A 121896-nucleotide genomic window follows, 5' to 3' on the forward strand; every position below is an offset into this window, starting at 1 on the left:
TTTCGGGAGCAGTGATTTTAATAATGCTTAACGTGAAACAATAAAAGTGTACTATCCCTTTAAATTTCGTACCTGGGGGGTGTCTATAGTATGCCTGTTAAGGGGGCGCATGTTTCCCGTGTTTAGAACAGTCTGACAGCAAAATGACATTTCAAAGGAAAAAAAGTCATTTTAAACTACTCGCAGCTATTAATGAATTGCCGGTCCGACAATACACATAAAAGTTCATTGATAAAAACAGCATGGGAATTCCCCACAGGGGAACCCCGAACCAAAATTTAAAAAAAAAATGACGTGGGGGGTCCCCCTAAATTCCATACCAGGCCCTTCAGGTCTGGTATGGATATTAAGGAGAACCCCGGACAAAATAAAAAAAAAAAAAATGGCGTGGGGTCCCCCTCAAAATCTATACCAGACCCTACAGGTCTGGTATGGATTTTAAGGGGAACCCCGTACCAAAATTTAAAAAAAAAACGGTGTGGGTTCCCCCCAAAAATCCATACCAGACCCTTATCTGAGGATGCAACCTGGCAGGCTGCAGGAAAAGAGGGGGAGATGAGAGAGCGGCCCCCCTTTCTGAACCGTACCAGGCCACATGCCCTCAACATTGGGAGGGTGCTTTGGGGTAGCCCCCCCAAAACACCTTGTCCCCATGTTGATGGGGACAAGGGCCTCATCCCCACAACCCTTGCCCGGTGATTGTGGGGGTCTGCGGGCAGGGGGCTTATCGGAATCTGGAAGCCCCCTTTAACAAGGGGACCCCCAGATCCCGGCCCTCCCCCCTGTGTGAAATGGTAAGGGGGTACATATGTCCCCCTACCATTTCACATAAAAACTGTCAAAAATGACAAGAGACAGTTTTTGACAATTCCTTTATTTAAATGCTTCTTCTATTTTCTATCTTCTTTCTTCTATCTTCTATCTTCCTTCGGTTTCTTCCTCCATCTTCTTCTTCTTCAGGTTCTTCTGGTTCTTCCTCCGGTGTTCTCGCCCGGCATCTTCCTCCGCGGCGTCTTCTTATCTTCTTCTCCTCAGGCCGCTCCGCATCCATGATGGCATGGAGGGAGGCTCCCGCTGTGTGACGCTTCTCTCTTCATCTTTTTCTCTTCATCTTTTTCTCTTCATCTTCTTCTCTTCATCTTCTTGTCTTCATCTTCTTTTTGGGCCGCTCCGCATCCCTTATGGCATGGAGGGAGGCTCCTGCTGTGTGACGCTTCTCTTATGACGGTTCTTAAATAACGGGGGGGCGGGGTCACCCGGTGACCCCGTCCCCCTCTGACGCACGGGGACTTGACGGGGACTTCCCTGTGGCATTCCCCGTGACATCAGAAGGGGGCGGGGTTACGTAACGGCCCCACGCCATTTTTTAAAAATTTTGGCCGGGGTTCCCCTTAATATCCATACCAGATCTGAAGGGCCTGGTATGGAATTTAGGGGGACCCCCCCATTATATTTTTTTTTTTACATTTTGGTTTGGGGTTCCCCTGTGGGGAATTCCCATGCCGTTTTTATCAATGAGCTTTTATGTGTATTGTCGGACCGGCAATTCATTAATAGCCTCGAGTAGTTTTAAATGACTTTTTTTCCTTTGAAATGTCATTTTGCTGTCAGACTGTTCTAAACACGGGAAACATGCCCCCGTTTACAGGCATACTATAGACACCCCCCAGGTACGAAATTTAAAGGGATATTACACTTTTATTGTTTCACTTTAAGCATTATTAAAATCACTGCTCCCGAAAAAACGTCCGTTTTTAAAACTTTTTTTTGCATTGATCCATGTCCCCTGGGGCAGGACCCAGGTCCCCAAACACTTTTTTTGACAATACCATGCATATAAGCCTTTAAAATTAGCACTTTTGATTTCTCCCATAGACTTTTAAAGGGTGTTCCGCGGCATTCGAATTTACCGCGAACACCCCAAATTGTTCGCTGTTCAGCGAACTGGCGAACAGCCGATGTTCGAGTCGAACATGAGTTTGACTCAACTCGAAGCTCATCCCTAGTGTTGAGCTACAACAAGCAGAAGAGTTGGTAGAGTGGATCACAAAGCCGTCCTCATCCTCCTCATCCTCTGTCACCCAGGCTAAGACAAGTTTGGCTGCCAATGCAGCTGCCAAAGCGGCCTATTCCATTGGCTCAATTACATCAGTCACTCCTTCCCTAGCCCCACCATCTTGTCTTGAGGAGTCCCCTGAGCTGTTTGACCACAGTGTCGGGTACATACTGCAGGAGGATGCGCAGCATTTTGAAGGCTCCGATGATGGTACCCAGGTTGATTATGAAGGCAGTAACGTGACCCCAGAGAGAGGGGGTGCCCAAAAAGGACAAGAAACTGTCAGTCATGTCCCCCCAGCAGCAGCATACTGCCAGGTTTGCTCCAGTGGTGAGGAGGGAGGGGATGATGAGGTCACTGACTCTACGTGTGTGCCTGATAGAAGAGAGGAGGAGAAGGCACATCTTCAATGAGGCAGGATGCCTTCTAGGAGCCAGATTAAGGACAGCCAACCAACTGCATCACACCGCATAGCTCTGCATGTGCAGGGCGCTGCTGTCTCAGCGCGTTTTTTTCAAAAGTTCTTTGGTGTGGGCCTTTTTTGAGACGTGTGCAGCAGATCGCACCATTGCTGTTTGCAACGTATGTCTGAAGCTTATCAAGCATGGCCAAAACAGCAGCCGCTTAGGCACCACATGCTTGACCAGACATATGTCGAGCTCCCATGCAGTCCATTGTCAACAGTACTTAAAAGACCCACACCAAAGAACAAGGCGGACCTCTCTTTGCTCCTCATCAGCTGGGATCTCCAACCCCACTACACCTTCAGTCCTCTCCGAGACCTGTACTGAGAGGAATGAAGGTGTAGAATTAGGTGTCCCAAGCACTTGTGGACAATCTGCTAGCAGTAAACCTAATTTTGATTGTAGCAGGGAAATTTCCCTACCCCAGTTGCTAAACCGTCAAAAGAAATTCAGTCCCAGCCATCCACATGCTCAGAGGCTGAATGCTAGTTTGGCTAAATTACTAGCACTCCAACTGCTGCCCTTTCAGCTGGTAGACTCTGCCCCCTTTTGAGAATTTGTGTAATGTGCGGTACCTCAGTGGCAGGTTCCCAAATGCCATTTTTTTTCTTGGAAGGCCATTCCGGCTCTCTACCGGCATGTGGAAGGCAATGTCTTGGCCTCGTTGGACAGGGCGCTCAGCGGTAAGATGCATATTACCGCTCACTCATGGTCCAGCAGGCATGGACATGGACGTTACCTTTCTTTCATGGCGCACTGGGTAACCCTGCTGGCAGCTGGGAAGGATGCAGGACAGGGTGCATTAATGTTGGAGCTTGTTCCGCCACCATGCCTCCAAAATGCTGGTAGTGGTGATTCTGCCACACCTCTCTCCTCCACCCCCTCCTCTTCTTCTTCCTCTATCGCCTCTTCCTGTGCAGATTTGACCTCGGAACCAGTGGTGCAAAGTAGGCATTCTAGGGGCTACGCAAGCACTCAGGCAAAGTTCAGAGGTTATTGAAGCCACGACAGCTTCAGGCAGGAATGGTGGTTCGCAACAATGGCACCAACCTCTACTCTGCCCTCCGACAGGGACACTTGACCCATGTTCCCTGTTTGGCTCACGTCCTTAATTTGGTGGTGCAGCGGTTCTTGTGTAGGTACCCGGCCTTACAGGATCTCCTGAGGCAGGCCAGGAAAGTCTGTGGGCATTTCTGCCGGTCATATAATGCAAGTGCTCGGCTGGCTAATCTTCAAAAAGGAATGCAACCTGCCCAAGAACTGCCTCATCGGTGACATGCTCACCAGGTCTAACTCAACGTTGGCAATGCTGCAGCGGCTGCACATGTAGCAGAGGGCCATCAATGACTACCTGTGCGAGTATGGCACCAGGACAGGGTCGTGGGAGGTTGGCTTTTTTTCGCCAAGCCAGTGGCTAATGATCAAGGATGCATGCACTATCCTGTCACCATTTGAGGAGGCCATGAGGATGGTGACAGTACATGCATCAGTGATACTGTCCCTCTTGTCTACCTGTTGGAGCACACGCTGCGTGGAATAATGGACAGGGCACTTGAGGCAGAACAGAGGGAGGAAGAGGATGGCTTCCTTAACTCCCAACGACCCCTTTATCCAGACATTATTCCTGCAGGCCCACCTATGACACAGGAAGAGGAGGAGGAGGAAGATTGTGTCAGCATGGAGGTGGAGCCTGGCACTCAGCATCAGCAGCAGTCTTCAAGGGATCGTTTTCAGTCCCCAGAAACCCATGGACTTGGAGGTGGCTTGGAGGAGGTGGCTGCGGATCATGTCGTCCTTAGTGACCCAGAGGACTCCGGACCGAATGCCTCAGCAAACCTACACTGTATGGCCTCTCTGATCTTACAAAGCCTATGAAAGGACCCTCGTATTCGTGGTATCAAGGAGAGGGATCAGTAATGGCTGGCAACCCTCCTTGATCCACGTTAAAAGGGTAAGGTTATACAGCTTATACACTTAGCCTTCGCAGAGGGAGCAGAGGATAAAACATCTTCGGGAGGCCTTGCAGAAAGGTTTGTGCAATGCATTTCCAGAGCCTGGGAGGATACAATTTCCTGGTCCTCCTGGACAACGTGTTGCTGAGGCTTCAGTCAGTCACAGAAGGAGCGGTGGAGAAGGTGGCCATCTGACTGATGCGTTCAGACATTTTTTTAATCCGCAGCCCCAAGGTCTGATTGGTTCCAGCAACCATCACCAGCATCTAATTTACATGGTGCAGGAATACCTTGGGCAAAATCAGACTTGGAGACCTTTCCAACCGAAAATCCATTGGGTTACTGCATCTTGAGGATGGATCACTGGCCAGAGCTTGCACAGTATGCAATTCAGCTACTGGCCTGTCCTGCATCAAGCGTTCTAAACACACATTCAGTGCTGCTGGAGGCTTCGTAACCGATCAGAGTGCGCCTGTCCACAGACTCGGTTGATCGGCTCACCGTAATAAAAATTAATCAGTCAGAAATAGGTTTAATATGTTGCTATGTATATTTATAAACAATATTCCACCCATAAATCCCATGTAGAAATATAATTATATGCATATTCTCATCAGAAATAGGTTTAATATGTTGCTATGTGAATTTATAAACAATATTCCACCAATAATCCCCATGTAGAAAAATAATTACATGCATATTCATAGCAACGTATTTAACCCATTTATGTAATGAATATGAATGTAATTATTTTTCTACATGGGGATTATTGGTGGAATATTGTTTATAAATATACATAGCAACATATTTAACCTATTTATGATATGTATATTTATAAACAATATTCCACCAATAATCCCCATGTAGAAAAATAATTATATGCATTTTCATATCAGAAATAGGTTTAATATGTTGCTATGTATATTTATAAACAATATTCAACCAATAATCCCCATGTAGAAATATAATTTTATGCATATTCTCATCAGAAATGGGTTTAATATGTTGCTATGTATATTTATAAACAATATTCCACCAATAATCCCCATGTAGAAAAATAATTACATGCATATTCATATCATAAATGGGTTAAATATGTTGCTATGTATATTTATAAACAATATTCCACCCATAATCCCCATGTAGAAAAATAATTATATGCATATTCTCATCAGAAATGGGTTTAATATGTTGCTCTGTATATTTATAAACAATATTCCACCAATAATCCCCATGTAGAAAAATAATTATATGCATTTTCATTTCATAAATAGATTTAATATGTTGCTATGTATATTTATAAACAATATTCCACCAATAATCCCCATGTAGAAAAATAATTACATGCATATTCATATCATAAATGGGTTAAATATGTTGCTATGTATATTTATAAACAATATTCCACCAATAATCCCCATGTAGAAAAATAATTACATGCATATTCATATCATAAATGGGTTAAATATGTTGCTATGTATATTTATAAACAATATTCCACCAATAATCCCCATGTAGAAAAATAATTACATGCATATTCATACCAAAAATGGGTTAAATATGTTGCTATGTATATTTATAAACAATATTCCACCCATAATCCCCATGTAGAAAAATAATTATATGCATATTCTCATCAGAAATGGGTTTAATATGTTGCTCTGTATATTTATAAACAATATTCCACCAATAATCCCCATGTAGAAAAATAATTATATGCATTTTCATTTCATAAATAGATTTAATATGTTGCTATGTATATTTATAAACAATATTCCACCAATAATCCCCATGTAGAAAAATAATTACATGCATATTCATATCATAAATGGGTTAAATATGTTGCTATGTATATTTATAAACAATATTCCACCAATAACCCCCATGTAGAAAAATAACTACATGCATATTCATATCATAAATGGGTTAAATATGTTGCTATGTATATTTATAAACAATATTCCACCAATAATCCCCATGTAGAAAAATAATTATATGCATTTTCATATCAGAAATAGATTTAATATGTTGCTATGTATATTTATAAACAATATTCCACCAATAATCCCCATGTAGAAAAATTATTACATGCATATTCATATCATAAATGGGTTAAATATGTTGCTATGTATATTTATAAACAATATTCCACCAATAATCCCCATGTAGAAAAATAATTATATGCATTTTCATATCAGAAATAGATTTAATATGTTGCTATGTATATTTATAAACAATATTCCACCAATAATCCCCATGTAGAAAAATAATTACATGCATATTCATATTATAAATGGGTTAAATATGTTGCTATGTATATTTATAAACAATATTCCACCAATAATCCCCATGTAGAAAAATAATTATATGCATTTTTATATCAGAAATAGGTTTAATATGTTGCTATGTATATTTATAAACAATATTCCACCAATAATCCCCATGTAGAAATATAATTATATGCATATTCTCATCAGAAATGGGTTTAATATGTTGCTATGTATATTTATAAATAATATTTCACCAATAATCCCCATGTAGAAAAATAATTACATGCATATTCAGATCATAAATAGGTTAAATATGTTGCTATGTATATTTATAAACAATATTCCACCCATAATCCCCATGTAGAAAAATAATTATATGCATTTTCATTTCATAAATAGATTTAATATGTTGCTATGTATATTTATAAACAATATTCCACCAATAATCCCCATGTAGAAAAATAATTACATGCATATTCATATCATAAATGGGTTAAATATGTTGCTATGTATATTTATAAACAATATTCCACCAATAACCCCCATGTAGAAAAATAACTACATGCATATTCATATCATAAATGGGTTAAATATGTTGCTATGTATATTTATAAACAATATTCAACCAATAATCCCCATGTAGAAATATAATTTTATGCATATTCTCATCAGAAATGGGTTTAATATGTTGCTATGTATATTTATAAACAATATTCCACCAATAATCCCCATGTAGAAAAATAATTACATGCATATTCATATCATAAATGGGTTAAATATGTTGCTATGTATATTTATAAACAATATTCCACCAATAACCCCCATGTAGAAAAATAACTACATGCATATTCAATTCATAAATGGGTTAAATATGTTGCTATGTATATTTATAAACAATATTCCACCAATAATCCCCATGTAGAAAAATAATTATATGCATTTTCATATCAGAAATAGATTTAATATGTTGCTATGTATATTTATAAACAATATTCCACCAATAATCCCCATATAGAAAAATAATTACATGCATATTCATATTATAAATGGGTTAAATATGTTGCTATGTATATTTATAAACAATATTCCACCAATAATCCCCATGTAGAAAAATAATTATGTGCATTTTCATATCAGAAATAGGTTTAATATGTTGCTATGTATATTTATAAACAATATTCCACCAATAATCCCCATGTAGAAATATAATTATATGCATATTCTCATCAGAAATGGGTTTAATATGTTGCTATGTATATTTACAAATAATATTTCACCAATAATCCCCATGTAGAAAAATAATTACATGCATATTCATATCATAAATAGGTTAAATATGTTGCTATGTATATTTATAAACAATATTCCACCCATAATCCCCATGTAGAAAAATAATTATATGCATATTCTCATCAGAAATGGGTTTAATATGTTGGTATGTATATTTATAAACAATATTCCACCAATAATCCCAATGTAGAAAAATAATTACATGCATATTCATATCATAAATGGGTTAAATATGTTGCTATGTATATTTATAAACAATATTCCACCAATAATCCCCATGTATAAATATAATTATATGCATATTCTCATCAGAAATGTTTTTAATATGTTGCTATGTATATTTATAAACAATATTCCACCAATAATCCCCATGTAGAAAGATAATTACATGCATATTCATATCATAAATGGGTTAAATATGTTGCTATGTATATTTATAAACAATATTCCACCAATAATCCCCATGTAGAAATATAATTATATGCATATTCTCATCAGAAATGGGTTTAATATGTTGCTATGTATATTTATAAACAACATTCAACCAATAATCCCCATGTAGAAAAATAATTATATACATATTTATATCAGAAATAGGTTTAATATATTCCTATGTATGTCTAACTACAATATTCCACCCATAATCCCTTGTAGAAAAAGTATATGCATATTATTATTAGTAATGGGTTATTAAATATGTTCATTGTCGGGTGTTAACATGATATTCCTCCAATAATCCCCAAGATAAATAATAATTCTACCCATATTTCCATCAAAAACAGGTCAAATGTAATTTATACATTACTTCTGTATCCTGTTGTACAGCTGCATATATATATCAGCAAGTGAAGAGTTAAACATTAGCAACTGCTTCTTGCAACATTGTATCAAGCACTGCAGGAAAGAATAACATATTTTGATAAACAACAGAGTCATTACCATATATATGTGTATATAGTACACTGATATCTAGTGAGAGTTCTCAGTATTGCAGCCAATAATCCAATCATCCCATCATCCCAATATGCAGTTTAGTACGTCCCCCTAGGGACACTAGAAAAGAAAACGGGTTTACTAGAAGTGGAAGGGGTTATATTAGGGCTGTCCAGTCACCTGAGGACAAAAGCATACCCCCCTGGTCTAAAGGCCCGTACACACGATACAAAAATCGGAAGTAAAACTTTGTCCAATGAACGATCTGCCGATTTTCGGAACATTAGTATGGTGCTTTCGACAGCCGATTCTGCTGGATGTGCAGATTATAAAATTTTTGTTGTACGTGAACTCAACGTACGTTTAATTATAAGACTACATGGCAAATGTGGTTTAAACAAAAATGTAAAATAATGCATTTGGGTGGCAAAGATATGAATGCAATCTATACACTTTGGGGAGAACCTCTGGGGGAATCTAGGATGGAAAAGGAACTGGGGGTCCTAGTAGATAGGCTCAGCAATGGCATGCAATGCCAAGTTTCTGCTAACAAAGAAAACAGAATATTGGCATGCATTAAAAAGGGGATCAACTCCAGAGATAAAATGATAATTCTCCCACTCTACAAGACTCTGGTCCGACTGCACCTAGAGTATGCTGTCCAGTTCTGGGCACCAGTCCTCAGGAAGGATATACTGGAAATGGAGCAAGTACAAAGAAGGGCAACAAAGCTAATAAAGGGTCTGGAGGATGTTAGTTATGAGGAAAATAACAAGGAGAAAGTGCATCGCTTAAAACATTAGTGTGCCCCAGATGTGCGCCTAGGGAGCGAAAACAATATGTGATTGAACAGTGCAAACCAACATACAAAAATACATAAAAGTGTTAGTGAAACAATGAGTGTATATGCACTTGAAAATGAACCCAATGATCATCCAAAAATGTCAAAAGGTCAGATGACATCAAATGTTCATATTGATACTTCTGTGTAGCAACATGATCAATTAGAGCTTGCATACATATATAACAACCTGTACCAGGTATAAAGCTATATTGAAAAAGGAAGGGGAAATCTGCATATATATGCTGAGAAGTCAATGAAACAACACAAAGTCCATCAACATTTAAATAGCGTAGTAGATCCCTCTAACGCGATCCAGAGAAGGTGTAGATCGCAAATATAGATGAATTTCTGAACCATACAGAGTGATATTCACACACGGCACCTGGCATTCACACACAGTATACCCCAGTCGAAGTCCCATTGGACGAAACGCGTCAGCTACACAGCCTGCTAGGCTCCATACATTGCGCCTGTTTTTATCTATTTCTGTGATCACATTTTATGTACACATCTTGAGTGATGACTGTACCCTCTGATCCAGAGAAGGTGTAGATCGCAAATATAGATGAATTTCTGAACCATACAGAGTGATATTCACACACGGCACCTGGCATTCACACACGGTATACCCCAATCGAAGTCCCATTGGATGAAACGCGTCAGCTACACAGCCTGCTAAGCTCCATACATTACGCCTGTTCTCTGATCCAGAGAAGGTGTAGATCGCAAATATAGATGAATTTCTGAACCATACAGAGTGATATTCACACACGGCACCTGGCATTCACACACGGTATACCCCAGTCGAAGTCCCATTGGACGAAACGCGTCAGTTACACAGCATGCTAGGCTCCATACATTGCGCCTGTTTTTATCTATTTCTGTGATCACATTTTATGTACACATCTTGAGTGATGACTGTACCCTTTTTTTAATATTAAATTCCTTATGTTGGTTTAATCTGCGCTATGTGGAGGTGTTCCTTTTTTCTTTCTATGACTCATTTTTCCTGACAGGAGTAGTACTACATGTACCAGGAATATCATGGTCAAGTTCCGGTTCCCTGGATCACCGTTCGTTTCAATCGATGCAGGTGTATGCACACACCAGTCCAACCATAGGAGTTTGTGGCTTGAGATCCTGACTGCTGTCTATGCTTGTTTGACCCACTGCTGCTGGCGTGTGTGCACATCTTAGGGTAAGAGTATTCACCCCTTCTACTGGTGTTGGAAGCACAGTCCAGGGTGCCATGTGTGAATATCACTCTGTAAGGTTCAGAAATTCATCTATATTTGCAATCTACACCTTCTCTGGATCGTGTTAGAGGGATCTACTACACTATTTACATGTTGATGGACTTTGTGTGTTTCATTGACTTATCAGCATATATGCGGATTTCCCCTTCCTTTTTCAATATAGCTTTATACCTGGTACAGGTTAATACATATGTATGCAAGCTCTAATTGATCATGTTGCTACACAGAAGTATCAATATGAACATTTGATGTCACCTGACCTTTTGAAATTTTTGGACCTTTATTGGGTTCATTTTCGAGCGCATATACACTCATTGTTTCACTAACACTTTTATGTATTTTTGTATGTTGGTTTGCACTGTTCAATCACATATTGTTTTCGCTCCCTAGGCGCACATCTGGGGCACACTAATGTTTTAAGCGCTGCACTTTCTCCTTTTTATTTTTCTTATGCAATTAGTCTTATTGCTGGTGCTGGCAGCTCACTTGTTTTTTCGTATTAGTGGCGCAACATTTTTCTTTATTATTAGTTATGAGGAAAGGTTGCGAGCACTGAACTTATTCTCTCTGGAGAAGAGACGCTTGAGAGGGGATATGATTTCAATTTGCAAATACCATACTGGTGACCCCACAATAGGGATAAAACTTTTTTGCGGAAGGGAGTTTAACAAGACACGTGGCCACTCATTGAAATTAGAGGAAAAGAGGTTTAACCTTAAACTACGTAGAGGGTTCTTTACTGTAAGAGCGGCAAGCATGTGGAATTCCCTTCCACAGGCGGTGGTATCAGCGGGGAGCATCGATAGTTTAAAAAACTATCAGATAAGCACCTGAACGACCACAACATACAGGGATATACAATGTAATACTGACATATAATCATACACATACAGTAGGATGGACTTGTGTCTTTTTTGAACCTCACCTACTATGTAACTATGCATGCTCAGAAACAAAAGAATACATACAAAACTATTCAACATATTACGTCACTTCTGAGTTGTATTCTGTCGTATGAGAATTTTCGCATGGTGAGTAACCTCTTCACTTTCAACATGAGACTAGCATGCAACAAAAAAACAGACGAATGGGAGTCCGAAAATCTAATCGTGTGTACGAGGCTTAAGACTAAGATCCTGTACCCTGCAATGTACGATTATGCAATATGCATTAATTGAAAATTACATGTAAGAAAAAAGGGGGGGGGGGGAAACTGCACTAAATAATAAATAAGTGAAACACCTAAATAATGTGATGAAACCAATTGCATATCATAAATGAGACAGCAGCGATTTTAACAATATGACATCCATACAGTACTAAATTTAGAAAAACAAAAAATCGCGCTAATAAATAACACAAAGTGCATAAATGTGAACAGTGTTAAATCCAAATGGGAAACATGTAAATAAACTAAAAAGTGCGGTGGCATCCAAAAGTTAACCACCCATACGACCTAAAAAAGGCCAAAACGAAGTGAACTGAATAATGGTCATAAATTGATGGCAATTAAATAAAACCACCCATATAAAAAGAAAGTCCAAGTGAATGTAATTAATTCCTCAGTGAAAAACAGTCCACCACCAAGAATGGAAGGGGTCACTCCTTACCAGAAAGCCACGATCCCCCACTACAGAGGATCATGGATCGCAAAGTAGCGAAAACTGACAACCGGAACTTGCATCAGTATGGGTATCCACTGGGGGTCATCAAATCATCAGGGGTTATGGACCGGCTCGTGGAAAGGGGTACTTTCTCATGCAAGCAGGTGTTTCATAATCTCTCCACTTTACATTTTAATGAAGTTAAAACAGTCAATAGCGCATGCCTCGCAGAGTGGAACAATCTGATTGCCATTCATCTGCACAAAGAAACAACTGCACAGGAGATAACAGGTGGATGGAGTGATCTCTTTTTTCTCTTGAGCACTTTTGAGTTTATTTACATGTTTGCCCATTTGGATTTAACACTGTTCACATTTATGCACTTTGTGCTATTTATTAGCGCGATTTTTTGTTTTTCTAAATTGAAAATTACATGTCTGCCTCCTAAAGCATCAATTTTAGCACCATCTCTCAAGTTAACCCCCACTTTATTATAGTGCATATTCTATGCTAACCTGAACGCCACTGAGTGATCAACTCACATCTGAGTTTTTTCAAAGCGGATTGCTTTGATTTGCTTCAGCTCCGCGCGCCCACGCTCTCAAAGGCCAGAGCCAGAGGCCATAGAAAGGCGGACGTTCTTCAGAGGAGCATAGCTCGGATGCCGCTCCCACTCAGGAGAGAGGTTCCAAGGAAAACGTCTTAGTTCTTTCCCAGACCCAGCACCCCAACAAGAGTCCTGCAGGACCTGTGGCGCAATACCTATGCCCAGGAGGCTGGTGAGTGAAGTCGGCCTGGTTGAAGTTTGCAGCTGACAGGTAATACCGAATGTCCTTATTACTTATAAGGTGGCACAAAACTTCTGTTTTAAACTCACTGTAATTACTCTAGTTAGTCACCCCCCTTGTTGCGGGTCTAGCCACTAGCAGAACAATCTGCCTCATGGATCACTCATCCTCTCAGTACTCATGAGGAGGGGGCGCAGCCTGCAAATGATTTTAGCTCCCTTGCACCAGAGGAAGATCTGGAGCTACTTGGTGTCAGTTTTTCTTTGGAGAACTGTGCATCCAGGCAGTCATGTAGACCATTACATGGGTTAAAAGACAAAGTCCTATTTACCCTTTCAATGAGCAATCACTTTTCCATTAGGAAATTGGTTTAATTCAAGGCGGATATAGCATTGTTGAAATCCATGCCTACAGTGGGACCGGCTGTTGTCCAATAGGGTGGCAGCTGGGAAGGGCCTGCCACTCAACAGAGGCCCTTACCTTGGTGATGGGTACTTTGGGTTTCTGCTCCCAGGATATGGTTGGAGAAATCCTTAGGGGTGATATCTTGGGACCCTGCCAAGATGTATCGGCAAAATTTCACTGTGGAAGCAGCAATAGTCTCAACCTGGCCAAGGCAATGCTATACTCAGTTACGGCTAGGGGTAACCATTGGGTTGAGACCCGGGGCTGTGTTTGGCTTCCTATAAACAAAATTTGGAATAGCCACTTTATAGTGCAAGATCTCTGTTTGATATGAAACCAGAGACAGCCATGTCGGAAGTGACAGGAGGAGGGTCTGTTCTTCTCCCATAACAGAAAGAAGCAAAGTAAAAAAAATATTTATATATAACTAAAAATAAATAATAAAAAATAAAGGGAGAAATATGTTTCTCCCGCTAGGTTCTGCTCCTCTAGGGGCAACCTTTCATAAGGTCCATTAATGAAAATTTTTGGGTGTACCGCAGGTTCCCACAAAACCCTTTTACCGGGTGCATGCCCAGACTTTTAAGGTAAGTTCCAGTGGGCACACATCACGGGTTACTGGACAGTGGATTGTGCAGATCCTTGGAGGATAGGCACTCATGGTCACTTTGGTGGATTCCTCACTGTTCCTTCTCTGGACCTTTTTCTCCCCCTCGGAGCTGCCAGATCCACCGCAACCAAGGCGGTTACAATACTTACAGACACTTCAGACTCAGAGGGGAGCCGTCCTGGTCCCATCTCACAGGAGAGATTGTAGGTTTCCTACCCACCCGTTTGTAGGTTGCGGGGGTTGGAGAGAAACATTCGCTTGCAGCAGATGGCTGGAGGCTTTTGCTAGATCATCAGGATTCTTAGCCTCACAACCCGAAAATGTTTTCTTTTCTTTTTTATTCCAAAGTAAGTAAATTTGTTGATTGGTTGGACACATCTCCGCTTTATCAGCCTACCTTTTAGCCTATGAATATCTCTAAGAATATTCACAGAGGTTTCAGTGCCATGTAAGTTCCTCTTGGAGAACAGGGTCTCCAGATTCGCCACTACCTGGGCGTCATTCCTTTCTACATTTAAAAAAAAAAAATGCCAACTTTTGTTTTCCAACAGTTAAAGTGCCTGTTAAAGTGTTAAAGTGTGGGGGCTCTACTGGTTCCTCTGTTTTGCTTCCATCAGAAAAGGACGGTGATGGTCATAAGGAGAATTCTGAGATCAGATTCCTCTACTTCCTGGAGGACTTCTAGGTGTCTCAGCCTCCTGGCCGTAATGTTGTCATTCATACTGATGATACCTTGGGTACATGGGCACCAGTGCTAGTTTCAACTACAACAGAGGAAACGGGATCCCGCGCAGCTATAGTCAGTGTCACGCAGTATGTATAGCGGTCCGCGGTGATGGAAAGACTTTGAGGATGTCACGAACCATCTGACTGGATCGATGTGATGAATCATATTGGCAAGACAGCCTGGAAGGCGCACTGCGAGGGTCTGTTAGTCAAGGCAAGCGGAGTTTGCTAGCCAAGGAGGTAGTCTCGAAAGCGCTGGAAGGTCAGGCAGCCTTTTTTATCACTTTGACCTTGCTACACAGAATCAAGGGTGACCAGTCTTCTTGCTGTTGAGCAACAGGACAGCAATTGCGTATTTTCAGCTCCAAGGAGGATCTAGCGGCAATATGCTATTGAGAGATGTAGAGCCCAGAATGTCTGGGTAGGAAGATCACCAGCAAATTCCGGAAGCAATTTACTTCCTAGTGGACTGGAATACACGGCCATACTGTCCATCATGCAAGTTTGCCAGAGCATGAGGGGGAGGCTTGTCCACAGGTGGCCTACCACAGACAGGCTTCTTTGCTTCTCACAGCAAAGGCCAATTTAAGAAGAGGTCTGACTCAGTTTCCGCTCCCCAAAGCAGAGAATAGAAGCTGAGTTTCTCCATGAAACTGCAATCAAGCCTACTGTATATGTTTCCTCAACTTCTCTCGTAATGAAATTCCTCTGGAAGCTGTAAAGAATGAGCATGGTAGTCACGACCACCCCTCCATTCTGATCATAGGAGTCTTAGTGCTTCCTGGCTTTCTACTTCAGAATACAGAAGCCGATTTCCCTTCACACATGCAGACCAGAGATGCAAGCATAATGGCGGGAAGGGGAAGCCACAGAACCTAGATTGCTCCAGAGTTGCTCCAAGAGTGAGCTCTACTTTGGGGGGGGGGGCGAAAGGCACTCTACTAACAGCCTCTATGCCAAGATCTGGAACAAACTCTTTTTTTTGCATGGCAAGATATTATTCTTACTGCGCCTCTGGTGGCAGCTGTTCTGGTCTTCTTGTAGGTCAGATTGGACATGAACCTTACCCTATACTCTTTTGAGGTCGCAGGTGTCAGCAAGAACAAGGTTTAATTTGGCCAAAGGCCCTTTAGTTTGCAAATATTTGAAGACAGGAGGTTTCGTCAACCGCGAGAGAGAATTTTTCACAATTAAAATCTTTCCATGCTGTTGGGGTTTATTTCAACTGTTTACTCCAACAGGGCAGTGTTCGTTTTAAGACATCGCTTACTAACCAGTATTTAGAGCAAATCGACAAACAGAAGTCGGTTTGAGTTTCAAGCCCTTAGAGCTTCAGAAAAGCATATTGCTTTTGTTACAGGAGTAGCTGCATCCTGTAGTTCAGCTTATATCAGAGGTAGCGACAGCCCTCTATCTATCAATCATCTGTCCATTGCCTAACTTTCCAGACGTTCAAGCAAGAAAACCACACAAATTGGTCATTCCCAGAGCTTTAAAGAAGTTTCTGTCCACAATTACTCTTTTCAGTTCATATGATAAGTCTTTCACTGTTCCAGATGGAATTCATCAGGCAAGAGAGGTTGCCTCCTGGACTTTAGCAAGATTGGTTGTGCAGATGGGAAATGGGTCGTGAGCCTCCTTCAGTGACAGGATGCATCTTCTTCGAGAGGGGTTGAGGCCTCATAGGCGGCCCAGTTGAAAGCATCTATGGATTCATTCTAAAGGAAAGTGGCATGCTTTTCCCAGCATACCTTTCCAACATAGATCTGGGTGCCTTGTCATCAGTGGGCTTCGGAGGAATGACTGTTCAGTCTTCTGTCCCATTTGAAAAAAAAAAAAATATATATATATATATATATATATATATATATATAATATATATAAAATAATTATTTTGGTTTGTTAAGTAGAACCCACCCTGTCAGCTAGGATATGTATCACTAGTATGCTGCCATGGTGGCGTCAGGAAAACGGAAAATTGTATCATACTTACCGTAATTTTCCTTTCCTGACGCCAATCCATGGCAGCATACGGATCCACCCTTGTGCGTTTCGGTATCTAGCTAATTATGAAGAATGGGACGGGGCCTAACTGGCCTTTAATTTATGCTATTTCATTGGCCCTGAGGGAGGGGAGAAAGGCGGAGCCTATCACTAGTATGCTGCCATGGATTGGCGTCAGGAAAGGAAAATTACGGTAAGTATGATACAATTTTCTGTTTTTCTTTGCAGATTCCTACATTTTGATATTCTGAAAAAATAGCTGTTTGTCAGTTTTTTTTAAGTTGTCATTTTTTTTTCTTACATACGGTCACCAGTGCAGTACAGTGTTATCATATAACTGGTGTGGTGGTGATCAGGGACACTGAGTGACTGGTGACAGTATGTTAAAAAAAAATATATAATTTTTTTCATTATTACATTTTTTTTTAACACACCTTACTACTCTGGGGAAAAGATCAGGATTTATTTTTTTTTTTTACATATTATGGTTGCTTATACCAGTGAATTTCACTAGTATAAGCAACCATTTTAACTGAATGAAATGAATGCCCTTTAAAAGTACCATTGAGTACTTTCTAGAACAAAATTGTCTGGTCTCATACCAAGCAAAATAGGCCATCTAGGTGCGATGTAAGACTTTTGGGAAGTCTTATGCCCCGTACACACGGTCGGAATTTCCGACAGAAAAAGTCTGATGGGAGCTTTTCATCATATATTCCGACCGTGTGTATGCCCCATCGGACTTTTTACGTAGAAAATTCAGACGGACTTAAATAGAGAACATGTTCTATATTTTTCCGACAGAACAAATTCCCATTGGGAAAACTGCTAGTCTGTATGCTGTTCCGACGTACCAAATTGCATGCCCTGAAGCAAGTACGAGGCGTCGGACGTGTTGTACATCACCGCGTTCTTGACGGTCGGAATTTGGTGTGACCGTGTGTATGCAAGACAGCTTGCAAGTGGGCTTAAGCACCATATAGAAATATGGTGTGACAAAATCCCCATACTTTTTAAAAATGTTCAGGTGTTTTAAAGGAGTTGCAGGAGTTAAATGTCCTTTTTTGCATGTGTGCGCTGTAATAATTTGTTCTGTTTTATGGTCTTATGACTGCACCATCTTTAATGCCTCTTTTAGGGTGTGCCCCCCAAATATTTTATTTGCAGAAACGCACTTCAATCCATTTAGCATGGTTTCCTATAGTACAAGTTCACATCAATGCGTTTTGCAGGCGGTGCCTTTCTGGAAAGGGTCGGGGATATTTTTCCCGCGATTTGCAGGTATTAGACTTCAATGGAACCACACCTTGAGCGTTTTTTTCTACGGCAAAACTGGTCGTGTACAGGGCATTAGCCTTTAAAAGGGTAAGGATGACCGAATCTGACTGGCCACTGTCTCTCAGTATTGGGATTTTAACAGCTATGCCAACATAGCCAACAACTGAGAAGCAAGATGGTGTACTGTATATGCCCTTGGAACAGTGGGTCCAGAACATCCAGGAGTCAGTTTATTTGAGTACCACTTTCTCGGTTCAATACAAATCATAGGAATGTCATCCATTTCATTCCTGCCAAGCAGACGAGGGTGGTTCTAAAGGGACATTAAAGTGTATATCAGGTTGAACTGATCCCAAGACATCAAAGTGTCAACTGTGAAGACCTGAGGGTCCATGGACTTAGCAACAAAACCTGTTCAGTTTGTTGTTAACCAAACACATCAGAAGATTCACATGCTGATGACTGAGAAAATTCATCTGCCAATTTTCCACTCTTGAGATGTGGATGGTGGACAGGGTCAGATTGTGCCATTCTATACAAGAGGGGATCAAACCCGTACCCTTGCAGGTGGTGTGACTTCTGATGGCCCCCTGAAGATTGTTTTCCGCCCAATGGTCATAGCATTGTCAGACTGGACTATTAATCGGATGCCCTTGCAATACAGGGGTCCAGAATAAAAATAATTACCTGGCAATTCGCCATATCAGGAAGAATGTGGCATTGTAGGGCAGATGCATGGGGTGATCCAAGGACCAGATCTGTTTTGTTCCAAGCTGCCAGAATTATGTGTTGCAATGGACTGGAGTAAAACTGGGTGTATGGTACAACCCTGAAGACAGCAACCATCAGAAATGCAGTGTCAGGATCACGGAGTTCCGCCAAATTTTTTACTTTTTTTTTTTTTTTTAAGTCAACAGCTACAAATACTGCAGCTGCTGACTTTTAAAATAAGGACACTTACCTGTCCAGGGCGCCCGCGATGTCGGCACCCGAAGCCGATCTCTCCCTCGGCTCTCGGGTGTTGCCGCTGCCATCTTCGGTAAGTGAATCAGGAGGTGAAGCCTTGCGGCTTCACTTTCTGGTTCCCTACTGCACATCTCGTGCTGCGCTATCCCACTGGTCTCTCCTGTCTTCTGGGACCTGTGTGTCTCCCAGAAGACAGTGGGGGGGGAGGGGGAGTGGAGTTGATACCCGCGGGTGGCTCGGGTATCTATCCCCAGAAGTTGGAGCAAAATACCTGTATTAGACAGGTATCTGCTCCCCCTCCCCCCTGAAAGGTGCCAAATGTGACGAAGGATTCTGAAAAGCGGAAGTTCTATTTTTGGATGGAACTCCGCTTTAAGTGCTCCTGCTCCTCATTACACCCAGGTGTTGGCTGTTGCATTCCCCTAAGACACAGTTACCTGCATTGTTTGTGATCAAGCCTCCCGTTTGTCTGCCCTACTTTGCTGTTGGATTCCCCTGTGTATGACCTGGATCGGATATTGGATCATTCCCTGAACTCAGCCTGCCTTTTACCTGGACTGTCATAGAACCACGCTATCTTTCTGCTACTGCTAGTAGCCTGTTTGCTCTGTTCACGTCTGCCCAGGTGTGGTGGCCAGGCACTAATACACAATGCTAAAGTCCTGGCGGGCAACCAAGTACCGGTAGGCCTGCTTGCCTTAAGGGAAAGGGGGCTGCTATAGGTGAAGCACACAGTAGCTAGCTATAGTGTCTGACCACCTGCATTGGGGTAGACGTGACATTCGTGATAGGCAGCCTACACATTTTCTCATTATAGACTATCATTGACCTTAACCGCTAGCCTACCGCCCACCGTCATATGACGGCCGGACGGTAAGCCTATTGTTCTGAGTGGACGTCATATGACGTCCACCGTTTAAACAGGGCATGCGCGCGATCGTGAGCGCGCAGCCCTGTACTGTCGGTGGCGGCGTGTCACCGAGACACCGCTCGTCACCGACAGGGGTGAACAGCCACTGCGCATGGCTGTTTACCACGTGATCGGCCGTGATGAAGTCACGGCCGATCACTAATGGTACATCCCGCATTGCACGGCGCATGCGCGCGATCGTGAGCGCGCTGCGCGTGCACGTCGGTGGCGGCGTGTTCCCCGGGAACACTGCTCGTCACCGACGATAGTTTACATCCATTGGCCAGTACTGTGTACCATGTGATCGGCTGTGATCCATTCACAGCCGATCACTAAGTGTAAACAAAGACCTGTCACTAGCTGTTACTAGCCCTTCTCTCCTCACACACCGTTTCCAGTGTGAGGAGAGAAGAGCCAGGAGCAGTGAGTTACAGATCTTTGTATTTGTAGTGTCTGCACCAACACCACTTCTGTCCCATCGCCCCCCCCAATTGTCATCTGTCACCCAACAGTCACCCCATAAAAAGTGCACCTGTCACATAGAGACTGCCATTAGTGACCATCAGCGGTGCCCTGTCACCCACCAGTGACCGTGCCCTGTCACCCGTCACCCATCAGTGACCTGCCCTGTCACCCGTCACCCATCAGTGACCTGCCCTGTCATCCGTCACCCATCAGTGACCTGCCCTGTCACCCGTCACCCATCAGTGACCTGCCCTGTCATCCGTCACCCATCAGTGACCTGCCCTGTCACCCGTCACCCATCAGTGACCTGCCCTGTCATCCGTCACCCATCAGTGACCTGCCCTGTCACCCGTCACCCACCAGTGACCGTGCCCTGTCACCCGTCACCCACCAGTGACCATCAGCGGTGCACCCGTCACCCATCAGTGACGTCGCCTGTCAACAATCTGTGACTGTCACTGTCCGTGGCCTGTCACCCATCAGTGACCGTGCCCTCTCACCCGTCACCCATCAGTGACTGTACCCTGTCACCCATCAGTGACCATCAGCGGTGCACCTGTCACCCATCAGTGACCGTCGCCTGTCAACTATCTGTGACCATCGCCCATCACACCATCACCTCTCAGTGAACGTCACCTGCCACCCATCGCACAGCCCATCAGTGACCGTCACCTGCCACCCATCTGTCACCTGTCGCACAGCTACCCGCCACACAGCCATGTCCAAAAGAGGATATACAAGTGAGGAGGCGTTCCAGATCCTCTCTATGACTGATGAGAGCACCGGGGAGCTCTCATCAGAGTCCCATTCTGATTCCGAATCAAGTTCGGCATTTGAGCCGATCGAGAGTAGCAATGGTTCGGATGAAGAATGGGTCCCTGCTAAAAGGGCACGACACTCTGGAACCCAGGAAGTCGCCAGCAACCGGGATTATATTCCCAGTACCAGCTCTGCCACCAGAAATAGGCCCCAGGAAGAAAGGCCCAGTACCAGTGCTGCCGCCAGCAATAGGCCCCAGGAACAAAGGCCCAGTACCAGTGCTGCCACCAGAGATGGGCCCCGCGCACAAATGCCCAGTACCAGTGCTGCCACCAGAGATAGGCCCCTCGCACAAATGCCCAGTACCAATGCTGCCACATCACACCTGAGTTCCAGCACAGGAAATTCAACTCCCCCAACTACTGGAGTGTCACGTCCCCCAAGAGCCAGGGCCGCTACCTATATGCCAGATGGTCTTGCCAACCCAACATGGCTGCCTTCCAACTCGGGATCACCAAATATTCCCCCTTTCACAGCACAGCCAGGTGTGCAGGCCAACACCCAAAATTTTACAGAGATCAATTTTTTTCACCTGTTTTTGCCCGACACTTTGCTGCAGTTCATTGTCGACCAGACAAATTTGTATGCCCAGCAGTATATTGCCAGCAACCCCCAATCATCTTATGCCCGTCCGTTTGAGTGGAGAGATTTGAATATGGAGGAGTTCAAATTGTTTTTGGGCCTCACCCTAAATATGGGGCTTACAAAAAAAAATGAAGGACATACCTATTGGTCCACCCACCCCATACACCATATGCCCATGTATTCTGCCGCTATGTCCAGGTCCCGATATGAGATGATTATGAGATTCTTTCATTTTAACGACAACACCCAGTGCCCTCCCCGCAATCATCCAAATTCCGATAAGCTGTACAAGATTCGCCCACTAATAAATTCATTTTCCCAACGATTTGCAGAACTTTATGTCCCCGAGAAGATTATATGTGTGGATGAGTCCCTGGTACCATTTTCAGGCCGGCTAGGAATAAAACAGTATATTCCTACCAAAAAAGCCAAATATGGAGTCAAATTTTACAAGCTGTGTGAGAGAGCCACGGGATATCTATATGCATTCCGCATATATGAGGGAAGAGATTCCCAGCTCCAGCCCCCTGAGTGCCCGGCCTACATGGGCACAACTGGAAAAATTGTATGGGACCTGGCTTACCCACTTCTAAAAAAAGGCTATCATATATACCTGGACAACTTTTATACCAGCCTGCCCCTTTTCAGACACCTTTATATTGAAAAAACCCTGGCCTGCGGAACTTCAAGAAAAAATAGGAAGGGCTTCCCACAATCCATTGTGAACAAAAGGCTGAAAAAGGGGGAAAGAGCAACACTGAGATGTAATGAAGTGCTGGCCTTGAGGTGGAAGGATAACAGGAACGTGCACATGATGTCCACCATTCATGATGACACTGCAGTTGTAGTTCAGCGAAGACGAGGTCCCATTGAAAAACCGACATGTGTCCAAGACTATAATCTCTACATGGGGGGGGTGGATTTCAATGACCAAATGATTCAGCCCTATTTGTCAATAAGGAGGTCCCGATTCTGGTATAAGAAGGTAGCAATATATCTAATCCATTTGGCCATTTACAATTCCTACATAATCTACACAAAATCCACAGAAAGCCCCGCCTCCTTCCTAAAATTCATAGAAGAAGTAGTCACGTCCCTCATCTATCCACAAAGACCCCTCCCAGAATTACCTCGTTCTGATGCTGTTAGCCGACTTCATGAACGCCACTTCCAGTACAACATTCCACCATCGGAAACAGGCCGAAGACGGCAAAAAAATGTCGTGTGTGCAGCAGAGGTTTTCGAAAAGATACAAGCTACTATTGTCCCCAGTGTCCCTCCCAACCTGGCCTTTGCATTGGTGAATGCTTCGAACTGTATCATACATCCCCAAGTTATTAGCCCATATTTTCCCCATTTTCGCTGATCATTTTCCATGCTTCCCCAAAATAACCATGCCACTGCCTTCAATGTGAACTGACCCTGGCCTGCTTTTTGACTTTCCCTTTGCCTACCGTTTGGACTGCTTCCACATGAACTGACCCTGGCCTGTTTTGACTATGCCTCTGCCCACCGTTTGGACTGCTTGCTCGTGAACTGACCCTGGCCTGTTTTGTGACTACTCTTCTGCCTACCGCTTGGACTGCTTGCACGTTAACTGACCCTGGCTTGTTTTATGGACTATGCTTTTGCCTACCACTTGGACTGATCTGTTGCCCTGCTACTATAGTACACAGGGGTCTCACATATGTGAGGGGCTCCAGAAAAGTTTTTCCGGATGGAGATAACAATTTTTTTTGTTTTCTCCCGGTTTTGTAATTTCCGGATTAGGGTCTGGAGTCCGGAGGCTTCATAGAGATTTGGGTGGGTCGAAGCCTCTACCCCTGTGCCCCTGTGCACAGGTCTTACCCGATTGCGGCCCTCAGCCTTCTGCTGACTTACTGCCATCATGCCTTTGCCTGCCGCATGAACGGACCACACATCTGCCTGCTACCTGGACTATGCAAATAATTCGCTGTAGCAAGAGGCAGTATGTTTATGAAGGGCTGGAGAGCGGTACAATAATGTGTGTCTGCAGGTAACAGTGTACCAGGACCAATATTATGGCTGTGCTGGCTGTCTCTGCCTGGACAATTCCTATGGACTGTGCTGTGCCGACTATAGACAATATTCCTGCCTGCTGCCTGGATAGTTATTGCTGTCGCTAAGCACATCCCTGACTGCTGCCTGGACCAGTGCTCTCTTCTGTGGACACTACTAAAAGCACAGGTAATACTTTTTTTTTTTAATCCTTTCCGCAATAGAATTTATTTTGGATTGTAATTCTTGGTATGTACATGCTATGTGTTAGAAATATGAAGGGCCTTCAAAAATGATAGGTTGCCAGGAAATTATCTATGTAATGTATGCTCCTAGAACGCCTGATGGTGCTACTTGGATGTTGGGCCACTGTATGTGGCCAAGCTGTGTAAGTCTCACACATGTGGTATCCCCATACTCAGGGGGAGTAGCAGAATGTATTTTGGGGTGTCATTTTTGCTATGTGTTGGAAATATCTTATAAAATGGACAACTTTGTGTAAAAAAAATGCGTTTTTATTTTTTTTCCACATTTTCCAAAAACTTCTGGAAAAAAAATAACCGTTCAAAAGACTCATTATGCCTCATAGATTATACGTTGGGGTGTTTGCTTTCCAAAATGGGGTCATTTTGTTGGCAATTCCTTTGTCCTGGTGCTCCAGGGCCTTCAAAATTGTAATAGGTGGTTGAGAAATGAGATGTGCAATTTATGCTCGTAGATCGCCTGATGGTGCTACTTCAATGTTGGGCCTTTGTATGTGGCCAGGCTGTGTAAAAGTCCCGCACATGTGGTATCGCCATACTCAGGAGGAGTAGCAGAATGTATTTTGGGGTGTCATTTTTGCTATGTATTTGCTATGTGTTGGAAATATCTTATAAATGGACAACTTTGTGTAAAAAAAATGCGTTTTCATTTTTTTTCCACATTTTCCAAAAACATCTGGTAAAAAAATAACCATTCAAAAGACTCATTATGCCTCATAGATTATACATTGGGGTGTTTGCTTTCCAAAATGGGGTCATTTTGTGGGCAATTCCTTTGTCCTGGTGCTCCAAGGCCTTCAAAAGTGTAATAGGTGGTTGAGAAATGAGATGTGCAATTTATGCTCGTAGATCGCCTGATGGTGCGACTTCAATGTTGGGCCTTTGTATGTGGCCAGGCTGTGTAAAAGTCCCACACATGTGGTATCGCCATACTCAGGAGGAGTAGCAGAATGTATTTTGGGGTGTCATTTTTGCTATGTATTTGCTATGTGTTGGAAATATCTTATAAATGGACAACTTTGTGTAAAAAAAATGCGTTTTCATTTTTTTTCCACATTTTCCAAAAACATCTGGTAAAAAAATAACCGTTCAAAAGACTCATTATGCCTCATAGATTATACATTGGGGTGTTTGCTTTCCAAAATGGGGTCATTTTGTGGGCAATTCCTTTGTCCTGGTGCTCCAGGGCCTTCAAAATTGTAATAGGTGGTTGAGAAATGAGATGTGCAATTTATGCTCGTAGATCGCCTGATGGTGCGACTTCAATGTTGGGCCTTTGTATGTGGCCAGGCTGTGTAAAAGTCCCACACATGTGGTATCGCCATACTCAGGAGGAGTAGCAGAATGTATTTTGGGGTGTCATTTTTGCTATGTATTTGCTATGTGTTGGAAATATCTTATAAATGGACAACTTTGTGTAAAAAAAATGCGTTTTCATTTTTTTTCCACATTTTCCAAAAACATCTGGTAAAAAAATAACCGTTCAAAAGACTCATTATGCCTCATAGATTATACATTGGGGTGTTTGCTTTCCAAAATGGGGTCATTTTGTGGGCAATTCCTTTGTCCTGGTGCTCCAGGGCCTTCAAAAGTGTAATAGGTGGTTGAGAAATGAGATGTGCAATTTATGCTCGTTGATCGCCTGATGGTGCGACTTCAATGTTGGGCCTTTGTATGTGGCCAGGCTGTGTAAAAGTCCCACACATGTGGTATCGCCATACTCAGGAGGAGTAGCAGAATGTATTTTGGGGTGTCATTTTTGCTATGTATTTGCTATGTGTTGGAAATATCTTATAAATGGACAACTTTGTGTAAAAAAAAATGCGTTTTCATTTTTTTTCCACATTTTCCAAAAACATCTGGTAAAAAAATAACCGTTCAAAAGACTCATTATGCCTCATAGATTATACATTGGGGTGTTTGCTTTCCAAAATGGGGTCATTTTGTGGGCAATTCCTTTGTCCTGGTGCTCCAAGGCCTTCAAAAGTGTAATAGGTGGTTGAGAAATGAGATGTGCAATTTATGCTCGTAGATCGCCTGATGGTGCTACTTCAATGTTGGGCCTTTGTATGTGGCCAGGCTGTGTAAAAGTCCCACACATGTGGTATCGCCATACTCAGGAGGAGTAGCAGAATGTATTTTGGGGTGTAATTTGTTGTATGCATATGCTCTGTGAGAGAAATAACCAGTTAATATGAAAATTTTGAAAAAAAAAAAAAAAAAAAAAAATCTTCATTTTGCAAAGAATTGTGGGAAAAAATTACACCTTAAAAAAACTCACCATGCTACTTACTTAATACCTTGGAATGTCTACTTTCTAAAAAGGGGTCATTTGGGGGGTATTTGTACTTTTCTCACTTGTTAGTACCTCAAGAAATGAGATTCACCTGATGTACTGAAGGCCTGATCAGATGTTTTCAATTTTCAGTGATTGGCACCATAGTTTGTAGACTCTATAACTTTCACAAAGACCAAATAATATACACTAATTTGGGTTATTTTTACCAAAGATATATAGCAGTATAAATTGTGGCCAAAATTTATGAAGAAAAATTACTAATTTGCTAAATTTTATGACAAAAACAAAGAAAAAGGCAATTTTTCACAAAATTTACGGTCTTTTTTTATTTATAGCACAAAAAATAAAAAACCCATTAGTGATTAAATACCACCAAAAGAAAGCTCTATTTGTGTGAAAAAAAGGACACAAATTTCATTTGGGTACAGTGTTGCATGACTGAGTAATAGTCATTCAAAGTGTGAGAGCACCAAAAGCTGAAAATTGGTCTGGGCAGGAAGGGGGTTTAAGTGCCCTGTATTGAGGTGGTTAAAGAATACTAGGCATAGTTAGAAAAAAAAAAAAAAAAAAAAAAGAACAGTTCCATAGATCATCAAATTACGTTACATCATCCAATTAGATTGGAAGTGTCCAGAAAAAACAAAAAAAAACACAAAAAAAAAAACACAAAACACCACCACAGTTCATGTGCATTCTTACCTGATGCAATGGACCCCTTAACCGCTTGCCGACCAGCGCGTGCCAATGTACGTCAGCAGAATGGCACTGGCAGGCAAAAAGGCGTACAGTTAAGTCCCCTTTAAGAAGAGGTGTCGCAAGCTCGCCGCCAGAGGCACGCACGCCGTGGTCTCCGTGACTGCAGATTTGAGGTCCGCCGGGTGCCCGCGATCGTGGCACGGAGGGGAAGAACGGGGAGATGCTTATGTAAGCAAAGCATTCCCCATTCTGCCTAGTGACAGGACAGTGATCTACTGCTCTCTGTGATTGAGAGCTGTGATCACTGTTCTGTGTGTTCAAGCCCAGCCCCCTAACAGTTAGAATCACTCCCTAGGACACACTTAACCCCTTCACTGCCCCCTAATGGTTAACCCCTTCACTGCCATTTACACAGTAATCAATGCATTTTTAATCGCACTGATCGTTGTATAAATGACAATGGTCACAAAAATGTGTCAAAAATGTCCGATGTGTCCACCTTAATGTCGCAGTCCTGATAAAATTCGCAGATCGCCGCCATTACTAATAAAAAAAAAAAAATGAAAAATAAAAATGCCATAAAACTACCCCCTATTTTGTAGACGCAATAAATTTTGCTCAAACCAATCAATATACGCTTATTGCAATTTTGTTTTGCCAAAAATATGTAGAATACACATCGGCCTAAACCTGAGGGAAAAAAAAATGTTTTTTTATATATTTTTGGGGATATTATAGCAAAAAGTAAAAAATACTGCACTTTTTTGAAAATTGTCGCTCTTTTTTTGTTTATAGCGCAATAAAAATAAAAACCGCAGAGGTGATCAAATACCACCAAAAGAAAGCTCTATTTGTGGGGGAAAAAAAAGGATGTCAATTTTGTTTGGGTACATCGCACGACCACGCAATTGTCAGTTAAAGCGATGCAGTGTCGAATCACAAAATGTGCTCTGGTCAGAAAGGGGGTAAAATCTTCCGGGGCTGAAGTGGTTAAAATAAATCAAGGTAGTCAAATACGCTTCAATCACATAGGCAACAGGTCAGCAGCACCCAGGTCACAACTGCATTTTCCATAGCTCTTGCATAAAAAGGCTCAAAAATATATCCAAAGAAGATCCAAAAGGGTAGTATCTGTTCACAGCATGCATATACAGTGTAGATCTGTCAGCTCTGCAAGATGGTGCCTGGCCCTTCCCAGCAAGATGTCATGACACAGGTCCCTCCGGGCAACTGGGCACCAGTCCATGGTGGAAGATTTCTGATACTATGTAAGATTTACTTTCACTTGTGACACACAAACTGTGGTGGTGTTTTTTCTGGACACTTACAATCTAATTGGATGATCTAACATAATTTGATATATGGGACTGTTCTCGTTTTTTGTTTACAACCTAGTGGGATGATGTATGGGATTGTTTTCACAATTTTTACTTTTTTCTGCACATGATAGTTGTGTAAATTTATGAGCTTTGTTTTTTATATGCACATTTGATACATTAAGGAGCACTTCACTGTTAGGGTTAAGTTTATTGATATTAATGTGGTGATTGCACTGTGGAGCGATATTATTTCTATTTAATAGCAGTACATTTTTTTTATAAATAATAGCATGGGGTTTTTGTACCCATTACCAGGCATAGACAAGTTATTTCGAACTATCTTATGAAATCTGTAAATGTGTAAATAAGCAGTACTTAACATCAGACACTTTACTAAAGACTTATTTTGATTATCATTAAATGAACATTTCTTAAGGATGGTAAGATAATTACTGCAGTCAGCTGCACAAACTTCAGTTCTTATATTCTTTCATAGACATGTTTCTAGACAGCTTCCAGATCATAGCAAATAATATTTTGAGAATAAAAAGGGGTGTTGGGAATGTTGCTATATTAAATACGTTTAACATTTTTAGACAAATACTTGGTACAAAGAATGTATTGATTATATTACCCGATATGAAAAACCATTTGTCATATCTGTTTCTACTGTACATTTGCTGATACCACCTGGAACTACTACTACCAGTCCTTGTCTATTAGGGGGCGATATTCACCTTAGACTTGTTTTGTGTGTCAGGGAGGGCATTCATGGGTCTTAAGCTGGCCATACATTATACAATTTTCTTGTTCAATTTCCTTTAATTATGTAGTGCAAGGGCCTGCCTGATTGCATACAAATTGCAAGTTGCTATTATATGGTTTTAGCAGGTCTAAAGAAAAAAAAATAATTTACAATATATGGCCAGCCTTAGAGTACATCTCAGATGATATCAGTGACCTTATTTTCACCAGCACTGATATATACACTAAATAAATATAGTCAAAACTATTTGTAACAAAAACACAATACAACAAAAACGCATTAAAAGGCAACACCTTTTTATTTATTTTTAACTTTAGAAGAAATAAAAATAAAAAAACAAAACCAAAAAAAAAAAAAAAAAAACCAAAAAAACAAAAAACAGCAGATGGTCACAACAATTTAGTCATTTTCAAAACCACATAAACCGTAAGTACAAAAGCACCACTAATTATTGCTATAGAAAATGGCATGGAAAAATTCATAAATGCACAGTAAAAAACAACATCACTATATGCACAAGACTTTTTTTAGTTTTGTTTTCTTAAAAGCGATAAAAGTAGATATGTAATACAGCCTCAAACACACCCACTAGAGCTACTCTTGATATTCTTAAAACTTGCAGACAAAGAAACTGAATCAGCAAAGCATGAATAATGAAGAGGAAAACGTTCATGTACATTATATATATGTAAAAGTTAAACTACCGTAGTCCTAAAAAAATTAGCATTTACAAAATACTTGAGAAAAATATTTTTTTTTTCTTAAAGTTCTTCAAGAGGTACGTAAAATCAACGAAAATTTCCATGACCAAGTTATTCTGTCTCATCATCCGCTGCTTCAGTTTTCTGTTCCTGGGTTAAAAAGGAGAAAAAAAAAATAAATAAAACCAATTAATTGCTGCAATGCACATAGACAACTTTAGCCTTTCTATTTTAGCTCCTAACTCAACTAGAATAGCAAGCTAATATACAGTGTGAAAAGAGAGTGTCTTAGTCTATAAAAATACTGTCCATTGTCACTTGGTGCACTCTCTGGACAAACCCAAGAAGCCTTACCTGAAAGCTTCATTTTCCACACAGAAAAAAGAACCACACTGCTAGCTCTCTATGCACTGCACACAAACATGATCTACCGTACCCTTCACTTTAACTGTTTCAATCTGCCCTTTTATTGACAGTGTGCTGGGCAGGGCACTTCTGGATGTGGAAACATTAACAGTTGAGCGAGAGATGTGAATCTGTAATAACATCATGGGCAATAAAAAGAAGTATTATGAACATGCAATCCAATGGTTGTACAGCTAATTAAAAACACCACCACTGATTCAATCTTTGAAATGTACCTCATCAGCTCTATTTTCACCATTTTCAGAGGGAGCAGTACCTTCCTTTCCAGCTTCTTGTTTTTCTTCTTTCTTCCCTTTAGCACCTTTGCTTGCCTTTGTGCCTGGCTCCTTCTGCAAAGGAAAAGTGGAAAAATGGACGTTACATACATGAAACAAATCGTGTTCCAACAGCAAACCTATAAGCATGTGTGTGTGTAGCTTGAATTTAGTAAACCACTAATTTCCAGGACTTTTGTGAAAAGTGTATCCTTTGTGATAGCCTTGGTTTAGGATAATAGTTTATGCATACATGGCACTGTAAAGGGCAGAGGTGCTCTTCCATTAATTGGAGGAGCCCTAGGGTCAGCACTCAGCATATCCTTTTTCTGGAACCACACATTAGAAATGTATGATTGTTCCTGACCCCCAAACACATTAGACATAGTTCCTAATACAACCCAAATAAATACATACTGTATGTCATATCCTAAAACATCAAAGCTCCTTAAATTCTTTGTGGGACAAAGTTTCCCCAAAGTACTTATAGCACAGTTCAGTCATTACGTGTGCCATTGCCAAAATTCCTCTGAATATTTAACAGTATTTGTAATGACCAAATATGGTTACCCACTGTACAAAATTACAACCTATACATGGGAATGACCTCTTTACATAACACTTTAAAACCAGGGGCATGCACTACCACCTGTAGTTCATTCCATTTCTTATCCTTAACCCATTGGCGCTGTTGCCTCCTGGCCCTTTACAGGGTTTTAGATGCTGGGAGGTGGGGCTTATGGTCATGTGACTACTGTAATTGGCAAGCTCCTGATCGCAAGCAGCTTGCATATATAGTATTAATTTTGCATTTACTTGACATGCAACATATTATATATGTTCTGTACTACCCATTTATTCATACATATTACATTTGTATTCACCTTGACTCGGGCAAAACTTCTATGTTTCAGCATAACACCCAGTCAACAAAACCCATCAGTATTGAATAGGTTAAAAAGCTGGACTGGCTGCTCCTTAAAAGTATAACTAAAGTAACTAAAGACAAAACTTTTTTTTTTTTTTAGTTGAGTAGAGATAGATTAGAATACCCATTAGGTTTTTATTGCTGTCTGTGTCCCTTTTAGGGCGAATTACCCTCTATTTGTCCTGTTTCCATTATCATTGAAAATAAAAATAAAAAATCCCAAATTTTGTATTTTCCCCGGAAAATAGAGGAGAAATCTTCCAATGGGAACACTGGTTTGTGACCTCAAGGGAATCCCTTAATTTGCAGGGATTTCCGGTCACTTCCTGTTTTGGCTATGGGATAAGAAGTGAAGGTAAATCTTCCCAATGGGATACAGAAAAAAAAAAGCGAATGGGTTACTGCCCTCCCTACTCGATCCAAAATAATACATTTTTTAACCCAACAGAAGAATAGGAATGTCTCCAATTGAGCATTCTATAGCAGTTAAACCTGACAGGAGTGCTAGACTTTCCCCACTCTAGCCAAAACAATAGCTATATAATAAGTTGTTGAACATTTTCCAGGAAAAATCTCCAACTCAGAAAATCCATGTCCAGAAACACAGCAACAAAGCTAGAACTACTAAAAATCTTAAGTCTTTAGCTTATGTACTTGGAAGAATACCTTGGCTGCAGGTTTCTTTGGTTTTGCATCAGGTTTAGAAGAGGCAGGTTTCTAAAAACAAGGAAAAAAAAAAAAAAGAAAAAAATCAGGAAGATGCCTTGTATGAATTTGTTAAGCAATCAATCATGAAACGGACTTTAAAAAAAAAAAACACAGCAAGATAATAGCTACAGTATGTATTTGTGCACTTCATATATATAACTCTGACAACAACATTTTGCTACCCTAAAGAATTACCTTTTACCGAAATTTCACCATACATAAAAAGCATCGGAATCACCAATGGCAATTGTACACAGGATTTCCCTTGTTCAACTGGTATAGTGTATGTAAAACAAAGCTATTTTTTAAAGATTTGGATAAAGTTGAGGAGATCTAGTTTTTATTTATTTTTCATTTATGATGTCCCAGGTCTGAAAATGTTAGAGTTGTCACCAGAGCAAGAAGTGTGGGGAAATAATTAAATGAGGGCAAAAGTTCTAGTGACAACCAAGATAGAAAATCCCCTCACTTTGAGGGGATTTCCTTCCATTTCCAGAATGGAAAAAAAGAAAAAAACCCGACGTGGGTTTTAATCTTTCCCTAGTCCTTTAAAACTAAGTTTTGGCTATTCTTACTTTAAGCTGGCCATACTCATGATATTTTGACAAGTTTTTATCCCTTTTTCATATATATAATACAAACTTTCACACTTCACATAGTAGGGAACTTGTGTTTTGTGTGGGCAATTTTTACTTGTTGAGCATAGGGAAGTTCAATGGGCTGCCTTTTGCACGTTGGTCACCCAAAAGAAGCTCCTGCTCCTTTTTAAGCATGAAGCTTCACACGATTATTAAAAGACATGTTTTGCACGATTGCAGCGCTATTCTGTTGAGCGACAATGAATGAATGGCATCCAATCCAAACGCGCGTCTTGCAGCAATTGCCACGAGATTTGGAGTCACTGCGATTCCAAATTGTGGGCCCAGAGTGAATGGGGCCTTAATGCAACAGGAAAAACTGATCACTTTGCTTTAGTTTTTTCCTGCTTGGATTGCATTTCAATTTGGCCGTTTAATAAACAGTTTTAAAGCAGTCAATTTACTGTCCAGATTTGACTTCACAAATCTACTGAATCCTAGTGGTCAAACTTAAAGTGGAGGTCCGCTGAAAAAAAAATATTAAAAGCCAGCAGCTACAAATACTGCAGCTGCTGACTTTTAATATATGGACACTTACCTGTCCAGGGAGCCCGCGATGTCGGCAGCCGAAGCCGATCTGTCCTTCGGCTCTCGGCTGCTGCCATCCTCAGTAAGGGAATAAGGAAGTGAAGCCGTGCGGCTTCACTTCCTGGTTCCCTACTGCGCATGCGCGAGTTGCGCTGCGCGTTCTCTCAGGTCCCTGCTGTGTTCTGTGTCTCACAGAATACAGCGGGGGAGGACGGGGTAGGCGCCGGAAGTGGCATAGGTCACCGCAAGCGCCGCGGCGAGCTATGCCAGGAAGTGGGAGCAAATACCTGTATTAGGCAGGTATCTGCTCCCTCCTCCCCCCTGAAAGGTGCCAAATGTGACACCAGAGGGGGGGGTGGGTGGGTGGGGGAATCCAAAAAGTGGAAGTTCCATTTTTGGGTGGAACTCCACTTTAAGTGGTAGAATTCTTAGTTTTGGAGTCTAGTTGGGATCATATCCCCAGTGGCTCAAAGGTGTTTAAAAAAGTACGGTCAGCTTTACACGTGATCCTCTGTTAATAAGCAGGAACAGGCACCATTAAGTTAACCTTAGAACATAAGTGTAACTGTAGAAAGCTGCCCTCTACAATTAAGCTCTTCTCAAGCAAAAACCCATTAGAGTAGAAGCTTAGGTAAATTGCCTAGGTACCAGGGATCGGTACATATAGTTATTAAATTGCAGTGTGACTTTCTTTATTGTGGACTAGCTGAGAACTGGCAACCTGGACTGAGCAGCTGGGGAAAAGGGTATTTGGAGCAGACCAGTGGATCATTTTCACATGTATTGCTTTGTGCAGACCAGGCCATCACTATCAGCAGAAGATAAACAAATATAGCTAACTCTATTTAAAGGATGGATACACATTCAAATGGAATGCATTAAAGTCCCACAGATTTTTATAAATGCCGGAACAGACGACAGTCGCACTTTCCCTCATGATGGCTTTGTATTTTGAAACGAATCCTTCTATAGGGATATCACAGAATGTAACTACACATTTCATTTGTGCTGCTCAGATAGAATTTTAGTGAAAGAGGAGGGCATAATATACCAAACATGAAGGAGGCACAAAATATCCATAAAGAAAGAACAGTTAACTTAGGAAACAGGAACTTGAGAACAAAAATGCCACTGGGGAATGCAAGAGAACACTTGCAGGATTCAACAAATGTTCTTAAAGTGTTCTTCAATCTAAACTTACTTGTAAAATTGGCTAGTATTCCAGAGCAATGGAATGTTAAGTTTTCACTTATTGTGGTTAACATTACACTAGCAAGACCCACTAATCAAAAAGCTGCAGTAAATCATTAGCTCTTAACCACCTCAATACAGTGCACTTACACCCTCTTCCTGCCCAGGCCATTTTTCAGCTCTGTCACACTTTGAATGACAATTGCGCGGTCACGCTACACTAACCATGTGAAATGCACTGATGAGGCGACACTTATGGCGTATGAATATGCCGCACTTATGGGCACAGATAGGCAGCACTGGTGGGCATAGATAGGCGGCACTGGTGGGTGGCATTTATGAGCAGCACTGATTGGCATCACTAATGACCACTGATTGGTGGCAATTGTGGGCACAGAGTTCTGGCACTTCATTGTAATCAGTGCCCTGATTACATCCCTAGATGCCCTCTGTGTCAGGAGATGCCGCCGAAAGGCTCTCCTCACACTCTGACAGTGTGAGGCGAGGAGCACCGATTACCGGCATCTCCATGTTTACATGTGACCGGCTGTGATTGGACACAGCCGATCACATGGTTAAAGAGCCGCGGCTGCCGGGGGTCGCACCGTGTCCTAGCAACACAGAGCGGTCATCATATAATGTCCACCCACAATGAGAGCCAGCTCTCATTTGACGGCTGGCAGGTGGGAAGAGGTTAAAGAAAGCCTTTTGGTAATTGATGTAGTCACAGAGCTAATTCTGTATCTCAGTAATGGCCAGCAAGGATTGCTGAATGCCATATCTTTCATTTCAAGGTCGCACATTTTCATTTAATAATCATTATTAGATTTGATTTGTGCAGAATCCAGGGTACTATTTCCACCTGTCTTACCAAAATTTGCACTTATCCTGTGAATAATTCAACACTTCATAACAAATGCCACAAGGTAAATCCCCATAAGCACACTGGAAAACGTATTGCAAATAAAAACTTACTGCAGACAGTCTTGCCGATCTTCTTGTAGGCTTTAAAAATAAAAAATAAAAATGTAAAAAATTATTTCATTACCACAAGCATAAACTACTAATTTAATCAGATTTTTTTTTTTTGCTAAAAGAAACCAAATGGCACTCAATACATATGTCGTAAGATCAGCTTATAAACAAACCAACAAATTAAAATGTAGATCCTCGATTTTACAGCTAAGGCCTCATGCACACTGAGCGTTTGCTCAGCTCCCTTGAACGTCCTTTCTCCTGGCAGAGAAAAGCTGCCTAAAAAAACAAGCTCAAAGCCATGTTTTGCACACGTATTTGAGCGTTTATGGATTTCTACTGGCGACAATATTGATTTTTTCTGCCTTTTGTAATGAATGAAAACTCAAGCGCTAAATGCGTTTCTACTGTTTTTTTTTCCTGTCCAAAAGCACCTCTCCTGAACGTGCTGGTGATGTTTTCTTTTTTCAGTCTGTAAACACTCTTCTTCTAATATACCTGTAAATGCCTATGTGTGTATGGCTGCATAAGCTAGCATTGAGGTGTGTGTACAGGAAGAAAAAAAAACAACTAAACAAAAAAGGTCAAACGCATGTAAAAGCGCTTCTTTTTTTTTTTTTTATGCCCGTGTGCATGAAGCCTAATTGAAGAAATCTGATATGATTAACCACTTTTATGGTAGTGTGGTAATTCTCCTTAAGGTGTAATTTATTGACCTATAATACACATGGGGGGGAATTCAATAAAACTGCTGTGCCACTTTTGTGGCGTGAATCCCTTTTGTTAGGGTCTTGTACCAAATACCTTTTGGTTCTGACAGACTCGTGCACCAAATTCAGGTAGTTCTAAAATGCGCCACTTTTACATTGTGTCTCATTGAATGTGCCAAAATGTAAAAAAGTGAAGCTAATTAAACCATACAGGGAGAAAAACTGGCTCAGGCAGATTTTGCGAAGTGTCCCAAGAGCATTCTAAAAGTGGCGAAGCATAAGACAAGTAAAAGTTCTAGACAGGTACATGAATTTGTCCCATTCTTCACCACTTTTGGAATGCACGAGAGACTTCGCAAAATCTGTCTGCGCCAGTCTTTATGAATTTCAGGGACAATGCTATATTAGAAAAGCAACATACTTACATGCTACCGCTTAGAAAACTGTAAAAGTGCTTCCTTGAAACCAAAATTATTTAGAAAAATTAACCAAGAAAAAGGTGCTTAAGTTTTCAGGAGACATTTAAAAGATAAATTCCAACTGTACCTCTTGTTTAGTTACTTTGCCAGCATCCTTGGCTTCAGCTCCTTCTGGAGACTGCAATAAAAGAAAAAAAAGTTATGAATAAACAACAGTCTGGAAAAAAAAAAATGTCCTGCATAGGTTTGAATGCAAAATATTACTTTTTAAAGTCTGCCTCTGGTTGGCAACTGTTTGGGCAACAGATGATTCCTCAAGTCCCGTTCATACAATAAACCCATTCTGTTTAATTCTGGACCATTCCAAGTACAGAAGTCGGCTGCAAAGCACACTGGATAGGACATGATTATTTCAATTTTAATATTAAATTGTTACTGTTTCAGAATCTGGCTGCTCCAGTTTAGATAAAGGTCCCCCCATGATCCTATTGTTATACAGGTGTCTACTGTCTGCAAACTCCGCATTAATGTCGAGGTGGAAGCTGATAAAATAACGCATTGTAAATTTGAACTTTTAATCCCATTATAGAACAAGAGTAAAACGCTTTTTTGTAAAGGCAATGACCCATTGTATAAATCAGTAGGCGTTCATTTCATTATAAAAGCCAGAAGGCATTGTTAAAAAGGTACACTTCATGTAAATATAGTCCTGTCAATTTTGGCTACATGCTAAATAGATCTTAATTTTTTTTTCTCCTTGTGGCAGTAATTACCGTAGGTCTTGCTGTTGTCCTGCTTAACCAGCTACTAGAATTTCCAGAATTGCTAAATGAATAGATGAAATTGGGCCTGCAAAACGGTCATCCGGCAAGTTCACTGGCTCAAGCACTGCCTCCTCTAAGCCCACTGTAGCATTGCCAGGATGAACAGTAGAAAATTTGGGTGAAAAAAACAGCACAGAATTAAGTTACCAGATCCTGCAGTCCTTCCCAGAAACAAAGCATTTGAATGGGGTTGCAACCTCAAAACGCTAAGCATTTTTGGACTTCAAGAGCGGGAAGGCCAGTGTTCAATGCTTCTAGTGTCAAAAATTGTCCACTATAGCACCTGGCGGAAAGAATTACTGCTTGCCATCTCAACCTCCGCACATCTCCAAAATACACCCCTTCCTGACCAATGACACCACAAAGCTCTTAATCCACTCCCTGGTTATTTCTCGCCTTGACTACTGCAACTCCCTCCTCATTGGCTTACCTTGAGAACCCTTTCACACTTGGGCTGCCCATGTGTTTGCAGTAAAGAGACGCTTGTTTTAGCAGTGCCCTACTGCTGTTTTAGCTGCGCTTTTCAGCTGTTAGCGGGGCGCTTTTAACCCCAAGAAGGGGTTAAAAACTCCTGTGTTGGGGCACTTCGGAAGCGCTGCCCATTCATTGCAATGGGCAGGGGTGTATATCGCTCCCAGACCACCCCAAAGACGCTGCTTGCAGGACTTTTTCTAACGTCCCGCAAGCGCACCTCCCGGGTGTGAAAGCACTCATTGCAATGAAAAGGGAGGCAGTTTTCAGGCACTTTACAGGAGCTATTTCTAGCTCTAAAACACCTGAAAACTGCTTCAGTGTGAAAGGGGTCTTACATAAGCCGTTCAGTCCATCATGAATGCTGCTGCCAGACTCATACACCCTACAAACCACTCCTGCTCTCTGGTTCCCCTGTCACCTTCTCCCATACTCACCTCCAGAACTTCTCCTGAGCCTCCCCCATCCTTTAGAATTCCCCTATCCCAATCTGTCCGACTATCTCCTACTCTAGCCACGTTTAGGCGATCCCTAAAAAAATCTCTCTTCAGAGAAGCCTATCCTGCCTCCACCTAACAACTGTACTTTTATTTTCTCCATCAAATCATCCCCCACAGTTATTACCTTTTGTATCACTTGACCCTCCCTCTTAGATTGTAAGCTCTAATGAGCGGGGCCCTCCGATTCCTCCTGTAGTGAAATGTATTGTAACTGTACTGTCTGCCCTCATGTTGTAAAGCACTGTGCAAACTGTTGCTCTATATACAAAATCTTGTATAATAATGTAAAAGTATATGCAGATATTGGCTTGTACCTTCATTGTAGTTCAGGAGCAACCACTCATGTCCTTCAAATTTTAACAGATGTTGTAGATAGGTAGTCGTAAATAATTGTGTTAATAATCCATTGTATTTTTGTTTCTATTAAATGTACTTCATGGTATAGGGGTAAAGTCATATATGCAACTTCAGAAGCTGCAGTTTTTTGTGACTCACTCTATCCATGACATGAGGCTGGTGAGCAACCCACACACACAAAAAAAAAAAAAAAAAAAAAAAAAAGGCTGTGAACTCCCTTTAGTCCCCATCTGTCTGCAATATGTAGTACCACATAATACAGAAACAAACCTATAGCAGAACCCACTGCAAGGAGAAGTTAAAAGTATAACTAAAGGCAATATCTGCTATAGGAAGGTTTTTTTACCTGAATGCAGATAGAAAAGATACATTACGGTAAAAAACCTTTAAGGCTGGGTTCACATTATCTTCGCATGTGGCTCACAGCAGGAGTCCGATGCGTCTGGTCCCAAATTTTTGGCTAAATTCAGACCTGAAACGGACCAACAAGACGCACAGGGTTCCTGTGCAAATTCGCACCGGAGATATGTGAACCGTCTCCATAGAGAGCCTGTCAAAATCCCCTGCTATTGCGAATTGGATGCGGGGGAACACCGCATCCAATTTGCAATAGTGTGAACCCAGCCTTAGTCTTTAGGACTACTTTATTGTCTCAATCAGATTGGCTGAATAATTGATGGGATTTACTAAAAGTCTGATTTCATAAATAAAGGGAAGAAGATTTACACTTTGCAGTAGCTAAGAGCTCCGGCTCTTACATCATGCATCCTTCTGTGTACAATGGGCACAGCATATGGTTGTAACCCACCCACAGCTTTTGATTGGCAGCCATGCTAATAGCTGCTCCCATCATCTCAGCAATCTCCTTCTCAGACCCAGCTAACAGCAGTCTTTGAGGGACAGGAGGCAAAAATCAAAAACAGTAACGATATAACATAATGGTTATAACAAACATTAACTATATATATATATATATATATATATATATATATATATTTTTTTTTTTTTTGTGCTTTTACATTTTAAAATTAGAGACTTATAAGTCTGGTATGTGTAGCTCCATCAGCTAATGTTCTCCCCCACCCCTGTGAACACCCTATTTTCTTACAGAAATGAACATCTGGATCAAAACCGTAATTTTAACAAGGCATTATGTTCAAATATTTTTCACTGGTTTTACGGATCATGGGGAGATGATCCATAAAACAGTAGGTGATCAGGATCCTGGGAGTTCAGCTGTAATATATTCAGGAATGCAATATAAAATTTACTTTAGGGCTTGTTCACATGTGAGTTTTTCTGCATTGAAGCATGTTTTCCCCACTGTACTGTGTAATACATGTTACAGAGGATGACAAAAATGAATGGCGGTTCATGGAGAGTAGATAGGTGCACGTCATGTTCTTTATTATGCAGAAAAGGAATAATTTTTTTTTTTAACCTAATGCAATAGAACACATATAGTAAATGTGAACCAATCTATACTTTAGCTTTTAGGCTGGATTCACACCTATGCATTTTTAGTGCTTTTTGCAGATTTGCACTACAGAACGTGTTCCATAGGAAACCATGTTAAATGGACTGTAGTGCAAATCTGCAAAATGCAAAAAGCACAAAAAATGCATAGGTGTGAATCCAGACTTAGAAGCAAGTTCTAATAAAAGAGCCCCCAAACCTCCAAAGTAGTAAATTGGGGGAGTGGTTAAGAAAAGACGTTTCTGATGTAACTTTGATGGCGGCAAGATATTTCCTACAGAGCAGACTTCAGTAGTTCTATTAAATCCATATGGTCACATGTGAAACTACACATCATGCTTAACTAGGTCTAATTTTTTTGAGAACTTCACATACAGGCGGAAGATGGCAAGTCATCTGAAGCTTTTTGCTGCAGCAACTTTAAAAACTTGTGACTTTCGTTTCCGAGAGTGGGCATTCGACACCCACTGTAGACCTCAACACTATATAGTATTTTATTAAAAATGGCTGCTTTTATGCAGATTTTAGAATTACATTATAAAATTTGTGCGTGCACTTGAGAGTAAAAAGGTCATTTTTTTCCAGTGTCTGTGTACAGTAAAGCTCACACTGGTCATAGAGTTGAAAAGCAATAAATGATTTGCTCTACAGAAATTTGTCCAAGTATTACTAATTTTTATACCAACACAGAAAAGAAAGGAACACCTTTTGTTAAAAGATAACTAAAAAAAAAAAAAAAAATACAATAAAAAAGTAATATACTGTAGCTTACAGTTCTTTGATGTGGTGACTGCATTAGTTTTCTTTTAAACCAAGAACATTTTCAGCAAATACCTGTTGATCTTGCTGTTTTCTCATCTGTTCCTGTGATCTACACCAAAAGTTATCTTCATTCCTAGTTATTTTCTGTAAACTAGCACCAATTTCCCTGTCCCACCATGTGATTTATATGAAAAGATAAGGAGATGGTTTGTAGTTCATATCAGTGTGACAACCATGGCTCCCTCCCTAGATACAGTTGAGGGGTAATATAGCCACCCAGGGATATCAAGTGTGTTTCTCAGGTTTACCAGGTGATGTTAAAGATTATGTAAACCCAACATTTCACATTCCTGATATGTGCCTGCTGTACCATATACTTGTATGAAAAACTATCCTGTTCTCTTTGTACTGCTCGTTTTGAGTGAAATCCCTGGTGTGTCCCTCTGTTTTCCTATTACCGACCACACTAAGCAGGAGATCACACCGTGGTCAGTTCTCTAGCTATGCCAGGAACGCATCATGCTCTCCTCCAACGATCAGACTGATCCTGACACCCCCCTCCCTCGGACAGCCTTTTACTGGGAAGATCCGTGTGCTGTTGTTTCTCCTTCCCCAGCACTTATGCAACTGAGGGAATATGATCACTTATAAAAAAAACACAAGGGGTAAAAAGGTATTTTGTTATGTCGTTTTTATATCTATACAGAAATGTTTTCCCTTTCATTTCTATTTTAAACTGAATAGGTTGTTTTACAAGGTGATCGTTTACAATCACTTTAAGGCTAGGTTCACCCTAGTGCAAACTGAATACGGGTTTTCTCCGCATTCAATTCACATGACAGGAGATTGTGACTGGCTCTTTATGGAGCCGGTTCACACATCCCTGTGGCAGCTGCAGAGCGGCTTGCAGAGGAGTGCTGTGCGTCTTCGGCTCCGCTTCAGGTCTGAATTCAGCCACAAATTCATCCCTGAGAAGAAGAACAGGGACGCACTGGACCCCTGCTGTGAACCACATCCGATTTCAGTGTGAACCCAGCCTAAAGCAGAAGAACCTTGAAAAAAAAAAAAAGAAACCAATTCAGACATCTCATCTAAGCACTGGAAAGCTGCAATACATTAAATTGTTTCTTTTTAGCTTAGTTACACTTTAAATATACAATTTAAAAAGTGTGAGGAAGACGTGAATGATCACGTTAAAAAAAAAGTCCTGATTGTGACCGTCTCTCTATGGAGGTGATTCACACATCTCCAGAGCGGTTCCGGTGGGAATTGCACAGGAGTCCTTCCTGTGCGTCTTTTGGTCCATTTCAGGTCCGAATTCAAGGAAAAATTTGGGCTGAAATCTGACCTGAAATGTATTTATTTATTACAGGTACTTATATAGCGCCGTCAATTTACGCAGCGCTTTACATATACATTGTACATTCACATCAGTCCCTACCCTCAAGGAGCTTACAATCTAAGGTCCCTAACTCACATTCATACATACTAGGGACAATTTAGACAGGATCCAATTAACCTACCAGCATGTCTTCGGAGTGAAATGGTGAATGGAGACGCACCGGACTCCTACTGGGAGGTGAGCCCAGCCTAGATGTTAAATTCTAAATGTTCAAATATTTTCTAAATAACCAACAAACCAGCGGCTATACACATTTTACTACGAAAACCTAATCCTGATACACGTGTCCAGGCTACAGTGACAGCAGGAATAAAACAATTAGCAGGTCACACTGGCTGAACTGTCCAGCATTTTTTGTGATGGGAGAGTTTTACTCTGGAGACCAAAGTGTCAGCAAACAGTAAAGAATCTCACGCTGCAGTGAAGAACCTAGCAGCCAGCTATTCTTTTTGCATATGCTGAAAATGTTACAGGTCAACAAAGCAATGAAAAGAACATGGTATACAGCGAACAATCACATGTAGTAGCTAGAAAAGTCGAGAGCTGTCTACTATTGTTTGGACAGACTGTTTTAAAAAGCAAAAAGGAATATACCTGAATCAGTTTAATTATAACTTCTTTTTAGTGAAATGGCAAATTAAACCTTTCCCCACGTTTGTGAGGTTCCGATTGACCTTACCCCTACAATTTATAAAAAGGGGGAAACTATGTGCAAAATGTTTAGTCAAGGCGAGAGCGTGATTTAAAAGAAAGAAAAAAAAAAACAAAAAAAAAAAAAACCTACTATAGTACACCCTGTCACATGGCAAAACAATAGCGATCAGTTAGGAAAATCGATCCTGGGCAGTTGATTATTTTACCAAACAGGCAGTAGGGATGGCCTATAAAAGCAAAATCAAGCTAAAATTCCCTGATACAATGTAAATGGCCTATTTAGGGATTCTTTTTTTAAAATCTGTGGGCACCTTATTAGGTACCTGTACAAAGGACCTGCCAATTGGCAAACAATCTAGTTCCTACAGATGGCCTTGAACACACCGACCATTGAAGCAATCAATCGGTCAGCTTAGGATTTATAATGTTCCTCAATGAGGAACCATGCCAGATGGAACTTTGCACCCCGTTCACACTTGAGTACAGTGCACATAGGCAACTTTTGAGGCTTTTTTTTTTTTTTTTGAGTATTTATAAAAAAAGAGTAAAGTGCCATACAAGAGCTTCTTTGGGGTAGGATTACAGGGTTTTTGGCACTACAGACTTTTATCATTGACTGCCTTAAAAATCACAATTTACACTCCCTCCCGTGAAGCCAATGGAGTCAAAACCACCCCATTCTACGTCAGTAGTGGTTCATGTACCTTTTTGACCTTCAGACTTTGAGCTACAGGAGCCTGAATGCTTAAATGTGATTAGAAGCATGAGCTTTGAGCTACAAAACACTGGAATGTAAATGGGGGCTTTCAATACAACTTAATTGACCCCTTTTAAGCAGAATTCTTGTATATGGAGCCATCAGACTATTGGATCATACACAAACATTCAACCTTACCTTAAGGTGTAGGGTCTATGGACCAGTACTGGGCTTAAAGAAGAAAGAAGCCAGTTCTTTTGGCAGAAAAAAAAAAAAAAAAACCTGTTTACCATTTTATTTCTGCTAGAAAACACCTCTCAAAAATTCTAACCAGAAGGGTTTTTTTTCTGCCTCTAAATTCTGAGGTTAAAATATGCCTCCAAACAGAATTTTTTAAGCCAGTGTGCATGGACCTTTAGACTGATTTTACTGTATGATAGCTGCTACTGCAAGGTGCTGTCACAAAGCACTAACTTCTAGGCATGCTCAGCATTTCACATCTCCACTTCAAATCCAAGCCACCCAATCCATGCCCTATAGCTTTGTCCACACCTCACGTCTCCTGAACCCTAAATTAAAGCTCTTCAAGTTGTTAACAAGCTCACTTTATATGCAAAGCTGCCAACAGGTAGCCTCCACATGAAAACGTTAATTTAAAGTGAGCTCCTGTGCTGTCAAAGTCAGTGAGCCAACGAAAGGGGGCAGGGCCGAACTGTGGCTCTGTGTCTGAATGGACACACAGAGCAGTGGCTCAGGTGCCCCCATAGCAAGCTGCATGCTGTGGGGGCACTCAGCAGGAGGGAGGGACCAGGAGCACAGAAGAGGGACCCAAGAAGAGGATCTGGGCGACTCTGTGCAAATCCACTGCACAGAGGAGGCAAGTATAACATGTTTGTTATTTTTTAAATAAAAAAAACTGAGACTTTAGTATCACTTTAAAAGAAAAATCGGTCATGAAAAATCATGGTGGCCGCCACTGTTGATCTATCCGTGTTGCGGCACTTCGGAAGTGCTGCCCATTCATTCCAATAGGCAAGGGCGGTGTAGGACCTGCAAGCGCACCGCCCCTGCGTGAAAGCACTCAGGGTTTCACAAGAGGCAGTTTTCAGCCGCTATTTTTATAGTGCTAAAACGCTTTAGTGAAAACCGCCTCAGCGTGAAAGGGGTGTAAATACTAACAAGCCCACCAAATCCTTCATTGTTCTTTTCTTACGTTCTGCAAATCCCACACCACCATCTTGAATGGGGACCTGGCTGTCTCTATCCCATTTATGATGCTCATTTAATCCCACGCATGTGCAGAAAGGAAAAAAGCTGACACTTTGATTGCATAGCCCTCTGGGATGTGCGATACATATAACCTAGGAGGCTGTAGGCAGCCGGTAACTGGAAGTGGGAGGCCATTAACGAAAACATAAAAATAAAATATTTGCTAAAATAAAAAAAAGAGGAAGAAGTTTGGAACAGAGCAATATAAGGGCTCATGTACACAGACTAGGTTGACCGCCGGCCGCAGGAAACCGCAAAACGCCGCTGAAATTTTGCTGCCAGCGCGTTCCTATACTGAATTCGATGCTTCCACGTTCAGGAGAGGGAGGATGAACCTCCCCTAACCACAGCAGCTTCTAAACTCTTGTAAAAAAAAAACTATGTGTGCATTGACACATAAGCTTTTATGGAGTAACTATGGCAAAAAAACACCAAAAGCTCCTAAACTCAAGTTTGACTCCATCTTTCTGTTGGTCGATTTACTGCCTTGGAGAAAAAATAAAATAATGATCAAAGGGATCAGTTTATCCATCATACACTTATCATTTTGGTCCACCTACTTTCCCACAATTTCCCTACAGCCTGATCAGAATAATTTCAATGAAACTCATTGGTTTTGTTCAAAAAACGAATACCGGTGCAGTATGTCTTTTCTAAAACTCATAGATTCGATCAGATTGCACAATTCTGTTAGGAATCATTCCATTAGCCCGTTATGTGTATGGGCAAAATACATGTTAAAATCTGCAGACCCATAAAATTTGACAAGAAAAAAAAAAAAAAAAAAACTTTAGATCTATCAAAACTGTATAAAAAGGCATTTGCAATAAAATACTTGTTAGTAGATCTAAAAAGGAGATTGTAACATGTGTGGTTAACTTAAATCTTCTGTACTGGACAAAAGCAAACTCTGTATGAGCTAAATTAATGTTATTATACAGGATTTATATAGTGCCAACAGTTAGCGCAGCGCTTTACTATATAAAGGGAGTCAATGCAGTTACAATACAATAAAATACAAGAGACCTCTGCTCATAAGAACTTACAATCTAATAGGGTGGGGCATTCATTTTATACATCTTTGTAGATAAGCTCCCTAAATATGTGATTATACATTACAATCACATATCGCTTAATACAAAAAAAAAAAAAAAAAAAAAAAGCCACATTATGATCAGTTTGTTTTTTAGTCTTTACATGTGCATAGTCAAAAATAGCTCTAATTTATATGCGCATATGTAGGGGAAAACAAAATGACGCTAAATACTTTCAGTGTTTTAATTCATCCACTAAGGGGCTTGGCTTTAAAATCCTTACACAATAGAAAATTGGCTGTAACTACATTAAAAAAAAAAAAAAAGATTAAAAAATAAAAAAAGTTAATTTAATTGGGAGTGTGTTTAATGTGAAAAAAAATGAGAAGGTTGAGAGACATTTCCACCAGGGGTTCAAAGAGTTGGGTCAACAATAGGGAGCATCTCACTGCTCTTCAAGCACACGTGCCAGCAGCTTTGCGCCAAACGGTTACCCTTCTTACAACAACAACAGATGAGAATACAACTCGTCCCATTGATAAAAAAAAAAAAAAAAAAAAAAAAAAAAAAAGTTGAAAAGTCCTAGGCAAAAAAATACTGAAACTCTTACAATTCCTGGAGGTTTAGCTTTGTCGACACTTTTTCACATTATGTCCCATGGCACTCTTTACATATCTCAATTAGCTTTGGTCTTTGTGTTCTGTTAGGTCTATACAAAGGAGGGATTTAGTAAAACTGGAGCTGTACATAGTAACCAATCAGCTTCTAGCTTTAACCTCAGATATGCTTTTGAACAACAAAAGCTAGAAGCTGATTGGTTGTGATGCACAACAATCCCCAGCCTTAGTAAATTCCCCTCAAAGTATTTTGATGGTCAGAAACCACAACCACAGGTCAAGTGATCATCTAATGGAGGCGGAACATGCAGCAATCCGAACAAACCATTCTTCAGATAATATGATCAGATCTATTAATGATCAAAATGACACGTTCTGTGGCCTCAATCGATTTCAAACAAAGCCAATCAATTTAGCTGCTCATTCTCATTGGTTTGGATGGAACATTTGATCGTTTGAAAGTAAATAGTTAAGAGTATGGTGCATCAAACAATTGTTCTGATCAGACAAGTAAAGCAGGCCATAGACGAGTCGAAAAAACGTGTGCCGACCTTTGAATCGTTCAAATTTCGCATCATTAGCGTGCCAGCAGCAACACTTGATCTCAAGTACCTGATCCAACATGCTTTGTTTTTGTTTGTTTAGACAATCTAAACAATTGATGGCACAATTGTGTGAGCTACTTTTGTTTTTCATTCGAAGGGAACTTTCGTTTTTTTTTTTTTTTTGTTTTTTTTTTAAGCAGGCCATAGACAAGTTAAAAAAAAAAAAAAGTTCTCGTCGAACAAAAAAAGATCATTGTGCCATCAATTGTTTTAGATTCTCTAAACAAAAAAAAAAAAAAAACAAAGCATGTTGGATCAGGTACTTTAGATCGCATGTTGCTGCTGGCACACTAATGATGTGAAATTTGAACGATTCAAAGATCAGCACACATCTAACGAAATTTGGTTGTATAGAAAACGGTTCCAAGCATGGCTACCGTTATGGCGGTCATAATTAGGACCAATTTTCTATAGGATTGTAAATTTGCATGTCCAATTTGAAATACAGTCCTAAGATTGACGCACACACTTCGCGATCCTACGATCTGGGAATGGTTTTGATCATTTGTATCTTAGACAATACATAAATCTGATGTTGCAAAGAATTTTTTTTCGAGCAGATCATCATTCCAGGTATGGCCACCATCAGTGATCTTCCTAGCCCTCGCTATGGATAGCAGTACAAACAAGAACGTGTGTCCATCAGGAAGATCGGTCCTAACCATGACATATGGAGGGAGTCGTGTACCCCCCCCCTCCCCCCACATTGTACACTCGCCCCATTTTCCCATCGATCTGCCCATGTAAAGTTCTCAGAAGACGGCCAAGTTTGTCGCTGTGGGTTGAGGAATGGCACTGGCTGAGAAGTTTAGAGGAATGCGGGGACGATGGCAGGGCCGGGGCCAGTTGAGGCCCTCTAGATCCCACCATGACACCAGCCTAGGCAGCTCCAGGATCTAGGACGTCACACTTCTCTACTCTTTCCGTGAGTCGTCATTGAACATGGCCAATGATGGGGGGGATTGTGGAGGAGGACCCTTCCCCTACATCCAGCAGCCGAATGGTTAGGGAGATATGCCCGATCACACATAGTGATGATCGGGGGGGGGTGCAGTAAGGTGGGCACCACCTGCAGACAAAGGGGGGAGAGCACACCGCAACACAGGAGAGGGAGGGGGAAGTCAGATCGGACACGTATTGAACACAAGCAGCCGATCGGCTCACCTTTCTCTTAGGCATGATGATGATGATGTCGGGGGTGACGGCCTCGCCCTGGAACTGATGTGGAAGAAGAAGAGGAGGAGGAGGACTCTGGCGATCGCTAGTGCTCGAGAGGAAGCGCAGTGACTGGAGCCTCACAACCGCTTTCCGCACAACTAGTCTCCCTCCTCTCCACCTCCAATCCTGGCTCGCTCAGCGCTACGGCTTCCTGATTGGACGAAGCTAGTTTACAAATTCTGCGAGTCACGCCCACTCCCAAAGCGGACCACCTACAGCCTCGGCCGAGTTGGGCGTGGCCGTGCACAGATATGACAGTGTGTGATTTACTACGGGCACGCCTCTTCCCGTTTCTCCGCCCAGACCTGCCTTTTGGACCTATAGGAAGGGGGGAGAGGGGCTCGGCTTCCCTGGTTCAAAAAAAGAGAGACCCAGTGGGCGTCGTTCCGGGTGACGTCGGCTGCTCGCCGCGGCGGTTGATATTTTTCTATGTAGCCGTTGGTTTGTGGCGCTAGCTCCGCCTCTCGGCGCCGTTGGCTGTTTATTTTTGAAATGTGTGGAGAGAGCGCTGGATGTTCCTCGGGTGTCATGAGGCGCCATTTTACTACAACAAAGAGGAAGCCGGCAGAGTTGTAGGAATGTGTGCGGCTAGCTCACAATAGAGGCTGTGCTGCCTCAAGGTCAGCGGAATGTTGCCGTATTGTCAGGGTAATGTTAGGGATAGGCTTAATAAGGAATCATTTCAGTGTAGTCCGTGTGACCTGTATACCATATGGCTGCTTTACACGGCTCCTGACTGGAAAGTGTGGTCATATAATGAATAGGAGCTTCTGAGAGGAACTGTATAGGGAGGGGGGCCACTGGCAACTCAATTGGCCCCGAATGACAGCCAGTTTAAACAGCTTTGTTGTGGGGTAATGCTTGTGGGTGGCATATTAGTGCCCCCCTATGCTTTATATGGCAGGTGATATGTGGGCAACTCCTAATGGTGATCCCTCCACAGATAGGGTTGCCACATCATCCCTTTAATCCACTACACAGGTTCTGAGGCTAATTTAATGCAGATAAGGAACCAAGTGAATTTAATTACCAATTTTATCAGCCACAGAACCTGTGTAATTAAAGCGGAGGGCCACCCGTAGAAAAAAAAAATACCACCAAAATTTCAAAAAAAAATAAATTTGGAAAAAAAAAAAATTTTTATACTTACCTAAACCCTTGTTGCTAGGCAGTCTTCCTAATCTGCCTCTTCCTATTGCGCGGTGTGTTCTCCTCGGTGAGCGGCCCTGTTGTCTTCTGGGAACTGTGTGTGTTCCCAGAACACCACGGGGCCTTTCACAGTTAGCTGCGCCGCTCGCGCAGTAGGAAACTGGCAGTGAAGCCGCAAGGCTCCACTGCCTGTTTCCCTTACCTACGATGGCCGAGGGACGGTTCGGCCTCGGGCGGCCGACATCGCGGGCACCCAGGACAGGTAAGTCTACTTATTTAAAGTCAGCAGCTACAGTGTTTGTAGCTGCTGACTTTAACATTTTTTTTTTTTTTTAGCTGGCTGGAATCCCGCTTTAATGTGGCATTCCTATCCACAGACAATTTGTCATAATTGACCACATCACAAATAGGCTTGCCTGTTCTATTCCTATAGATTTCTTCTCTCTGTGGCTGAGGCAGCAAGATTAGTATTATTCAGGCTAGCCAAACCTTGCTGCGTGTGTCTACAAAGGGAGCCATTCCATAGGGACACACAGGCAGCCTTTGGTGATTTGACGCTAGAATCGCCTGCGTGTCATCAGCCTATGGTCTTGTGCACAAAGGCTTATTATTTATAGAATACAGGTAGCTATATAGCGATGACAATTTACAGGGCGTGTGTATGTATATAAAATTTATACATTCATGTCAGTCTATGACTTCAAGGAGCATACAATCTAAGGTCCCTATTTCACCTTTATACATACACATGCTAGGACCAATTTAGACAGGAAACAATTACCCTACCAGCATGTCTTCAGAGTATAGGAGAAAACCCAGGGAGGAAAAGCTAACAATTGCCCTACCAGCATGTCTTCAGAGTATAGGAGGAAACCCAGGGAGGAAAAGCTAACAATTACCCTACCAGCATGTCTTCAGAGTATAGGAGGAAACCCAGGGAGGAAAAGCAAACAATTACCCTACCAGCATGTCTTCAGAGTATAGGAGGAAAAGCAAACTTTGTGCAGGCAGCATTGTCTTTGAGATTCAAACCGATGACCCTAGAGCTGGCAGGCAGAAATGCTAAACCTCTATTAGACCCCTTTCACACCAAGGCAGTTTTCAGGTGTTTTAACGCTAAATAGCCTGTGAAGCGCCCCCGTAAACTGCCTCTCGTGCCTCCCTAGTGTAAAAGCCTGTGTGCTTTCGTACTGGGGCGGTGCGCTTGCGAGACGGGAAAAAAGTCAACAAGGGCATTTTTAAACTTTTCTTCGGCCACTAGCGGGGGTTAAAAGCACCCCAAAAACAACGGTATGAAAAAGAGGGTTTTTTGGGACTCGTGTTTGTGTTTTTTCACCTTAATGCATCCTATGCATTAAGGTGAAAAAACACCTGCCAGTGACCAGCCCCCCCCATCTTACTTACCTGAATCCTCAAACTTCTCCCACAGGGACGTCTAGCCTCTCTGCTAGTGGTTTCTCGGCTGTTGATTGGATAGATTGATAGCAGCACAGCCATTAGCTCCCACTGCTGTCAATCAAGTCCAATGATGTGGGGGGCAGGGCTGAGTCCTGCATTCGGCATCTATGGAAACCAAGTGCTGGACTCGGGAGTTAGGGTTGCCACCTCATCCCTTTAAACCCGAACACATATGAATTACACTGGCTCCCTTTGTAGACACACGCTAATTTAATGCAGATAAGGCACAAAGTGAGTTTAATTACCACCTTAATCAGCCACAGAACCTGTGTAATTATTATGTGTTTGGGTTTAAAGGGATGAGGTGGCAACCCTATCGTGAGCCCGCCCGCAAGGTAACCCCCCTGGGAGAGCGCTTCTCCAAGGGGGATATCTGATGCAGGGAGGAGCCGAGAGAGCCGCTGGGGGACCCCAGAAGAGCAGGTTCGGGGCCACTCTGTGCAAAACGAGCTGCACAGTAGAGTCATCACGTGTTTGTTATTTTAAAAAAAAAAAAAAAAAGGAAATTTATCCTTAAGACCCCTTTCACACTGGGGCTGTTTGCAGGTGTTATTGCGCTAAAAATAGCGCCTGCAAACCGCCCCTAAACAGCCTCCGCTGTTTGTTCAGTGTGTAGGCCGAGGGCTTTCACACTGAAGCGGTGCGCTGGCAGGAGAAGAAAAAAATCTCCTGTCAGCCGCATCTTTGGAGCGGTGAAGGAGCGGTGTATTCACCGCTCCTGCCCATTGAAATCAATGGGACAGCGCGGCTATAGCCGCGCTATACGAGGGGTTTTAACCCTTTTTCGGCTGCCAGCGGGGGGTTAAAACCGCACCGCTAGTGGCCGAATACCACGGTAAAGCATCTCTAAAAATAGCGCTGTTTTACTGCCGACGCCTCCTACCGCCCCAGTGTGAAAGGGGCCTTAGTGTCACTTTAAATGAAGTGGGCAAGTGAGGCCACCAATATATAAAATCATTTTACTGATAAACAATAACATAGTAGCATGACAAATATCCACATATGGATTGGCAGTCACATCATTTATATATATATATATATATATATATATATATATATACACACACACACACACTATGATTGATACATTGTGAACAGAGTAACAAGCCCCCAGATGATACAGGGCAGATAATCCTTGAAAACGATGGGAAAGCGCAGCTAAAACGAGCAGCGCTTTACCACGGCCACAGTGTGAAAGCAGCTTTAGGCCTGGTTAACACCTATGCAGGTTGAAGAGATGTATTTTGTTCACGTGTTTTTGATGCATTTTGCATTTTTGGGAGGTGTCTGTTGCAGGGGAAACCAGCAGAAACACATCAAAAACGTAAGCAATGCATTTTTTATGTGTTTCCATTGAAGTCTATGGAACCAAAAATGCAACTTGCTGCAGGGAGGGAAAAAAAAGTCCCTAACCCTTTCCAAAAAAAATGCATAGGTGGAAAATGCACAGATGTGACTAAACCAAAGTGTATGTATTCCTGTGCTTATGGTGTGTAACATATAATATGTGCTAGTAATGGGTTGCTGCTCTAATAAAGCGCTGTGCCTTTATACTCTGAAAGAATTTGTGTAGAGTGCTACCTAAAATGGGGAACATTCCCCCTACCAAACTTCCTGGTTAGTGTGCAAACCAAACAATTCCTGTTAATTCCCAATAAAATGAATAATGCATAAATACATCAACATAATCTTCATAAAAAGTCTGTGATAGTAAAGCTTCATGATTGTGAAAAAAAGTTATCCATCATGCAAAAAGTGCCAAGGTGCTGTAGATTCAAATAAAGTGCAGCTCATGCCCCCTTCAGTGTGCCAGCTCACTCACCAGCTGCTATGGACTCCCAGTGACAGGAGTCAAATGCACTTTATAAATATCCTGGGTGTGCTGGTCTTTGTTGTCCTCTTCACTGGCTCGGCTTCTCAGTGTATAAGGAAATAAGGTACTCATGCATACAGTGGATATAAAAAGTCTACACACCCCTATTAAATGTCAGGTTTCTGTGATGTAATAAAATAGATAAATCATTTCAGAACTTTTTCCACCTTTAAAGTGGAGGTAAAGTCCCACACATTACTTTTACCTATAGGTAAGCCTAAAATAAGGCTTACCTATAGGTAGTGTAAATATCTCCTAAATGGGCACCATAGATATTTACATTACATGCAGCCAGTGACATCACTGGCGCATGCTCTCTGAAGGAACGGCCAGCCTCACTAGTGTCCATCATCTCAGTGATCATCAGTGCAGCCTCACCAGTGCCCATCAATGCAGCCTTATCACAGGAGGAGTGCAAGAGCGAAGACAGTTGCATGCATGTGTGGACAGAAGCAGAGACAGGGTGGCAGCCTGGAGTGGACATAGAGGGGTCGTAAGCTTGCTTTCCACTGTAGCTCAGGAGAGAGGAGGAGAGGGCCAGAAGTCACTAGGGTGTGTGTGCGGCTGGGAAACAGGAGGTGATATTGGATCTACTGCTGGAGAGAAACAGGAAGCTGCGGCTGTGTGCTTGTATACTGTGCAGCTTGGGAGAGATGCGGGGAGCTGCAGTGGAGAGGCTTACAGTCCAGGGAGGTGGCTGCTGTCCGAGCACAGGTGGTGCATCAGGGGTTTACTCAACTTCTGAAAGTGTGTGGCCGGCAGAGGGTTTGGAACAACTAACACAGCGCTGGTAACACAAGCTGGAATCGCAAAATAAATACTGTACTTTTCAAAGTCACCTTAACGAGCAGAAGGTAGGAAGCAGCGCCTGAATTGAGGGCAGAGCTGGGAGGTCCTGAAGCGGCTTTCATGGAGGTTTCTAGTGTGTGTGCCTGAAAAGCACGTCATCAGTTGCTGGGACGCTGGTGGTGAAGTTTGGTGGATTGAAGTGGAGGGGGCGGAGAGGACAGGAATGCTTAATGGGTGCAGTACATGAGAGCATGCATGCACTGAATGAAGCCCACTGTCAGAACTTGTTTCAGCCCTGGATTCCGGGACTCAAGTCCAGACCCCAGGACTGACTTCAAATATAGGGACGGTCCCGCGGAATCCGGGACGGTTGGGAGGTATGTTGATTCGTCCCTGAAACAGAGAACAGGGATGCACCAGACCCCTGCTGTCAGCCGCATCGGTATTAGATGTGAACCCAGCCTGAAGGTTTTGTGCCAATGTTGACTGGTATTTGGAACTGTTCATAATTCCCTCTATCTTGACCAAGACCCCTGTTCCAGCTGAAGAAAAACAGCCCCAAAGCATGATGCTGCCACCACAATGCTTCACTGTGGGTATGGTGTTCTATGATGTGCAGTGTTGTTTTTGTACCAAACATATATTTTAGATTTATGACCAAAAAGTTCAACCTTGGTTTCATCAGACCATAACACATTTTCCCACATGCTTTTGGGAGACTTCAAATGTGTTTTTGCAAAATTTAGTCGGGCTTGGATGTTTTTCTTTTGTAAGAAAAGGCTTCCATCTTGCCACTCTACCCCATAGCCCAGACATTTGAAGAATACGGGAGATTGTTGTCACATGTACCACGCAGGCAGTACTTGCCAGATATTCCTGCAGCTCCTTTAATGTTGCTGTAGGCCTTTTGGCAGCCCCCCTGACCATTTTTCTTCTCGTCTTTTCATTGATTTTTGGAGGGATGTCCAGTTCTTGGTAATGTCACTGTTCCATATTTTTTCCACTTAATGACTGTCTTCAATGTGTTCCATGGTATATCTAATGCCTTTTTCCTGACTGATACCTTTTAACAATGAGATCTCTCTGATGCTTTGAAAGCTCTCTGCCGACCATGGCTTTTGCTGTAGGATGCGACTAAGAAAATGTCAGGAAAGACCTACTAGAACGGCTGAACTTTATTTGGGGTTATACAGAGGCACTTTAAGCCCACATTCACATCAGGCCGATTTGACATGTCAAATCTCCACCTATTGCCGGCAAAGGCACTGTCCGAATCGGTGCGATGCCAGACTGATACTACATTTGGCAACTTCAGGGGTGATTTCAATAGACATCTGTGCAGGAACCTGCACAGATGTCTCTGAATTCGCTCCCGAAGTCGGACTGACGTGGGTTTGAAGTCATGCGAGTTCAGCTAAACTCAGGCAGGTGTGTACTGACTCCTATTTAACATGAGTTTGAATGTGATTGCTTAACCGCTTGCCGACCAGCCTCCGTCATTATAGGGCGGCTCTCCTGCGGAAATTGCCGTAGCTGTACCGCGGCTCGCACAGGCGCTATAGCGAGCACTCGCACCAGCTGCGGGAGTGTGCCCGCGGGTCGGGCGGACTCTATGTCCACTGACAACCCGCAATCATGGTATACAGAGGCAGAATGGAGATCTGCCTTTGTAAACATGGCAAAACCCCATTCTGACAGGAGACATGACAGATATACCGTTCCCAGTGATCGGAAACAGTGATCTCTGTCATGTCCCTGCCAGCCCATCTCCCCTACAGTTAGAACATGCTGAGGGAACACATTTAACCCCTTGATCGCCCCCTACTGTTAACCCCTTCCCTGCCAGTGTCATTTTTGCATTGTTCTGGGGGGAGACTGGTAGGGGAGAGACTGGGCAGAGGGGGAAGAGGGAGGGGGACCTGGGGGAGAGGGCAGAGACTGGGCAGAGGGGGGAGAAGGGATGAGGCATGGCACCTGCCACTGCCAGTCAGTCAACAACAGAACACAGTGTGTGACTGTGTTGAGTTGACGCTAGAGTGGCATAACTGCTGGTGTTATAAGGTTATACAAGCTCTTGTTGACTTGACAATGACATAGGGAGGGAGAGGGATGTAGAGATTAGGAAGGTGAATGGTGGGGACTGGGCGAGGGGGATGGTTGGAGAAGGGGAGAGGGGGATGGTTGGAGGAGGGGGGTGGCATTGGCAGGGGAGAGGAGGGGAGAAAGAAGGAAAGGGGGGTATGGGAGAGAGAAGGAAAGGGGGGTATGGGAGAGAGAAGGAAAGGGGGGTATGGGAGAGAGAAGGAAAGGGGGGTATGGGAGAGAGAAGGAAAGGGGGGTATGGGAGAGAGAAGGAAAGGGGGGTATGGGAGAGAGAAGGAAAGGGGGGTAGGGGAGAGAGAAGGAAAGGGGGGTAGGGGAGAGAGAAGGAAAGGGGGGTAGGGGAGAGAGAAGGAAGGTAGGGGAGAGGGAGAGAGAGAGAAGGAAGGAAGGGGAGAGGGAGAGAGAGAGAAGGAAAGAAGGGGCGAGAGAGAAGGAAAGAGAGAGAAGGAGAGGAGGAGAGAGAGAAGGAAAGAGAGAGAAGGAAAGGAGAGAGAAGTTCTCTCCTTTCCTCCTCTCTCTCCTTGTTTCCTTCTCTCAGAGAAGGGAAGAAGGAGTGAGAGATGGGGAGAGAGAGAGGCAGAGAGAAATAAAGAAAGAGGGGAGAGGGTATAGACTGGGCAGAAGGGGGAGGGGGGGGGGAAGAGGGGATGAGGCTTGGCATCAGTTGTTTAGAACTTTTAGTATTTGGCTGAGGGTTAAAGTAACCCCTAGACACTTTTTTGAAACTGAATATTATGGACAATCTTCAAAAACAAAATCTCAGTGGCAGTGCTACAAACAAAATATATAACAACACTGGTATGGTGTGGTGTGGTCTGGCAGACTGGCAGTGGGCAGGGCAGTGGCACTGGCAGACACTCAGACATGACAGACAGTACATCAATTTCTGCCAAAAATCATTAAAAAAATAACTCGGCATTTGGGAATGTGTAGATTTTTCTGTAAGAACACTAGTTGATCCACATTCTCTGGTTTGAGGGTGCTTCTTTTTGCAGTTACCACATCTCCTGCAGTGGGGAAAACCCACTCTGCAGACAGGCTTGTGCCAGGGATACACAAATATTGCTTTGACAGCTGAGAAAGGAGGGGAAATATGACCACATGCTCAGGCCACCAGTTTAAAGGGTCCTCGGTGAGAGGCAGAGGTGGGGCTTTACAATATTTTTCCATTTCCTCTTTAGCCTTGGCATAGGGGGTCTTGGGTTCTATTGTACCTTCAGTGTCAGTGAAAGACTGTCCCAACAAAGTCATGAGCAGCGATCTGGCCTTTCTTTTGGGAGGAGATGGAGAATGGTTGTTCTCAATGGGTGAACTTTCTTCTTCTTACAAAATTCCTTTCCTCCTAGGCACTTGATCCTCATGTGTCCTCTGAGATGTGTTTGAACAAAAGAATAGAAAATACAAGCATTAAGAAAACACATTGTCAACACTGCCCGTGTTTCTGATGAGGTGATGAAAAAGCACAGGAATCGGTTCAGTTCACTTCCTGCACCGCATCAGAAGCGTGGCTTACAACAATGTAGCTAAGCTTAGCTAGCTAGTAGCTAGTTAGTGCTACACACAGTTTTAAGAAACATGATGAAATTCAAATTAATTTAATTACTTCCATGGATGCAGCCTCCTCAGTCACTCCTCTGTATATCTCCAGTCTCTCCACCTCTTTGAGGATAAAAGGCAGTCCCTTGAAGTGAGGATCAAGTGCAGAGGCTGTATGAAGGATCTTCTTCTCTGCCTCACTGCTATACCTCTTCTGGAGATCTGTTCTGATGGTATTCTTGATCTCATGAATCATGGGGGTGTCTGTCATGCTCTGGAGGAGTTGTGCATTTAGAGGGGCAATGAGAGAAACTGTTGGATTGCACTTTTCTGATATCAGCATGGTTGTATCCTTCATTGGCTTTAATGCACTCAGTGTCCTCTGCATTCGAACATCTGTTTTGTTGAGAGTGCAGAGATCGGACTCTCCTTTTCTGAATTCTGGAGACAGCAATGTGGCAAAGACTGCAGGCTGTTCTAAGAACCTCTCGACCATGTCATATGCACTGTCCCATCTTGTTGACACATCAGTTATCAGCTTATGATTCTTTAGACCAAGACATTTCAGTTTCTCTTTTAGACAGTGGCTTGCTCTAGTGCTGCGGTGAAAGAATGTGGATGTTCATCGCACTCTGCCAAGAAACCTGGAGAGCGTGGCCACTTTCAGCGCCCGCTGGGACGCAAGATTTAGTGTGTGGGCAAAGCATTTTACATGGGGGAATTTCCCAACTTGAGCTGCAACTATGATGTTCGATGCGTTGTCGGTCACAAGCACTACAGATTTATTGGACAGCTGCCAGTCGATTCGTTCTCTGGGTCCCCGATCACTCGGGAGAGCCCGGAGAAGCACCGGAGGGCGGCGGGAGGGGGGCTGAACAGCCGCTATGATCATTCTTATTGTGCTCAGAATTTCCGGCTCTAAAAAACGATATCTGGATGATGCCTGTAGCTGCAGGCATCATTCAGATATCTCCACTGAAAGCCGAGGACATTATGACGTTCGGCGGTATTGAAGTGGTTAAGGTAACTGGAAGTAACGAAAGACCTCAGGAAATCATTTTCCCTGTTCATCCTGTCAGCAGGAGCACACAAAGGAGAGAAAGCATCAAAGAGTACCTTGGGAAGATGGCTAAAACAGGCTATCAAAGAAGCCTACCTGGCATTAGGTAGAGAACCTCCGGGGGGAATAATGAGAGAGGGCAGAGAGGGCTGGTGCATCGCCGGAACAGATCTGTAAGGCAGCCACGTGGTCCAGCTTCTCCACGTTTATAAGGCACTACAATTTGGATCTGCTGTCGGCCTTGGACCAGTCCTTTGGCAGGAAGGTCTTGTAAGCTGTGGTCCCACCCTGAAGTAAGTTCTCAGTTATCCTCTCCAAGGTGCTGCCCTGAAAGGCGAAGGGAGAAAACCTTAGACTTACAGGTAACGGTATTTCTATGAGCCGATTCGCTGCCCCTCCTATCCAGACTGGTGCCTTGATCCACTGATGTTGACAAGGGGTCATCGGTCTGCCTCTCAGCTCTGCCCCCCGACTCTGGCTCTCGCTTCTTCAGGCTGCACCTACCGGGTAAGTCTTGCTTCCTGGATGATTCTACAAATGCTATCTCTGCCACAGCAGAGAAAAAAAACAGTGCACTGCCCAGTTCTTGAGTGAGTACAGTGTGTATCCTCCTGTCACACTGCCCCCACTTGTTTCACATGCCCCAGGTACCCTCTCCTGTCACACTGCCCCCCTCCTGTCACACTGCCCAGGTACCCTTCTTAGATGGTATGGCTGCATTGATTTAAATTTTTTTAGACTGACCTTCTTTTATTTTCATCTGGTGACAGTTTGTGGAATTACTGTTGAGCTTCTGCGAACTTTGTTGAAATTATTCCTGAACCTTTGCGTCACTTACTACCGAACCCCTGCACTCTGTGTCCCTTTAAGCCAGTATTCAGCGCAATAAAAATCACACCAAACTTTTGCTGTGGCGCACTTTTTCTCCGCTGCAGGTGCCCAACTTATGATCCTGCACACAGGCCCACTGCTTTCAGAAAATACCCCTGACCTGAGCTCATCATTGGGCATCCATTCCAGATGCTTGTATGTGACATCACATACAAGCACGTGGGCTGGATGCTAGAGGTGGATCAGTAGGATGAGTGTGCCAGGACAGGTAGTGTCTCATCTCTGCTTCCTTTAACCACTCTGCATATCACGCATATTATAGATTAGAAGAGGGTACAGCAGTGGGGAAAATTAGCAGGAGGGGTCCAGAGGTGGGACAGAAGAGCAGGACAGTACAGCGATGGGGCAGATGTGCAGGGGAGGTACAGTGGTGGAAGAGATGAGCAGGGGGGTTCAGCAGTGGGACAGAAGAGCAGGGGGGTACAGTGATAAGGCTGATGTGCAGGGGGGTTCAGTGTTGGGCCAGATGAGAAGGGGGTTACAGTGATAGGACAGATGAGCAGGGGGGTTCAGTGGTGGAAAAAAAAAGCAGGGGGGTAGAGCAGTGGGGCAGAGCAGTGGGGCAGGTGCGCAAGGAGGTGTATTGGTGGGACAGATGAGCACTGGTAACAGAGGTGGGGCAGAAGAACAGGGGAGGTACATTGGTGGGGCAGATGAGAAAGGGGGTTACAGTAGTGGTGCAGATGAGCAGATAGGTTCAGTGTTAGGACAGATGATGATTCAGTAGTGAGACAAAAGAGCATGAGGATACAGTGGTGGAGCAGATGTGCAGGGAGGTACAGCGGTGGGGAAGATAAGCAAAGGGGTACATTGATTGGGCAGGGGGGTTACAGTGTTTGGACAGAAAAGCAGGGGGGTTCAGTGATGGGGAAGATGAGAAAAGGGTTCAGCGGTGGGACAGAAGAGCAGGGGGGTACAGCAGTGGGGCAGATGTAAAAGGAGGTGCATTGGTGGGACAGATGAGCAGGGGGTTACAGTGGTTGGGCAGAAGAGCAGGGGGTTACAGTGGTTGGGCAGAAGAGCAGGGAGTACAGAGGTTGGGCAGATGTACAGGGGGGTACAGTGGCGGGGCAGAGGAGAAGGGAGGTACATTGGTGGTACAGATGAGCAGGGGGTTACAGCGGTGAGGCAGAAGAGCAGGGGGAACAGAGCTGGGACAGATGTGCAGGAGGTACAGTGGTGGGGCAGATGAAAAAGGGGGTTACATTGGTGGGGCAGATGATCAGATAAGTTCAGTGTTAGTACAGGTGAGAAGATGGTTCAGCGGTGAGACAGAAGAGCATGGGGGTACGGCGGTGGAGCAAATGTGCAGGGAGGTACAGTGGTGGGGCAGATGAGAAAGGGGGTTACAGTGGTGAGGCAGATGAGCAGGATAGTACAGTGGTGGGGCAGATGAGCAGGGGTTTACAGTGGTGGGACAGAAGAGCAGGGTTGTACAGTGGTGGGGCAGATGTACAGGGAGTTACAGTGGTGGGGCAGCTGTGCAGGGGGGTACAGAAGTGGGGCAGATGTGCAGGGTAGTACAGTGGTGGGGCAGATGTGCAGGGTAGTACAGTGGTGGAACAGATGTGCAGGGGGGACAGTGATCTGAGGTGTGAAGGTGCAGGTATTGGGGCTGATCTGAGGCGTGACAGTGCAGGATGTTAATATCTCACTACTACTCAAGTAGCTTACAGCATTTACTTTATAAAAAATCATTTTCGTGTTTCAGAGTGTGAAGTTGACTTTTTTTGTTATAAAATCAGCACTCTCAATTTCTTTGAAAACATTTTTCGGCACACTGTGCTCAAAAGGTTGCCTACCCCTGCAATAATATATAAAACCATATAATTACATAACAATGAACAATACATAACAAAGTTCAGTTACTTACAATGGCAAAAAATAACACGTAGTGTCAATAAGACAGAGCAGATAGGCAGATGAGGAAGTACCAGGGTTTTATGCATTAAGTAAAAAAACCTGTGTGCAGCCCCCCTCAGCCCCTCAAATACTTACCTGAGCCCCATCCAGAGATGTTGCAGGAGTGTCTCACTGCCCGGGACTCCCCTCTTCGTTGGCTGAGACAGCAGCGTGGCGCCATTGGCTCCCATTGCTTTTAAACAAAGTCAGTCAGCCAGTGAGGAGAGAAAGGGGGCGGGGCCACGGCTCCCTGTCTCTAATAGACACAGGGAGCTGTGGCTCGGCTCGGGTGCCCCCATAGCAAGCTGCTTGCTGTGAGGGCACTCAACAGGAGGGAGAGGCCAGGAGCACCAAAGAGGGACCCGAGAAGAGGAGGATCTGGGCTGCTCTGTGCAAAACCACTATACAGGGCATGTAAGTATAACATGTTTGCTATTTTTAACTAAAAAAAATTTGACTTTAGAATCACTTTAAACTCTAGAAGATGTGACTATACTAGATATTCAGCTCTACGTAACTGTTTCACACCCACCGACCTTTATTTTTCATGAATCAAACTTTTCTCCCTGACATCTCCAATCTTAAAATACTGACTATGGTGTGGCCAGACCACTGCACCCTACTATTACAATGTAATACTCTAACATCTTTCCCAAAACACTACAACTGGTGATGAAACGACCCCCTACTTTCTTTTATGGTCCTTTCACACGGGACGGATCCGTGATGATCCGCTCGTGAACATCCGCTTGCTCAGCGGGGATCGCTCATTGTGCAGCGACGGACCTTTCAGAGTGCCGCTCTCCCCTATGGGGGATCGGATGATGACGGACCGTAGAGTCCGTCGTCATCCGATCCGAAAACAGATGGAAAAGTAGGTTTTTCCTCCGTTATGCTTTTTCGGGTCGGATGTCAGCGGACATGTCACCGCTGACATCTGACGCTCCATAGAGGTCTATGGAGGGTCCGTTCAGGTCCGCCTAAAAAACTGACAGGCAGACCAGATCGGATCGTACGTGTGAAAGAGGCCTAACGGATACAGCCTTCATTCAAAACTCTCTCAACCTATTTTCAAGAAAATGTGGGGTGCAGCTGTGCATAGTATCCAATCAGCTTATAACTCCACCAGCTTGTTCAATTAGGCTTTTTTTTTTTTTTTTTTTGAATCAAAAGGTTTTTATTGCCCACAAAACAAACAGTATATTCAAACATGAGACACAATACACGTTGTTCATATCTGGGATTCTCCATCATATAATCCATTCGTCAACATTTTAAGTGAACTTAACTTCTGCTCATAGTACTTTCTTATATATGGCATTAAATTTATCACAGTCTGTGCCATATATCTACCCATTAGCGGCTTTTTCCTACTACCTGCGCCCACAACCTTATTCCTGGGAGTATTTCAATATTTACCTGGGTGTCTTACACAGTTTGTGCCTATACCCCCCAGAGCAGCCTCATTTGTACTAACTCCGTGGGGCTTATTCCTGATGTTGCAAGCCAAGCGTCCCACAGTTTGTCAAATTTGCCAGGGTTCCCCCTGTGCTGATATATGTACTTCTCTATTATGAGTGTTTTACCCATGTGTTGTATCCATGTTTTAGTCTTTGGCAGTGCAGCTGATTTCCAGCTCATAAGGATTGTTTTCCTAGCCTGGAACAGAGCTCTGGCAAAGGCAACTCTTGTCCCCTCCTTCGCTATCGCCCCCTCCAGAATCCCCAGCAAGCAGCTCATTGGGTCAATAGGAACATTGGTCTGGAACACCTGATTCAGTGTAACCAGAACCTCCGTCCAGTATCTGTGGAGCTTCGGGCAATGGCAGAGGAGGTGAACCAGATCCCCAGGCACCGCTCTGTACCTACCGCACAGTGGGTCAGGCATTTTGCCCATTTTGTATAGCTTTATGGGTTTAGAGAGTACTCTCAGTAATATATATAACTGGGATACCTTTTGTGCCACATTCAGTGAACATGTGTTAACTGTCTGCAGGGCCTCCTCCCACAGTGCCCTTTCAATGGGCCCCAAATGTGCCTCCCATTGTGTCACTGCCTTTGTTGGGTGCCCCTCTAGGAACGACAACAATAGCATGTTATAGCATTGGGAAATTATACCTTTTGTGTCGGTCATATCTTGCAGCATGTGAAAGACCGGAGTGGAGGACTGATTCCACTCCATTGCATCCCCCTGAGCCCTAACGGCATGTTGTAGTTGTAGATAATAAAATAACATGTTGGAGGGTAGTGCGTATTTAGATTGTAGGTCCTTAAAAGACAGCAAAGCCCCATTATGGAAGATATGCTTCAGATGTGTTATACCCATGGGGCGCCACCTGGGCCCCTGTTGAATCTTAGCTAATTCTGCATACGTCTTGTTGTCCCATATCGGGCTGTATGTCGTGAACCCTGTTACGTTTTGTAGTTGTTTAGTTTTATTCCACACCTTTTGAAGGAGTGTGTACGTGGGCATTAGTTTGTTGGGCTTATGAAATTGTTGAGCCTCTAGTCCCTCAGGTATAGATTCCGCCCCCAAGCCAAGTAGCATGAGTCTAGCCGATGAGCCCACCGGTAAGGGGACCATGGCCCCTAGAAGGTGTTGCAGCTGTGCAGCCAGATAGTATAACCAAGGGTTGGGTAGGGCAAGGCCCCCCTCCTTTGGGTATTGCAGCTGCTCTAATTTAATTCTAGGCGGTTTGGTGTGCCACAACAACAGCCTGAACAGGGAGTTAACCACTCTGAATATCTTCAGCGTGATGACTGCCGGTGTATTATGTAGCATGTGAAGGAACTGTGGCATCAGAATCATCTTGATGAGATTTGTTTTTCCTGCTAGTGACATTTTAAGCTTATTCCATATATTTATTTTATCTCTAAAACGAGTTGGCATGGGGTATATGTTCAATTTGCAGAATTCTGTTGGTTTGGGGGAAATGTGAATGCCTAGATATTTGAAGGTGGTCACTATGGGTACGGGGCAGGATGGCCCCCTGCCTGGCCCGGGGGTCCCATCTATAAACATTAAGGCCGATTTGGACCAGTTTATGGTAAGGCCTGAAAACTGTCCGAACTCCGTGATAAGGGACATTGTCTTAGTCAGTGAGCATCCCTGCCTGGTCCCCCTGCCCAGTGCAAAAGTATGTGATAGCCTGTCTGACATGCGTATGGCAGCCTGTGGTGTGTCATACAGCAGTCTCACCCATCTGATGAACCTGGGACCAAACCCGAACCTGGCCAGTACAGCCCACAGATACTGCCAGCCCACACTGTTGAATGCCTTATTGGTGTCAAGAGACAACAGTGTTCTGTGGCTGACGGAATCCGAGGGAGTCTGCATGTTCAAATAAAGGCATCTGAAATTGGTCGCAGTGGATGTTCGCGGCATAAATCCTGCCTGATCAGAGTGGATAATAGGTCTCATTATTTTATTGACCCTCATGGTCAGTACCTTGGCTAATATTTTAACGTCGCTCTGCAACAGCGATATAGGCCTGTAGGAGCTAGGATCTAACGGATCTTTGAATGCTTTAAGTAGTAATACGATATTGGCCCCTGTCATGGTAGTAGGTCATTTTCCTGATTTGAACGAAGAGTTGAAGACCTCAAGTAGTTTGGGTAGAATCACTTCTCCATATTGGGTGTAGACCTCCATGGGGATCCCATCATCCCCCGGGGCCTTGCCGGTAGGGAAGGAGGCTGCACCTCACTCAGCTCATCTAATGTAAATGGTGCCTCCAACTCCATGAACTCTTTGCGGGTCAGAGTTGGAAGAATCATTTCACCCATATAGTTTTGCAGCTCTTCAGTGTAATTATCACATGGTTTGTATAATGCTACATAAATGGATGCTAGTTCAGCTATTATTTGTTCAGGGTCATTCACCAATCGTCCCAGGGAGCTGCGTATCGCTCCTATGGCAGGGGAAAGATTGCTGAGATCTGGTGATTCTCGCCAATAGTCTGCCCGTTTTTTTCCCCCTCTTCATAAAATGCTTGTTTCGTAAAGAATCTTTTACATTCCGCAGTGGAGGATCTCACCCGGTCCAGGGATTCCTGGCCCGAGATCCACGCCTATCTCGCGGAGTCTGACGGGTCTAAAACATATGCAAGCTCCAGTTATCTCACCCGGTCTTCAACCTGCAGCAATAGAGCCAATGAGTTACGTTTGATGGCAGCAGTTTCAGCTATAAACATACCCCTCAGGCATGCCTTGAAGGTGTCCCATCTCAGCATCAAATTACTATGCAATTGGTTGTCAGAAAAGTATTGTTCAATCTGTTTCACCACCCACTCATGTAAAAAGTTTTAGCCAGAAGGCGTTCAGCTTTCACGGTGCACCTGGGCAAAGCTGCCAGAGGACGGGTGACAAGGTGAGCGACTAGCAGCAAATGGTCAGATACCCCCCTAGGGAAATACTCCACCTTGGTGATCATGGTCAGCAGTTGGGGAGACCCCACGCAAAGGTCAATGTGGGATAGCGACCCATGCATTTTAGAGAAGCATGAGAACTGCTTGGTAATTGGGTGTTTAGCCCTCCATATATCTATCCAGCCCACCTCCAGCAGCAGCCGCCTCAAAATAGTGCCTCTGTTCCCTGACGGAGGCTAGGCTGGGGGATGTCTATCCATTCTGGGATCCAGGTGGCCGTTAAAGTCACCCAGGATCAGCGTAGGAACATCAGGCTTATCGACCAAGTAAGACATGAGAAGCTGCAATATCCCTCTAGAGAATGGGGGTGGTATGTACACAAAGGCAATAATCACAGTTAAGGTAAACAGCTTACAGTACAAAAATACATATCTGCCCAGAGGGTCTGTAATTACATCCATTTCCTGGTAGGCCAAGGATTTGTGCACCAACACACTAACCCTTTGGTGAGCAAGGAATGGTATGCCTTGCCCACCCAGAAATATTGCAAAAAAACAATCGTGTCTTTCGTGAGGTGAGTCTCCTGGAGGCTCACTATAGCAGGATGAAACTTTTTCAAACAGGTGCTTATCATGGTACGTTTCAATGGGTCATGAACGCCTCGGACGTTCCAGGATACAATTGGGGTGGTGGCCATGCTGGTTGTGGTGTATTATTGTATCCATGGCCTATGTGCCTTAGCGCCTCGGTCCTGAGAAACAGTAAAGCAGCAATCATGCCATGGATGCAAAGTTCTGGCGCTTCAGTTTGACATGGCAACGTGTTGTGACAGCAATGGCTAGAGAAAGTAAAGATCAGAGCACAGTATGTTTGTGTGACCAGTAAAAAAATCAAAGAACTGTCCTGAACTGGTCTGTCGGGTGCAATCAGCATACCCACATGAGGCTAGGGTAGTCTCCTGCTCTCCAACCTCACACCAAGAGTCGTTCAGTGAACTCATGCCAACAGGGCACCAAATAACCGGCCCTCTTAACTGGGGTACAATGTAGACATGTGAGTCCCTGTGGGCATATCGTCCCCACCTTGACTCAGGTTTCATCTTGATCAATCAGATTCTGTCAAAGCTCTTGTCAAGCGCTAGCTTTTGAAAAAGTGAACATTATCCCGCTATGTAAATGGTAGACAAAAAATGTCAGCAGGTTACATACCGGCCCTGGGGCTTTACGAGGCGGACATCGGTCTCCCCTGTCGGCCTCCCGGTGGCTCCTGAGGTCCTGTTCATTGCGGTCCAGCCATGCAGATGCATCGGAGGCCGATTCAAAGAAAGCGGATTGTCCCCTGGCAGTAATGCGTAATTTGGCCGGGTACAACATTGCATAGGTAACTTGTATTCTCTGCAGGCGTTTCTTCACCTCGGCAAACTTTGCCCTTTTGCATTGTACCTCCGTCGAGAAGTCAGGATAAAAGGAAACTTTGGTCTCATTGTAGTGCACTGCACCTCTCTCTCTCTGGCTAGCCTAAGTATAATCTTTCTGTCTTTATAGATCAAGAGCCTGGCCAGCATGGATCTTGGTGGGTTGCCAGGGGGGAGGGGTCTTGGTGGAGTGTGGTGTGCCCGTTCAACCGCAAACAGTGCTGTGAAGGCCTCTTTGCCAAATATGTCCTGGACCCATGCTTCTGTGAAGGTTGTGGGGTCCCTTACATCAACTTTCCCTGGGAGCCCGACAATGCGGACATTATTCCGTCTGAGATGGTTCTCAATGTTGTCGCTTTTATCGTTGGCCTGTGCTGATTGTTGTAGTGCAGTTCTGGCATCTCTGCTGAGGGGGGGTAGCAAGTCCTCCACCTCGCTAATCCTGCCCTCCACTGCTGTGGTCCTCTCCCTGATTTTCTGGAGATCTTGTCTCATAAATGACACTGTTTCAGTGAGGCCCCCAAACTGCACCTTTAAACCTTCTACTGATGCTGTGAAGCGCTGTACCGCACGCAGGATTTCAGTTAATGTGGGCTTTTGTGCCTCTTCCTGCGTTGTCTCAAACAGGTCAGGAGTGGGTACTGGGGAGCTGTCTAATGGCAGTGTGTCATCTACTGCAGGAGCGCCATTTTGTCTGTCAGGCCCATGTGATGGCGACTGTAGCTGTGGGGCAAGAGAGTTGTGGGACCCCTGCATCTTCTGTGCATAGTATAGCATGTCTCTGGACTGCTCTGTCCCCTGTTGTTTGGGAGGCTTGTGCAAATTACCGCCCATCTCCTGTGCTCTGTCGGCGACGCGCACCTTTCGTTGGGGCTGAGGAGTGCCGGCGCTATCTTGGCCCTCCATGCCCTGCGGTGTCTTTTCCCCCCTTTCGGGTCATCATGGACTCCTGTGAGTGGCAGTCGTCTCTCGGCGGCTGCCTGTAGGGTCCGGTCGTGTCTCCGGGTCAGGTTCCGATGCGGATCTATGGCGGGATCAGGATCAGCGGAGGATCAGTAGCGGGAGCTCCATGCAGTGCGACCGCTCACATGCCCGTCCAGGCCACGCCCCCTGTTCAATTAAGCTTTGACAATAAAAGCTGGAAGCCAATTGGTTACTCTGCATCACTGCACAAGATTCTGTGTGCTCCACTTTTAGTAAATACCCCCCATGGAGGCAGTCACATCTTCAGTGATTATTGTAGGAAGCTCACAAAGCCACCCGTAAAGGTAAACTTATCCAAATAGCAACATGGAAAAAAAGAGAAAGGTATACAGAAATCTCCCTAACTTTGCAGTTTGAGACGCAATAAAAAGCTCATCCTCTCATCCCTTAAAGTGGTTGTAAAGGCAGTAGGTTTTTTTCATTTTATGCAGCATCATGAAGGCCAAGGAACACACCAGACAGGTCAGGGATAAAGTTGTGAAGAAGTTTAACCCATTCACTGCCAGGTCCGTACGGCGTACAGATCTACAGCTGGCCAGGTCCTACGGACCTACATTCCACCTCTGCTATACGGTCATGGTCACTTTAGTGACCATGCACTTATAACAGATCTGTTCAGCAGACTCTGCTGAACAAAACCATACCTCTGCTCAGTGGATGACAATCCGTTGATTAGAGCTATTCCCCCAAAAAGGTGCCCCCCCCCACTGCTACCGCTAGTACACTGACATTTCTTCCGGCTTTAACCTAAAATACAGCCCTTCCCCACCTCATTAATCCCTGCAGCATCTCTCACTAACACTCTACACTAACCCCCCAACACCAATCCTCCCCTGCAGCTTGCGGCTTCCTTCCTCTGCCCTCCTTCTGGCTTAATATGCTGCAGGGGAGGCACTGCAGCCAGCCAGATTTCCCTCCTCCCCTACCACCGGCTGCAGCTGCTACTGAGGAGTGAGATCGCTCGGTGTCAGGATAGAGAGCATGGGGGTGGGGGCTGGTAAACGTGTATACCAGCCACCTTCCTTTTTTAGATGAACATAGTGAGCGATCGGTACCGATCGCTCTTATGTTCAGCTGTCGAATGAATGGGAGCCTCTATGCAGAGACTGTCTGTGTTCACCTGGAAGGTGGTTGATCTGGTGGTCAGTCACCTGATATAAGCAAACCAAACACTATCCCTTGTGATAGAGACAAAGTTACCTGCATTGTTCTTGATCAAGCCTCCCATTTGTCTGCCCTGCTTTGCTGTTGGATTTCCCTGTGTATGACCTGGATTGGATATTGGATTATTCCCTGGACTAAGCCTGCCTTTTACCTAGACTGTCATTGGATCGGATATTGGACTATTCCCTGAACTCAGCCTGCCTTTTATCTGAACTGTCATAGAACCACGCTATCTGTCTGCTACTGCCAGTAGTCTGTTGTTTGCTCTGTTCGCGTCTGCCCTGGTATGGTGGCATTATAGCATTGTGTATAAGTCCTGGGGGCAGCAAAGTACCAGTAGGTCTGCTTGCCTTAAGGGAAAGGGGGCTGCTATAGGTGAAGCACACAGTAGCTAGCTATGCACCTGCATTGGGGTAGACGTGACATTAGTGACAGGCAGCCTACACATTTCCTTATTATAGACCATTATTGACCTTAAAGGGGTTGTAAACCCTCGTGTGTTTTCACCTTAATGCATTCTATGTATTAAGGTGAAAAAACTTCTGACACTGACCAGCCCCCACCCCCATTTTACTCACCTCACTCACGCAAAATGAACTGCACAGTGGAGGTAAGTATGATATGTTTGTTATTTAGAAAAAAAACAAGGGTTTACAACCCCTTTAATCCATTCATTTGAATTGCAGCTGAGCCTGCATAGAAAGGGACTAAACTTTGTCTTTAGTCCCTTTCTCTGTCTAAAAAAAGAGACACTAGAGGTCTGTTTAGACCCCTGATGTCTCTCCACTGCCTCTTGCAGCTGGAGGGGGTGTGGTTGGCGAATGGCAGAAACTCAGCTCAACCGTGCATTTTTGCTGCCCCCAACCGCAAGTCTAAACAAAGCCTGGGTACACACTATTCGTTTTTTTTTTTTGTTCAACCCGCTGTCATACAAGGTTAGTTCAGTGATCTCCCCCGCTGAGCTGTTGCGTTCTGACAGGGGGATGGTCCCCCGCCAGAACACTCTGATCAGCACTCTCTGCCATTGCCTGAGAGAGCTGATCGGGAGTTGATCGGATGCTGGTTTTCCAGCATGCACGTCCGACATACACACTGGCCGAATGTCGGATGTTTCTTTTTTTTAAACTGGCTATTGTCTCCCGACATTCGACCCATGTGTACCCGGCTTTAGGCCTCGTTCATGCAGGGCATACTACTGCAGGCCCATGTTTAGTTGCAGAGGGATGCATAGGTGTTCCATGCATCCCCATGCAGGTAGTCCCATTGATGTCAATTGGAACACCGCAACTGCACGGGAATGCACAGCTGTTCCGTGCATTCCTGTGCAGGTAGTCCCATTCATGTCAATTGGGATGCAGCAGCTGCAAGGACACAGCCACTGCTTCCAACTTGACATCTGTGTGGGTGCTTGTCCCTGAACTCGCACTGTCTCCGTTTGGGGCCAAACACCTACACCCGCATTGATGTCAGATATGTCCTTGCAGCTGTTGCGTCCCAATTGACATGAATTGGACTGCCTGCACAAGGATGCACAGAATACCTGTGCATCCCCGTGCAAGTAAACATGGCCCTCCACAGGCGCATGCTTCAGCACACCCCACTGAACGAGGCCTTGGTAGGAATTTAACAGGTATTATGTAAGTTATATTGTGTTTATCTTTGCAAAAAAGGATTTTAGTGTTTGTTTAGTGATAATAGTTATTTCATAAACATTTGCTCAAACATGAGGCCTTAAAAATCAGTAGCACCTTCTTTTTATTCTACTGGTCATGTGCTTAAAGCGGTGTTCTGCTTAAAAAAAATAAAATTAAAAGTCAGCAGCGGTGCCGGCAATTTAACTGTGGGCACCCGGCTGTAGCTTCACAGCTGGGCACCCACTGCACATGCGCGAGCCTCGCCGCGTGCCGTGATTGGCTGCGCAATCATCTGGGACCTGTGACGTGTCCCAGATGATTGACAAGAGGGAGGGGGCAGAGCTGATCTCCCTTCCTGCGCTGAGGGAAGTGACGTCAAGAGCCCAGGCGCTGAAGGAGCCAGACTACGAGGGACCCCCTAGCAACAGGCATTTAGAGGTGAGTAAAAAAAAAAAAAAATTCTCAAAATGTTTTTTTTTTTATTTTTTTATGCACATAAATTACATTTTTTTTTTTTGGGTGGAACTCCACTTTAAAGAAAATATATGGTTTGCGGGGCTTTTTACAAACTCTGAAAACTCTAAGTGAAAAATTTAAACCTCTAGATTTTTAAATTTTTGCGTAGGTTTCATTTTTACTATTTCGCTAAAAGGTGCAATAAGAAAGTTGCAAATATTTGTTATTTATTAACTCAACATAGGTTAAGCCTTTATGTTTAGCAGGAATTTTGCAAAATGTGCTGTGTATTTTTAGTGAAAATATTGTTTTGATAAACATTTGCGCAAATATCGCAGGGCCTTAAAAAATCAGTAGCACTTTTTTACTCTACAGATCATGCGCTTTCATAAAATATATGGGTTGAGGGGGAGGTCTTTTACACATTTTACAAATTCTGAAAGCTGTAAAGAAAAAAGGAAAACCTTCCATTTTTTTTAGAGAAATATGGATATTTACATTTTTGCGTATGTTCGATTTTCACCATTTTGCAAAAAGGTACAATTTAAAGATTACAAATATTTATTATTTATTAACTTGATACGGGTTACACTTTTATGTTTAGTAGGAGTTTTGTCAAATTTGCTGTGTTTTATTTGCTAATAGTGATTTTAGTGTATATTTAACGAAAATGGTTTGGGGGATCTTTTTCACAAACTCTGAAAGCTATAAGTGAAAAATAAAAAAACAAAGGGGAAAATTATAAATGGTCTGGCCAGCTGAGTTTAAAAGTGGAGCGCAGGGCCTGGCAGCAAAAAAGTTAAAGCAGGATTAGGTTATGAAAAAATATCCCAAGCTTTGAACATCTTACGGAGCACAGTTCAATCCATCATCCGAAAATGGAAAGAGTATGGAGCAACTGCAAGCCTACCAAGACATGGCCGTCCACCTAAACTGACAGGCCGAGCAAGGAGAGCATTATTCAGAGAAGCAGCCAAGAGGCCCATAGTAACTCTGGAGGAGCTGCAGAGATCCACAGCTCAGGTGGGAGAATCTGTCCACATCACAACTATTAGTCGTGCACTCCACAAATCTGGCCTTTATGGAAGATTAGCAAGAAGACAGCCATTGTTGAAAGAAAGCCATAAGAAGTCCAGTTTGAAGTTTGCGAGAAGCCATGTGGGGGACTCAGCAAACATGTGGAAGAAGGCGCTCTATTCAGATGAAACCAAAATTGAACTTTTTGGCCTAAAAGCAAAATGCTATGTGTGGCGGAAACCTATCACTAGCACTACACATCAACCTGAACACACCATCCCCACTGTGAAACATGGTGGTGGCAGCATCATTTTGTGGGGATGCTTTTCTTCAGCAGGGACAGGGAAGCTGATCAGAGTTGATGAGAAGTTCGATGGAGCCAAATACGGGGGAATCTTGGAAGAAACCCTGTTAGAGTCTGCATGTTTATTCATGTGTTAGAATGGCCCAGTCAAAGTGCAGACGTAAATCAAATTGAGAATCTGTAGCAAGACTTGAAATTTGGTGTTCACAGACGCTCTCCATCCAATCTGACAGAGCTTGAGCTATATTGCAAAGAAGAATGGGCAAAAATGTCACTCTCTAGATGTGCAAAGCTGGTAGAGACATACCCAAAAACACTTACAGCTGTAACTGCAGCGAAAGGTGGTTCTACAAAGTATTGACTCAGGGGGGCTGAATACAAATGCATGCCACACTTTTCAGATATTTAAATGTTGAAGACCATTTATCATTTTCCTTCAGCTTCACAATTATGTGCCACTTTTTGTTGGTCTATCACATGAAATCCCAATAAAATACATTTACGTTTTTAGTTGTAACATGACAAAATTTGGAAAATTTCAAGGCATATGAATACTTTTTCAAGGCACTGTATATGCAAGTAGTTGGCCATAAAAAGGGTATGTGGGCCCGGGTACTGCCCTGGTATACATGTATCAATACAAACACATTTTTGTAAAAAGATGGTTTTTAAAGGAGCAGTGATTTTAGTGATGCCTAAAGTGAAACAATAAAAATGTAAAATTTCTTTAAATATAGTGCCTGGGGGTCCCCTTAGTCTGCCTGTAAAGTAGCACATCTGTACCGTGTATAGAACCTGCTGCAGCAAAACTGACATATATAAAGAAAAAAAAAATGACATTTAAATAGATTTCTCCTGCAAGCTTTCTTTATATTGTAAATAATGGCTTGGGGAGCCAGTCTGTATGATGAGGCCACAATTTAGTGCACTCGGAAAAAGATTAGAGATTTTTTTTAGATAAAGTCTGGAGTCTATTTTGCAGACTTTGGATAGAAGTGCAGAAAAATTGGGCTTTGGGTGTTGGTGGTGCCTTCACATCACAACCCCATAGAGGTACTCTTGAAAAAAAAAAAAATCTGTGTTTTTGTATGTTTTGTTAAGAAAATTAAAATATCCAACAATAACCTCAAAAGAGAAGTTTCAAAATAAATTTACAAAACTAATTTGGAAATTGCTTTAGTCTCTCATCTCACCATCTTCTTCCTCCTTTTCTACTCCTCGTATATACAGTACAATACGTTATTATACCTTATTAGAACTTCTCCAAGATGTCCAGACAATGCCCCATCAGTATACTCTTCTGTATTGGTGAGCTGCAGCCATCCACAGAGACCAGGTATCAGTTGTATTCCCCACCCCACTTCAGCTTCACCATTAGGCCATTAAGGAATGGTTTTGGGTTCAGAAACTCATTCTGCCGCTGAAGCCGCCGCTGATCTACAGACCAGTGAAAGGAAGAAAAAATGTCCCCGTGGAATGCTCTGAGAACACACTGCCGGAGAGAGCAGGCAATGGCTAGAGGTACTCTTGGTGAAAGCAAGAATTGGCCTTTCTGTAAAAAATTGAAAGTATATGTACCTGTCAAACAGGTGCTGAGAAATTGGGCTTTGGTTGTTGGTGGTGCCTTCACACCATAACCCTAGAGAGGCACTGTTGATGAAAGCAAGAATTGGCCTTGCTGTAAAAAATTTAAATTATACGCACCTGTCACAAAGGTGCAGAAAAATTGGTCCTTGGGTGTTAATTGTGCCAATGAAACCTATACCAAAAATTACTTCAAGATAAAATCAACACCCACAAAGCTAGGCAGCCTAGACAGTCTTGCAGAGATTGCAGATCCCAAAAACATTTAATCAGCGACATTGACATCTGACAGCTGCTGCTAATCCAGGACTGATTCATTTTGACAAATGTCAGCCGGTCAATGGAGTCTGTGGACAGACACACTTTTATCTGTCACAAAACCTCCGGCAGCACTGAATGCCTGTTCAGAAAGCAAACTGGGTGCAGGGCAGCCCAGCAGCTCAATTGCATACTGGGCATGTTCTGGCTAGTGGTCTATTCTCATGACCCAGTAGCCCAGTGGATTGTCTACTGGAAAGCTCTCCATGTCTGTTTTTGTCCCTAGATAATCTTCCACCATATGATGCAGATGCTGTTGATGGGATGTGAAAACTGACAGCCCTAGGCACGAGGACTAAAAAATATTTTAAATGCATTACATAGGCGGCCCCCTTCTCCACCACTTCTCCTTTGACCAACAGAAGCCACAAAACTACCTTTTCCATGAGACTGTAACCTACCAGAGTCTGGAAAGGTGTTAAATAAACTCCTCTTTAAAGTATCCACAAGATATTTTATCGTGTGCTCCCTCTGTGAGGGCAGGAGGAGTTCTGAGGCTTTCCCCATGTAACGGGGGTCAAGAAGGGTTTCCAACCAATAATGACCCTTCTCCTTGATGCCATGAATTCTCAGGTCTTTCACAGGCTTTAAAGAATAAGGGAGCCCATGCATTGCAAGTTTGCGGAGGCATGAGAACAGAGTCCTTGAGGTCACTGAGGATTATACTGTTTGGAACTGCCTCCTCCCAGCCACTTACTACTCCCAAGGTTTCTGGGGACTGAAAACCATCTCTTAAGGTTTGACGTATATCCTCCTCTACTTCAATGCTTCCAAAACTGCCAGAATCCTCCTCCTCCCTCTCCCTCTCCTCTTGTGTGGCGTCGCAAGAATGGTGTCTGCATAAAGTGGGCCTTGAGAGGAAAGGAAGTCCTCCTCTTCCTCCCACTGCTCTTCTTCGCGTGCCCTGTCCATAATGCCTTTTAGAGTCTGCTCCAGCAGGAACACAACAGGGATTGTGTCACTGATGCATGCATTGTCACAGCTCACCATCCTTGTGGCCTCCTCAAATGGTGACAGTACAGTGCATGCATCCTTTATAAGCAGCCATTGGCATGGGGAAAAAAAGCCAAGCTAGCTTGAGCCTGTCATTGTGCCATACTCACACAGGTACCCGTTGATGGCCCTCTGCTGCTGCAACATTGCCAAAGTCAAGTTCCACCTGGTGGGCATGTCCCAAATCAGGCGGTTTATGTGGAGGTGGAATTCCCACTGAATTTCAGCCAAACCGAGCACTGGCTGTGTATGATCGCCTGAAATGGCTACAGATTCTTCTAATATGCTGAGTGCTCCAATGATTGATCCAGGTGCTGTGTGCCCTCCTGTGACCCCACTCACCAGAAATAATGGACCCTTGGCTTTGCAGTCTGTGGGTCCTACATGCTGTGATCTAATGATCTGATAAGATGGGAAGAACTCCTCAGAAACTCTCCATACAAAGCAAAAGGAGGTCTTGGAGATGGCCAAAAAACAGATCCACCGGGCTCAAAAACAAAAAAAGAAGCTAATAGTGAAGTACTGCAGGATAAAACAATAAGCGTAATCTAAGCTCCACTTACTAGACAATAGAAGAAAACAGGCATCATTGCAGAAAAACAACTCTTCAGGATTCGTCTCTGCTCGGCGTGCGTTCCACGGAGGGCGGAAGTGACGTCAATGGTTTGAATAGCCAGAAATGTGTCAATGCGTTCGCCCCTCCCCCAGGGAGTCATTTTATATTATATATTGAGTGTGTCATATATATATATATACTGTATATACTGTATACAGTGTGTGTGTATGTATGTGTGTGTGTGTGTATGTGTATATATATATATATATATATATATATATATATATATATATATATATATATATATATATATAATCTATATCTATATCATTTTGGAGCACTTAGGCACAATATATAAGCATATATATTTCATTTCTGCAAGCGCTGTTTATATGTATATTTATATTCTGTGGTTGTAGCACTCTGTGGACAGCTGCTGCAGGTTTATTCTAATAATTTTTGTCACCTAGCGTGAGTATTTATGTTTTAATTTACAGACTCTTATGGCCTGCTTTAGCAGATCTTCCAACCCGGGGTACCTTATTAAGAAAAGCTACACCACCAAATTGAGGACATTTGCTAGGCATGGCACGTGTCACTTTCCCTGTCTAAGGGCGGACAGGAGTTTTGTGCCATTATCACACACCACCATTCCTGGCTCCAGCTGGCATTGAGTGAATCAAGTAATGCCTGTGCATCATTGAGAAGCAAGTGGCTGACACTGTGTTCAAATAATTCAGCTGATTCCTCCATGCATGATGCTGGGGCTATGGCATAAGAAGCTGTGGACAAGGAGGCAGAATAAGCCACTCTAGCAGCTGCGGTGGCCTGCGCACTAGTCTCAGCTTGGGTGATAGAGAATGAGGATGGTTTAGTAAGCCAGTCCACCACGTCCTCTGCATGCTGTGGCTGAATAGCACGGCAACATCACTAAACAGAGAAAAACGTGCCCTGCCTGAGGACGGACCATGCCTACTTTTGCCTGTGGACACAGACGCTGCTGGTCCCCTCATAGTGGCATGGGAACGTCTGCCTCTCCTTGCTGGCCTCCCAGACATGATGGGGGGGTTATTACCCAAATTAAATTGATACTGGGAAATGTGTAATTGGATGCACTTTAAATTGAGGACTGCCGCTGACAAAAATTTAAAAGCTACAAAAAAAGGGTGGGGGGGGGGGGTGGAACACCAGTGTCGCAGTCATAAAAACTGCGACTGACAATTTTAAAAAAAGGGGCAGGGCACAGGACAAAAAAATCATCATGACTTTGTCCAATCATGGCTCTGACTGTGCTCTGTGCCCTCATTGGTTAGGTGCCGCTGGTCAGGTGCATTGCTTCATCCAATTAAGGCCCTAGAATGCACTGTGCAGTGCGTTGTGGGGTGCTCAGCAGGCGAACATCCCGCTGAGTGCCCTGCAAATTTGGTTTTTCGCTGACTGGGCAAACAGGCGATGTTGGGGCCAAACTCCTACTCCAGTTCCCCCCACCCCACCACCTTGTCTTGACCCCTGCTCCTTCCTTTCATCCATTCAACTGTTTTGTCCTCATGAAGTGCAAGAAAAGTCCACTCAATTGACAAGCTCAAAACTTCATTACAACTCCGAAAATGTATCTAGGGCAACAGGAGAGCAACCATAGGTCTACATACCTTACAACAACCTTTCAGTAATGGAGGCCTCAATGTTCCTGAACTGCAACTGTACAATTTAGTGTCTTTAACTAGATACAGTATCTCACAAAAGTGAGTACACCCCTCACGTTTTTGTAAATATTTTATTATATCTTTTTATGTGACAACACTGAAGAAATTGCACTTTGCTGCAATGAAAAGTAGTGAGTGTACAGCTTGTATAACAGTGTAAATTTGCTGTTCCCTCAAAATAACTCAACATAGCCATTAATGCCTAAATTGCTGGCAACAAAAGTGAGTATACCCCTAAGTGAAAAATGTCCAAATTGGGCCCAAAGTGTCAATATTTTGTGTGGCCACCATTATTTTCCTGCACTGCCTTAACCCTCCTGGGCATGGAGTTCACCAGAGCTTCACCGGTTGCCACTGGAGTCCTCTTACACTTCTCCATGACGACATCACAGAGCTGGTGGATGTTAGAGACCTTGCGCTCCTCCACCTTCTGTTTGAGGATGCCCCACAGATGCTCAATAGGGTTTAGGTCTGAAGACATGCTTGGCCAGTCAATCACCTTTACCCTCAGCTTCTTTAGCAAGGCAATGGTTCTCTTGGAGGTGTGTTTTGGGTCATTGGAATACTGCCCTGCGGCCCAGTCTCTGAAGGAATGGGATCATGCTCTGCTTCAGTATGTCACAGTACATGTTGACTTTCATGGTTCCCTCAATGAACTGTAGCTCCCCAGTGCCGGCAGCACTCATGCAGCCCCAGACCATGACACTCCCACCACCATGCTTGACTGTAGGCAAGACACACTTGTATTTGTACTACTCACCTGGTTGCCGCCACATACACTGGACACCATCTGAACTGAATAAGTTTATCTTGGTCTCATCAGACCACAGGACATGGTTCCAGTAATCCATGTCCTTGGTCTGCTTGTCTTCAGCAAACTGTTTGTGGGCTTTCTTGTGCATCATCTTTAGAAGAGGCTTCCTTCTGGGAAAACAGCCATGCAAACCAATTTGATGCAGTGTTTGGCGTATGGTCTGAGCACTGACAGGCTGACCCCCCACCCCTTCAACCTCTACAGCAATGCTGGCAGCACTCAAATATCTATTTCCCAAAGACAACCTCTGGATATGACGCTGGGCACGTGCACTCAACTTCTTTGGTCGACCATGACAAGGCCTGTTATGAGTGGAACCTGTCCTGTTAAACTGATGTAAAGTCTTGGCCACCATTCTGCAGCTCAGTTTCAGGGTCTTGGCAATCTTCTTATAGCCTAGGCCATCTTTATGTAGAAAACAAAAAGAATCGTGCTAGTAAGTGAAAAAAGTGAATGGAAAATATGAAAACAGTGACAACTTCTAAATGAGCAAAATTATAAATAAACACAAGAAAACAGTGGTATCAAAAATTGATCACTCATACGATCTTAAAGTCCAAAGAGTGAACTAAAATAACAGTCTTGAAGGTGGCAACTAAACTACCTATCTAAATAAAAATCCAAGTGAAAGGTTCTTTTTTCGTCCTCGCTGCGGACGCCTTTTAAAGTTTATTTTTATTTATTGTATATATTTATTGTATATATTTATTGTCAGGTTCAGCCTCTCTCGATTCAGAAAACCCCCCTATATAGGCGAGAGGAGTGTAAATTAGAATATCAAGCCTGCAACTTGGGTAAACAAATAACAGTGAAATGTGAGAGACATTGTCCATGTTCTTCAAGCAAATCAAGAAGTGTAAAACAAAATAAAAAAAGAGTTTGCACTGATCAGGAGTTCAGGGAAATAGCTAATCGACTAAGAGAATGGTTTAAAGCACTTTGTGAAAGTGGATTCCAGAAAAAGAAGATTAAATCAACTTCAAGACCAGAAAGAAGCAGGTATGCCTCTCCCACGAGTTGGTCCGTAACCACTGATGTTGTGATGACCCTGTAGTGGATACCGATGCGAGTTCCAGTTGCCAGTTTCAGCTGTGTTTGCGAGCTGTGATCCTCTGTAGTGGGAGATCGTGGCTTTCCGGTAAGGAGTGACCCCTTCCATTCTTGGTGGTGGACTGCTTTTTCACGGAAGAATATTTTGATTTTCACTTGGATTTTTATTTAGATAGGTGGTTTAGTTGCCACCTTCAAGACTGTTATTTTAGTTCACTCTTTGGACTTTTCAAGATCGTATGAGTGATTAATTTTTGATACCACTGTTTTCCTGTGTTTATTTATAATTTTGCTCATTTAGAAGTTGTCACTGTTTTCATATTTTCCATTCACTTTTTGTCACTTACTAGCGCAATTCTTTTTGTTTTCTAATTTTCCAGTGCCATATGGATGTCATATTGTTAGAATTGCTGCTGTTTCATAATTGATTCACATCACAAAATTTATTTTCCCAATATTATATAGCGCAGTTCCCCCCCCCCCCCTTTTTTTTTTTCATCTTTATGTAGAGCAACAATTCTTTTTTTTCAGATCCTCAGAGAGTTATTTGTCATGAGGTGCCATGTTGAACTTCCAGTGACCAGTATGAGAGAGTGAGAGTGATAACCAAATTTAGCACACCTGCTCCCCATTCACATCTGAGACCTTGTAACACTAAGGAGTCACATGACACTGGGGAGGGAAAATGACTAATCGGGCCCAATTTGGACATTTTCACTTAGGGGTGTACTCACTTTTGTTACCAGCGGTTTAGACATTAATGGCTGTGTGTTGAGTTATTTTGAGGGGACAAGCTGTACACTCACTACTTTACATTGTAGCAAAGTGTAATTTCTTCAGTGTTGTCACATAAAGATATAATAAAATATTTACAAAAATGTGAGGGGTTTACTCACTTTTGTGAGATACTGTACCTAAGAGACTGGATTTATCGCACTTCCATATACTGTACAGTATATGAACACTGAATTTGACTACAACAAGACCCTCCAAAACAACTTGTATGTCCCCCTGCCTACAGAGGTGTCGGCAAATTCCTCCTTATACTACATCGCTGGCGAGGCCCAAAATAGGCACATGTTGCATACTAAACAGCCACACATCTTTCTTCACCTATGGAACAACTCGGACCTCCCAGAGTTCTTTAACCTTCCTATCCTTAAGCAAAGGAACCACAAAGGTCTTCACTATATAAAATTCTTGGTGGATGTCGATAGCAAGCAACCACCTTCTTCCAATATAGCCAGAGAGAAATTTCTGTTTATTAACCAGTAGTCGACCAGCCGCCGTCATTATACTGTGGCAGGTCGGCTCTCCTGGGCAAATCACCATAGGTATACGTCCGGTACGGCTGCCTAGGGGCCGTGTGCGTGCACCCACGTTGATCAGATTCGCTTTAGAACCGTTCAGTCCCCAGGCCAATGATTTCTGGCCTGGACCTGGTGATCGGTTCTGGCGAATGAGAGCGCGTCCTCTGCCTGTAAGTGTAAACACAGGCAGAGGAAATTATGTCACCTCCCCTTGTGGAACTCTTTTCGAGGGGAAGCACTGCACAGCTCTAGGACACACTTTCACAGGACCTTCAAAGATGTCATTGCATTTTTAGAGACCTGAACCTGGAACCTTTACAGTTACAAAAAAATGTAAAAAAAAAAAAAAAAAATATGTATATATTTATTATAAAAAAAAGCCAAAAATACTTGTCATTTTCTTGTTCTTCTCTCTCTATTGTTCTGTTCTGTTTTACTGTATTTTTTGCTTAACTGCAATGTTTTATTGTTACTATGTTTTATCACTTATGTTTGCTTTGCAGGTATGTAATTCTTTTATATTTTACTGTTTACTGTGTTTTATTGTTAATCATTATTTTCTTTGTAGGTACGCCATTCAGCTGCAGCCCTGATTTATCTATCTTGACAGCAACAGGGTTTGATCTCACGATACGTGAATCAGCGACTCCAGTGCTGTAGGAGGTAATTTCACCACCACAGTTGGAAAAAAAGAGCATATATGGCGAAGCAGGGGTGGAGGGTGATTTGCCCCTAACACTAGGGGCGGTATTGCCCCCGTGCTTCGGCATATATTTTTTACTCTTTTTTTTGCAATAAGATTGCAGATTGCAATAAGAAAAAAGTTGTTAATGTTTTATTGTTACCATTGTTTGCTTTTCAGGTACGCCATTCAGCTGCAGCCATGGTTTATTTATCTTGACAGCAACAGCGTTTGCTCTCAGGATACGTAAATCAGAGACTCCAAGCGCTGTTGGAGGTGATTTCACCACCACAGTTAAAAACAAACGGTGCATGTATGCCCATCATTAGAAGTGGGTGGATGCAGGGCGCTATTCTAATGGTGGGCATACCCACTGATCAATCTTTTTTGGGCTGCATGAAAAAAAAAAGAACATTACAATATATGCCCAACAAGGACCAGCAATGCACTAGTATGTTGCTGGACTTTGAGTGGTTCTACCAGAATGATGCCTGCAGGCTTAGGTATCATCTTGGTATCGTTCTTTTTAGCCAGTGGTCGGCTTTCATTTAAAAGCAATCCTAGCGGCTAATTAGCCGCTAGACTGCTTTTACAAGCAGTGGGTGGGAACGTTCCCCCCCACCCACCCACCGTCTTCAATGGTTTTCTCGGGCTCTCCTGTTCCACCGGGGAACCTGAGAATGCAGCCAGTGGTTCCGCCAGCTGACCATAGAGCTTATTGAAGACCAGAACAGCTCAAATCATCTCTATGGCCTAAAAAAACGGAAACTATGACTTTGGTTTCGCTGGATATATCACACCGTATCTTATCACACCGATCTTGGTGTGGTCAGATGCTTTGAGGGCAGAGGAGAGATCTAGAGTCTAATAGACCCCAATTTTTTTTTAAAAAAGAGTACCTGTCACTACCTATTGCTATCATAGGGGATATTTACATTCCCTGTAAAAACAATAAAAATGATAAAAAAAAAAAAAAGAAAGGAACAGTGTAAAAATAAAATAAAAAGGCAAAATAGTAATAAAAAAAAGCACCCCTGTCCCCCTGCGCTCCTGCACAAAGGCGAACGCAAGCGTCGGTCTTGTGTCATATGTAAACAGCAATTGCACCATGCATGTGAGGTATTGCCGCAAACGTCAGATCGAGGGCAGTCATTTTAGCAGTAGACCTCCTCTGTAAATCTAAAGTGGTAACCTGTAAAAGCTTTTACAGGCTTTGAAAAATGTATGTAGTTTGTCGCCGCTGCATGGTTGTGCGCAACTTTAAAGCATGTCATGTTTGGTATCTATGTACTCGGCATAAGATCATCTTTTATATTTTACCAAACATTTGGGCAATATAGTGGTTTAGTGCATTCAAATTCAAAAAAGTGTTTTTTTTTCCAAAAAAATTGTGTTTGAAAAATCACTGAGCAAATACTGTGTGAAAAAAAATTGCTACACCCACCAATTTATTCTGTAGGGCCTTTGCTGTAAAAAAATATATAATGTTTGGGGGTTCAAAGTAATTTTCTAGCAAAAAAAAAAAATTTTTTCATGTAACCAAAAAGTGTCAGGACTTTGTCTTCAAGTGGTTAGAAGAGTGGGTGATGTGTGGCATAAGCTTCTAATGTTGTGCATAAAATATCAGGATAGTTCAACCCCCCCCCCCCCCCAAATGACCCCATTTTGGAAAGTAGACACCCCAAGCTATTTGCCGAGAGGCATGTTGAGTCCATGGAATATTTTATATTTTGCCACAAGTTTCGGGAAAATCAATTGTTTTTAATTTTTTTTTTTTTTTTTACACAAAGTTGTCACTAAATGATATATACCCATGTCATGTGTGAGCAATATGTGGAAAGTCTCACACAGGTGGTATCCCTGTACTCAGGAGAAGCAGCAGAATGTATTTTGGGGTGTAATTTCACATATGCCTGTGGCATGTTTGAGCAATATATCATTTTGTGACAACTTTGGCAAACGTGTGGCAAAATATAAAATATGCCATGGACTCAACATGACTCTCAGCAAATAGTTTGGGGTGTCTACAAAATGGGGTCATTTGGGGGGGGGGGGGGGGGGGTTGTACTGCCCTGCCATTTTAGCACCTCAAGAAATGAGATAGGCAGTCATAAACTAAAAGTTGCGGAATTTCCAGGAAATGTACCCTAGTTTGTAGACGCTATAACTTTTGCGCAAACCAATAAATAAATGCTTTATTGAAATTTTTTTTTACCTGAGACATGTGGCTGAATGCATTTTGGCCTAAATGTATAACTAAAATTGAGTTTATTGTATTTTGTTTTAAAAAAAAATTCGGTCTTTTTTCGTTTAGGGCGCAAAAAAAGACAAAAACGCAGAGGTGTTCAAATACCACCAAAAGAAAGCTCTATTTGTGGGGAAAAAAAACGCAAATTTTGTTTGGGTACAGCATTGTATGACCGCGCAATTACCAGTTAAAGCAGCGCAGTGTCATATTGTAAAAAGTGCTCTGGTCAGGAAGAGGGCAAATCCTTCCGGGGCTGAAGTGGTTAAATAACCCATTCCTTTTTTCTACAAATAAAATCATACATTGCCTCTATCCTTAAAAAAATTCTCATAAGGACTGGGGAAATTCTTTGGATATGCTTTTGGGATATCCTAACGCAGGTTAATAAAAGGAATTTCGACTCCATACAGTTTCATCAGACAGCCACCGGCAGGGCCAGTACAAGGGGTGGGCGGGAGGGGCCACTGACCTAGGCGGAGTGTGGGAGGGGGCCTCAAAACAATGGAGCATCAACCTTTGTCTTAGCCTATGTGTTGGTAAATTCTGTTCTAAAGCAGAGCTGAGAATGTGCTCATACCTCCTGCAGGCTTCCCAACCCCTTGCTGGAAAGGACACAGGTACCTGAGAGCCTGGGCGGCTCCAATACAGGTGGGCGGAGCAAGAAGACAGCAGTACTGACCTTTGCAGTGCAGGTTTACTAAGGTAAAAGTAAAATGTATTTGAATAGCTTGGAAATATACTGGGACTTTTCAGGTTCTACATACATGTATACCCCCCCCCAGACACACACACACACTTATCTTAACCACTTAAGAATGGGAAGATTTTCCCCCTTAATGACCAGGCCATTTTTTGCAATACGGCACTGCGTCGCTTTAACTGACAACTGCGCGGTCATGCGACACTGTACCCAAACAAAATTTACATCCTTTTTTTCCCACAAATAGAGATTTCTTTTGGTGGTATTTGATCACCTCTGCAGTTTTTATTTTTTGCACTATAAACAAAAAAAGACTGACAATTTTGAAAAAAACACAATATTTTTTACATTTTGCTATAATAAATATCCAAAAAACAAATAAAAAAAACAAAAAACAAATAAACAAATTTCTTCATCAGTTTAGGCCAATATGTATTCTTCTACATATTTTTTGTAAAAAAATTGCAATAAGTGTATATTGATTGGTTTGCGCAAAAGTTATCACGTCTACAAAATAGGAGATATATTTATGGCATTTTTATTTATTTATTTTTTTCTAATAATGGCTGTGATCAGCTATTTTTAGCGGGACTACTATATTGCGGCGGACAGAACGGACAATTTTTTGGGACCATTGACATTTATACAGCGATCAGAGCTAAAAATAGCCACTGATTACTGTATAAATGTCACTGGCAGGGAAGGGGTTAACACTAGGGGCGATAAAGGGGTTAAGTGTGTCCTAAGGAGGTGTGTTTTTTTAAACTTTGGGGGCAATGTACTGACAGGGAGTAGAGAGATCGCTGTTCCTGATCACTAGGAACAGCAGATCTCTCTCTACTTCCCTGTCAGAATGGGGATCTGTCAGACAGATCCCTGTTCTGGCACTCTGTGGGTGGCCAGCGGACATCGCAGCCGCTGGCCATGCACATCGGCTCCAGGGTCGCGCTCCCCTTATACCCCTTAACCACTTCAATACAGGGCATTTTCACCCCCTTCCTGCCCAGGCCAATTTTCATATTTCAGCGCTGTCACACTTTGAATGACAATTGCGCGTTCATAGAACACTGTAGCCATATGACATTTTGATCATTTTTTTTCCCACAAATAGAGCTTTCTTTTGGTGGTATTTGATCATCTCTGAGGTTTTTATTTTTTGTGCTATAAACAAAAAAAACCTGACAATTTTGAAAAAAACACAATTTTTTTTAATTCTTGCTATAATAAATATCCAATTAAAAAAAATATATATATTTCTTCCTCAGTTTAGGCTGATATGTATTCTTCTACATATTTTTGGTAAAAAAAACAACGCAATAAGCGTATATTGATTGGTTTGCGCAAAAAGTTATAGCGTCTAGAAAATAGGGGATAGATTTATTGCATTTTTTTTTTTTACTAGTAATGGCGGTGATATTGCAGTCGACAGATCGGACAGTTTTGACACTATTTTGGGACCATTCACATTTATACAGCGAACAGTGCTATAAAAATGCACTGATTACTGTATGAATGTCACTGGCAGGGAAGGGGTTTAACACTAGGGGGCGATCAAGGGGTTAAATGTGTTACCTATGGAGTGATTCCAACTGTGGGGGGAGGGGACTGACTAAGGGAGGTGACTGATTGGTGTTCCTCTGTACTGAGAACACACGATCGGTCTCCTTTCCCCTGACAGGACGTGGATCTGTGTGTTTACACACACAGCGCCCCCTAGCGGGATGGGAAGAGGTTAAAGCGGCAGCCATACAGCTACGGCAATTTGTGCAGGGGAGCCAACTTGCCCTGTATAATGACGGCGGCTGGTCAGCAAGCAGTTAATGAAAATCATGCCTTTTAATAAGATAAAGTGTGTATGTGTGGAATACATCTATGTAGAGCCTGAAAAGACCCAGTATATTTCTAACCTATTCAAATATTTGACCATAAAAAGCAAGTGATGTAATGCATCCCAACTCCAGCAAAATGTAAAAGTCCAACCTTGCCGTGCTGGGGGAAAATTGTATTTGCTTCTGCCACCTGCAGTGCTCTCCCCCTCCACCCAAAGCCTCAGCATTATCACATACCATACAGCAACATTATCCCTGTATGGTATGATGAGGCTGGAGTGTGATCACGGCCACTCACAATTCACCCAGGAGCTCCAGAGGACCAATCGCAGCACTGGAAAAAGCCTACTGGAGCAAGAAATAAGGTAAGGTTGGGTACACACAGATCAAAATTTGTTCGGTTTAGCAGGGACCAGCTGAATTTTGTATTATTTGTGGCCTTGCCTGTTAGAATCCTTCCCGTCAGATCAGCTTCTGTAGAATGGGACTGCTGGAAAAACTTGTTCGATCAGCGGCTTGCAGCCAATCAGCTGCAGCGCTGATCAGTGTATTCTGATAGAGAAGAGTCCCTACTGTCAGAATACATCTCAGAAAAGGGGATTTATGCATCCACCTCTCTTGTGTGGATAGATCAATCTGTTAGGCTGGGTTCACACTGCTGTGCGCAGTGGTTCACAGCAGGGGTCCAGTGTGTCCCTGTTCTTCATTTCAGGTCTGATTTCGGTCCGAATTTTTGGCTGAATTCGGATCTGAAATGGACCAGAAGATGCACAGGACTCCTGTGCAATTCGCTCTGCAGCCATCCCAGAGCTGTGTAAACCAGCTCCATAGAAAGTCGGTCACAGTCTCCTAACGTGTGAATTGGATGTGGGGAAACCCACATCCAATTCGCAATAGTGTGAACCCAGTCTTAGTGTTTTTTTTTTATTTAGCCCACTGGCTGAATGAAAAAAAAAAACTATACATGTGTTTCCGTTTAAGTGGTTTTACCTTAATCCTCTGCTCCTAGAATAAAAGGTCCATACACACAATGAGAATATCGGACAATTTTTTTACCATGCTAGTCTTATATGGAAAACAAATAGGTTACTAAAGTTACAAAAATTCTCATTAGACAGAATACAACTTCAGAAATGATGTATTGTAATGTATTCTTTCATTTCCAAGCATGCGCAGATTTTGTTGTGAAAATACTATACTAATTACATGAAAATCGTTCTGTTATCTTACAAGATATTTTTTTTGTGCTTATTTTGTGATCTTTTCAAATGAACTGTTGTAATCAGCTCTTGAAAGATGTGTACTAATGATCAGATTATCAGAAAATCGCTCCAAATGCGCACAATCCGGAGGGGGGTTGGGAGGGGGCGCAGTTTGGCATGTTCGCCCTGGGCACTGAATGACCTTGTCCCGGCACTGGCCACCAGACTACTCTGGATGACCTTGTCCTGGCTGGTCTTAAAAAATGGACCAAGAATTTCCCCCAGCTTCCGGTTGATACTTTTGTAATATTAACTTTATCTTGGGGAACGGTCAAAGCCATAATGTACCAAGAAATTATACTTCAGATTTTCCATCATTCTTATATAGCTCCGTATCACTTAAATCTCGTGGGCCTAAGTTCCTCTTCTTGCTGCCTGAAATTGGACATTTAGATGCAGACCTGTTCCATGCTTTGTGGGCATGCCCCAGGATTTAACATTTTTGGAACTCAGTAGTATATTTTTCTATCACATACTTAATAAACTAATAATAATACTAGTAAACTACTGGGCACTTTTTGTCCTATTCAGTATCCCAGGTATTAAAATTTCAAGGGGCTGCAAACAACTTATTATCATTCCCTTGTAATATGAAAAGCTATTCTACATAAATGGATCTACCTGAAACCCCCCACTATCTCATTGTTTTATAGATAAATTATCATACATTTTTTTCCATGCTATGGGTGAAGGCCTCTTTGCATAAGGAACTACGAGTTCAAAAATTCTTTGATGTTTGGGAATCTTTCCTCCAAACCTTGCTAGTAGAAACTCAACAATTCATAGTACAATATTTAAAATATACTCAACTCAACTCATGTTCTTAACCGATGTTCCCCAATTGACACTCCATCCTTCACTTCAACCAAATTATGCTTTCTGATCTTATGATTGATGCCTAAACCCCCCACCCCCCCATCTCTTTCTTTGCCCACTACTTGTTACACCAACTGCTGTTGATTCAAGTGTTTATCGATGTTCTCTTCCCGGCTTGAGAAGACAGTGATTATCGCTAATGACTATAGCAACCACTAGCAATAATCGGAAGAGAATCCAGCAGGCTGGTTGTACCCAAGTAGATCGATCGGTCAACTTCATACATTCATTCCACCCCTCAACGGTTCGAATTTCGGTCAGTTCCTGCCGAACAGGCCAAGATTCGAACTGTGTATGGCCGGTCTTATTGGCCATATGTTTCAGTCACTCTTATGCCGTGTACACACGATCGGAATTTCCGACAACAAATGTTCAATGTGAGCTTGTTGTCGGAAATTCCGACCGTGTGTATGCTCCTTTGGACATTTGCTGTCGGAATTTCCAACAACAAATGTTTGAGAGCTGGTTCTCAAATTTCCCGACAACAAAACTTGTTGTCAGAAATTCCGAGCGTGTGTACATAATTCCGACGCACAAAAGTCCGCACATGCTCGGAATCAAGCAGAAGAGCCGCACTGGCTATTGAACTTCATTTTTCTTGGCTCATTGTATGTCACCGCGTTCTTGAGGTTAGGAATTTCCGACAACATTTGTGTGACCGTGTGTGTCGGAATGTCCGATCGTCTGTACACGGCATTATTGTTAATTGCATTACAGCATTAAGAAATTAAAAAAAAAAAAAAAAAAAAAGCTTTATTCAAGACATAGACAGACCTTTGCATGTCAAACTCTCCAAATCTTTTGAAACACCTCAACATAAAGGTCTGCTCCCACTTGCAAACAACAGAGTAGGGGATACAGTACATGTTAATGTTTGCAGACTTCTGGCTCTGGCACTTACAGGAACAGGAATTGTTGTCATCAGGATACAACCAACCACTTACAAGTTTTTTTTTTTCGCTTTCAACTTCTCTTTTTCCTCACAGAGCTGCACCTCTGTTATAGGTGGTGCAGGGGCTTTCCCATAACTGGAAACTTACCAGAGTCTTTATTTAAATTTTTTACCTATTCAAGCGAGATATACTGTAACTGTTCAGAAACAAGATATAACTGTGCTCAAATCTCAATAGCTTGTACATGTATATTATCTATCAGGTGCTAAAGGGGTATGACCACATACCCCTTACAAATTCTGGATGAACCCTCTGCATACTGCTATATAGCCTTTCTAGCAAACAGATTTTTAGTTCACACATATTGAAATACATGTTTAAAGAGGCATTCCAGTCTGGAAAAAAAAATAAAAGTCAGGAGTTACAAATACTGTAGCTGCTGACTTTTAATATAAGGACACTTACCTGTCCAGGGCTCCTGCGAAGTCGGCACCCCGAGCCAATTCGTCAATCAGCTTTGGGTTCAGGCGCCGGCATTGTAAGTAAGGGAAACTGGCAGTGAAGCCTTCAGGCTTCACAGCTGGTTTCCTACTGCGCATGCGTGAGTCGCGCTATGCTTCCTGACTAGTCCCACCATGTTCTGGGACCCATGTGTGTCCCAGAAGGCAGCAGGAGGAAGGAGGAGGGTCTGGAAATGCTTGGAGATCGCCGTGGCGATCTTACCCAGAAGTGGGAGCGGGTACCTGTCAAAACCAGGTATCCTTTCCCCCAAAAAGTGCCATATGGCAGGAAAGAGGGGGAGCGTGCAAACAAGTGAAGCTTCCCTTTTTGGGTGGAGCTCCCCAGTGGTGCTTTCTTTTCCATTAAACTTCTCCTTTTGTGAATACCTTTTTTTTAAATAAACATATTGGTTTTAACCGGTATTATACCATTTGGCCTATTTTGTGTCTTCCTCTGCTTATGGTGATATATTATTATTGGGACTGAGCTGGTTGCTTTCTTTGGGTTCTGTGAGTGCCGCTGACATGACAAGCTGAGGCACCTGGGATCCTTTATTATACAATTGCTATTGATCTTCTATGACTTAGAGGTAGTTTTTTCTTGTAAGTAGTGCATGCACCTGGTGTTGTGGAGAGTAAGGCAGCCCATACATTAATTTTTTTTTTTTGTTCAACCAAAAGAATTACGGGATCTGTGGTGCGCTTCATCATATATCTTGTAATGTAACTTCTGTTTGAACAGATGCAAAGAGTTCTTTGGCTGAAATGCTGGTCAGCTGAACGTAAGAAGGGCCTTAAAACCTGCTCCCAGATCCACTTTACAATGAATGTTATTAGTGGGAGGGGGGCATTAGCTGGCCTTTTCAAACTGTTGGTGTCAGGGGATTTCAGACCAGAGGTTGTATCCTCTGGTTACAGACTGGAATTGCAGAGCCCTCCTTCACCTTGTTTTTGGATGTCCAATGTGCATTCATCACCTCTGTGCAGAATGGATTTGCTCAAACTTTCTTCCCAACTTCAGGTAACAGAGGTTCTGCTTGAACCTGTTTACTGTTCCTAAGCCAAATGGAGAGTTCAGATCCATCTCATGCCTCAGGTCACTAAATCCCTTTTTGAAAGTCACAAAGTCCTGGATGGAATAGAATAGTTAGTCAAAACAGCCCTTTGGCTAGGGCAATTCATAGCATTGTGACGGCAGTCACTTTGGGTGGGGGTGGGGGGGCTTGTGGAACCCAGCTTACCTTGGAGAGCACTGGAATCTCCTTGTCCAGCTCCCCCAGACCCCTCCTATGTGTAAGTTACCCTGTGTCTATTAGGGACACAAGGTGACCGAGAACCCCAGTCTGATCTGCACTAGTCAGACTCACTGTACAACCACACTGGAATATTGTGTGTGTGTGTATGTATATATATATATATATATATATATATATATATATATATATATATATATATATATATATATATATATATATATATATAGTATATTTTCTCATATACTGTTGTAGACTCTTTACTGGATCGTTTGAGGTGTGGCTGTATCCCATTATTCTATTGTTTGTGTCTGCTTTGGGAGCAACCTATTATGGAATGTATATGTCTCTGTGGATTAGCTGTGAGAGGGGAGGGGGTGATTTCTCCAGCAGACCCTCCCAAAGACAGTCTACTAATGACAAGTTTGAATACACCTGTGTCATGCTACTGGTGGAGGTAAAGTCTACCCTGCCCTGTTTCATTATGGAAAGAAGGGGGGATTGTCCCTGAGTCTTTATGAAGGTCTTGGACACAGTGCTGGCTCTGTTACATTCCAGGGGGATTCCCGTCCTAGGATACCTGGATAGCCTGCTTCTGAGGAAAATGTTGGTTCTTTCCCTGAGTGATTTCCTCCAACTAATATACAGGTCTTTCAAGGGTTTGTTAGATTCTCAGCCTACATAAATCAGTTCTGGAACCATCTGAGCATCTGGAACACTTGGGGTTGGTGCTGGACTCCTATGAGAAAGGAGTTGTTTGATGTGGTGGATGTCAAGTGCACTGCTGAAACTGGACAGATCATTCATTCTTTTGGACTAAATAGTTCTCACCATAGCTGCCAATCTTGCAAGCTGGGAAGGAATGCTAGGAATGCCAACTTTGAGGGAAATTCAAACAATATTTTTAATTGTAGAATACATTGTTAATTTGTGAATAAGCCAGATGTGGCTATAATGTGATGTACATTTTAATGTCTTTAAATACATTTACATAAAGTAATTTGTTTAATAGTGGTGTATACTGCATATATATATATATATATATATATATATATATATGGGACGGGAAGTATTCAGACCCCCTTAAATTTTTCACTCTTTGTTATATCGCAGCCATTTGCTAAAATCATTTAAGTTTATTTTTTTCCTCATTACCCCATATTGACAGAAAAACACAGAATTGTTGACATTTTTGCAGATTTATTAAAAAAGAAAAACTCAAATATCACATGGTCCCAGCCCCTTTGCTCAGTATTTAGTAGAAGCAACCTTTTGATCTAATACAGCCATGAGTTTTTTGGGGAAAGATGCGACAAGTTTTTCACACCTGGATTTGGGGATCCTCTGCCATTCCTCCTTGCAGATCCCCTGCAAACATTGGTGGACAGCCATTTTTAGGTCTCTCCAGAGAAGCTTAATTGGGTTTAAGTCAGGGCTCTGGCTGGACCATTCAAGAACAGTCACGGAGTTGTTGTGAAGCCACTCCTTCGTTATTTTAGCTGTGTGCTTAGGGTCATTGTCTTGTTGGAAAGTAAACCTTCGGCCCAGTCTGAGGTCCTGAGCACTCTGGAGAAGGTTTTTGTCCAGGATATCCCTGTACTTGGCCGCATTCATCTTTCCCTCGATTGCAACCAGTCATCCTGTCCCTGCAGCTGAAAAACACCCCCACAGCATGATGCTGCCACCACCATCAAAAAAAAATATAATATATATATATATATATATATTTATGCATTTTGGATGTTTTAGTATTTATATGACAACAGTCACTTTATTTGCATCCTTTGCACGCTTATTTGCACTTTTCTGATCATTATCGTAATTGCGGATCAATGCTTTTGATAATTTACATATATCAGTATCTGCATTACTTGAATTGATATATACTGTCACTGTATTTTAGCACTATATCTTTTTATTGGAGCGCAACACCCTCCTATTGATTTTTTATATACCTTACTGTGGGTAGTGTTTGATCCTCAGTGTTTTTGCTGCACCATAGGAATTTCTATACTATATAATTCTCCATACTAGCGCGGGAATACTCACTATTTTATTTTCAGAGTGGGAGATAGTCAAACAGATTGAGGTAGGGAGTTCCAGAGGATGGGAGAGGCTCTGGAAAGGTCCTGGAGGCGGGCATGGGAGAAGGTGAACTAGAGAGCAGGAGGTCTTGGGAGGAACGCAGAGATCAATTTGGTTGGTATTTTGAGACTAGGTTGGTGATGTAGCTGGGGACCGAGTTGTGGATGGCTTTGTAAGTTGTTGTTAGTGTTTTAAATTTAATTTGTTGGGTGAGTGGTAGCCAGTGTAGGGGTTGACAGAGAGGAGTAGCAGACACTGAATGGTTGGTAAGGTGGATAAGTCTGGCAGCAGCATTCATGGTGGACGGAAGGGGGGATAGCCTATGTAAGGGTAATCCCGTGAGGAGGGAGTTGCAGTAGTCGAGGTGGAAGATGACTAGGGAGTGAACTGGGAGCTTTGTGGTGTCATTGGTTAGGAAGGGGCGTATTGTGGAGATGTTGCGGAGGTTGAGGTGACAAGATTTGGACAGTGATTGGATGTGGGGCCGAAAGGAGAGTTCAGAGTCCAGGATTACACCTAGAACCTTGGCACATGGGGACGGGTTGATCGTAGTGCTATCGATCTTGACAGAGAACTCAGGGGAAGAGGCACGTGGGGAGGAATAATTATGAGCTTGGTTTTGGATAGATTGAGTTTGAGGAAATGGTGTGACATCCAGGCTGATATGTCTGTTAGTAAATTGGTGATACATGAGGAGACTGAAGGAGTGAGCTGAGGGTAGAAATAGATTTGGGTGTCATCAGTGTAGTAATGGTATTGGAAGCCATGGGAGGCTATGAGTTCACCCAGGGAGGAGGTGCAGATGGAGAATAAGAGTGGTCCAAGAATAGAACCTTGGGGGACCATGAGAATGGAAGAGGAGAGGAGGAAGTAGAATTGTAAGTAACGCTAAAGGTGCGGGTTGGAGAAGTAGGATGAAAACCAGCGACTAGTACAGTCACGGAGACCAGAGGCGTGGAGTTTTTTAAGGAGGAGGGGGTGGTCCACTGTGTTGAAGGCAGCAGAGAGGTCCAGGAATATGAGTACAGAATAGTATCCATTGGATATAGCTGTTAGCAGATCATTTGTGAGTTTTAGGAGAGCAGTTTCTGTGGAGTGTTGACCGTGGAATCCAGACTGAAGGGGATCAAGAAGGTTATTCTCAGCGAGGTGGTCAGACCAGACCTTCAAGGAGTTTGGATAAAAAGGGGAGCAAGGAGATGGGGAGTAGGTTGTTAAGACTGTTGGGGTCTGGTGTATGTTTTAGAGAGTTAGTTAAGATGCCGGAAGAGATTGAAGATGTTAGAGTTAGAGAGTGTAGAAAAGGGCCAGAGGGTGATGGTAACATTTGCGAGGGAACAGGGGGCAGGTGGTTAGGTGGACATTAGTGAAAAGTTTAGCAACCTCATCTATAGTTGCAGGGTTGAATGAAGGAAGTAATGATTGTACCTGTGGACATGGAGTGTTAAGTGGAGAAGGTATCTGTACAGTGGAGATCTCCTCATGAATTGCATCAATCTTATGTTAAAGTGATTGGCTATCTCCTGAGCAGTGAGTGAGTTAGTGGGTGGAGGCAGTGGAGGATGACATAGAACGTTAAAGGTAGAAAAGAATTGACAGGGACAGAATGATAAGTTGAGTGATAAAATAGGTCTGCTTGGCAGTGCAGAGGCAGGAATTGTATTTTTGGAGGGCAGATTTATATTGGCTGAAATCTGAGATGAATGCCGCGTACACACGATCGGAAATGCTGCCAGCAAAACTCCGATGAGAGCTTTTGGTCAGAAAATGCGACCGTGTGTATGCTCCATCGGACATTTGCTGGCGGAATTCCAGCCAGCAAAAGATTGAGAGCATGTTCTCTATTTTTTGGTTGGAAAAAGTTCTTATCTGAAAATGCGATCATCTGTATGCAATTCGAACGCGCAAAAAATCATGCATGCTCAGAGTCAAGTACGAGACGGAATCGCTCCGTCTGGTAAACTAGTGTTTGTAATGGAGATCGCACATTCGTCATGCTGTACATTTTTGGATCTTTTAATGCAGCGCATTCTTTTGTCCTTTATAATGCTAGAATAATTCATTTGTTTTGCTACTGATTTTCACACAGTTCTGACAAACTTATTTCTTATTTCTCGTGATCTCCTGAATAATCTTTTTTGTTTTTAAAGCCAGATCTGCATAATAACGTTTAGAATTATTTTTTATAGTCATCTTTGTTTTTTTTTTAATCAAGATCTCCGTTTTTTTGATTATTTTAAATAATTTTCTAGTGATCTCCATATTTTTTTTTTTTTGTATCAAGTCTCCACAACAACATTATTATCTTGTATTTTTAAAGCTCAAGGAGGTTGGTTGTTGTCCCTTGTTAATTTGACATTGTATTTTTGAAATGTACCTGCCTACTCACAAACAAACTGTCCTTTTTGAAGAAAAACACATAGGCAAGTACTTTCATATGAAAAAATCTCCATTTATTCTGGCTCATAACAAAATAAAGAGGAAGGCAATGCTGAAGAAACTGCTTGAATTTGCAAAGCCTTTGTACCCCAGGGCACACATCAACTCTTCGTAATTAAAATTGGTAGCCTGAGAAGTCCATATAATAGGGAGCACAATCTGGTCCAGGACTCCCAGAGACCAGGAACAGCAGCAGATGAATTATGTCGCCAGGCTGTGGTACTACTACAGCCAGTGTCTTCTGTCAGACCAGACTGAACCCAGGCCATCACTTTCATGTCTTCCTTGCAGCCTTCCCTCCACGGTTCCCTGCAGCCTTCCCTGCAGCCTTCCTTGGAGGCTGTGGCTCTGGAGGTGGACTTGTGGCAGGGGGAGGAGTATGGGCGAGCGCACATAAGTGCATGTTCTCACTAATTTGACCCCTCTACCCCTTCTGAAGGGCCTGAAAAATAATATTCTCACACATGAAGTGTTGGCCCTCCTCCATTTGATGCAATTTTGCAGCTACATAGCAGCCATAGGCCTCTTCAGCGTCCAGGGGTGTTTTCAGGGCCGCATTAACATCCTTAATGAGACCCAGTGCTGCCTCCTCCAAGTTACTCCCCTTCCTGGCCCTTTTTGTTGGAAGGCAGAGGTGAGGCTACTGGGCCTGGCCTCCTCCTGTCTACCACATTCTAGAGCCTTGTCCTGGCTGAGGTCTTCCTGTGTATGAAAAAGGGACATAGTTTTAGTTTTTGGTTCATCAATCACACACAATTTTCAGCTCATGACTGTTGCAAATTGAATGTTAATAAATAGAAAAGACTATCATTCTGAGCCCAGCATTTTTCATTCTTGTCCCAATCATTTTTGGCCCCTACTGTCTTTTGATATGTCAAACACTTTTTGTTCATTCATTTGTTATCAATAATAACATCTAGTTAACAACACTAATTTTCGGACAATAAATATGTTCAAAAATACTATACCTGGCTCCAGCTGGGCCCCTCAACTGCTTCTAGGATGGAAGGCCCAGATTGGTCCTCAGAAGCCTCAGCTGGGGTTGAGGGAAGGGTGGAATGGAAGTGTACAAAGTGATTCCCTGGCTTCAATCTGGTCTTCCAGAAACCGCATCCTGTTGTAGTACCACAGACTGGGTACATACACATCCTTTGCTGCTCCTGATTTCATGGCAGCCTGGACCTTATTAAGCTCCTTCCTATACGTGCTTCTCAAGCTACCAATTTTCTTATCCACAAACTCTGCGTCGGGGACCTGTGTCTTCACAAATTGCAGCAGTTTCTCCAGCAATGCCTTCCTAGCTGGTTTATTTCGATATAAGGGGTTTTTAACCTCCCACAAATTTCTCAGATCCCTGTATCTGTCTATGAACTGGCCCATGAATTCCGCATCTTTGAATTGTTTCATATTTGCTGCAAGACAAAAACACTAATATCAAGCTAAACTCTCCTAATCTTATCCCAATGTAGGCCTCAAGCTCGAATCAGTATAGGCCACTGATATCCCAAGTTAAAATGTTACCTTCGTTCTCACAATTGGCACTTCCTCTACTCACAGATCGTACGTACGACACACACGTGTTAGCATTATATACACTACGCATGCGTGAAACTCCGCCCGCATCGCCTGCCCCTGACGTTCTTTCTAGAATATTCCCCGCTCCTTCTCTTTCATCACAGTGGGAGAGTAACATGGAGGAGCATAAGGAACACAGTAGGTGCATAATAGTAACAAGGAGGGAAGCCCGGAGCCAGAAATGTCTCGATCCCGCAGGAGATTTAAGGCCTCAAATATGGCCTTTGTAGAGATGGTGGAGATGGTGGACATCTTGAAGAGGGCCGACTATGATGGGAAGTATGGACCTTACCTAAACCCAAATGTGAGAAAGGCCAAGATCATGTCTAAAGTTGTGAAGTCTGCACAGGAATTTTGGGGTACGACGATCCAAGGAGCAATTGAGGAAACGCTGGTCAGACCTGAAATTGAGGGAGCAGGATCAGTACAGAAGGATCAAGAAAGTGCTTCTAAAAAGTAAGTACTTGTCGTGTGTTCCTATTATTATTATTATTACTTGCATGCTGCTCCATGTGCTTTTCTTTACTGTTGTACAGTTTAAAATGGCTACTTTCATGTTCGTGGGCACAGTAATCAGTCGCAGTAAACATCGTTCGTTTGCCAATTAAATATGATGTTTTGGGCAGATACAGGGTTAACTACATTTGGTCATGCTAATTTGTATTATAAGAAGTTTAGGACATTGTTGTCTAGATGTGTTTGAAACTAGATAGAATTCGCAGACTCGATTCAGTGTAATGTAAGGAGAGGACACTCAGCAGCTGTTTACACATCTGGACTCAGGAGCACTAGTGTGGGACACAAGAACAAACTTTTTAGGGTGTCCCACACAGGTACTCCAGTAGATACTTGGGGTGTCTCCATGTGTAAAACTTGTCCAAAAAAGGTAAGTATTCCAGCTTTGGTAAGGGAAAAAATCATGTCTTCAGCTTGGAACTCTGCCAAAACAGACAATTGTACCCCACTTCCAAGGAATGTTTCATATTGCTATTTCTGGCCTCAAATATCGGTGTGCTAAGTATACCTTTTGTTTCATTCTCATAAGGGAGAAAAGACTCCGGATGTCTGAGGACACCATGGACCCCCCCATATCCTGAAGAAGGGGAACAGAGGACACCACAACCAAAGGATGTGGAGGAAGGAGAGGTGGTTGAAATTGTCACCACAACAGATGAGTGTCTGAGAACACAGATTCAGGTAATAGATGTATGCCTGCATATTTATAATACATGGTGTGTATTTTTTCTTTTAGGTGATGTGCATGTTGTGGAAGAACAATCTCCTCATTTCACAAGTGACAGTGCACAAAGGCTAATCCAGGACATAATGTTTTGTAGTCAGGATTTAGACATCATAAAGCAAAAAACAAACGACATAGAACAAAAACTGAAGAACATGATTGATGTACTAGGAAGAATCTAAATAACAACAAAATTACACCATTTTCTAATTTTGGGGACAAATTTTTTGTAATTTTTGACGCATTTTAAAAGCCAAATTTTGAAGATGCACACAGTGTGTCAACATGTGCTATCTGCTATCAGGGGATATCAATGTACGTGTTTTGTGGGTGCAACCCCTTCCTCGTACCTCAAGTAGGTGAGAGGAAGTGGTTGCGCCCCCAAAACACGTCCATTGATCCCCCATGATGGGAGATAGCGCATGTTGACATTAGGCATGGGATCAGGAGGGAAATCCCCAGTTTGACTCCCAATTTGTGTGCATCTTCAAAATTTGGCTTTTACAGGGGTGACATCACCCCATCTGATGAAGGCTATATCAACACATTTTTGACACTATAATGTCTGATATTGCCTTCAGTTTTTCAATGTTGAACTTTGTAAGTTCCTGAGTTGTCTATGTTATGTTTTAAAACATGCCTCTTTATGTACTAAAAAAAATATTCAAGGTAAAACTTTATAAAACCAAGGTGTTGTTTTTTTACACAAAAATGTTTTACAACGCACATGTGAATGTGCACGGAGTAAAAGGTTTCATACTCAACAATGTGTGGCTTCTTCTTTCAATGCTCAATACATTTTTGTATTAAGTTGGTGTTTACAGTGACAATGGGTGTTATTTAATAATGGAAAAACCACTTGGCACTACAAGTGCACTAGGAGAACCTAGGAGACAGCTAAAAGAAACACAAGTAGTAAATCAAAATCAAGATTTTATCAGATCAATTTTTTTTTTTTAAATATCTAATATAATTACAAATTTGCTGGCATAGCAATGACCCCTCTACCCGTAAAATAATCAACATATTATTGACGCACTTCACGGGCGCTTTGGGAGGGCAAGCCAGGACGGCAAGCTTTCAGGGCTGTCATTGTAGTTTCTGGAAGTCCGACCTCAGGCCCAACTGAGGCAACATAATTCGGAGCATTTCTCTTTAAAAAGTTGTAAAGTATGCAGCATGCTAAAACTATGTGGTTCAGTTTGTACTCCGTCATATTTATTACCGTAAGAAATAGGCGGAACCGGCTGGCCATTATCCCAAAGGCATTCTCCAGGACTCTTCTGGCTCTGGCCAGCCGGTGATTAAAAACCCTCTTCTCCATGGTGAGGGTCCTCTGGGGGAATGGCTTCATCAGGTGATCACCCAGACCAAATGCTTCATCAGCGATAAAAACATATGGGAGTCCTTCCACGTTCTCTTCTGCAGGTGGCAATCCCACTCTGAAGACGTGTGTAGAACTCCGTCTGGGCAAAGACTCCACCATCTGACATCCGGCCATTCTTCCCCACGTCCACATAGAGAAACTCGTATGTCGCCGACACCACCGCCATCAACACAATACTATGAAACCCCTTATAGTTAAAATAGTATGACCCTGAGTGGGGTGGTGGGACGATGTGAACATGCTTCCCATCCATTGCCCCTCCGCAGTTGGGAAAGTCCCAATGATGAGCAAATTGGGAAGCCACAGTCTGCTATTCCTGTGGCATTGAAGAAAACTGTGGAGTGAGAAAAGAAAATATTAGTACTTTCGCACATAACATTGCAAGCAGATTAGACACAAACATTCTTGGCCAACATCAGTATAACATTTATTTTAAGGAGTATTTAAAGACAAAAATATAAGGTCCACTTATCAGATTCCTCACCCCCTCTGATGGCCCATTGGAAACATTTTAGGGGGAGGAAGGGTTATAAATGAGTTTAGGACCCCCAAAAAAAGCCTCTGGCACTCTGCCTGACTTTAGGAAAAACAAAAACATTTGGACACATTTTAGGGGGTGTTTAGGGTAAAGCACTACAATGGAGCTGACAAAATACATTGTTAAGTGACTAGGCTAGGTGTATATGGGCCCAGGATAGCATGCTGGGGAGGTTAGTGAAGGCAAATATGCATGAAGGACAAAAAAGAGCATTAAAAGCTTACAGCATGCATGGGCACAAAGGGGACATTCACAGCATATTACAATCATGGTAATTAGGGAATGATGAAAGAAATAAAAAACATTAGCATACATTAAATTAATAAAATGTGATGTTAAAGGAGAAAACTTACCCTAATATAGTGCTTCTGCAGGACCTGTATGATGGCAGAACAGGTCTCTGGAATAATGATCCCCAGAGCCTGGGGGGAGATGCCTGTAGAGAACTTGAGGTCCTGTGGACTTCTCCCCGTCGCCAAATACAGCAACGTGGCGACTAGCCTCTGCTCCGGAGTGATGGCTTGCCGCAAGCAGGTGTCCTGCTTCGTAATATAAGGGGACAGCAAAGCCAACAGACGGTAAAAAATGGGGTCCATTATCTGGAGAAAATTCTTGAAATCACCAGGGTTATTCTCCTGGATCTCACGCAGCAAAGGCATATGAGAGAATTGGTCACGCTGGAGCAACCAATTCTTGGTCCATGAACTCCTCCCCACCCTGTTCATGGACTGGGCTTGGATCAAAGCAAGAACCCCAACGCCAAGCCCCCACATAGGGCACTCCCAAAAGATATGGGCAAATCCCGCAAGGTCGCTAGAACACCTCCAACAGAAAGAAGAGGAACTAGGATAGATACGATGTAGTCTTTGCGGTGTAAAATAAATTCTGTGCACTATTTCAAATTGTATTAACCTGTCTTTAGTTGATATTAATGCTTAGAATGGGCTGTCCCAGAGATCCTCCTAGTCTTCATTATCCACTTCCTGCTCCTCTGAGCGCCACAAAGTAAGCAGGGCATCTAGACCCTCATGAACGGAGGGCAGTAGTGACTTGTAGATCACTGATAGTGGCTTTTTGAGAGTGTCATCCTGAAGGAGAACCTCCAAATCATCCTACTCCAATCGAAACGGAGAGGATTCAAATTGGGATGCATATGCGTGTCGGAGTTGCAGGAATCGGAAAAAAGAACGCATTAGGCAGTGTAAATTTGTTCCTCAACCTGTCAAACGTAAATAGTGCACTCCCATCACAAATGTCTGCAAGGTATCTAACTGCTTTTGCAGCCCATAGACCGGGGTCCGGTAAGGTCTGGAATTCCGGTAACATACGATTAAACCAAAGCGGCGTGGATTGGGACCTTTTACCCCCTTACCTTTTACTCTCCATCTCACAAACATCTTTACCCAAACTCACAGGTGTCTTTACAAACCACAAACAATACCATTGCTGATGCAAATTTAAAATGAGTCACAATTTTTTTTTATTATTTCCAAATAATCATAATTTGAGACCCAAAAATGTAATATGTATACCAACATCAGAAATTAAAATGTAATTCCCAAAAATTAGAGGGTAACATCACTATTCCACACTCACCCACCAAGAACCACCAAATACCATAGAATAAATCAAGAAGAATAACTCTTGAATTATATAATTCTACCACCTATATGTCCAAAGAAATGCAGTATTTATGTGTAGGAGGTTATCATATGTGGCAGCTCTGTGGCTTATGCCGCGTACACATGAGCGGATTTCTTGTCGGACTGAACTCCGAAGGACTTTTCAACGAAGTTCCGCCGAAACGGACTCGCCTACACACGATCACACCAAAGTCCGACCGTCTAGAACGTGGTGACGTACACCAGGTCTGACGGGACTATAAAACGGAAGTGCAATAGCCAGCGCACCACCCTTTGGGCTCCTTCTGCTAATTTCGTGTTTATCTCATGTTAGTAGAAGTTTGGTGAGGGACGATTTGCGCTTTTTAGACTCGTGTTTATTCAGATCGTTTAACTGTTGTTCAGTTTGTGCTTGTGGGGTTTGTATCTGCTTTTCAGTGCATGTAGTCATTTCGCATTTGTGCATGCGTTCTTGTCCGCTCGTTGCTGATTTTCAGCTCACTCTTCACAGGCCTTGCTGTTCTTCACTGCGTTCTGTTAAGTTCGTTCTGACCAGCCGACCGTTTTGAAGTCATGTTGCGTGTACGTACTCGTCGCAGAGTTCGTGCTTTGCTTGGGCTTGGTGTTGGGGTTCATTCTTCGCCCCAAGCCCAGTCCATGAACAGGGTGGGGAGGAGTTCATGGACGAAGAATTGGTTGCTCCAGCGTGACCAATTCTCTCACATGCCTTCTTGCTTCATGAGATCCGTGAGAATAATCCTGACGATTTCAGGAACTTCAGGAATTACCATGATTGCAATATGCTGTGAATGTCCCCTTTGTCCTCATGCATGCTGTAATCTTTAATGCTCCCTTTTTGTCCTTCATGCATATTTGCCTTCACTAACCTCCCCAGCATGCTATGCTGGGCCCATATCCACCTAGTCTAGTCACTTAACAATGTATTTTGTCAGCTCCATTGTAGTGCTTTACCCTAAACACCCCCTTAAAATGTTTCCAAATGGTCTGTGTGTCCTTAAATTACTTTATAAGCCCCCCTTAAAATGTGTCCAAATGGTATGTGTGTTCTTAAATAAATTTATAAGCCCCCCCCTTAAAATGTGTCCAAATGGTCTGTGTGTCCTTAAATTACTTTATAAGCCCCCCTTAAAATGTGTCCAAATGGTATGTGTGTCCTTAAATACATTTATAAGCCCCCCCCTTAAAATGTGTCCGAATGGTCTGTGTGTCCTTAAATTACTTTATAAGCCCCCCCTTAAAATGTGTCCAAATGGTATGTGTGTCCTTAAATTAATTTATAATCCCGCCCCACGCTTAAATTTTATCAATGGGCCATCAGAGGGGGTGAGGAATTTGATAAGTGGGCCTTATATTTTAGTCTTTACATAATACTTAAAATAAATGTTATACTGATGTTGGGCAAGAATGTTTTTTGTGTAATGTGCTTGCAATGTTATGTGCAAAAGTACTTATATTTATTTTTTCTTGTTTGACTCCCCAGTTTCCTTCAACGCCACAGGAATGGCATCCCATTTTGCCACCCGTTGGGACTTTCCCAACTCTGGAGGGTTCTATAGATGGAAAGCACGTCCACATCGTGCCACCACCCCATTCGGGGTCATACTGTTTTAACTATAAGGGGTTTCATAGTATTGTGTTAATGGCGGTGGTGTCGGCACAATATGAATTTCTGTATGTGGACGTGGGGAAGAATGGCCAGATGTCAGATGGAGGAGTCTTTGCCCAGAGGGAGTTCTACGAGCATCTCCAGAGTGGTGGCCTGGGATTGCCACCTGATGCGGATAACATGGAAGGACTCCTCTTTGTCTTCATTGCAGATGAAGCCTTCGGTCTGGGCGAGCACCTGATGAGGCCATTCCCCCACAGGACCCTCACTCCGGAGAGGAGGGTTTTTAACTACCGGCTGGCCAGAGCGAGAAGAGTTGTGGAGAATGCCTTTGGCATAATGGACAGCCGGTTCCGCCTGTTTCTGACAACAATCCATATGGCGGACTACAAACTTAATCATATCGTCCTAGCATGTTGCATCCTACACAATATTTTAAGAAAAAATTTGAGAAATTATATTGCCTCAGTTGGGCCTGAGGCCGGACTTATTCCAGAGAATCCTCTGACGGACCTGGATACTGGCCGTACTGGCTTGGCCCCCCCGTGCAGTTAGGGATAAATATGTTACTTTTTTTACGGGTAGGGGGGCCATTGCAATGCCAGCCAATGCCTAATTTTTGGAAAAAAATAAAAAATTGCGCTACCCATAGATAACTAACCAAAAAATGTGCGATTGATACTGACTGTGATCCCAAATCAATATACAATCCTATGTGAAATTGGTCAGTAGTGCAAATGATGCATATGAGTGACTAAATAAATACCACATGAGAAATAAACAAGAACAAAACATATGAAGTGAATTAGTGTTAAACACCAAAAATCATTGGCAATTAATACATTAATTGGCCAATAATAAATTAATAAGTAAAACACGCTAGGTGCACAAATAAAATTAATATAAAAAAAAATATATAAACAGTGTAATATAGCATACACCAGTGATTAGTGAAATAAAGTCCATGAATAGTGAACGAATTGTCTTCAAACACTGTGTGAGATCCACCCCCAATATCAACAGGAATGCGCCCTTACCAAAACACCGTGATCCCCCATCACAGAGGATAACAGAGCATCACAGAGCATGTATTAAACCATAGACTGGCTCCACAGGGCAGCAGGCAATATCTCAGGTACTGGAAGGCCACCTCACAACCACTCAGATCAGCATATGGATGACATGGTACATGGAAGAAATAGATGCTCCAAATAGTGTAAAACCAACGGCAATTTATTAATAAAAAAGTAATGCACTTACAAAATAGTAGAACAAGAGAAGCAGAAAGTCTGATGCACCAACCGGAGCGCAAACAGACAGCACGTTCCTTCTGGATACACGAATGGAGTACGAGGTGACGTCAGCGCGCCGCTCCACCCTACGCATTTCGTAATAACTTACGTTGTCCAGGGGCACGGGCGGCGCACTGCGTCACCTCTATTATAGCAAAAGAAAGCGTGTCAAGCCTCATTCCGAGCCAACACATAAACACGGACATGCGCCATAGCATGAAAAAAGTATCCTGCGCGCCAATCAAACCACAAACGTCCAAAGCGGCTAAAAAGCAAAGCCTGAACGTTTGAATTGATAAAAATAATCCAAGGCAAAATGGTCCGGATCAATACAAATAAAATGAATTAACTAAAAACGAGTGGACGCATTAACACATCGTGCACCCACACACAGGAAAGATATCCAATGTGTATAAAGGTGTCACACTTCAGCAGTTAGGCCGAGCGACATGTGGTGGGCAGCACGAGTAAATTTTGTCCAAAACAGATAAAAAACAAAGGCTTAACGTTTGAATTGATAAAAAGTAATCCAAACCGATATGGTCTGGAACAATGCAAATACCACAAAATAAGGAAATTAAAAATAAAAATAAATAGAAGCAATTAACACATTGCGCACCCACACACCGAAAACATATTCAATGTATATAAAGATGTCATACTTCAGCAATAAAGCAGGGCGACATCTAGGGGCAGCACAAATAACTTTTTTGTCCAAACCACACCAAAGGACCACAATAACATGGTCATCCGTAGTGGATGTAGTAAAATACTTGCAACATGTATAATATCTAAAACAAGGGTGTATCAGACTAAAGAAATATATATATAAAATAAACTACCTATGCTGATTGCCAATTGAATATTATAAAACTACCCGCTCTAAATAAAAAATATATATGAAATGTGAAGGCTCAGAACGAAGATCGATCACAAAAAGGATTATATATACAGTATGTACAACAATGATGCACCAAGCAGCAATGAAACATAACCAGAATCATACAAATTAAATTAACAGGATTAGATGATGAATGTGGATAATGACACAAAACCAGCAATTCAAGAGTTGTTGATAAATGTGTTTACGTCAACATCCACATTCAAGCCAAAAGGCACAAAAGTTTTGAGGCGATAAACACAAGACATTTCTAGTTTGAAGATTTCCCTGACCAATGAGCTACCCCTCCAGTGGGGTTTGTATTTATCTATCCCCATATAGAGTGTGTTGGAGGGGTCCCTGTGGTGTACCTCATCATAATGCCTAGAGACTGAATAATGTTTAAAACCCTTTCTGATGTTACTAATATGCTTATTTAGTCTGACCTGAAGAGCCCTTTTGGTCTTCCCCACATATTGTAGCCCACAAGGGCATTGGATGAGGTAGACCACCCCTCAGAGGAACAAGTAATAAAGGGTTTCACTTCAAAGGACCGTGAAGTACTAGTAGAGACGAAATCACATATCTTTCTGTCTCTACACCTATTAAGGGAGCAGACTTGGCATTTCTTACACCGATAGTAGCCAGTGAGATTTTGAAAAAAAAAGTCTGTGATCTCTTGGGGGGGTCCTGAACACTAGGAGCAATTCTATTCCCAAGGGAAGATACCCCCTTGAAAATTATCTGCAGCTGGTAGTAGATCCCTCAAAACCTGATCATTGCTTAACAGGTGCCAATGTTTCTGGATTAATTTTTTAATACTCCGGAATTGTACCGAGTACGTAGTGATAAAGGGTAGGGACACTTTATTATCCACTGTCCGTTGCAATTTATCCACCAAGAGTGACGGTCTGTCCATATCTCTTACCCTATTAAGAGTTTGGGACAGTGTTTGTAGATCATAACCCTTCTCCACAAATCTGTTTGACAGAATAGCTGCCTGTTTGTCAAAGACATCGACTTCAGTACAATTGCGCCTCAACCTCATAAACTGGCCAAAAGGGACAGCTGTAAGCCAGGGTTCATAATGGCAACTGTCCGAGGAGATATAGGATTTTCGATCCGTCGACTTAAAGTAGACGTGATGAATCTCCCTTCTTTGACTGTCAAATCCAAAAAATTAATTGCCTCCAAATTCGCCTCAAAATTCAATTTGATGCCCCTATCATTATCGTTAAGGAGTGCCATAAAGTCTAGTAAATCACTGCCATCCCAAAGGAGGAGGACGTCATCGATATATCTAGCCCACAAGACCACCTCTGGTCTATTATGGGCTTCGATGACGTCCTCCTCCCACTTGGCCATAAATAAATTGGCCAGGCTAGGGGCGTATTTAGCCCCCATAGCCACACCCCTATCCTGTCGGAAAAACTGTTGCTCAAACAGAAAATAATTATGGGTAGCGGCAAAGCTCAATAACTCCATAATAAAATCAATCTGCAATGAGACAAGCCCTGAATCCCTCTCCAGATATAATTTAACAGCCTCCAAGCCCAATTGGTGAGGGATGATGGTGTAAAGCGAGGTCACATCCGCCGTTACTAACCATAGTCCATTTTTGGGGGTGATTCCTGACAGTAAATTGATGACTTGTTTGGAATCTTTAATATAGGACGGGATTTTCCTCACCAAGGGCTGTAATTAATGGTCAATGTACTTGCCCACCCAGGACGTAATTGAGTCAATTCCACTTACTATGGGACGTCCCGGGGGACAAGACTGATTTTTATGTATCTTAGGGAGGTAATATATAACTGGGGTACGAGGGGCACTAGGTACAAGAAACAACTTTTCTTTTTTAGTAAGAATACCGCTGTGGAAGCCTCTTTCAACAATGTTCTCCAGTTCTCTCTTATACTTGGAGACAGGATCCCTATCGAGAGGGGTGTAGGTCTCACTATCCCCCAAAATCCGGTGCATTTCCTTAAGATAATCGCAACGGTCTAAAACTACATTCCCCCCGCTTGTCAGCTGGACGGAGAACCAATGATTTGTTATTGCACAATGAATCTAGGCCCACCTCTAGGTCCTTCTGCATTCTGAACTTTTTTACTTTGATGTCTTCCAAATCACGTAGAACTACATCTCTGAATACCCGAATAAAGGGTGCCATAGCACCCGGGGGATTGAAGAGGGAAGCATTTGAAAGACCAGAATGTTGGAACTGAGATCCCACATCCCATACATTTGCGTATGTACTTGTGTATTTCCATGTAGGTCTGAAATTTGCTCAAACTCCTAGGCAGAGCAAACGTCAGACCTTTATCTAGCAACTTCCTCTCAGGGACTGTTAATATTTGTTTACTTAAATTAAAAATCCCTGCCCCTATGTTCTCTTTCTCTTTTGCTGACTGGAGGCGCCTCCCCCTCTAGTCCCTCTTTTTGTTCTATGGGCCTTTTTAGGCCTTGATTTGTTCCTGGGAAAACCCCAACCTTGGTTGTTCTGGTTCCCAGAAAATCTAGGGTAATGGCTTATCCCTGGCTGATTCCTAGATGGTCCAGAGAGGTAATCCAAACCAGACTGATCATACCCTGATCTGTAATTACCCTGGAAATGGGAACTCGTGTCTCTCCTTGGGGTGTTGTAACCATACCCCCCTTCATTAAAGCTGAAGTTACCGGGTGCCTCCATATCAGGGAGAAGAAAAAAATGGTTCTGTATAGGGATATCGAAACCATGGTTCCTCCCATCCCCACCATAAGGGGGAGGGCCTGCTTGGTCATAGCCCCAAAAGGAGGAATATGGTCCCTGTCCCTGTCTCATTGAATTGCCATCCCAACGTTGTGATGGGGCCCGCTCTGGGGCCCGCTCTGGGGCCCGAAACTACTTGTCCTGTCCAAACCTCCTATTAGGAGGTTGAGCAGGAGCTTTTTTGGAGGGTTTTGATTGGTTGTTTTTTGAATCTCTGTTGCGTGAAGTGTCCCTCCCCGGTGAGTGGTAGGACACCCTCCTCAACTAAGTGAGTGTGGAATTGGTCCCTATTCCACTAGATGATGTACCTTGGGACGAGGTATCCATCGGATTAATAACCTCATTCCCAAAGGCCATCTTCTTCTGCCAGGCAAACACATAACCAAATTGATAGTCCTCTATGTCCCTAAAGATATTTTTTTCTTCTTTTTGAGCTTTTGGTCCTTCTCCTCTTTTTCAAGAGTCTTTAACAAAGACTTTGAACACTCCCTGTATTCTTCATCATTACTGAATGGCAACAACTTTTCCTTTATAAGCTTAATTTCTTCATCAAGCCGTGTGAGTTTCTCACCCTTCCTTTGTACAAGGAAGCGCAAAAAATCCACCCCAGCGTCATTAAAATACTTATACCAGCCATCTAAATTAAGTTCCCCTTTTTGGGGGGTAACCTCTCACCGCAAACTTCTTGGGACCATAGCTGATTTGATATAGGTCTCCAAGAATGCAATATCCCATTGCGTGTGGACCTCTGATACCGTGAGGTTCTTCAATCTCATGAACAGACCACTCACATCAGAGTCAAAAGCCATGGGGTTGGAATCAAACACACCCTCAGTGTCCACAACCCTCTTAGCTTGAAATTCAAATATATCCATGATGGAGTATAGGATGAGCTAATGATCCAAGCTGCAGTTAATGTGATGTATCAAAATACTAGAAAAATATATAGAAACCGCGCTAGGGAAGCGGTTTTCCCTAGCGCGGTTTCTATATATTTTTCTAATGTCTAATTTTTATTAATAAAAAAATGATCAGATAAAATCTCGAAATGTATTTATTGCTTGCTTTTCTTTTTGGCTGTCTCCTAGGTTCTCCTAGTGCACTTGTAGTGCCAAGCGTATTTTCCTTTAGTAAATAAGCCCCATTGTCACTGTAAACACCAAATTACTTACAAAACTGGTATTGAGTATTGAAAGAAGAAGCCACACATTGTTGATTAGCAAACTTTTTAATCTGTGCACATTCACATGTGCGTTTTATAATTTTTTTTTAAATATATATATATATATATATATATATATATATATATATATATATATATATATATATATATTTTTAGCAATATATATATATTTTTAGCAATATATATATATTTTTTTTTTTAGTTTTACAAACAGGCATGTTTTAAAACATAACATACACACAACTCTGGAACTTACAAAGTTCAACATCTATAAAATTAAGGCAATATCAGACATTATATTGTCCAAAATGTCTTGATATTGCCATCAATCAGATGGGGTGATGTCACCCCTGTAAAAGCCAAATTTTGAAAATGCACACAAATTGGGACTCCAAATGGGTAATGTCAACATGTGCTATCTCCCATCATGGTGGATCAATGGACGTGTTTTGTGGGTGCAATCCCTTCCTCTCACCTACTAGCGTTATGAAGAAGGGGTTGCCCCCACGCGTACATTGAGATCCCCTGATGGCAGATAGCACATGTTGACACACCATGTGCATCTTCAAAATTTGGCTTTTAAAAAAAAATTAAAATCAAAGAATGTGGTCATCTAAAAAGGAAATGAAGAACATGATCAATTTCGTTTTAGGGAAAAAGGGATTAGATTCTCCCCAAAACATCGATCATGTTCTTCATTTCCTGCTGCATGATGTCCATGTGATTGCGCATGGCATCGATCTCCCCATTCCAGGTCATGATCTTGGCAGTGAGGGTTTGGGCGCAGGCGCTTGGAAATGGTTCCGCCGCTACCCCTTCCACAACCAGCACGTTACCTAAAATAGATGATAAAACATGTATTTAGAAATATGCAGGCATACATAGATTACCTGAAGCTGGGGTGTCAGACACTCAGCTGGTGGGGAGCCCATGTTGCCCACTTCCTCCACATCCTCGGGGGGGCTGGGTTTAACCTCCCATTCAGGCTGGCAAGATCGGGGGTCTCTGGGATCCTGTGGTCTGAGTCTTTTCTCCCCTATGAGAATGAAACAAAATGTATACTTAGCACACAGATATTTGAGTCCAGAAATAGGAATATGAAACATTGCTTTGAAGTGGTGTACAATTGTCTATTTGGGAAGAGATCCAAGTTGACATGATTAAAAATCCCTTTTAACCAAACTGCAGTACTTACCTTTTTTGACCAAGTTTCACAGATGGAGACACCCCAAGTATCCACTGGAGCACCTGTGTGCGTTACCCTAAAAAATGTGCTCTGGTGTCCCACACTAGTGCTCCTGAGTCCAGATGTGTAAACAGCTGCTGAGTGTCCTCTCCTTACATTCCACTGAATCAAGTTTGAAATTCATTCAAGTTTCAAAGACATCTAGACAACAATGTCCTAAACTTCTTTTAATAAGACAAATTAGCAAGACCAAAATATAGTTAAAACCCTGTATCAACTAAATACATCGTATATGTTTTCAAACAATGTTTCCTACTAATGATGCTTCCTACGAACGATTACTATGACCACAACCATGAAAGTACCCATTTAAAACTGTACAACAGTAAAGAAAAGCACATGGAGCAGCATGCAAGTTAATAATCAGAATAGGAACACACACAACAAGTAATTACAGCATAAGAGATCAGGAGCATCAGCAGATGATGTGTATGTACCCAGGCTGCGGTACTTCCCAAAACTGTGTTTTCTTGACGACCAGACTGAAGCCAGGGAATCTCTTTCGACCCTTCCTTCCCTCCACCCCAGCAGAGGCTGACGAAGAACAACTTGGGCCTTCCATCCTGGAAGAAGCGGATGTGCCCAGCTGGAGTCAGGTATATTATTTGTATACATATTTAGTGTCCTAATATTAATGATGTTAACTAGATGTTATAATTGATTACCTATTAAGGATTTTATCCAAAAAATGATATATACATATCAATTGACAGTAGTGGCCAAAAATGTTTGTCACCAGCTTTAAAAAATGCTGGGGTCAGAATGATACTCTTTTATATGTTAACATTGAATTTGCAAGTCATGAGCTGAAAATTGTGTGTGATTGATAAACCAAAAACTAAAACTATGTCCCTTTTTTATACACAGGATGAGCTCAGCCAGGACGAGGGTCTGGAAAGTGGCAGGCAGGAGGAGGCCGGGCCCAGTGACAGCCAGGAGGTGGGCGGGCCCAGTGTCAGCCAGGAGGTGGCAGGGCCTAGTAGGAGCCTCACCCAATTGCAGGTGCCTCCCCTCTGCCTTCATACTAAAAGGCCCAGGAAGGGGACAGTGACACAGGAGGCATCACTGCGCTTCATTAGGGAAGCTACGAATGTCCCCAGGAGCCCCCTCGACGCTGAAGAGGCCTATGGCTGCTATATAGCCACCAGGTTGGTCGAATTGCTGAAGGGCCATTGCCTCTTCTGTGAGAGAATTTTTTTTTATGCCCTTCAGAAGGGGCTGAGGGGCCAGCTAACTGTGAATAGCCAGATATATGAGCAAGCCCCTTCTCCTCCTCCTGCCACAAGTCCACCACCAGAGCCACAGCCTCCAAGGAAGGCTGCAGTGAAGAGAAGAAAGTGATGACCTGGGTTCAGTCTGGTCTGACAGAAGGCGCAGGCTGGTGTAGTACCACAGTATGGGGACATATGTCATCTGCTGCTTACCTTGATCTCTGGGATTCATGGACCAGATTATGCTCCCTATTATATGGACTCCTCAAGATCCCAATTTTCTTTTCCACGGACTTAATGTGTGCCCTGGGGCCAAAAGGCTTCACAAATTCCTAAAGTTTCTCCAGCGTTGCCTTCATCTTTATTTTGTTAACCAGAATAAATGGATATTTTATTTTCTAAAAATACTTGGCTATGTGTTTTTATTCAAATACATTTCTAAAAGACAATGTCAAATTAACAAGGGACACCAACCTCCTTGAGGTTCCAAAAAAAAAAAATGTATAATGTTATTGTGGTAACTTGACACACACAAAAAAAAATCAAACATTAATAATGTTATTGTGGTAACTTGACACAAAAAAAAATATGGAGATCACTCACTAGAAAATAATTTCTAAATAATCCTAAAAAAAGTTCTTGATAAAATCAGAAATAATAAAAGATGACTCTAAAAAAAATTTGTAAACATTATTATAGAGATCGGGCTTTTAAAAAATAAAATATTATTTATGAGATCAGGAGAAATAATCCATAAATCAGTTTGTGAGAACTCCTGTGTGAATATGAGCAGCAAAACAACTTCGTTCTTCTAGCATTATAAAGAACAAAATAATGCACTGCATTAAATGATCACAGATTTTGCAGCGTGAGGAATGTGCTAGCTACAATACGAACACTAGTTTTACCAGACCGATCGCTTCCGTCTCGTACTTGCTTCAGAGCATGCATCGTTTTTAGTCTGTCGGAACAGCATATAGACGAGCAGTTTTCTCGATAGGAACTGGTTCCGGCGGAGTTCCAGCGGAAAGATTTGAAACTTGTTCTATTTCTAGGTCCGTCAGAATTTTCTGACGATGAAGCCCACACACGATCGAATTGTCCGACGGATTCGTTCCGTCGGACCTTTGATGCCGAAAAGTCCGGTCGTGTGTACATGGCATTAGAGGTTAGAACTTCTGCTTAGCATCCCTGAGGGTCTGGGTTTGAATCCCAAACATGCCGCTTCATGTAGAGAAGTTATCTCATCTCCCAAAGTTCAGGTCCTAAAACTATGTCCAAATGTAGTATTTATGTGTAGGAGGGTTCCACCACCATTGTAAATCTTGCCAGATACACTATCTAGCCAAAAGTATTGGGACGCCTGCCTTTACACACACACATGAACTTTAATGGCAGCCCAGTCTTAGTCCTTGGGTTCAAATTTTATTTGACCCACCCTTTGCAGCTATAATAGCGGCTGGGAAGGCTATCCACAAGGTTTAGTGTGTCTGTTGGAATGTTTGACAAATTCTTCCAGAAGCGCATTTGTGAGGCCAAGCACTGATGTTGGATGAGAAGGCCTGGCTCACAGTCTCTGCTCTAAATCAGCCAAAAGGTGTTCTATTGGGTTGAGGTCAGGACTCTGTGCAGGCCAGTCAAGTTCCTCCATCCCAAACTCCCTCATCCATGTCTTTTTTTTTTTTTTGCCACATCAGACAACCTTTTCAGGGGTCTTAAATCAACTTTACAGTTCATTTTCGTTTAAGATCAACCCCATCAGAGTCACATCATGGTGGCCTTTGCTATATCAAAAAAGAACAAAAAGGGGCACAAGAATAGTATAAACATAGTATAACAATATTATTTCGTATCACGCCCGTTAATATACTTAACCCCGTCTCTATTCCTAGATTAACTCCCATTTCCTTTTACTTCTATTTCCCCCCCCCCATCCCCTCCTACCCCCTCCCCGGGTCCCCCCCACCCCACCTCTCCAAGGTCTATTTTTCTTCTACTCTCCTCCTTTAGTCTAAGGCTTTGAATTCTTTGGCATAGCTCCATGTTTTTTTAAATTTTTTCCATCGGTCCCACCTACCCATGTTTCCACTTCCTGTTTCCTCGAACAAATTCCCCAAGGTCTCCATATTGCAAGTCTCCTCTACAGCATCGAACCACTCCCAAATCTCTGGGGACTCTCTCCTCTGCCAATTCCTCTGTATCGTTCTTTTTGCAGCATTCAGTAACTGCGGTACCAGTGACTGTTTGTATATTTTTGAGTCTCTTGTCCCCCCATGGAACAGGACCTCCCAAGGGTCTTCTACCACCTCTATTCCCGTGATTTTTTTAATTAATTCTAGTATTTTACTCCAGAAGTTTTTAATTTTGGGGCAGTTCCACCACAGGTGGCCCATTGTACCTACTTCTTGGCAGCCTCTCCAACAATTGGCTGACCCTTTCTGGTATTTACTAGTTATCTCTGGAGTGAGGTAGCTTCTGCTAATGCATCTGTAGTTCATTTCTACCGTTCGGGTGTCCATTGCTGAATGAGCGATCATTTTCAAGATTCTTTTAATTGTGACTAAATCCTTCTTAGTGCCCAAATCTCTTTCCCATTTGGCTATAAATGACGGTATTTCCAATTTTTCTGAGGTCATCAAAATTTTATATATTTGAGATATTGTATTTTTTGGGACCTCTTTATCAAACAACCTCTCAAGGTCTGTCAATTGATCCCCCGACCTAATCGGGTGCGGTAGCGTATTGATAAAATGACTTAATTGGAGATAACGCCATCTCTCTAATCCCCGTGGTTCCTTTCCGTGTATAAGTTGTTGGAGTGGTATAATTTTCCCTTCGTTCATTATTTCTCTTAGTTGTGATTTCCCCCAAAGTGCTTCATTTCCTCTAATATTCTCCATCCCTGGTGCAAAAAAGTTGTTATCTATTAGTGTGATCAATGGTGAATTGTAATTCCCATTAACTTTCTTATATACCCCATCCCATATTCTAAGGACATTTCGTGTTATGACATGTGTACTATTATCTAACAATCTAAAGTGTGGAGGATTCCATATAATAGTGCCTAGTTGTGCATTACTAATATTTTCCTCTATTTTCACCCATTTTTTTAACTTTTCCTTCCTCGTCCATTCTACCACCCTTGATAGTACTACAGCTTTATAATACATCTGCACATCGGGTACTGCCAGGCCGCCATCTGTTTTCCTTTGTTTCAATATCTGAAAGGAGACTCTGGGGTTTTTGTTTCCCCAAATAAAGGTCATAATTATTTTTTTTAATTTTCTCAGGTAATATTGAGGTAGTGGAACTGGTAGCATCTGGAAGTAGTATATAATTTTGGGTAAAAGAACCATTTTGATGACATTAATACGATCCATGACAGGGCCTTGCCGGAGAATCTCTTACAGTCTAATCTGACGGCATCGAGTAGCGGAATATAATTACTTGTGAATATCTTTTGGATTGTGTTAGTTAGCTTGATACCCAGATATTTTAATTCCTTAGTCCATTTAAAACTAAATTCTTTTTTCAAAGTCGCTTCCTCTGTCTTACTTATATTTATATTTAATACTTCCGATTTGTTCATATTTATTTGGAAGTTAGATACCTCTCCATACTTCCTCACTGCTTTTACTAGTTTGGGCATAGTAGAGATCGGGTCCGTTACATAAAACAACACATCGTCCGCAAACGCTGCGACTTTGTGCTCTTCCTCTCCTACCTTCACACCTCTAATATCGGGGTCTCTTCGTATTGTTGCCAAGAGGGGTTCCATAGCTAGGACGAAAGGCAGCGGGGACAGGGGACACCCCTGTCTCGTGCCGTTTTCCATCTCGAATGGTTGAGATATTAACCCATTGATTTTTACTACGGCAGTTGGATGGTGGTAAAGAGTTTTAATCCTCCGGATCATTTTAGGACCTAGCCCCATAGTCTCCAAGGTCTGGAACATGAACCCCCAGTCTACCCTGTCAAATGCCTTTTCGGCGTCGATTGACAGAAGCAGTCCTGGGGGCCCACCCTCCTTCATTTTTCCCAATAGGAGAAGAGTCCTGACCCGTTGTCCCTCCCCTCTCTATTGGGAACAAATCCTACTTGGTCTGGGTTAACTAATGAATTCATAAATTCCTTTAATCTCTCTGCCAATACTTTTGCATAAAGCTTTGTGTCATTATTCAGCAAAGAGATTGGGCGATAACTCGAGCATAGTGATTTCTCTTTACCTTCTTTTAATATAATTGTAATAGAAGCTTTTAGTGCCTCCCTACTCATCTCGAAGCTGTCCCCCAGACCATTCATGTAGCGACATAGCCTAGGTACCAATGTTTCTTTAAATGTTTTATGATAAAGTATTGTCAGGCCGTCCGGGCCAGGGCTTTTCCCGGATGCCGTTGCTGCTAAAGCTTTCCTGATTTCTTCTTCTGAGATTGGTCTTTCTAATATTTCTCTGCCTTCTTCTGAAATCTTGGGTAGCGCTGCCTTTTTTAGATAGTTGTTATATCTTAATCTCCTATTTTTTAAAGAGGTGTCTTGCCTGGGGACTGAATATAGGTCTTTATAGTAGTTCTTAAAGATCTCCGCTATACTTGTAGTTGAATATTCCATATGGCCTTCTTTGGTCTGAATTTTTTCTATAAAGTTCCTGGCTTTCTTCTTTTGTACTATTTTTGCTAACTGTTTGCTGGGTTTATTACCCCATCTAAATCTCTCCCAGGCTTATTAAATGTTGCTCTTGACTCCTGCTCCATCGCGGTTTTTAGCTCCGATCTTTTAATAACCATCTGCTGATGTATCTCTTGGGGGAGCTGGCACGCTTGTTTTTTATGTTTTTGTTCTAATCCTGCCAGGTCAGCCCTTAGTTTTTGAATTTTGGCCCATCTATCTTTCTTCTTCCTCGCTCCCATTTCCATCAAGACCCCCCCCTGATATAGGCTTTATGAGCCTCCCATAGCGTAGCTCCCGACACTTCCCCCGTGTCATTTACCTCAAAATAGTTTTCTAATTCTTTTCTAATTCTATTGACACCCTCCTCCTCCTTTATCAACTCCTCATTTAGCCTCCACTGCCCCCTATCGGCCTGACCGCTACCAGTTGCTATTTCCATGGTCATAGGTGCGTGATCTGAGTAAGTTATATTTCCAATCTTGGACTCTACTATTTTATCGATCGCCCGATGTTCGACTAGTCCCCAATCAATCCGGGAGTAAGACCTGTGCACAGGGGAGAAAAACGTATAGTCTCTTTTGGTTGGATGTTGAACTCTCCAAATATCCACCAATTGGTAGGTGGAGAGTTTTTGCTTTAACTCTTTCAAGTGAGCGCAGTTTCTCCCCTGTGTTCGGGCCGTACTGTCTAGATCTGGGTTAAGACAAAAATTAAAATCCCCCATTAGTATTAGATGTCCTCTCATGAACTTCATTATTTTCCCCAATATATTAGCTAAGTACTTCGTCGGATTCTTGTTTGGAGCATAAATGTTGACTAATGTATATTCTACTTCATTTAGTCTACCTCTGAGGCACAGGTATCTACCTTCTGGGTCCACTAATCTTTCCTCCAGCACAAACCTTGTTTTCTTTGCAAAGCCAATGGCCACTCCCCGTGCCCTATTAGAGATGGTATCTCCTTGGTACCAGACTGGGTATTCGTTTGAGAACAATCTAAGTCTCGATTGGAGTGTTATATGTGTCTCTTGCAAGAACACCACATCTGGGCCCAATAATTTTAACTCGTTGAAGATATCCCATCTTTTCTTGGGGGTGTTTAGGCCTTTGACGTTGTATGTTATAAATTTTATTGTGGCCATGACCCTTTTTCCATTCTCCTAAATTCTCCCTTTATCTTAGACCTTGGAGAGTTTTCCCTCTTTCTTGATATTGAGGTTGGACGGGACCCCCTCCCTCTACTCCCCCTCCCTCTCCCACCCCCCCATCGCCCCCATCACCTCCTCCATCATCCCCACCACCTCCCCCCCCTCTCCCACCCTCCCCCCCATTGGTCCTCTCAGGACCCTTAGACCAGTGAGGGTCACTTGTATTGTGTCCCACCATTGGTCTCCTTCTCTAAAGGTGGAGCTCTAGGTGTGTCATCCCTCCAGTCCGTGCTGCCTTAGTGACCGGACACACTAGGTGACCGGACACACTAGGTTTCTACTGATGTGGCTTCCTCACCAATATTGTGGATTAATTTTGGTCCTAACTCGCCCACTCCCCCCCGCTCCCCCCCCCACTCCCTCCCCCCACAGATCCCCCACCCCCGCTTGTCCTCTCACATCTGGCCTATGCTCAACTCAATCCAACGTTCATTAGACCAGTCCAGCATCTGGGGCACCTGCAAGCCCAATTTCTCACAGAATTCCTCTAATTCTCCCGGGAATCTTAGTCTTGCGGATCTCCCGTCTTTGCTACCCACCAGGCAGGCTGGGAATCCCCATGTGTATTTTACATTTTGGTTTATCATTTGCTCCAGTAGGGGTTTCAAATGTCACCTTCTCGCCAGTGTGTCTTTGGCCAGGTCCGCAAAGACTTGAATTCTTGCCTCTTCAAACTGTAGTGGGGTATGCCCCTTCAATTTAACCCATATCTTTTCCTCGTCTTCATAGAACCTGAATCTCACAATGATGTCACGACTTCTTTCTACCCGTCTGGTATCGAGCCTACCCACCCGGTGAACCCGCTTGATTTTTGGGAAGTCTTCCCCTCCCAGTCCCAGAATTGGGCCAAAGATAGTTGCTACAGTCCTCCTCAGATCCTCCCCTCTATTTTCCGGGACCCCCCTGAGTCTCAGATTTTGTCTCCGATCCCTGTTTTCCTGATCTTCCATTCTGGAGCAGATTTTTATCTGATTTTGTTGAGTTGTTTTAAGTTGTTCTTTTAATTTGGAAATTTCCCGTTCCTGTTTGACTGACTTATCCTCAGCTTCCTCCACTCTGGTCAGAAGGTTGCCTAGATCTAACCTCAACATACCAATCTCTGCTTTGATCGAGGTTTCCAGGGCTTTAAGCATTTCTGCTAATTCGTTTTTTGAGGGCAGTTGTGTATCCTGTCTATGCTCTTCTATTCTAGATGCCTCCAGCGTGTTGTCGGCTAGTAATTCCTCTCTTGAATGATCAGGAGTCTGATCTTCCCTCTCGTTTAGTCCCTTCTTCTTTTTGTCTACCATATTTGATTTTTGGGTTTCTTGATGGGCGCTTCCCGGGCTCCCCCCCTTGACCATATATTGCTTAATTGTACTTCCAGCAGCGTTCCCTGGTAAATTATCTTTTGGGGTTTTCGGTGGTCCCCCCTTCCCGGTTTTAGATGCGTTATGGCTCATACTATTTTCCTGCTGAGCTATCTCAGTTTGATTTTAATCTGTGTGTCCAACACTCTCAAGAAATAGTCCCGGGTACAACTCTCTCCCGCTAGTTAACCAATCAATCTGAGTTTGTCAGTGTAGGTACCAATGTGGCAGTCGTAATCTATTAGCGACTTGAATGAGACTCTATGGTACTGAGTTTAGCCCTGTGTCGCAGTGTCTGGTAAGCGTGTTTCCAGGCTATTTTCTGGTATACCAGTATTGTGACACAAGGAACTCACAACGGTAGCTTATGAGTGTGTTAGACATAGTCTACCTAGCCTGGGCCTAGCTTCCAATGCTGTAGGAGTGAACATCGCATACGGGTGCAGTGCTGCGATTCCACAAAGCGAGTTAGTTGTAGCTTTGGTTATATCCGAAGCACTTTTATATTTCAGCAATATATGATGACTCAAGCTTCACCCGTAATAAACCAGTACTCAAAAGGTTAACGAACTTTAAATCACATTTCTTTATCACTGGCCAAGTTTGTGCTGTATAGTATATACGACGGAGGTACCCACCACCCCTTCACTACATACACATATACCCCTAAGCCACAGGGTGAGCATACAGGCGTAGGGCATGTATTAGTATCATAGGCTTGTTTATTATATCCCCGCCTTCCCTCCAATGTCAGTGCGGATACCGTGGTGTAGGGACTCAATTGCAGCTTTGATCGTATCTATAGGCTTTGTATTTCAGCAAGATATAATGCCCCTAGTTTCTTCCGTGATGTATCAGTGTTCAAAGGTTAACGAGCTTAAACAGCATTTCCTTGCATTTGGCAAATCTCATGCTTCATAAAATATACAGTGGAGAGACCCACCACTCCTCCACTGTCTCACCTAGTTTAATAGGGACAGCAGGAGTTACCATACACAAGTTGATCAGCAGATTTCCTAGCTTCACAATCTACAGTCTTACTTCTCCTGGCATGCTCCTTATAAGCTTTACACTCTTACCTTGGAGATGGGTATTTTTAGTGAGTCTCTTACCACCATTACTTGTACTTCTACCTTCTACTTTCTGTTTCAAGCTATTTGATACCTCCCCCAGCTGGAGTCAGATGGATTTAGCTGTCAGGCTTGCTTGCCACTATCAGGGCTCTGGATCTTCCAACATCCAGAGCCCTGATGGGGGGGGGGAGCGAGGAGCTCCGGTCTGTTAATCGAGGCCGTCACCCCAGCTGTTTCTCTCTGTCCTCCTGTCTTCCGTGCACGGATCTAAATCATCTCCTAGCACACAGGTCGCTGCACGGTTCTCTCAGCGGGCTGGTCCTCCATATCCTCTCCATTGCCCCTGTTTGCTCGTCCTGATATGAGAGAGAGCCGGCCGGCACGCCAGAGGGACGACACACCTCCCACTCCTGCCTTCCCTATGGACGTCTCACGTCTCACGTCATCTCCCCCCCGGCCCCTAGTGTGTCATCCATGTCTTTATGGATGGACCTTGCTTGTGTACTGGTGTGCAGTCATGTTGGAAGAGGAAGGGGCAAACTGTTCCCACAAAGTTGGGAGCATGAAATTGTCCAAAATGTCTTGGTATGCTGATGCCTTAAGAGTTCCCTTCACTGGAATCAAGAGGCCAAGCCCAACCCCTGAAAAACAACCCCACATCATAATCCCCCCTCCACCAAATGATTTGGACCAGTGTACAAAGCAAGGTCCATAAAGACATGGAAGAGTGAGTTTGGGGTGAAGGAACTTGACTGGCCTGCACAGAGTCCTGACCTCAACACAACAGAACACCTTGGGGATGAATTAGAGCGCAGAATGTTACAGTTACATAGGTGAGGTTAAAAAAAGACACAAGTCCATCAAGTCAAACCTATGCATGTGATTATATGTCAGTATTAC

General features: G+C 42.8%; 1 protein-coding gene across 3 annotated transcripts; it reads right to left on the minus strand.

Moving 5' to 3' along the window:
* Positions 1–29861: 29861 nt before the first annotated feature.
* HMGN3 (high mobility group nucleosomal binding domain 3) lies at positions 29862–121162 on the minus strand. Of its 3 annotated transcripts, none has more exons than XM_073626845.1 (6): positions 48898–49177; positions 37193–37243; positions 35937–35966; positions 32563–32613; positions 30930–31043; positions 29862–30438 (listed from the first exon to the last, which is right to left on the minus strand). In XM_073626845.1, exons 1-6 carry the CDS (start codon positions 48910–48912, stop codon positions 30400–30402), a joined length of 300 nt encoding a protein of 99 aa, XP_073482946.1. In that variant the 5' UTR covers positions 48913–49177; the 3' UTR covers positions 29862–30399. The 3 variants fall into 3 exon arrangements, with proteins under 3 accessions (XP_073482946.1, XP_073482945.1, XP_073482944.1); XM_073626844.1 differs by lacking the exons at positions 29862–30438; positions 48898–49177 and adding exons at positions 30445–30824; positions 121036–121162; XM_073626843.1 differs by lacking the exon at positions 29862–30438 and adding an exon at positions 30445–30824 and having other exon boundaries at positions 48898–49186.
* Between the last annotated feature and the right edge of the window lie 734 nt (positions 121163–121896).

The sequence above is a fragment of the Aquarana catesbeiana genome, linkage group LG04 (assembly GCF_042186555.1).
Source record: "Aquarana catesbeiana isolate 2022-GZ linkage group LG04, ASM4218655v1, whole genome shotgun sequence".
Classification (NCBI taxonomy): domain Eukaryota; kingdom Metazoa; phylum Chordata; class Amphibia; order Anura; family Ranidae; genus Aquarana; species Aquarana catesbeiana.

Coding starts and splice junctions, on each gene's coding strand:
- HMGN3 (XM_073626843.1), bottom strand. Junction 35,967..37,192: donor GCAAAGTAACTAAACAAGAG/GTACAGTTGGAA, acceptor TTATTTTTAAAG/CCTACAAGAAGATCGGCAAG. Junction 30,825..30,929: donor GTGAAAATAGAGCTGATGAG/GTACATTTCAAA, acceptor ATGTTATTACAG/ATTCACATCTCTCGCTCAAC.